The 143,880-nt window shown below is 46.6% G+C and overlaps 2 protein-coding genes across 2 annotated transcripts; one reads left to right on the top strand and one right to left on the bottom strand.

Moving 5' to 3' along the window:
• The first annotated feature begins 28,964 nt into the window (after positions 1-28,964).
• DENND3 (DENN domain containing 3) lies at positions 28,965-72,597 on the top strand. The gene is made up of 23 exons (XM_056854685.1): positions 28,965-29,059; positions 37,780-38,059; positions 39,138-39,253; positions 40,058-40,197; positions 41,192-41,303; positions 41,424-41,543; positions 43,311-43,529; positions 44,347-44,468; positions 48,665-48,820; positions 52,839-52,935; positions 53,881-53,984; positions 54,508-54,689; positions 57,278-57,799; positions 58,499-58,761; positions 59,997-60,167; positions 62,001-62,130; positions 63,610-63,717; positions 65,000-65,136; positions 67,141-67,301; positions 68,527-68,660; positions 69,036-69,154; positions 69,264-69,401; positions 72,389-72,597. The coding sequence occupies exons 1-23, from the start codon at positions 28,976-28,978 to the stop codon at positions 72,587-72,589; spliced, it is 3,816 nt and encodes a 1,271-aa protein (XP_056710663.1). The 5' UTR covers positions 28,965-28,975; the 3' UTR covers positions 72,590-72,597.
• Positions 72,598-88,134: 15,537 nt separating this feature from the next.
• On the bottom strand, positions 88,135-135,084 carry SLC45A4 (solute carrier family 45 member 4). Its single transcript, XM_056854785.1, has 7 exons — positions 134,844-135,084; positions 108,243-108,431; positions 103,077-103,256; positions 92,667-93,742; positions 91,011-91,110; positions 89,903-90,114; positions 88,135-88,796 (listed from the first exon to the last, which is right to left on the bottom strand). Exons 1-7 carry the CDS (start codon positions 135,082-135,084, stop codon positions 88,434-88,436), a joined length of 2,361 nt encoding a protein of 786 aa, XP_056710763.1. The 3' UTR covers positions 88,135-88,433.
• Between the last annotated feature and the right edge of the window lie 8,796 nt (positions 135,085-143,880).

Here is a 143,880-nt window from a genome sequence, read left to right as displayed (position 1 = left end):
AGAAGTGCCCTGGGCATGCCATATTAGGCGTTTTTCTTCTCTTTGGTTGCTACTTCCTGTCTCTCCACACTATCTTTGCCACTATCATGTATTAGATCTGGTCACTTTAAAAAAATGGTCCATTAAATACCTGTAGATTCCCATTCCACTTTATTCGGTATATAACCAGCAAAGTTACAAAAAGTCCCTAATCCTAATACACTGGTATACCTGTAGATTTAAAACAGCCTTTACCTTTGTGCATTTTTACATATTCTATTTTGTATTCTTGTTCTTTTTGAGACTGTATGTTTTTAATTATCTCACTACTCTTTTTTTAAACAAAATTTTACTAATTTTATTACATGTTATCCCTCTCTTCCTCCAGAGGACTCAGGGAGTGTACATGGTTTCCCTCTTCCCATCTAGCCTCTCTCAACAACCCTGTAAGGTAGATCAGGCTGACGGAGCGACTGGCCCAAGGTCACTCCGGGAGCTTCATACCAAATTGGAGATCTGAATCCAGGCCTTGTTTTCTAACCACTGCTCTTCAGTGCAGTGTAAGGTATTCGTTGCTTCCTTAACATTTGCCTTTCACTCTATTAGAGTGTTAGATGGAGTGATCTGAGGCTAGAGATGAATAGTTCATTGTGGATTTTTTGATTCTGGGGTCTGCCCTGATTCTATCTCAAGACTAGCATGGCTAAGAAATGCTACTGCAGCCCTGTCGCCCCTTTCCAGCTTGCACAAACCCTGTTCAGAAAAGGAGAATAAAATCATACAAAATATGAAATGTCTAAAAAATGTCACCAGGGTGGGGGGTGGGTGGAAAATTGGGTTGGTTAAGAAGCCGTGCTAAAAGGAACGGATGTTTGACGACTTCCAGCGGGCCCCTTGCCCCCAGAGTGACTCCTCTTTTCTTTGTCTTCCTGACCCCTTTCTGTGAGCAAGGACTGTTGTGACGACTAACCTTTCAGCCCCATTTCCTGGGGCACAGGCATTGTGTGCCAGCGGACAAAAAGCCTGGCGAAGTGAGTCACACTGGCTATGTCAAACCGTCTCCGCTGTCAGCTTCCACACAGCCTTTGCTCTCTGCACAAAAACAATGAGCGCTTCACGGTCCTGGAAAGGGCCGCTCTCTTGTTGACAACAACCACAGACAGCTTGCTCAGACACAATCGTTGCAGGTAGCATCAATGAGGACCCTGTTGAAGAACAAACGGGGACAAATGAGGAGCCGAGTAAATGTTGAAATGTGATGTCACCCCATGGGTCAGTAATGACCCTGTACTTGCACAGGGGACCTACCTTTACCTTAACCTTAACCTTTATAATGGAACACTGCTAGGGTTGCCAAGTCCCTCTTCACCACCAGTGGAAGGTTTTTGGGTCATAGAATCAGCATTGCTGACAGATGGCCATCTAGCCTTTTCTTAAAAACTTCCAGGGAAGGAGAGCTTACCCCCTCCAGAGGAAGCCTATTCCACTGAGGAACCGCTGTAACTGTTAGAAAATTCTTTCTAATGTCTAATCAAACTCTTTTGATTTAATTTCAACCCACTGATTCTGGTCCGACCTTCTGGGGCAACAGAAAACAACTCGGCACCCTCCTCTATATGACAGCCCTTCAAGTACTTGAAGATGGTTATCGTATCCCCTCTCAGTCTTCTCCTCTCCAGGCTAAACATACCCAGCTCCTTCAACCTTTCCTCATAGGACTTGGACTCCAGACCCTCACCGTCTTTGTTGCCCTCCTCTGGACATGTTACAGCTTGTCTACATCTTTCTTAAATTGTGGTGCCCAAAACTGAACACAGTACTCTAGGTGAGGTCTAACCAGAGCAGAGTAAAGCGATACCATCACTTAGTGTCGTCCGGACACTGTACTTAAATTGTTGACCTGAGATACTGAACAACCAAGTGAGCTAGCATCTTTTGGCTGCTGGTGGCACCTCCCTAGGAAGGCCACGACCTCTTGCTTCTCTTCCCACACACTCCTCATCTTTGAGAATCTCCTCCGTTAGTCAACAGCCAGCAATTCACAGTCACTTACATTGTGAAGGCACTGTACTTCTCTGACATTCACTTATTCCCCCGCTGGACTGCATGGTACGTTAAACAGAAGATTTTCATTTGAAGATGTCTTAATAGGGGGAGGGCAGGGTGAAGATAATATCTGTTGACTCAATAATGAAAAAAGGCAAGTGAGATATTCCCAAAGCCATTTTTTTCTGTTTTAATGGAATATGTACATGGTGGGAGGGCAGAACTTATTAACACAACAAACATAACACTGAAAGAATGAATCTAAAACCCATTAAGGGCTGGGAGCTTCATAAATTCCTCATTCCCATTCTGAAAAGGACAGGCGAGTTTTCAAAGGCTTGCTGGATCTCATAAAATTGTAGGTTAATATCTCCACTGCAGTAAGAATTGAAGGCCATTTATGCTTGGTAATTAGCAGCGTGTTCCAGGCTGAATTGCCCCGGATTTTTTTTTTTTTAGTTTTTCATGCTGAATCGTCATTCAGGAAGTGACTGCGAATCCCCTCAAGGTAGCATGCAAAATCACAGCAGCGCGTCAGCTATGCACACGGCGGTTGCTAATGGCGATGCAAACAGGAACGAAGGAGCAGGCGAGTGTGGTAGGGTGGGATTTCTCCTTTTGCACCGGGGCATTTAAAAAAAGAGCTTTGAGCGAGCATCAAAATTCTTACAGCCCCTTCCCAGTGTACCCTGGAATGCTCCTGAAGAGCTCTTCTTGTGGGGAGGGTCCTCAGGTCCCTCCTTCCATAGAAAAGTCAGGCTGGATCCAAGAGTCTTCATTAGGGGTCCTTTTTGAGCCTGCGGGCACCTTTCGAATTTTGACACAGGATGGGGGGGGGTGGAACCACAAAATGGCTGCCACAAAATGGCTGCCATGGGAGGCGGAGCCAGCTACTCAATGGCCTTCAGTCACACAAAAAATATCCTTGTGCTGTGATGGTAGCTGTCGCCAAAAATATTTTTAAAAAACGGCACAGCCAATCAGAAGCCTTGCTGGGCAAAAGCCCCACCTGGTCCCACCCAGTTTCTAAAAACTCTAGCTGGGTGCCAGAAAAGGTGTCCGTGGATACCACGTTGGGGACCTCTGGTCTACATGGTGCTGCTGTTGTGACGTGTTCTTTAAAGTGCTACTGGATTCGAATCTAATTGTTCTACTGGAGACCGACACAGCTACGCTCCCGAAACTATCTTCAGAAACTGTTGCATGAAACCATCTGCCAGTGGCTGGCGTCCACGCCTGCTGTTTCCCATTTTCTCCTTCCAAGAAGCATTCAGGGGCTGAACGTGCTGTCCTGTTTTAAGTTGCAGGCACAAGGAGTGCCGGAGAGAGACTGTTGACACGTGGGCAGAGCTTTGGCCACCTGCTCCACCCTCCCAAATATCCAGGAATTTCCCAACTTGGAGTTGACAACCCTAGTAAATGCACAGTGGCTGACTCTGGGTGGCAACTTGGCCATCTGTGACAAAGGCACCTTTGCACGCAGACAGTGACAGAGAAACCAGCCAAATTGTTGGGAGCCAGCTAGCAATAGGCTGCAAAGGTGCGGTTTTTCTGTTGGGGAACTGATACGGTTTCAAGACTGTCTGGATGCCTTCTTGCCTCCCTCCTGCTCAACATGTATATATGTAAATAAATGGATATTGCACCTATGTCAGAATTATCCCCTCAAATGACAGTAAGTTTGTGTCACCCTGAAACTACCTAGCGAGTTCCCTGCTGGACTGCTTCGAGGCTTCCTTTGCATTATTCATGATTTTACCAACCTTTAGAAGTCACTTCGCTCCCACCTCATTATTTCCCCACAGTTCTAGGGTGCTGTTTTCTAATGAATTTAAATTCTGCTTCGAGGCAAGAGTGAGACAAATCCCTGCCATTTCCATGCATAGTCCTAACTTCGGTTTTCTCTCCCCTCGCCCATTTTGGCTTCTCTCTCCCACATGTCTGTCCCTCCCATCCAACCCCTTCCCTCAAAGCAAAGCACAAAAGAGTGAGTGAAACCTTCATGAAATGTGCAGGAAGATGCCAACCGAAGAGTGGCTGGAAGGCAGCTCCTGGCAGGGAGTTGTTGAAGAAAGGAGGGGAGGAATACCCAGCTCTGCAAAAGCCCATGCAAAGACAGGGAGCAGTCCCTTTAAAAGCTGACCCACCCCCTCCAAGTAAACCGCAACAAGGCTGCGTTTTCAGGGGGAGGGACTCAGAAGCTCGTTGATTCACTGGGGATGCACAATTAATCACAAGGTACTCCTGGAATTTCTTGGGGGTGGAAGCCCTCATGAATATTATGTTTGAGAATTCGGATCAGAAAACTGTGCAGCAAACCAAACACAAACTTCCCCTGCATTTATGACCCCTACTTCTGGGGGAAACAATATTGTCAGAGCAGAACTGGATGGGAAATAGGGAATGTTACTTAAAGGAAGAAGAAGAAGCTAGTTCAGTAATCCGGTGTCATCAACCGAGGGCATGAACAGGAACATGCCAAGAAGGGGATTTTTAAGCAGCCGCAATCAGCAGTTTCAGAAAATTAGACACTAGACATTATATTTGCGCCTTCTACTTTCAGAGAGAGGATTCCTCCCTCTGTCACCAAAACAATTTCATTTGTATAACATGGTAGTGTGGATATTAGCCATTGGAGACATTGGTAGTGTGGACATTAGCCATTGGTAGCCCTGCAGATCTGGAGATCTCCTGTTATTACAACTGATCTCCAGGCTACATAAATTTCTTATTTATTGAAAACATTTAAGGTTGAGTATCCCTTACATGGACCCCAAACCCAGACTATTTTAGCCAGCATGCAGGCATTACCCACAGGTCCTCAGCAGCATGACAATTTGCTTTCTGGTGGTTCAGTGTATGTAAAACATATATCAAACATAAGTGAATTTCAGGTTTAGACTTGGGTCCCATCCCTAAGGAATCCCATTATGTATATGCAAATATTCCAAAATACAGAAAGGTATGAAATACGGACCACTTCTGGTCCCAAGCAGTCTGGATAAGGGATACTCAACCTGTATGCCACTTCTGGAGAAAATGGCTAATTCGGAAGGTGAACTGCATGACATTATGCCCTACCGAGGTCCCTTGTCTCCCTAAACTCCACTTTTCCAGGCACCACCCTCAATCTCCAGGTATTTCTGAACCCGGGGTTGGCAACCCTACCTCCTATGAAACCCCAAGGTGATAATAACTGAGTAGGCTGCGTCAGGCCCAGCCCAAATTTCATTCCAAGACTAGGGCCTTGTGGCATATTGAAAGCTACCCAGCATTTTAACTGTGCATTTCTCAGGCCATTTACGCAGGGCTGTTTCCTCGCGGTCACCCCCTCCGACTGCTCCAGTGCTTGTTTGGATTATGCATGCCTTTCCCAGCCATCAGAGGTCGTCTTGCTCTCCCCACGTGTTTCCATGCGTTTTGCCTGTATTTTCCGGATTCTCACTGAAACAGCATCCAGAAAACGTGGGCAAAACATGCGGAAACGCATGGGGAGAGCGAGGTGACCTCTGACGGTCTGGAAAGGCATGCATAATCAAAACGAAGCACCAGAGCATTCGGCAGGGTGACCATGAGGGAAACAGCCCTGCACAAATGGCCCCAATCTTATAACCACGACATAAGTTTTGATTTCGCTTACTTACATAAACAGCTACAAGGGAGAAGAGAGGGGCCATTTTCAGCCCAGGCTTCATTTTAATATGAGAAACCACCCGCTTATGTTCACACTTCCTTTTCCTGACCGAACCGCAGAAGTAATGAAACCAAGATTTAAAAACGGCTCATTTGTATACATTTCACTGATATTTCTGCTTCAGTCACTTTGTAGAGACAATTAGCATGAATCATCGGTGTGGAAGATCTGTGCTGGTGTGCGTGAACCTGTCGGTGACTGTGCTGAACGCCAAAGAAGGCATAAATGCATCTGACTAGTAGTCCAGGAAATGTTTATGTGTCACTGGCTGAGCACTGTTACATGTCTGCGTTCACCTTTAATACTTTAACAGCAGTCAAAGCCAATGCTTCACTTGCTGGGTGATCTCCGCTATGTTAGATCCTTTATGCATGTGTGCCAACGTCAAACGCTGGTTCAGCCGTCATTCCGATCTTGCCTTTAGACTTGTGAGCTATTGAAGTTTAAAAATATGTCTAAAGAGGCATATATGCATTTATGATATGCGTACATGTTCATCCATCCGCTTATCAAAAATGTAATATGCAGGCAGTTTACAAACAGTTGCAAAATTGCCTTGGGGATTGGGGAGGGAAGTGGGTTAGTAACGGGACGAGCGATAGCCAGTAGGCACCTTCCACACCCAACTTTTCCCTGGCTCAGACAGAACCATGCAGAAAATCTGCATGCAGCTTCCCACCCCCACCGCAGAGATCATCCTTGGACTGACAAAGTGTACTTGCATTGAAAATATTAAGGCTGCTTTCAAAGAGACCCCTGCCACTGTTTAAATGGAATGGCTGCCTTCATCCAAAAGCTATAGAACCACACGAGAGGGTGCAAGTTATTGGCCCCTCACAGGCTGGGGGCCATTCCAGAATTTCCAGGGAGGCCACGCTTAATCTCCTCCTTGCACAAATTTTTACCCTTGGCAAGATGCATGTTCTCCAGACAGGATTGCCAACCTCAAGGTGGTGCCTGGAGACCTGCAAGAATCACAATTGAGCTCCAGTCAACAGAGATCAGAAGAAAATAAGCTGCTTTGGAAGGTGAACTCTGTGGCATTATATCCCACTGAGGTCCATACCCTCCCCAAACCATGCCCTCTCCAAGCTCCTCCACTCCAAATCTCCAGGAATTTTCCAACCCAAGCTGGCAACCCTTGGCCAACGTGCCACAAGCATAAAGCAGTTTGTGCCTTCAGGTGAATGGTACATCCACAGGTATGCCAGCTAGCTTCCACTACATAGGGGGGATTCGAACCTGGGTATCATAGAGCCTAGCCTGGCACTGTAGCCACTACAGCACTCTTATCTTAGTAACGTGTCAGCCATGCCCTTCTGCTCTCTGCCCAGGAGAAATACCCCCAAATCTCCAGGAATTTCCTAACCTGGAGTTGGCAACCCTGTCTCCAGATGTAGAGGCAGGGGCAGTCTGAGCACTCGTGTCTGGAAGCTGGCCCTAGTTCCAGACACTGGCTGGCTTTGGAGAATGTCTGTGTTGGGAGCGGGAAAGATATCTCGGCCAGTCCCAGTGGCCACTTGGATCCTCCTGCCCAAGTAGGGTTGCCAGCTCCGGGTTGGGAAATACCTGGAGATTTTGGGGGTGGTGCCTGAGGAGGGCAGGGTTTGGGGAGGGACTTCAATGCCATAGAGTCCAGTTGCCAAAGCAGTGGTTTTCTCCAGGTGAACTGATCTCCATCGGCTGGAGATCAGTTGTAATAGCAGGAGATCTCCTGCTAGTACCTGGAGGCTATGGCAAAAAAGTAATCAGCCTGCTGTAATGTTAGTTACAAACTTATAAACAAGGCAATCAACAGGATACAACTCCGTGATGCACTTCAACAACAAGGCACCCAAATGTGGCAACCTTGAAAGGATTACTGATGGACAATGCCTCCAAAGACATTGGTTCTAAAAAAGAACGTTTAACTTTTGTATATAGTTCTATTTGTAGCTAACATCACTGTATATATTTACTATATCTGACTACTGCACATAGAATATAGCACTCTTTGCATAGTACCTGGAGGTTGGCAACCCAATGTCCAAGTCCTCTCCCTCTTGCTCTGTACAGGAGGAAGGCTTCTACCTGGCACTGGGGAGGGACCGTGGCTCAGTGGCAGAGCATCTGCTTGGCATGCAGAAGGTCCCAAGTTCAATCCCCGGCATCTCCAGTTAAAGGGACTAGGCAAGTTAGGTGATGTGAGAGACCTCTGCCTGAGACCCTGGAGAGCCACTGCCGGTCTGAGTAGACAATACTGACTTCGATGGACCAAGAGTCTGATTCAGTATAAGGCAGCTTCATGTGTGTTCATGTGTACCAGAAAGCTTATCCACCATCATTCCCAGTTCCCTCTGAAAGACATTGCCAGGGAACATATAAATAGGCATGCTTTGTACAGGCAACCAAAGAAAAAGGTCATTTCAGCTTCTGAAGCCCCCCTCCCCCCGGCCGCAGTTCCTCTGGTCTGACCTACTTCTGCTTCTGGGTGTGTTACAAAGACTGGGTTGCTAAGCAATCCTGGAGGAACACAGGCCACTGCAAATTTACTCTGTCCTCCTAAGAGAGCCAGCATGGTTTAGTGGTTAAGAGCAGTGGTTTGGAGCGGTGGACTCTGATCTGGAGAACTGGGTTCGATTCCCCACCCCTCCACATGAGCGGCAGAGGCTAACCTGGTGAACTGGATATGTTTCCCCACTCCTACACACGAAGCCAGCTGGGTGACCTTGGGCTAGTCACAGTACTATTAAGACTAGCCGTTTGTGGCCGTTTGTGGACAGGAGAAGGGAAGGGGATTGTAAGCCGGTTTGATTCTTCCTTAAGTGGTGGAGAAAGTCAGCATATAAAAACCAACTCTTCTTCTTTTTCTAAGTCCCTCTCTACCAGAGATAGGCTTTGGGGTTTCCCCATCGTATGGATGTTTATTTATCCTCAGTTATCAGATGTAATAGGCATGGGTGGAAACACGTTACCAGCTGAAGTCTTCCTACCCTCTAGGGTTGCCAGCTCTGGGTTGGAAAATACTGGAGAATTTAATGGGTGGAGCCTGGGGAAGGTGGAGTTTGGGGAGGGTGTAATGGTGGGGTATAATGCCATACAGCTCACCCTCCAAGGCAGCCATTTTCTCCAGGGGAGCCAGCATGGTGTAGCAGTTAGGAGTGGTGGACTCTAATCTGGAGAATCGGGTTGGTTTCCCCACTCCTCCACATGAAGCCTGCTGGGTGACTCTGGGCCAGTCACAGTTCTCTCCGAACTCTCTCAGCCCCACCTACCTCACAAGGAGTCTGTTGTGGGGAGGAGAAGGGAAGGCCATCGTAAACTCGTTTGATTCTCCTTAAATGGTAGAGAAAATCGGCATATAAAAACCAGCTCTTCTTCGTCTTGGTCATCCGGAGATCAACTGTAACAGCGGGAGATCTCCAGGTGCTACCTGGAGATTGGCAACCCTTCCATTCTCCCTCTGCTTTCAGCACCTTTGATGCTTATCCATGAAGGCTAGGTGTTTTTAAAAATGCAAGCCAGGATTCTTCAGACTCTGGAGTTTATTTCCTCATTCACCAAGAGAGTTACCCTACTATCGCCAACAGGAGGGCCCAAGACATCATACAGTAAACCAAGTAACACAAAATTCCTATATAAGCAATAATAAGCATATAAATCAATCCATAAACCCATCGTGAAAAGCAGCACCTATCTCCAAGTATGACAATCAAATTGGAGAAAGCTGGCTAAAAATATAATATAGTATCACATCTACAGCGAGAACAGTGGGAATAAAACAAGGAATAAAACAAATAATATAGACAGTAGGATAAAAACAGCATAGAAAATGAGTGTTATATACAGGTGTGATATGGAAGCTGGAGCCCAAAATTAGGATAATTTGTGCCACCAGAGGACATGGGAGAATCAAGATTAGGATGGTCCATTTCTTTTAAAATAAAATTAGCTTCCCCTTTAGGGTTGCTAGAACCAGGTTGAGAAATATCTGGAGATTTTGGGGTGGCGCCTGAAGAGGGTGGGGTTTGGGGAGGGACTTCAATGAGGTATAATGCCATAGAATCCACCTTCCAAAGCAGACATTTTCTCCAGGCAAACAGATCTCTGACACCTGGAGATCAGTTGTAATCCCAGAAGATCTCCAGGCACCACCTGGAGGTTACGGATGCCAGCCTCCAGGTGGGACCTGGGGATCTCCGGAATTACACCTCATCTCCAGACTACAGAGATCGGTTCCCCTGGAGAAAATGGATGCTTTGGAGGGTGGACTCTATGGCATTGTACCCAACTGAGATCCCTGTCCTCCACAGGTCCCATCCCCAAATCTCCAGGAGTTTATCAACCTGGATCTGGCAACCCTACGCCCCATCCCCTTCCGGTGGCCAGGGGGGACCTGGCAACCCTACTGGAGGTTGGCAACCCTAACCCCCATGTTGTTGCTTTAAAGATCAGTGAAGTTGTTGTTGTTCTTACTGCCATTTATAGCCAGCATTTCTCACAGACTCAGGGAGGATTACAAAATATGAAAAGCAATTCAATTAGTCATGAAGGGCCTCCAACAAACAACACAGTAGGACTTAGATTACCAAACTGGAAAACAATGCAAACGAAAACCAGCGGAATACATGATATAAATTAATGAAGAAATGGGGTTACAAGGGCATTACGGTAAAGAAGGGAGGTGATACATACAATGAACATTGCAATAGATTCTATTGTTAACAGAAGCAACCTCCTCTGCTGTTCCATTATACTACCATTCAGTCCCTGGCATCTCCAGTTAAAGGGACTAGGCAAGGAGGTGATGTGAAAGACTCTTTTCTGCCTGAGACCCTGGAGAGCCACTGCCAGTCTGAGTAGACAATACTGACTCTGATGGACTGAGGGTCTGATTCAGTATTAGGCAGCTTCATGTGTTCATGTGTACCATTCTTACTCCTCTGTAAAAATGCCTTCCTGAACAGTATTTCCCAACCCAGAGCTGGCAGCCCTATCTAGTACTGCGTCGGTGTCTCTGTGCTCCTTCCCACACTCTGCATTCAAACCACACCTCGAAACTTTCTCACATAGACTAATAAGTGAGATTTTCCAAACAGGTTAGGCTTCAGAGGGTGGCAAGTAAGTGTTGCAAGCTCTGAGTTGGGAAATTCCTGATTTGGGGGTTTACCCTGGGGAAGGTGGGGTTGGGGGAAAGGAGGGACCTCAGCAGGATATAATGCCATAGAGTCTACCCTTCAAAGCAACCATTTCCTCCAGGAGAACTGATCTCTCTTGTCTGGAGATCAGTTGCAATTCCAGGAGATGGCAACCCTGTCAAGGGTGAGTATTTGGCAGACCCCACCCCCCAGTGTGGCAAACAGGCCATTCGCCCAACAGCACTGCTTTTTCATGGGGCTGATGGCCAGAGGCAGTGTGAGAAAATCCACAGCATGCCTTGCTTCTTACAAGTTAACCCCCCCCCCCTCCATGAGGAAAGCTGTTAGGAAGAAAGTAGATTCCTTTGAAATATGGTATCGGAGGAGAGTGTTATGGATACTGTGGACTGCCAAAACACACCGTGGACTGCCAAAACACTCGTACTTTGGTCACATTATGAGAAGACAAGAATCACTGGAAAAGACAGTCATGCTAGGAAAAGTTGAAGGCAGCAGGAAAAGAGGAAGACCCAACAAGAGATGGATTGACAGTATAAAGGAAGCCATGGCCCTCAGTTTGCAAGACCTGAGCAAGGTTGTTAAGGATAGGATGTTTTTGGAGGACCTTGATTCATAGGGTCGCCATGAGTCGGAAGCGACTTGACGACACTTAACACACACACACACGTGAGGATTTTACTCAAGCCCCCCACCCCAGCTCTAGAGCTGAAACCCTAAGAGGCCCTGTATGTCCTTATTGTTAAAAAAATCCACAAGAGATCCGAGTTGCACAATGCAAAGGAGAGGCCGGCTCTGTTTTCGGAGCCTTAGTGCTTAAAAGCGTGAAACACAATCACTGCTTTGCTCTGAGGCACTGCTTGGCTTTGCGGCTCTCCAACACTGCTCCGGACCAGGTTTATCCGGTTTGGTTTTTGTCGAAGCCCTCGTGTTCCGCTTGAGCAGAAACGTGACATCTGTGTTGTGCTTGTTACTGCCTATTTGCATGAGTGCAGCGAAGCAGCCCCCAGCCAGGCAAGCGACAAGGAGACCTTTGTGTTGGGACGAGCTGCCAATGACATCATTGTCTCATCTGCTACTTTGGCTGGGGGGGAAAATCACATTGGTTGCTGCTCCTTTCAAAGAGATAACATGAACACATGAAGCTGCCTTATACTGAATCAGACCCCTCTTGGTCCATCAAAGTCAGTATTGTCTCCTCAGACCGGCAGCGGCTCTCCAGGGTCTCAGGCAGGGATCTTTCACATCACCTACTTGCCTAGTCCCTTTAACTGGAGATGTCGGGGATTGAACCTGGGACCTTCTGCATGCCAAGCAGATGCTCTACCACCGAGCCACAGCCCCTCCCCTAAAGTCACATGAACACATGAAGCTGCCTTCTAATGGATCAGAGCCTTGGTCCATCAAAGTCAGGATTGTCTACTCAGACCGGCAGCGGCTCTCCAGGGTCTCAGGAAGAGTTCTTTCCCATCATCTACCTGCCTAGTCCCTTTAACTGGAGATGCCGGGGATTTAACCTGGGACCTTCTGCATGCCAAGCAGATGCTCTACCACTGAGCCATGGCCCCTCCCCAAATGGTTACTGGAAATTTTTACTGGATTGCTTGTGCTTAGCCATGGGAGACTTAGCCATATTAACTTCCAGTTTCCTGGTGTGAACCTTTCTTCATCTTTTCAGGGTGGGTGGGTATCAGTCACATCAGCGTCGGACTAGTAGAGCCAAGTTTGAATCCCCATTTTGCCATGGGAGCTTGCTGGGTGACCTTGGGTTAGGGTTGCCAACCTCCAGGTGGGGCCTGGAGATCTCCCGCTATTACAGTTGATCTCCAGGCAACAGAAGTCAGTTCCCCTGGAGAAGATGGCTGCTTTGGAAGGTGGACTCCATAGCATTGTACCATGCTGAAGTCCACCAGCGGGAGGTTTTGGGGGTGGAGCCTGAGGAGGGCAGGGTTTGGGGAGGGGAGGGACTTCAATGCCATAGAGTCCAATTGCCAAAGTGGCCATTTTCTCCAGGTGAACTGATCTCTATCGGCTAGAGATGAGCTGTCATACCGGGAGATCTCCAGCTACTACCTGGGAATGGCAACCCTACCCATTGGGAAGAAAAGTGGGGTATAAATGAAGCAAAGAAGCAAACCTATACAAGACTGCAGAAAACCCACTGCACAAGCACTGCAGAATGTGTGTGTGTGGCATTTAGAGGATATTTTCTCATATCTAATAAGCCAAAACAGGTGGTGGAGGTTTACCTGGGCTACACAGGGTTGCCAGGTCCTCTGTGGCCATCAGCAGCTGATGGAGGGTAGAGTTACCAGCTACAGGTTGGGAAACTCCTGGAGATTTGGGATGGAGCCTGGGAAGGAGAGGGACCTCAGTGCAGTACAATGCTACAGATTCCGCCCTCCAAAGCATCCATTGTCTCCAGGGGACTTGATCTCTGTAGGCTGGAGATGAGATGTAATTTCGGGAGATCCCCAGGCCCCACCTGGTGGCTGGCATCCTTAGAACTATACCACTTCATCTGTGTAGGTGGGAAGTGAATGTTTGAATGCATCACAATGAAATAAATGTGGAGTAGAAGTGTGGAGTAGTAGAAGAAGTGTGGAGTAGAAGAAGAAGAGTTGGGTTTTATACCCACATTTTCTCTACCTTTAAGGAGTCTCAAAGCAGTTTACAATCCCTTTCCCTTCCCCTCCCCACAACAGACACCTTGTGAGGTAGGTGGGGCTGAGAGAGCTCAGTGAGAACTGTGACTAGCCCAAGGTCACCGAGCAGGCATCGTGTGTAGGAGTGGGGAATCAAACCTGGTTCTTCAGAGTAGAGTCCACCACAACCACTATACCATGTTGGCTCCATAGTGGTTGCATTGCTGAACTAGGATCTTGGAGACCCAGGTTCGAATCCCCATTCGTGCCATAGAAGTTTGCTGGGGGACCATGAGCCAGTCACAGACTCTCAGCCTAACCTACCTTACAGGATTGTTTTGAGAATAAAATGGACAAGAGGAGAATGACGTAAGCCACCTTGGGACCCCATAAGGGAGAAAAGTAGGGTATAAATGAAGAAGGGAAAGAAGGTAGGCAGATGTATGAGGCTCTTTATTCAGATTTCATGTCATAAAACTAGCCTGACATCTTTCCTTAATTGGACTGAGGCTTCTGTCCAAGGCAAAAGGCAGAAGAACTCAGAACTGCAAGTAAGTAAGTAAATAAATAAACCAACCTATCTCTGACAATGACCTAAGTCAAGGTAGGTGAAAGTATGCACATAATTCTCAGATGTGAGTATTCTTTGATGAAAAGTACATTTTTTAAAAAATGCGATATTCTTTTATGGTGCAGGAAGCATAGTGATACCGCTGTTAATGAGGAGCCTTTGAGGTTAAAAACCACATGCGCCAGCAAAATTTGTGGTTCTGCTTTCAAGGCCGAGGCGAGTTAATTTCAGAAAAATTTCCCAAACAGCATAGTAAAAAACAACATAGTAAAAATCAAGAAGACTTCACTTAACTCAGTAGGTGGGGGGGAAAGAAGGCGAGAAAAGGAAGACTGGTTGATTCTAAAAGTGTTATCTTTGATGAATAATTCACCTTTTAGGGATAAAAAATTCACTTTGCTCTGCAATGAACTGGTGAAAATAATGGTTGAAATCCCTAAAGTTCCAGTTGCTAAGGAAAACACAAGGTCCTTTGGAAGAGGGCAGATTTTCAAAGAGTTCTTTTGTATCATTGAAGCTTTTTTGGAAAAGAAATTATTCAGAGAGACATAGAAGCAAACCAGGAATCAGAGGGGTACCTCTCTGTGAGAGAATACAGGATGGTCAGGGTATTGCTTCTTGGCATTATTGTGTATTAAAGGCAAACAGAAATAATAGGGTCAACTTTTATTTATTGCTTTAAATGCTTCTATTTCAGACTTTCAATCTATTGATTCCTGAGACAGCGAACATCTTACAACATGCATGAAATGACAACAAATATCTAAACTCTAAAACAAGCAGCAGCGTAAAGTGAATGTCTGTAAAAGACAATTAGAAATATTTCCCTTTAAAATGCTAACGTATTTACTCAGAAGGATGATGACCAGGAATGTAAGATGACCTCCCTAAATATATGTCATACATTAAAAATTGCTTATTACTTGTAATAAACTTGTAAATTTTATGTGAACATAAGATGACCATCTCTTTTTATTGATGGCACTCCTGGGAAAAACAAACAAACATGTCTTGGGTAAATACTAGGGTTGCCAACTCCAGATTGGGAAATTCCTTGAGGTTTTGGGGTGGAGCCTGGGGAGGGTGGGGTTTGGGGGAAGAGGAGGAACCTCAGTGGAGTATAATGCCATAGAGCCCACTCTCCAAGAGATCAGTAGTAATTTGGGGAGATCTCCAGGCCCTACCTGGAAGTTGGCAACCCCAATAAACACAGTGTTAAAAGTCCATCTGCTGCAGAAGTCAAGACAAAAAAAATTATAGCATGAAGCGATAAAAACAATTAGAGGTGGCCTAAATTCATTTTAAAAGGGGAGTAAATATACCAAGCTGGAGGAGATTACAAAATAGTATTTTTTAAAAAGCATAAGCGTTAAAGAAAATACTTTTGTCTCTGTATAGTACTGAGGTGAAATAGTTAATATTAATGGAGCAAGATCAGGAAGAGAGGGAAACACGGGGTGCTATCAGTGCAATCTTAAATGGAATTACACCTTTCTAGATCCACTAAAGTCAATAGGCTTAGAAGGGTTAGAAGGGTGTGATACTCCCTTGTTAAGTGCCGTCAAGTCGCTTCCGACTCATGGCGACCCTATGAATCAATGTCCTCCAAAATGTCCTATCTTTGACAGCCTTGCTCAGATCCTGCAAATTGAAGGCTGTGGCTTCCTTTATTCAGTCAATCCGTCTCTTGTTGGGTCTTCCTCTTTTCCTGCTGCCCTCAACTTTTCCTAGCATGACTGTCTTTTCCAGTGACTCTTGTCGTCTCATGATGTGACCAAAATACGATAGCCTCAGTTTAGTAATTTTAGCTTCTAGGGTCAGCTCAGGCTTGATTTGATCTATAACCCACTGATTTGTTTTTTTGGCAGTCCACGGAATCTGTAACACTCTCCTCCAACACCACATTTCAAAGGAATATTTTCTTCCTATCAGCTTTCTTCACTGTCCAGCTTTCTCACCCATACATAGTAATAGGGAATACGATGGCATGAATTAATCTAGTCTTGGTGGCCAGTGACACATCCTTACACTTCAAAATCTTTTCTAGCTCCTTCATGGCTGCCCTTCCCAGTCTCAATCTCCTTCTGATTTCTTGGCTACAGTCTCCCTTTGGTTGATGGTGGAGCCAAGTAAAAGAAAGTCTTGAACAATTTCAATTTCCACATTGTCAGCCTTAAAGTTGTGTAATTCTCCTGTAGTCATTACTTTTGTTTTCTTGATGTTCAGCTGTAGTCCTGCTTTGGCACTTTATCTTTTGACTTTCAGCAGTAGTCGTTTCAAATCTTCACTATTTTCTGCCAATAATGTAGTGTCATCAGCATATCTCAAATTATTAATGTTCCTCCCTCCAATTTTCACTCCACCATCTAAATTTAACCCAGCTTTCCTAATTTTATGTTCTGCATATAGATTGAAGAGATAGGGAGATAAAATACATCCTTGTCTGACACCTTTGCCAATTGGAAACCATTCCGTTTCTCCATATTCTGTTCTAACTGTAGCCTCTTGTCCGGAGTACAGGTTGCGCATCAAAACAATCAGATGTAGTGGCACACCCATTTCCTTTAAAACCAGCCATAGCTTTTCGTGATCCACACAGTCAAAAGCTTTGCTGTAATCTATGAAACACAAGCTGATTTCCTTCTGAAATTCTCTCGTATGCTCCAGTAACCAGCGTATATTTGCAATATGATCTCTAGTGCCTCTTCCTTTTCTGAAACCAGCTTGAACATCAGGCATTTCTCGTTCCATATATGGCAAAGGTACAGCCTTTGCTGTAAGATTTTGAACATCACTTTACTTGCATGAGAAATTAATGCGACGGTCCGATAGTTGCTGCAATCTTTGATGTCTCCTTTCTTGTGAATTGGAATGTAAATGGATCGTTTCCAGTCTGTGGGCCATTGTTTTGTTTTCCATATCTGTTGGCATATTCTTGTCAAGATTTTGATGGACTCCATTTCTGTGGCTTGGAATAGCTCTATTGATATCCCATCTGCCCCTGGTGATTTGTTTCTCCCGATTGTTCTCAGTGCAGCTTTTACTTCACTTTCTAAAACTGTAGGTTCTTCTTCAAAAGATTCTTCTTGGAAAGATTCTTTTATCCTTTCATCTCTTCTGTATAGTTCTTCAGTGTATTGTTCCCACCTTTTCTTTATTTTGTCGTGTTCAGTTAATGTATTTCCATGCTGATCTTTCAGCATGCCTAACCGTGCTTTAAATTTCACTTTGATTTCTTGGATCTTGTGGAACAGATCTCTTGTTCTTCCTTTTTTGCTGTTCTCTTCTATTCCTTTACACTGGTTATTATAATAGGTCTCTTTGTCTCTACGTGCGAGTCGCTGGAACATTGCACTTAGACTTTTGATTCTATTTCTGTCACCTTCTACTTTTGCTTCTCTTCTATCTCTGGCAATTTTAAGAGTTTCCTCAGACATCCATCAAGGTTTTTCTTTTCTTTTGGCTACAGGAATACAGTTTAGGACAACTATTTTGTCAGATTTCACAGAGAAGACATTGACATTCATAAACATCAGCACAACTTTAACAGAAAAGAAGAGAGTTTAAGAATGAATAAGGCTTGGCTTCCTGTCCTGAAAACCTCCAGACTAACAAAGACTATAGTCCACAATAGCCATGTGGATTAGCTTTGGATTCCACATATTAACAGATGACTTCAGGATACAATGGTTCCACATTAACATACCACACCCTCATTAGCACATTATCTTGATACTTACAGGACTATGATTAAGCACATTACCTTTAATACTTTGCAGGGCAATGACTCAACTCAAACCCAACCCCCTTCTGACTATATATCACTCTTCCTACACACTTGACACTGAGAGACACTGTCCCTCAGTGTTACTCCTCTGAAGATCCCTGCCACAGCTGCTGGCGAAACGTCAGGAAAGAAAATACCAAGACCACGGTCACACAGCCCGGATAGCCTACAAGAACCGATGTACTCTGACCGTGAAAGCCTTCGACAATATTATAAATAGTACTTTCACTGTTTTCCTTTTCTTTTTTTCTTTTTGCTCTTACAAAAATTAGATTTGCATTTACCCTGATTCCATTTTACACAAACCGTGTTTAAATTGTAGTTTTTTGCATCCATAATCCAGAAATAGTAATTTTGCCTAAAATGTAGTGTTGGTTGGAAACAACTTCCTTTTTCTGATGTTCAGAGTATTCTCACATGGCAAAAATAGTACAAGGGCAACTTGAAGTCACAAACATTAAACACCCAAAGGTAATATTTGAAGGCAAGCCTGAGCAGGTCTACTCAGAAGTAAGTACCATTTTATACAATGGGGTTCATGCCCAGGAACATATTCCTAGGACTGCAACCTAAACGTACTGATTGAGCGGACATTTTCAACTCAGGATGACCTTCCTGTATAACCTTGTCTTCCTATCACAATTTAACTTATCATAATTTAAACAAGTATTGGTGTTGACTGAAGATTAGTTTACATTATTACATAAAGAATTCTGCTCTGTCCAACTGACATTAAACACAACTAGAAAGGATTGGTTCCAATGGTATGTTGAACTTGGGCAAATAAACTAGCAGTGTCACATTTTGAGGAAGCCAGCCCAGAACATGTGTTGAGAGAGTAATTTTAAACCCCCAGAAAGATTTTGGATAGTTCTTTTATTTAAGAAATAAAAAGAGATTAAGCTTGGCCATAACTGGGTCTGTGAACCTACGCAAGACAGTTTAGTTGGATTGATTACATTTAAATACATCTGCATCTCATTAAAACCTCAGCAGAAAAAGACAACAAAAGACATTTGACAGTTTAACAAAGACCAGACTACCCTTTCTGTGCAGAGCTCACATTAGCTGTGACTGGGTGATATCCGTAAGAAGAATACCGAAAAAGCGTTGTTATCCTGCACTGATGGGAATTTCTGGTTAATCAAATGTGCCGCTTAATAGAGCTTTACTCTGATAGTTGCTGATTTTTTTCTCCATAAGCTAGAAAGAAGTAGATGATTAAAACACGATTAAAGCACTCTACCTGCTTCTCAGTAAAAGCAAACAAGATTCTTTGATGCACTAGCTTTATCTTACTTTACTCGCTGACATTATGGCAAGGGAAGCAGCTCTTGTGAGGCATCAGGGAAGGATAGAGATAATTCCTCATGAGCCATGCTCACAGCTCCTCTCGGGCTGTCACGGCAGTCACCCAATCAGTCCCACCCCACTCTGCAGCATCCTAAGGGTGCCGGTTTCTCAGCTGCCCTTGCCACAAGCCATGGGTCTAGCAAAAGGTCTGGCCCATTGCTTCCCCTCTGAGTAGGAGCTTCAGCACCAAGGCACAGTGGATTGGCAGTAGTGAGCCAGACGGGTGGCAATCTTTCCTCCTTCCTCCCCCCCAAGTGACTAGTATGTATGGTGATGGGCCTTCCACCCCCAGACATGTTGCTAGCTGATAGTCTACAAACTTGACCTCCATAAGTTCCAGAAATGGAGAGCTATGAGAATTTTTTTCTGATTAATTGAAGGAGGGTTTACATTGCTATCTACAACAGATGCCGGTTAACCGAGTTGTCTGAACAGCAAAGTGCTGGATAGTACAGCTTTTAATGCACTTTACTGTTCATTGGTGAACTGGGTTGGTTCCCGCACTCCTCCACATGAAGCCAGCTGGATGACCTTGGGCTAGTCACAGCTCTCTTAGAGCTCTTTCAGCCCCACCTACCTCACAGGGTGTCTGTTGTGGGGAGGGGAAGGGAAGGTGATTGTAAGCTGTTTTGATTCTGCCTTAAGTGGTAGAGAAAGTCAGCATATAAAAACCAACTCTTCTACATAGCTGGTTGTTCCCTCCCCTTCAAAAAGCTAACGTTTGTGGTTTGGGATAGAACTGATGGGGGTGTGAATGGGGGCTACTACCTGCCCCTATGTGTGTGCCTGCATGCATTTTCCCACCACCCCACTGAATAGTCCAAAATGCTTGTCTAATGTTTGTATGTGAGAAGCATTGGTGAGCATTCAAGCGGGATGCTCACAGAATGCATGCAGGCTTGGACATAACCCTAAGCATGCGCCCCCATGCTCCCCAGAGATGATGACAAAACTACTCAAATGCTCTCTGGCTGAGCATAGAGGTGCATACTTAAGCTTGGTGCACTTCTCCAGAGATGTAACATGCATCAGACTGGAACTGAGAGAATGTGCTTGTTTTTAGATCCCGCGCTCTGGAGCATTTCAGCATGGTACTTTGCCGATGGAAGGAAAATTCCTACCCCAGCAGTTCTCTCTGGGATCAATGTGAAGGAAGGAAATGGTATCGATTCTCGGCTTAGGCACTGTTGAGCAAAAGTCTGCGTCACAGCAGGGAGACGGCTCTGCATATTGAATCAGCCCTAGCAGAATAAGAAGGCATTGATTCCAAACTAAAAGGGCAGTGTCCACTTTACTGTATTTCAGATGGACTTGCAGAGCTTGCTTTTGTGATCCATGGTTTGAAGAGCGAAGAGGTGTGCCAGGAAAATCCATTCTGCATCCAGGAAGCACCGCTGCCACCAGCAAGTGTCTGAGCCAACGGTTGTTGAACCTTCCTGGAACATTCTGATCTTACTCATGTGTTTCATGGACCACCACATCATCTTATTTTATGAGCCTCAAAAGCGGAAACTTGAAACTCAACCTCTACCTGTCTCCTATATAGCTGACTGTGACCCATCACAACAATGTTCACATGAACACACGTGAAGCTGCCTTGAATCAGACCATCAGTTCATGCAGGTCAGTTTGTTTACGCAGACTAGCAGTGGCTTTCAAAGTCTTTCATATCCCCTGGTCCTTTCTACTGGAGATGCTGGGGATTGAACCTGGGACCTTCTGAATACAAAGCAGAGGCTCTTCCACTGAGCCACAGCTCCTCACACTTGAGACAACATCACCAACAGCTGGGTTTTAGTTTTCCAAAACAGCAGCCTACACTGCTGGAGAGGCAAGCCACTTTTCTGTGTACATTTCTAAACGTAAACTGAGATGGGGATTGCCTCTTCGGCACGTGGTGGAAAGTTCCAAGAAACCATGGCCACAAACACATGCAGCAGCCTTATCCCAAGTGAGGCGCTTGGTCCCTCCGGGTCTGTATTATCTATTCAAACTGCCAGCAGCTCTCTAGGGCCTCAGGTAGAGGTCCTTGACATCACTTACTATCTGATCCTTTTAACTGGAGATGCTGGGGGTTGAACCTGGAACCTTCTGCATGCAAAACTGATGCTCTACCACAGAGCCACGGCCCTTCTCCCAAACCTTTGTCTCTTCAGTATTTTCATATGTTATTTCCGTGGTGGCCTCAGAAACTGCCTGGAACTACGCCAGGGTCTACTTGCGATCCTCGGGGCCACAGTTAAGGACTGCTTCTCTTTTAGACAATGTGGACCACAACCATTGGGACATGAGGCCAGAGGAAAGAAACTGATGCATATGGGAAGTGGGCAGTTGTCTACGCAGACACTTCCCACCTGTCAGACTTACAGTTTATGGCTAGTTTTAAATAAACTGCTGAAGTACTATGTGTAAATAAATTGAGTAATCACAGACGTTGGTCATGCTGTTCATTTGTGACATGACTGTCAGACCCTGGCTCCTCGCCTTGGCCTGACTGTGCTCCTTAGCCTGAGTTGGGCTCTTGACATGAGCAGGCCAGAGTTTGGCTCACCATCAAGATCCTGGGTCACATGTCACTGGTTCTCACGTCGGTGTATAGTAATGCCTATCCTGTTGTCCACAGCTGCAGCCGTGTTATGTCTTCATTTGTTGGGAAGACTTATCTTGGATTCTACTTGCTTTGTTTTCCTTTAGGTTTACAGTGCCTTTTTTACCATGTATTTACACCCCGATTCCCCATTATTAGCCTTCCATGCCAATAAGGCAGTCAGCTTCTGTATTGGTCTACTTTGCTCCTAATGAAGTCTAAACTGCTTCAGAGCACTTTCCCTGGATGAGTTTTGCTTGACGGATGATGGAGGCGAACTCCTGAGTCTGACAATGACATTGCCATGTTTCCCCTTTTCACTGCCCGTAGATTTTCTACATCTTGATGGGTGAAAAGTGGTGTCTCTCTGGGAGTATATCGTTGCAGCAAGGGAAGCAAGCAAGTGGCATGATCGTGTTTCTTTCATGCGCCATGGGGGGCTTGCTTGAACATGTATCTGTCGGTCGATCTACATTCTGCCCTGACCCAGACATTCTAGGCTAGCCCGACCTCACAGAATCTCAGAAATTAAGCTAGGTAGGCCCTGATTTGCAGTTGGATGGGAGACCACCAAGGAAGTCCAGGGCTGCTATGCAAAGGAAGATGGCAAACCACCTCTGTTGTCTCTAGCCTTGAAAATCCTGCCGGGTTGCTAGAAGCGGGCTGCAACTTGATAGCACTTTCCACCACCACTGCAAGTGTGAGATATTTTGTTTGAATGTGTCACTACTCTAGAATTTGGGTTTCATCGAAGAAGAAGAGTTGGTTTTTATATACCGACTTTCTCTACCACTTATGGGAGAATCATACCGGTTTACAATCACTTTCCCCTCCCCACAACAGACACCCTGTGAGGTAGGTGGGGCTGAGAGAGCTGTGACTAGCCCAAGGTCACCCAGCTGGCCTTATGTGTAGGAGTGGGGAAACCAACACGGTTCACCAGATTAGCATCCACCACTCATGTGGAGAAGTGAGGAATCAACCCCGGTTCTCCAGATTAGAGTCCACCGCTCCAAACCACCGCTCTTAACCACTACTCCATGCTGGTTAGGTTGCTTTCTCAAACAATGATCTATTGCCTTGAAAATCCTATGGGGGGTGTCATATGTTGGCTGCATCTTGACGGCACTTTCCATCCCCCTTAATCTATATCCTACCACTCTGAAGAACCCTTAAGCTATTTATTTACTTAGCTTGTTTTATATGCCTCTCCAACGTGCTGAATTACTCAAGGCGGCTTGCAATCGACCATACCCACAATCATAATAAAACAACGCAACTCACATGTTAAAACTTTTTTTACACAAAGGCAGAAATCGATGTATGTTATCTGCCATCAAGTTGCTTCTGACTTACGGTAATGATCTCCAAAATGTTTTATCAACAGCCTTGCTCTGGTCTTGCAGATTGAGGGCCGTGGCCTCCTTTAGGGACTCAATCCATCTCATGCTGGGTATTCCTCTTTTCCTGCTGCCTTCAATGTTTCCTAGCATTATTGTGAGTCTAGTCTTCTCATGATGCAACCAAACGGTGACAGCCTCAGTTCGGTCATTTTAGCTTCTAAGGAGAATTCAGGCTGGGTTTAATCTAGAACCCACTTATTTGTCTTTTTGGCAGTCCATGGTATCTGTAGAACTCTCCTCCAACACCACATTTCAAATAAATCACTTTTGGTCCTGTCAGCTTTCTTTACTTTCCAACTTTTGCATCTATACATAGCAATGGGGAATTCCACACTATGAATCATCTTGGTCGCCAGCGACACATCCTTATACTTAAGGATCTTTTCTAGCTCCTTCATCGCTGCCCTTCCCAGTCTCAGTCTCCTTCTGATTTCTTCGTTGCATTTTCCCTTTTGGTTGATGATGGTGCCAAGGAATAGAAAGTCCTTAACACTTTCAGTTTCTTCACCATCAAAGGGTAGGAGTTTAAATTAAAAAGACTCTCTGTAATAGAAACGTTTTCAGCTGCTATCAGAAGTCCTGCCTTTAATGGACCTCACATTAATTCATTGGGAAGGGAGTTCCACAGATTAAGGGTGGCAGTTGAGCATTAGGGATGACATGTGGGTCCCTGTCAAATGTAGCTTCACCACTGGGAGCTCCTGCACCAAAGTCTCTTCAGATGAACAAAGTCTCTTCAACAACGGGTTGAAATTAACTCAAAATAGTTTCCATCTAGACATTAGGAAGAACTGTCTAGCAGTTAGAGCGATTACTCAGTGGAACAGGCTTCCTCGGGAGGTGGTGGGCTCTCCTTCCCTGGAGGTTTTGAAGCAGAGGCTAGATGGCCATCTGTCAGCAATGCTGATTCTATAACCTTAAGCAGATGATGAGAGGGAGGGCATCTTGGCCATCTTCTGGGCATGTAGAGGGGGTCACTGGGGGTGTGGGGGGGAGGTAGTAGTAAATTTTCTACATTGTGCAGGGGGTTGGACTAGATAACCCTGGCGGTCCCTTCCAACTCTATGATTCTATGACCTCAAGGTGTGGACAAGTGCATATGAGTAAAGGGAAGTCCTTTTACAGGGCAAGTTACAATATATTTTCAGGGTGCCACACATTTTATTTATTTATCCACAAGGGCCACCAAGGAAGCTAACAATTTAAAACCTGCATGATAAAAAATCACCCTCTTAAAACCATTAAAATCAACCCCCTAAAAAACAAATCATTAATACATAACAAATAAAAAAACTGAGTTACAATACATACAAAGTCATAAAAACAGCAATTAAAACATTGGCCAGGAAGATCACTGAGGGATTGCCATACGAAACAAAAGAGTCGTCACCCACTGGCAGAAGACGGCAACAAAAGGGGATAGACGAGTCTCCCCGGGGAGAGAGTTCCAGAGCTTTGGTGCCATGACCAAGAAGGTCCTCTCTTGGGTTGCCCCCTGCCTAATCTCAGAAGGCGGAGGCACCTGAAGCAGGGCCTCCGAAGATGACTGGATTGAACAGATAGGCTCATAAGGGAGTAGGTGGCTTCCTAGATATTCTTCACGCTGTAAATGTCAGGATTGCATTAGGCAATAAATACTACAGAGTTCCCGATCAAAACTAGGGCATTCTGCTCTTAACCATCGGTATTGGTACTGAGGTATAATGGATGAGAGTGAGCAAACAGGTACCTGGCAAATTCATTAGATGTACAGAATGTACTCTGCAGATATAGCACTGTAAATAATGCCTTTCTGTTTTTAAAGGGAACATTTACTCGCTTTTTTACAGTTCTGATTTCTTATTTCCAGAGTGACTGAAGATATGACTCTTTCCCGTCACTTAAGACTTCTTAAGGAAGCCTGCCAATGCAATTAGTTCAGAACAGAACAATGCAGAAATAGAGATTATTTCTGTAGCCAGTTAATGGAAGAGCAGTCTTCTCCTGCTCTTGAGAAGACCACTGCAGGTTTCCAGTCACACATGAAGCTGCCGAATACTGAATCAGACCCTTGGTCCATCCAGGTCAGTATTGCCTACTCAGACTGGCAGCAGCCACCAGGCAGAGGTCTTTTGAATCACCTACAACAGGATCCTTTTGACTGGAGATGCTGGGGATTGAACCTGGGACCTTCTGCATGCCAAGCAGGTGCTCTAACACTGATCCACAGCCCCTCCCTCAACCTCAGTTTTATTTCCTGGTATATGTCAGTGCAGTTTTCAATAACCGTTTTAAATATTAATTTTAACAGCACTCATTTGAATCTGACATCATCATTTTATCATTATTGTGTGTGTGTTTTTTTAAAATAATGTTGTTCTAAGCCATTTAAAAAAATGAGCTCTGGTCCACAAAACAGGCTGTAGGCTGCAGGAATAACATTTTGTCAGTCTTTAAAGTGCAGCCAGACAACTGCTGGTTTATTTGTACATCTATTTATGTTCTTTACAGTCTGCCTTTCTCACTGAGGCTGAAGGTGTCTTACAGAGAATAAATCACTACAAATCAACAGGGTGGAACATCCAGTAGACCGTGCAATCGGATTTCACTTGTAGAAATCTGGATGCAAACAGAGGTGAAGCAAAGCATAAGTATTCACACGTCACATTTAAACAAATGCACAAATTACATAATAGGAACCTAATTTACAGCCACAGATGGTACAAATCAAACACAGTGGTACAGTCTACAGTCCCTAACCCTTTACCCCGTTTCTTTCTGAATCATCTTGATCCACTGCAGCTCTATTTCCTGTTTAAGCCACCTTTTGTGTTAGACTGTTTTATTTAGGACTGCGCTTATCTAACCCAGTCCTAAATTGTGATTTTGAATTTTGGTTTTATGTTTTTAAAAATGTTTTAATGTATTTGATTAAACCTTTAAGCCTCCTCAAGCTCCACAGGAAGGAAGGCGGCTAACAAATATAATAAATTATTTCAATCATGGAAAGGCAGAGCTAGAGAACAGCCCCAAGGTTATACATGCTATGATAATTATGAAAAGGATATCGTTGCAACCATTATTAGCTAAAAATAAAAAACCCTTTTCTTTATAAGTATGTATTTTAAATATGAGAGCCAGCATGGTGTAGTGGTTAAGAGTGACAGATTCTAATCTGGAGAACCGGGTTCGATTCCCCACATGAATACTGCAGGGTGACCTCGGGCCAGTCACAGTTCTCTCAGAACTCTCTCAACCCACACAGAGGCAGGCAATGGCAAACCACCTCCAAACATCTCCTGCCTTGAAAACCCTTCGGGGTTGCCATAAGTAATCTGTGACTTCACAGCACTTTCCGCCACCACCTGCAGGCTTTTCATTTCACATGAGTCTTTTTAAATGGTGATATATTAACCATCCTCAAGTACTTGAAGGGCTGTCATATAGAGGTCATGAGATGACAAGAGTCACTGGAGAAGACAGTCATGCTAGGAAAAGTTGAGAGCAGCAGGAAAAGAGGAAGACCCAGCAAGAGATGGATTGACTGAATAAAGGAAGCCACAGCCTTCAGTTTGCAAGATCTGAGCAAGGCTGTCAAAGATAGGACATTTTGGAGGACTTTCATTCATAGGGTCGCCATGAGTCGGAAGCGACTTGACGGCACTTAACACCCCCCCACACACACACATATAGAGGAGGGTGCCGAGTTGTTTTCTGTTGTCCCAGAAGGTCGGACCAGAACCAACGGGTTGGAATTAAATCAAAAGAGTTTCCATCTAGACATGCTGCCTTTTCGCTCTCCCCATGCATTTCTAACTGTTTTGTAACTGTTAGAGCGGTTCCTTGGTGGAACGGGCTTCCTCGGGAGGTGGTGAGCTCTCCTTCCCTGGAGGTTTTGAAGCAGAGGCTGGATGGCCATCTGTCAGCAATGCTGACTCTATGACCTTGGGCAGATGATGAGAGGGAGGGCATCTTGGCCATCTTCTGGGCATTGAGTAGGGGTCACTGGGGGTGTGCGGGGGGAGGCAGTTGTAAATTTCCTGCATCATGCAGGGGGTTGGACTAGATGACCCTGGCGGTCCCTTCCAACTCTATGAGTCTATTATTCTATTCTATGAGGGCCATTGGTCAGCAGTGCTGATTCTATGACCTTAAGTGGATGATGAGAGGGAGGGCATCTTGGCCATCTTCTGGGCATGGAGTAGGGGCCACTGGGGGTGTGGTGGGGAGGTAGTTGTGAATTCCCTGCATTGTGCAGGGGCTTGGACTAGATGACCCTGGTGGTCCCTTCCACCTCTGTGATTCTGTGAAATAACCAGGATGCACCCAGGAAACCAACTTAAACCCCTATAATTGACCACGCTGCTCAGGCTCTAACCACTGCGCCTCCCGCCCTCCCCTCCTTCCCTGCCTCCGCGCCGAGGACAGCTCCGCCTCCGCTCCACCGCCCGCCCGCCCGCGCGGCTCCCATTGGCCGCCGCCCCCCGCGAAGGCGGGGCGAGGAAAGGGCAGCGCCCAATCCCAGGCGCCGCGCCTCCTGACTGACGCGCGTCCTTCTCCCGGGCCTCGCAACCGCCACTCTCCTCAGTGGGCGGGAAGGGCCCGGCGGGGGTCGCTCGGCCCTGGCGAGGGGTGTGTTGTCCTCCCCCCCCTCTCAACTAACTTGGGGGGGGGGCGGCTTATCTTCCCTCCCCTTCGTCTTTTGGGGGGAAACCCCCCCTTGCATGGGGAGGGACATTTGCTCCTCCCCCTCATTTTCTTTTTTTGGGGGGGGGGTGAATCTGTGAATGAGGGGAGGTCGAGGCAAATCTGGAGACCCCCCCCTTGCCCCTCATTTGGAAGGGCCTGAAGAGAGGCTTTGTTTTCTGAAGGGGAGGGGCTCCCCCTTGCACGGGGAGGGACATTTGTTCTGCCCCCCATTTGGGGGGGGGCGTTAATCTAGGAATGCAAGGAGGTCAAGGCAAATCTGGAGACCCCCCCCTTGCCCCTCATTTGGAAGGGCCTGAAGAGAGGCTTTGTTTTCTGAAGGGGAGGGGCTCCCCCTTGCACGGGGAGGGACATTTGATCTGCCCCCCATTTGGGGGGGGGCGTTAATCTAGGAATGCAAGGAGGTCAAGGCAAATCTGGAGACCCCCCTCCCTTGCCCCTCATTTGGAAGGGCCTGAAGAGAGGCTTTGTTTTCTGAAGGGGAGGGGATCTGTTTACCTCCCACCAATTTTTTTTTTGGGGGGGGGATCCTAAGGGGAGAGAGAGAGAGTAAAATAAGTGAGTAGGGGGCAGCCTGTCCCCCACTTGGGGGTGAGGAAAGGCTAAAAGCACCCCCCCCATCAGTTCCTAATTATTCCTTAATTTGGGAGAGAGGAGAATTGAGGGCTTAAGTTCCCCTTTTGGGGTGTGAGGGGTGCTGAAGGTGTTTGGAAGGGGGGTTGTTTTCTATTATTATTATTATTTTATTATTATTATTTTATTTCAAAATGTCTATTTTTCATTCCTTTTATTTACTCTGCCTCCCCCAGAGTGGGAAAAGGAAAGTCTGTCTTCCCCTTTGTGGGGTGCCAAACCTTCACCCTTTGGCTGCTCCTCCCTTTTGGGGTGAGACCGAAAGACGGGCATTCTCCTAACTTTCCTCCCTTCTCCGCGAGGCCTGAAGGCAGCCGGCATAATCTCCCTTCTCTTCCTTTTAGGTGTGACGGCTGGATCTGAACTCTGCTCCCCCTGGGTAGGTTTTGGGGGAGGGCTGACCCGTGGGGGCCTCTCCTGTGCCCCCCTGCTTCCTGCTGGTTCAGCATCCTTATCATGGAAAATGTGCTGCCTTCTGCCGTATTGGAGATCTGTGTGCTGGTCGGAGCGCCCAGGGACAAAGTGAAAGAAGTCTGCCAGGTAAAAAACCGAAAAAAATTAGATAGTGATGCTTTGTTTTTGCCAGGTGGTTCGATTTAATCAGATCTCGGAAGGTAAGCAGGGTCAGCCCTGGATGGGAGACCACCACGGACATCTAGAGTTGCTATGCAGAGGCGGGTAATGGCAAACCACCTCTGTTTGCCTCTTGTCTTGAAAACCCCATGAGGGGTTGCCATAAAATAGGCTGTGACTTAACAGTACTTTCCACCACCAGAGCAGGAGTTTCTTTACCACCATGTTAGCTGTATTGCAGCCAAAGTCACTGCAGACTCTTGCGGGATCTTAAAAACTGATGCATTTTTCGTGGGTAAAGTTTTGGGAGCCTGAGCCTAGATGCATTTAATGTCAGGTTTTGCCTTGCTGAAGCTTTTGTTACAATAGATTGCTTCATCTTTAAGGAGATAGATCATGATGGGTAGCTATGTTAGTCTGTCACTGGCAGTAGAAAAGAGCAAGATTCCAGTAGCACCTTAACTAGCAAAATTTCTAGCAGGGTATGAGCTTTCATAAGTTACTTTTTTTATAAAATTTAAATTATTTAACTTAAAATAACATCAAAACATAAAATACATAGAAAAAAACTAAGTGAATAATAAGAACTCCCCTAAACTCCCATCTAGGCTGCAAAACCAGCTCTCAAAAAGGGCAAGACAGGCAACAAAAGGTCCAGGCGTCCCCCATTAATACTGACAAAACCAACGTAAAACATTGTGAGATAGTACAGTGTCTTTGACAAAAGCCCTGCCGTTCCATCTTTAAGGTGCCACAGCGATAGTGGTTGCGTATTTTTGTTGCAGTAGTTGGTGTGTGTGTGTGTGGGGAAGCAGAGAACAACAGATTTTGCCAGTTTCCTTCTCTCGTCTAGATTCTGTTTAAAGAGGTACGACCACATTTTTCTGCTCTCTTGACTGGCCAAGCTGCTAAAATGTTGACATATATATTGACAAACCGGTATGTCTAGCCTGAGGCGGAAAAGAAAAATTTGCTTCCTACTGACTTGTAAATGCATAATGAATTACAGGTGCTCAGAATTAGCATGCCCAGCTCATTAATTTGCCAACTTCCTCTTCTGGCTCTGTGTAGAGAGTTCAGGCCTGAATGCTGGGAAATGTACACTACTTTAAAGTGTTGTTAAAAGTTTTTGCATTTTGCAAAGTGAGGGAATCATTCTTGCACAAAATACTTTGCGGGGGGAAAATCTGCCAAGTGAAAAGTTGTGAAATGGGCCGCCAGCTTGTGACACCTCGTTGGTGTGGCTATAATCTTTCTTAGTCGTGGAGTCTCTGGAAACTTTGATTTTAGCATTTTCCTTTTGCCCAGTAAGTTGTTCCCATATGCCTGCCCCACAACACTTTTTTAAAAAAATCAGGGATAGTTTGGCATAATAGGATAACAGGGTTAAACTCAACCTACTGAACTGGTTTTTTTTTTGTAGCTGTTCAATTGTTACTTATAGCTGCGAATACTTTGTGTTGGGGAAAGATGACTATTATTGTTCTGTCATATTAAACAAAATTACAGCGAGACAGTAGTTGCTCTGTTGATCTTTAAGGAGCCATGGGTCCTGGTAGAACTTCTGTTTTGCATACAGAAGGTCCCCGATTCTAGTCCCAGGTATTTCCAGTTAAAAGAACCAGGCAGTAGAAGAAAGACCTAGACCTGAAAACCCTGAAGAGCCACTATCAGAGTCACATGAAAACACATGAAGCTGCCTTATACTGAATCAGACCCTTGGTCCATCAAAGTCAGTATTGTCTACTCAGACCGGTAGCGGATCTCCAGGGTCTCAGGCAGGGGTCTTTCACATCACCTACTTGCCCGTGGCGCAGAGTGTTAAGCTGCAGTACTGCAGTCAAAAGCTCTGCTCACGACCTGAGTTCGATCTCGACGGAAATCGGTTTCAGGTAGCCAGCTCAAGATTGACTCAGCCTTCCATCCTTCCGAGGTTGGTAAAATGAGTACCCAGCTTGCTGGGGGAAAGGGAAGATGACTGGGGAAGGCACTGGCAAACCACCCCACAAACAAAGTCTGCCTAGGAAACGTCGGGATGTGACGTCACCCCATGGGTCAGCAATGACCTGGTGCTTGCATAGGGGACCTTTACCTTTTACTTGCCTAGTCCCTTTTAACTGGAGATGCTGGGGACTGAACCTGGGACCTTCTGCATGCCAAGCAGATGCTCTGCCACTGAGCCACAGCCCCTCTGGCTCCTCTCCTGAAGACTCTTTGCGAGAGTCACCGAGCCGGTCGAAAGGGGTCATGACAGTGTAAGACAGTGGGGCTCTTTATGTTTTAAATAAATGCAAAAAGCCTATGTCTCGTACACTCATAGACCTTAACCCAATAAAAGATGGTGTTATGTGGGTCTCTTGGATTACTGCTTACGTGTGGTGATAGAGATGGACAAGAAGGCATCTTCAAAGTGAGTCCTTGTAGACACAACACATAGTTAAATTGTGGAACTCCCTGCCCCAGGTTGTGGTGATGGCTGCCAACGTGGAAGGCTTGAAGAGGGAAGTGGACGTGTTCATGGAGGATAGGGCTATCCATGGCTACTAGTCAAAATGGAGACAAGTCATGATGCATACCGATTCTCTCTAGTATCAGAAGAGCATGCCTATTATTTTGGGTGCAGTGGAACACAGGCAGGACAATGCTTCTGCTGTTGTCTTGTTTGTGGGCTTCCTAGAGGCACCTGGTTGGCCACTGTGTGAACAGATTGCTGGATTTGATGGGTCTTGGTCTGATCCAGCATGGCCTTTCTTATGTTCTTAAGGAACTGGGTGTACCTTGAAAAGAATGGAAAAGTATTCTCTTGGAATTAAAATAATGCCATAAAATGCTTATGTTACCTCAGACTGTTCAGGTATCCAGTTTCCTTCAATGCCTGTAATTGGCATTGCTTGCTCTGTACGTAGAAGTATGTGTTTGTGTTCTAATGCTTTTCAGGAATGGAAGCCCCATTGTTTGTATATTCACGGAAATTAATTGTGTTTGAGTGTGAGTCTCTGAGAAATTCTTGGACATAAAATCTCTAGACCTTATCAATAAATGCTAGTTAGTGTCAGTGGGATAATTTCTCTTAACTTGTTCTTTTGATTAAATTGATTTTATTAGTATTTAATTCCATCAAGCCTCTTTTCACTTGCTTTCGTTTCAGTACTGTTCATAAAGTAAAAGCCAGTGTGGTGTAGTGGTTAAGAGCGGTGGTTTGGAGCGATGGACTCTAATCTGAAGAACCCACTCCTCCACATGAGCGGTGGAGGCCAATCTGGTGAACCGGGTTGGTTTCCCCACTCCTCCACATGAAGCCAGCTGGGTGACCTTGGGCTAGTCGCACTCTCTCAGTCCCACCTACCTCCCAGGATGTCTGTTGTGGGGAGGGGAAGGGAAGGTTTGATTCTTCAGTTTGATTCTAAGCTGGTTTGATTCTTCCTTAACTGGTAGAGTAAGTCGGCATATAAAAACCAACTCTTGTTCTTCTTGGTCTAGTCACAGTTCTCTTCGAGCTCTCTCAGCCCCACCTACCTCACAAGGTGTCTGTTGTGGGGAGAGAAAGGGAAGCCGATTGTAAGCTGGTTTGATTTTCCTTAAAAGGTAGAGAAAGTCGGCATATAAAAATCAACTGTTGTTCTAAAAACCAACTCTTCTTCTTCACACAAGATAAGATGTTTCTCTGATGTATGTAACATATGGTTGATTTGTTGGCATAAAAACCTGAGTGCAGAAGTATGTGGGACCATAGCTGGGTGGTTGTCATCATGCATTGCATGCACAAAGTCCCAGGTTCAATACCTGTCACCTCCTGTTAGAAGTCTGAGATTTTGGAGAGTCACAGGTGGTTGAACTAGGAAGCTCAGGGTTAAGCAGACTGATAATCTTACTCGGCCTAAAGCGGTGATATATATTTTGTCGACTCTGGAGACCTATCTTTCAAGTTTCCCTTCAGTCTGTATCATTTTTGATAGTTGATCTTTAAAGATTATTCACAGTTTACTGTAATTTTTAGATGCAATCGAGGACTGAATCATAATTGCTGTAACTGTTTCCAAAGAAGTCTGTGGCCGCAAAGCCAGGAAAACTGACGTGGAGATAACAGTCAAAGCTAATCTTGCTTTTTATTATGCTCTCTGTATTTTCGTATGCTTACCCCTTCTCCCCTTGAAATTTCTTGGGTTATTTTAATACAAATAGTACTAGGGCCTAATTATTTACAATGTATGGAGTGTCATGTCATGGGATAGTGCAGGTAAACGCCCCTTTTCTTGGACACATGCTTAACTCTAGCCATGCTTTACATAAATAGAAAACCTACAAACTGAGGGAAGCAAGATTTAACAGCGGTATCATATGCAGAGTTACTCCAGAATAAGCCCATTAAAAGCAATGCATAAGATTAGACTTTAGGGTATCACAAGTTTTAAGGGAAGCCGCGATAAAATCTGTACTGTTTTGCAAGGCTGATTTTACCTACCCCCACAATTTGTCTTGTTTCATATTAAAAACAGCTACAGGTTAACTGAAACAGTTTTTTTTTAAAACACAGAATTGTAGGAACTGTTTTGTGAGATATTATGCCATAAGAATTATTCTGTGTCTCAGAACTCTGAACTAGAGAGAGAATTTTATTTTACGAGACCATTTCACTCAAGGAAGATGATTCTTCCTGGTACCAGGAATAAATCAACTATTGTCTGGGAAACTCCAAGGAGCCCTGGTATGTAAGGACAGGTGGTATGTGCTGTCGAAGAGGCAGGTGCTCCTATGTAAATGTAGATGAACTTTGGACTGGCCATTTAACAAGGCCTTTTGGTGTGTACTTATGATTGTACCAGTGTGCGCTTTCGTGGACTAGAGTACCAGAACAGACCAGATGCTGGATATCTATGATATTTTGTTAGCAGAGAAGAAGAGTTGGTTTTTATATAGAATCATAGAGTTGGAAGGGACCACCAGGGTCATCTAGTCCAACCCCCTGCACAATGCAGGAATTTCACAACTATCTCCCCTAGACACCCCCAGTGACCCCTACTCCATGCCCAGAGATGGCCAAGATGCCCTCCCTCTCATGAACTGCCTAAGGTCACAGAATCAGCCTTGCTGACATATGGCCATCTAGCCTCTGCTTAAAAACCTCCAGGGAAGGAGCGCTTACCATCTCCCGAGGAAGCCTGTTCCACTGAGGAACAGTGGCCATAGGTTTGCTGCCATACGTTTGGGTGGCCATAAGTTTGCTGCGGCTTGACTGCAAACAAACAAACAAACAAACAAATAAACACTTGAGCTGTTCCGTCTTTGCTCTTCGATGATGCGGTTGTGTTTTCATATGCTTGTGTCCATCATTCACATGTCATGTTATGTAGATGTACATCTAAATGTGTCAGTTGTCCCTTAAATGACAGATTTAGGATTAGGAACAGTTTTGAAAAGGGGAGTCACTTTTGTGGCAGAGCAAATAATATGTCTGAGATGAAAAGATGCCTTTTGTAAACTTTGCAAAACGTACATAAACCTCACCCCTGGCGTGTTATTGGTCAGTAAGATGGTTCCAAGCTGTCTGCTACAATTATCCTTCGCTGTTCTGCTTGTGAATGAATGGCGCGGCTGTGTCGGCAGGCCTTTATTCAGAGCTGCCAGTTGGAATCTTTTGTCTGTCTGGCAGCCTTATAAAGAGCAGGATTGGAACGACAGAATAATGAGGCAGTGTGAGTTCACGTATGGCCAGGCAAGCTGAGAAGGCCAAGAGAGTTTGTGCGTCTGTGCATGCAGAGTACCTGCTTGCCACTCAGGCTGCATGCGGAAGAATCTCTTCCTTTTTAAACTTGTCTGCTTGGAAGAGGTCAGATGAACTCGACCTCTTCCCTTGGCTGTCTGAACAAAAGAGGTTCCATCTAGATATTAGGAAGAATTTTCTGTTAGAGCGGTTCCTCAGTGGAACAGGCTTCCTCGGGAGGTGGTGAGCTCTTCTTCCCTGGAGGTTTTTAAGAAGAGGCTAGATGGCCATCTGTCAGCAATGCTGATTCTATGACCTGAGGCAGATCATGAGAAGGAGGGCATCTTGGCCATCTTCTGGGCATGGAGTAGGGGTCACTGGGTGTGTGTGGGGGGGAGGTAGTTGTGATTTTTCTGCATTGTGCAGGGGGTTGGACTAGATGACCCTGGTGGTCCCTTCCACCTCTGTGATTCTATGAAAACCCAAGTCTTGGACCTTTTTTTTTTTTTGCCATCAAGTCACAGCTGACTTATGGTGACCCTGTAGGGTTTTCAAGGCAAGAGACGTTTAGAGGTGGTTTGCCAGTACCTGCCTCCGCGTCACGACCCTGGTTTTCCTTGGAGGTCTCCCTTCCAAATACAAGCCAGGGCCGACCCTGCTTAGCTTCTGAGATCTGATGAGATCGGGCTAGCCTGTGGCATAGAGGTCAGGGCATAGAGACCAACAAAACATTTCAGGATATAGACTTGTGAGTCAAAGCTCACTTCGTGAGATGGTATCTGGAAAGTTTTGTTGGTCTCTAAGGCGCTACTGCAGTCAAAAGGATTAACATTAACAGAGTGGTTATAAGAATATATATATACAATCTTCAAGCAAATATGTGTCACTGAATCAAAGCTGTGCCTCGATACTCTTGCTGCTGCCACACAATCTGGCCATACTATCCAAGATTTCAGATTCAAGGAGTTATACCATTCCTCTGATCATTCCGGGATTTTTTTTGGAAAGATGGGTGTAATAAAGGTGAAAAACGTTTTATTCTGATCTTGCACACTTTCATTTTAAATGTTTTATACAGTTATTCCTTTATTCTCTACACTTTCTGAACTGTTAGCTCTCCCTTTTTGTTGAATGTGAGCTCTGGAATGTTTTGCAGTTGCAATCATGTCTTTATTTCTCCTTGTTTAAGTTATATAAATGAAGTAAATAAGTTCCCTCAGTAGATATTTGGATTGTCGTCTGTTGGTTTTCAGCTGTCAGTGCTATTTCCCCCCTTGTTTTTATTATTCTTCCTGATTTTTTGAGTTCTCATTCTTTCCTAATTACTGCTGTATGTCTTGGTTCCTGTAGTTCTGTTTTCTCCCTTTGGTCTCTGGTGGTGTCTGTAACAGTCCTGTCTCTCGCTATGCAGTCGTTCAAACTTGCATCCCTGTCAAATCGAGTCACCGTCTCACCCTTCTAATTTCTGCCCTAGTCTTTGGCCAAACTACCCTGCTGTCATTTTTCGTTCATTTTCTCACCATGCTTTGTTGTTTTTTTCTTCCTTTCTGTATGTGTTCAGAAAGGCAAACATGTATATTCCAAGCATTTATATACTGCCCTCAATTTTCTCTTTTATTTAAATGTCTAAAATTTTATTTAAATTGTCTAAAACACTGCTGAGAACAGCATTCGAGTCCAGTAGCACCCTAAAGACCAACAGAATCTCCCCAGGGAATAAGCTTTTGTGAGTCAAAACTCACTTCATTAGATACAGATAGAATGACGGTCCATCAGCCCTTATATCTAGGTCAGAAGGTGGGAGCATGTTACAGAGAAGGAATTAAGTTCCCTAAGGTCAAACAAGCATACATAAGGGCCAGAATTAAGACAAAGTGCAAATGATCTTCTGTAATTATATATAATTAATTCTGTAATTATATATAATGAATTTATTACAGACAAAAATCAACAACTTTGTATACGGCCCTACTATATGTTACAAAGAAGGGCCAGTTGGAGTTAGGTAGCAGAGGTATAGTGAAAAAGATAATCGGCTTGATTAGAGCTAGGAGACACGCATGGAAGAAGAAGAATTGGTTTTTATATGCCCACTTTCTCTACCACTTAAGGGAGACTCAAACTGGCTTACAATCACCTTACCTTTCTCTCCCCACAACAGACACCTTGTGAGGTAGGTGGGGCTGAGAGAGCTCTAACAGAGCTGTGACTTGCCCAAGGTCACCCAGCTGGCTTCATGTGGAGGAGTGGGGGAATCAAGCCTGGTTCCCAAGATTAGAGTCCACTGCTCCAAACCGCCACTCTTAACCACTGTACTATGCTGGCATAGAGGCAGAAAATGCAAAGACAGTGAGAAGACTAACAATTACCTAGTGACGGTGGTGGTGTAAAGGGCCGTCAAGTCACAGCTGACTTGACGGCACTTTTCAAGGCAAGGGACGTTCGGAGGGGGTTTGCCATTACCTGCCTCTGCATAGGCCGAGAGATTTCTTAAAGGAGGAGTGGGGAATCAAGCCCGGACCCCAGGTCTCAACTAACTACACCATGCTGGCTCTAGTGAATGTGCACCAGGTTAAATACTCTTGAGTCCTAATCTTGTGCCAACGAATAGTCTGGGGTTTAGGACTGGACTATTAGAATAGTTGCCCCAGTCTATGTTGACTTGGAACTGAATTCAGTGGTACCTACTGCAAGGCAAATTTGCGGAGAATTCCAGCCCAGATTTCTCTGCCTGGGTCTTCCCGTGTACAGAATGAAGATGGCACACCAGATCATGAACTTCAGAGGAGGAACTGTGAGTGATAAAATCATGTTTCCTTGATGTGCTATAGGAAGTGAAAACGTTTTTAGCATTCTTGGGTGACTGACAGCAAGCGACTAGGCTGCTAAATAAAAAAAAGAGCAAGATTATGATATGTGAACTATCACTTGAGAAAAAAGAATTTAAGGGAAAAATGTAATTTTGATTTCCCGGGTTTTTTTGTAGGCTTCTCAGAAAAACAATGTGAAGAACTTTCCTTCCTTTGAACCAGAAGTGCTTTCTGTTTTCGTACCTCCCTTTATCAACAAGCAGGAGTTCCAAGCGACGACTATAAACAGCAATGCATTCAATAACACGAAACGCCGTTCCTTTCGGAAGAAAAAAGAGAAATCGAAGATCGAAAGTGCAAGAGCTCTAAACGGAACCCAGAAGGTGCCGGAGACCGAGGATATTAGCGTCCCCAAAGATGTTGACCTTAATGGGTTGCCCCAGCTTTGCTTTCCAGGTATTCTGTGGCCCATTCATTTAACTATCATTTTGGAGTTGGGTAAATGAAGGGGAGGGGCCGTGGCTCAGTGTCCAAAGCCTTTGTAGAGCCAGCGTGGTCTGGTGGATAAGAGCGGTGGTTTGGAGGGGTGGACTCTAATCTGGAGAACCGGGTTTGCTTCCCCACTCCTTCACATGAGTGGCGGAGGCTAATCTGGTGAACAGGACTTGTTTCCCCACTCCTACACGTGAAGCCAGCTGGGTGACTTTGGGCCAGTCCCAGTTCTCTTAGAGTTCTCTCAGCCCCACCTACCTCACAGGGTGTCTGTTGTAAGGAGAGGAAGGGAAGGTGATTGTAAGCTGGTTTGATTCTTCTTTAAGTGGTAGAGGAAGTCGGCATATAAAAAGCAACCCTTCTTCTCCTTCTCCTCCTCCTCTTTACAGATGAGCATGGTGGAAGTGGTTGGATAATATAGTTTGAAATATTTCCTTTCTTTTATCATGCCGTGTTTTATTTACTTATTAAAACATGTATTTATTACAACATTTTCCTCTTGGTTCAGGGCGGTTTCCAATAATAGTTAAACATTCCCAACTAAAACAAAAGATAAAATAGCAAGCCCCAAATCCCTCCCCCTGTACAAAGACATAAAAACAGCAATTAAAACATTGGTCAGGAAGGAGGGATCACTAAGGGAATGCCAAATTAAACAGAAATGTCTTCGCCCGCTGGCAGAAGAAGGCACAGAAGGAGACAGAGGAATCTCCCTGGGGAGAGAGTTCTAGAGCTTTGGTACCACGTCTGAGAAGGCCCTTTCCTGGGTTACCACCTGCCTAATCTTAGAAGTTGGGGGCATCCAAAGCAGGGCCTCTGAATATTACTGTAATTCATGGAGTATGAGGTTGCAGAAGATTCAGTAAAGTTTTATCACGCCCGCCCCCCCAATGCACACACAAACACACACACTTCCCTGGATCAGTTTGATTGCTTTTTTAAGGTTAGGGCTTGTAACTTGTTTGATTGGTTAATGGGAGGAGGGAATATTTCTGCTATAAGTAGTGCTCCTAATTTTTTTTTAAATGGTCTTGTTCTGCAGGAGGATTTTTTATAACAAGAGAATCAAAGGCTGACCATATCCATTTCCTGGTTTTCACGGATGTTTTTGGTAACAGGACATACGGTGTAGTCGCACAGTATTACCACCCTGTTCAAGTACGTTGTTTAGTTTTGTGTTATATTCCACATGCAACCATTCCAAATGTGAAATCAGTTATTAGCAATTGATGATTGTTTCCAAAAAGTATTCAAGTGTGTCTGTATTTTGGTAAGTTCTTCTAGTTTAGAGCATCCCCTCCAATGTGTTGTTACCAGCATGGTGTAGTGGTTAAGAACGGTGGTTTGGAGTGGTGGACTCTGATCTGCAGAACTGGGTTTGATTCCCCACTTCTCCACATGAGCAGCAGATGCTAAACTGGTGAACTGGGTTGGTTTCCCCACTCCTCCACATAAAACCAGCTGGGTGGCCTTGGGCTAGTCACCGCTCTTAGAGCTCTCTCAGCCCCACCTACCTCACAAGGGTGTCTGTTGTGGGGAAAGGAAGGGAAGGGGATTGTAAGCCGGTATGATTCTTCCTTAAGTGTTAGAGAAAGTTGGCATATAACAGCCAACTCCTCCTCCTCCTAGGGCAACACATAATGTAGAGCTAAATGAAGTGGTATTTGTTATTTTGTCTGCCCAGACAGTTTTGTTTTTATTATGTGAATGTTGTCATGTTGAGTTGGATTTTAAAAGTAGAATATGGAATTTGGCAAATATTTGGTTTGCCAAATATTTTTAAAAGTGAACAAATGTTGGTGCTTGAGGTGTATGCTGTATCATGTCTGAAACTGGCCTAGGACAGACTTTCATGTTCTGTGTATTCCCTAAACACCCTTGCTTTCAGGGGTTTCCAAAACTGAAAATTCCAGTTTGTAGTTCAGGACTTCACGGCCAGAGTAACTCGCCACTTTCTTGCAGGATGGACACATCTCTTCCAATGGCCAGGTTCACTGGGAGCCTCAACAGACTTCTAAAGCTGCTGCATATTTCGCACCATATGCTATTTGTGTCATATCCAGGTATCCATACTTCAATGCCCTCAGAGACTGCCTGTCTTGGTAAGAAGTGTCAATTTATGCTGTTCATCTGGTTGCTCTGTTTCCATAGCTGCTGTTTCATCTTGATTTGCAATTTGAAGGGTGAGCATAAACCGTAGTTTGATGGTTCAGATACAGTAGCAAACAACGGTTTGCTCCCAAGCAGGAAGGGCAAGAGGGAATCGCAGCGAGCACATGCATAGAATCATAGAGTTGGAAGGGACCACGAGAGTCATCTAGTCCAACCCTGTGTGCAATGCAGTAAATCCACAACTACCTCCCCCCCACACCCCTGGTGACCCCTACTCCATGCCCAGAAGATGGCCAAGATGCCCTCCCTCTCATCATCTGCTTATGGTCATAGAATCAGCATTGCTGACAGATGGCCATCTAGCCTCTGCTTCAAAGCCTCAAGGGAAGGAGAGCTCACCACCTCCCGAGGAAGCCTGTTCCACTGAGGAACCGCTTCTTCCTAATATCTAGACAGAAACTTATTGGCTCTAATTTCAACCCGTTGGTGCTTGTATGACCTTTTGGGGCAACGGAAAACAACTCAGCACCATCCTTTATATGACAGCCCTTAAAGTACTTGAAGATGGTTATGATATCACCTCTCAGTCGTCTCCTCTTCAGGCTAAACATACCCAGCTCTTTCAACCTTTCCTCATAGGACTTGGTCTCCAGACCCCTCACCATCTTTGTTGCCCTCCTCTGGACACGTTCCAGCTTGTCTACATGCTTCTTAAATTGCGGTGCCCAAAACTGAACACAATACTCCAGGTGAGGTCTTACCAGAGCACGGTTGTTCCAAGTGGCTCATGAAGCAACAAGAGGCATGGAAGGCTGAAAGCTGTTGAGAGTCAATTGAGGGGCAATGTTTGGAGTACGATAGAATAAGGCGGAAGTTAAATAGCATAAGAAAAAATGTTTAAAAGGAACGGTGACTCCCACAGAAAGGGGGGTGGATTCGTCTCCCGTTTTGCATCTCACTTTTTGCTGTCCCTTTCCATTTCAGTTTGCTGGTGCAATTGAAGCCCTACAAGGATTTAGATGTGGATGGTTGTATAAAAGAATTTGCTGCAAAGCTGTCTTTAATACCCAGTCCTCCCCCAGGACCGCTCCACTTGGTAATTTCTCAACCTGCTATAGTCGATGACGCTGAAGTTGCTTTTGTGCAGGAGCATGTGGGGGAAGACCTCCATGATACAGGGCTAGCTAGCTGAACTCCTTATCTGTTGTTCCTGTAGATATTTAATATGAAGCCACTCCAAGTGATTTTTCCATCTCAAGAGGACCCTGACAGTCCAATTATTGATCTGGATCTTCATCTTCCCTTCCTGTGCTTCAAACCAGAACAGGTGTTACAGGTACAATACGGCTGTTTAGTTTGAAGCTAGTGGAAACGTGTTTCATGTTCTTGCGTTTGTTAATCCCACAATATTATTAGGTTGTTTTCTGTTGCCCCAGAAGGTCAGACCAGAACCACTGGGTTGAAATTAAATTAAAGAGTTTCCTGGAGAGGAGAAGACTGAGAGGGGATAGGATAACCATCTTCAAGTACTTGAAGGGCTGTCATATAGAGGAGAATGCCGTGTTGTTTTCTGTTACCCCAGAAGGTCGGACCAGAACCACTGGGTTGAAATTAAAGCAAAAGAGTTTCCGTCTAGATATTAGGAAGAACTTTCTAACAGAGCGGTTCCTCAGATGAACAGGCTTCCTCGGGAGGTGGTAAGCGCTCCTTCCCTGGAGGTTTTTAAGAAGAGGCTAGATCTGGGCTGGTGAGGCATGGCCTGTCCTGACCAAGTGACATTTATGTCTTATCTGGTCCTCGTAACAATTTAGTTCGACACCCCTGCTTCTGCTTTAGCTTTTCCGGAACCATTCCTTATTGTCTCTTCTGCGGACCCTTAACAATTATGCGGTAATCTGTCCCCACTGGTTCATAAATTGGAAGCACGTACCGTCAGTTCTTCTCAAATAGGGGTTTTGTTTCTTTCTTTCATGGAATGCCACTGTGATGACTTGAAAGAAGTCCTTCCTCTATGCTAATCATGCAGATATGTGGCAGTGAACTGTATGAGGTCAAATCCTTGACACAGTTTGGTGTTCACTTCTGCTCCCAAGGTACCCAAAATGTGGGAACATGCTGTCAGAATGCTCCTCTCGTAGATTAGAATCACTGCTCCCACTGTTTTAGATCATTTTTTGTTTTCTGGGGGAGCTTTTAAAAAAAATACTCAGTGCATGTACTTGAAAAGACGTGCAATGTACTGTCTTTTTCCTTTGAGGGAGGGCTGTATATACTGTTTGTGTATCCCTGTCTCAAGAATTAGGTTAGATGGACTCTCAGACAATTCACGTTTACTTGGGTGAGTTTTGTGCGGGAAAAGTTGTAGGCGGGGCGTGTCCTTAGTCTGAACAAGGGTTTGTGTTCTTGAAGAAAGATGCCTTATAAGATATTTGTATTTGAGGTACAGTGGGTGGAAAGTAGGTATTATGGAGAAAGAATTCTTATTAGAGTTAAAGGAGAAGTGATAAGTATGTCTAAGAGTAGCAGTATTAGATATTGATTGTAATGTTAGAATTTGGAGCTTTGATCAATTAGTGACAAAGTTAAAGAGTAAGAGTTTTATATGATATATATGTAATTTAGAGCAGTTCATTAAGTGGAATTTATTGTATAAATGAGCTATATTAGATCATTTATTGGCTTATTAACAACTATTCACTGATCTCCCTGGAAGAAGTTTTAATCTGCGTGTGTATGTGTTTGTTGACGTGTTTGTAATGTTTAAATTTTTAATAAAATATATTTTTAAAAAAGAAAAAAAGATGCATTTGAGCAGAAGTCAACAATACCAAAGGGGTGATAGGATTTGTAAGAGGCATAAGAGCTGGTAGCATGATCTGTTGGCTACAATGCTCCAGTTCAAGTCTCACCTTATGCTCCCATTTCCGTTCAGCGATAACACTGGTCTGCTCTACAAGGCTGTTGTGTAGGTTACTGAGATAACTGTATATGAAGGGCTTGAGCACTTTAAATGTGCAAGATAAATGAGATAGTATATGCTGCAATATTCAGCACATCTGCATGTGAAAGTTTTGCTGATGGTTTTTTCCCTCCTCTTCCCCAGATTATAACTTGTATTTTAACTGAGCACAAAATAGTTTTCTTTTCTTCTGACTGGGCACTGCTGACGCTCGTATCCGAATGCTTCATGCTGTATCTTCATCCTATTCAGTGGCAGCATACTTTCGTGCCTATTTTGTCTCGACAAATGTTGGATTTTGTCATGGCCCCGACATCCTTCCTCATGGGTTGTCACCTTGATTACTTCGAAGAAGTTAGCAAGGTCTGTTGTGAATAATTTGTACTTTTCCCCTGGGAACTTAAATGTACTTGCCCTTTAAAACTTGTGTATGCTTCTGCAAAAAATAAACCTAAAGTAATACATGAATAGTTCCTTGCCCCCCCTTCTTTAGATGTTTAAAGGGTGATTAGGGGGCGTGGGGAATAATCCAAGCAGCTTTAAGCCCTGGTATTGTAGCCAACACATGAACATGTGAAACTGCCTTATACTGAATCAAAACCTTGGTCCATCAGTTAATATTGCTTACTCAGACTGGCTGCAGATCTCCAGGGTCTCAGGCAGAGGTCTTTCCCACCGTCTCCTGCCAGATCCTTTAACTGGAGATGCTGGCGATTGAACCTGGGACCTTCTGCTTGCCAAGCAGATGTTCTGTCACGGCCCTTCCCCAGGGGCAGTTAACCGTCTCACTTGGATGACCAGGAGAAGTAAGCAGATGCTTAACCTTAATGAGAGTTCATCATGGCGTCCAAATGAGACTGATTGCATTTGCGGTTTGATCGAACTCTAATCTGCCTTGGTGTCCAATTTCACAAGATGTCAGCGTTTGGACCCTTGGGCAAGTTGGAGCTTCATCCAGTATATGGAAAAGAGAGATACATGAGCGCAATAAACAAGCCACACCTTTGCATTATTCGGAGAAATCTGTTTAATTAGAGTTTGTTGTGATGCTGTGATTCTTATTAGACTCCTAGAAATAAATATAAGCATGGGTCAATATTTCTTCCAGATACAATGCTACTAATGTTGGGTCATTATATATCTTAATTATTAACTTGTCTGTTTCTAACATTTTAAAAAGGAAGCTGATGATTTAATTCTAATTAACATTGACAATGGGGACATTGCACAATCCAAATCATTTGAAGATGAGGCTGAAATTCCAGATATTCCCCTTCAAGCAGCAGAAATATTTATAACAAGGTAAAAACAAATATGTAAATCAAAATGAAATTATTCAAAATGTGTTGTTTGATTCGAAGAAATAAGACATCAGAGCAAGAGATCTTTATGGGGCTGCATTAATATGCGTTACCCGGGAATTTAATTTAGTTCTCTTTGCATTATCTGTTCTCCGCTGTATCCTATTTTAAAACAAAATTATATGTGGGTGCGTTTTAATCAAGATTGGTAGTTCATTAGATTGTGCTACTGGTGTTCTCTGCCAGAAGTATTTTACTCTTGTTAGCGAGATCTAAAGCTGTAGTTTAGTGTAGGGCAGGGGTCTCCAACCTTTTTGAGTCTGTGGGCACATTTGGAACTCTTGACACAGCACGGTGGGCGCAGCAACAAAATGGCTACCACAAAATGGCTGCTGCAGGAGGAGGCGCCAGCCACAAAAATGATTGCCACAGCTTAACTTTAGTAACATAATGTAGATCCTTGTGCAGGGGTGGCGGTAGCTGCCAAAGCATCATTTTAAAAAATCTGCATAGCCAATCTGAAGCCTCGCTGAGCAAAAGTCCTGCCTGGCCCCACCCACTTTCTGAAAAGTGTTGGCAGGTGCTATGGTTCCCACGAGTACCACGTTGGGGACCCCTGGTGTAGGAGTTTGTGTCAAAATACTGGCTTCTCCTTGACAAACAGAGGCAAGGATTATTGATAACTGGAGCTTCATCTCATCCAGGGTTCTTGATGTTTATGTAAATAATTTAGTATTTGGCAAAGAAGTATGGCTCAGTGCTTGCATTTGCTTGATCTTCCCCTGCTCAGTTTGTGGGGGGAGGAAATGGATCGTGGGAGATTTTGAGGCAGTAAGATTAGAAGGATTCACTCCTCCCTCGCTGGAGTAAACAACCTCACTGGGACTACATGGAGACATCTTAGCGGTGACGGTTGTGGGAGCATTTAAATTGATCTCTACTCAGAGAGCTGATGGATATCCTGAAATCCGCAAGAAACCACAGCATTCAGATTTCAAACGGAACGTTCTGATTTTGAAGTGCGCATTCCAATATGATGATGAAAGTTTCCATATACTTGTAAGCCTGACAAAGGGAGCTTTGACTCTAAGGCCTGTATCCCAATACCGTATATACTCACGTATAAGCCGAGTTTTTCAGCCCAAAAAAAGGGCTGAAAAAGCCGAACTCAGCTTATACGCGGGTCAATACGGTAAGAGGGGGGAGGGGGGAACTTGCTGCCGTCGCCACCGGGCCCGCGCACCTTTCCCCGGCCAGCAGCAGCCTTCCTGGGCCGGCAGGAGGCCCCTCCAGGCCGGGCCGCCGCGCCCGTTCGGCTTCCTCCGGCCGGCAGCGGCCTTCCTGAGCCGGCAGGAGGCCCCTCCAGGTCAGGCCGCCGCGCCTTCGCGGCTTCCTCCGGCAGCAGCCTGGAGGGGCCTCCTGCAGGAGCAGGAAGGCCGCGGCGCCGCCGATTCGCCGCCTCTCCCGGTGAGTAGGGGGTTCAGGGGCTCTTCCCCCTCCCCCCTTGGATGGCACTGGGGTCGAGGTGGGTTGGGGTGGGTCGGGAGGGCCCGGGAGGCCGGCGGGAGGGCGACCTGGGGCAGGGGCAAGATCATCCCTGTGCTCTAAAATGGCGGCCACCATTTTAGAGCGCAGCATTGCCGGTAAAGGGAATTTCTTATTGACCCTCGGCTTATACGCGGGTCAATAAGAAATTCCCATTTCTGGCCTCAAATTTGGGGGGTCGGCTTATGCTCGGGTCGCCTTATACCCAAGTATATACGGTAATCTCTTTGGTCTCTAAGGTGCTACTGGACTCTGATCTCTGTGTCCTGCTGCAGCCCAACACAGCTACCCACTGAAACTGTATAGCAAATATGTCAAATTCTTTTGCAGACCGAGTTGGCCATACATGCAGCTGACTCTGTATGGCAGGGGTGGGGAACCTTTTTTCCGCCAAGGGCCATTTGGATATTTATAACCTCATTCATGGGCCATACAAAATTAGCAACTTAAAAGTTAGCCGACCAAGCCCCAAGCAGGCAGCTGCCCCAGATGACCCCCCCGCACGGGCAAGCAGGAAGGCATCCAACCGGTGGCCCACTCGCCCACCTGGTGGCATAGGATGGTCTGTTGCACCAGCCGGGCATAGCCGTCCAGCCGCATGCCGGAGTTGCTCCTGCTCCGCATGATCGGGGCCGGATTCTACAGCCGGCTCCTGCTACCTCCGCCTGCAGGGATGAAGTGAGGACACACTGGCTAAGAACTCTCTCTCCCCCGCCCGGTATTGTGGCCCTGCCCCCTTTAACCCCTCAATTGTTTCCACTTCCGCCCCAGCCCTTTTGTAGTACAGAGGGAATACGTTTCTCCACGGCCTGGGTGGGAAAGGATAAATACAGTTTCTTGGGCAGTCCTAGCAGCTCCATAGCTAATGACTCTTCTGCAAGGGGGGGGGAAGGTTCCTTTTCTCGGCAAAACAAACTCACATCTGCCTTGAATAGAGGCTATTCCTGTCCGCGGGAGGGGGCGGATGGCCAGTCTTAGATCCTTCTGAGATAGAGATCTGCCAGGACCCAGTAAGGGCCAGACCAAATGATTTTGCGGGCCTTAAACTGCCCCCGGGCCTGATGTTCCCCACCTTCTGTATGGGGTTGGGCTTTTAATCCATCCTTATTTTGGAATCTTTCATTTTAATTCTGGAAACACGTTTAGAGTGCAATCATAAGGGGGGAGCGAACCGGCTTAGGATCCGACGTAATCTTGCGCTGGCTTAAGTGCCCATTTATCCCGTGATAATGGACGCTTATGCTGGCACGGGGAGCATTTCCACTGGTGCCTGGCCACCGCGGAAATGCACCAGCCTCCCTCGCCAGTGTCCACCTGGCAGAAGTCCTCGCCCCGGCATCCCAGAAAGCATTCCCGGGGCGGTTCTGGGGGCAGAGCTGCCATTAGACAGCTTCCTAATCCCTTTCAGGCCGGTAACGCCCCCTTTGCCCTTACCACGAGTTACGCCACCTTTTTAGGTGGTATCGCCCCGTGGAACGCTATAGAGCGGTTCCACGGGGCTTGCGAGTAAAGGCAGCATTCTGGCTTCGGTAGAGGAGCTGGATCCTGCTGTGGGTCTGGCTGCCGCCTAACCACCCCCACCCTCGGGGATGGGCTGTAAGTAACCAAATCTTGCAGTACAATCATAAGCAGAAGTTACTCTCTTCTAGACCCATTGACTTCAATGGATTTAGACGGGTGTGACTCTGCTTACTGCTAATGGTACTGTTAATGACCTCTTTCTACCATTGTTATAACCAAACTCTATAGAGATTGCTCTATTGAGGGGCAATTTACATCAGATCTCCAGAATAACTTTCACCCTGTATACCTTAATTTGGTGCAACCCCCACTTCCATGTATGAAAATTGCCTGTATGGGTAGACTGGAACTGCCTTTGTATAATGAAGCAGGCCATCAGATCTTGTGAACATCCATAGTGGCTCATAGATTCATCTTCTGCTTGGTCAGGAAGAGAGTTTTTTCCAGCTGTGCTGTGTATACAATACCCAACAAAGTGTTTGCAATATCTCATCTCCAACTCAGTCCAGACTAATGTGTATTCCTTGTCCTGTGCTGCTTGGGGTATTCCTCAGTGGCAGAGGCAAGTGTACACACACCATCTGGTGCCAGAATAATGTTAGTTGTTGTTGTGGTGGTGGTGGTGTAGTGGTTAAGAGCAGTGGACTCTAATCTGGAGAACCGGGTTTGAGTCCCCACTCCTCCACGTGAACGGCAGTCTCTAATCTGGAGAATCAGGCTGGTTTCCCCACTCCTCCACATGAAGCCAGCTGGGTGACCTTGGGCCAGTCACAGTTCTCTCCCAACTCTCTCAGCCTCACCTACCTCACAAGGTATCGTGGGAAGGGGAAGGGAAGGTGATTGTAATCTGGCTTGAGTCTCCTTAAAAGGTAGAGAAAATCGGCACATAAAAACCAACTCTTCTTCTTTATTTGGGGGTTAGTGCAGAGTTTGCCAGTTTTACTTTCTGGACCCAGCCCCCTCTAGGCTTCTTCCTCCTGTTGCATGGGTGCCCTGCATGCCCATGAGTTTGGGACTTACAAACAAAAGAGAAGATTCAAGGGTGACCCTTGGCATTAGTCCAAATGGATGTTCTCCCAAAACAAAGTCACATTCAGGGATTAAGCATCTCCCATTTTGCTCCTCCGGCAGGGTCGAAGGCCTTCAGCTGCATTATGACCTCGAGCTGTGCCACCGGGGCTCCTGCACAGACCTTGGTGAACTCCAACTCCGTCGGAGGAGCTGGCAGCAGAAACTGAATTCCGAAGTTCAACAGATCACTCTGCAGTTGATCGTCAATATTTTTAGGTATCCTGTTAAATGTGCAGCTGTTATCTCCTGTTGCATATTTGAGCGGTTGGTTGCTATCCTTTGCACTAAGTTATGGTCCCCAGATTTGACAAGTGAATCAGTAGGGTTGTGACATGGAATCATAAAGTTGGAAGGGACCACCAGGGTAATCTAGTTCAACCCCCTGCACAATGCAGGACATTCACAACTACCTCCCCCCCACACCCCCAGTGACCCCGACTCCATGCCCAGAAGATAGCCAAGGTGCCCTCCCTCTCATGATTTGCCTAAGGTCATAGAATCAGCATTGTTGACAGATGGCCATCTAGCCTCTGCTTAAAAACCTCCAGGGAAGGAGAGCTCACCACCTCTCAAGGAAGCCTGTTCCACTGAGGAACCGCTCTGTTTGAAAAATCTTCCTAATGTCTAGATGGAAACTTTTTTTTTAAAATATTTTATTAAATTTTCAAGACGGAAACTCTTTTGATTTAATTTCAACCCGTTGGTTCTGGTCCGACCTTCTGGAGCAACAGAAAACAACTCGGTACCATTCTCTGTACGAGTTGTAAGCCCTTCAAGTACTTGAAGGGGGTTATCATACCCCCTCTCAGTCTTCTCCTCTTCAGGCTATACATACCCAGCTCCTTCAACCTTTCCTCATAACGTTAAATCGACCCTGGTCCACACTGCCCACAGTTCATGTTTATTTATTTGTTAACATTATTTATAGCATGCCCCTAGGGCAGGGGACCACCACCAAGTCGTGTCCGTAGAATGAAATGTCCTTCGGGGGGTTATCGGGGTGGGGGTTCTACCATATTTGTTATACGCTATAGTTAACAGTTTGGGAGCATCCTGTGGGCTTGCCTTTTCCTTTCCCTTTCTTTCCTCTGCTGTTCTATTTGCCTTTTTCAACTTTACCCGTAGTTTAACCTTGTATCTTGGACCAAGGTTGCTAACCAGTTAGCTTCAAGTAAGAGTTTCAAACCAGCTTCAGATCCTGGTTTATGGGTTAAACGTTTTTTAAAATTAACCGCTGTGTTGACACAGTGCTAAGCCCATGGTTAATGTTGAAAGAAGGTGGGGGGGAGCATTTGAGTGTGGGGGGCGGCTGTTGGTTTAAGATCTTAGGCATAGTTAAAACTGTGCTGTTAGAAACGTCAGTCATGCTTCACCGCAACAGCTCTCCCAAACCTTTGTGATCAGAAATAGAATTCTAGCTGTATCTGAAGAAGTGAGCTGTGGCTCACGAAAGCTCATGCCCTACCAGAAAATATTTTTGTTAGTCTTTAAGGTGCTACTGAACTCTTGCCCTTTTTGACTTCTACGGTTGTAGATGGAAAACGTGACAACGCTGCTCTTGAAACGTGGATAATAATGTATGAAGGCTTGCATAACCAGTAATCCTGAGGACAGAATTGGGTACTCTTGGAGTAATTATCAGGCAGGCTCTTTGTCAGATTCTCAGAATGTGGTTTATTAAGGTTTTATCACTGACTAATGAACCCTGTGTAGAGTGGTAAGCTGCAGTATTGCAGCTCTGCTCACGACCTGAGTTCGATCTCGACGGAAGTCGGTTTCAGGTAGCTGACTCAAGGTTGACTCAGCCTTCCATCCTTCCGAGGATGGTAAAATAAGTACCCAGCTTGCTGGGGGTAAAGCGTAGATGACTGGGGAAGGCAATGGCAAACCGCTCCGTAAACATAGTCTGCCTAGTAAACGTTGTGATGAGATGTCACCCCATGGGTCAGTAATGACCCAGTGCTTTGGAGGAGGGGCCGTGGCTCAGTAGTAGAGCATCTGCTTGGCATGCAGAAGGTCCCAGGTTCAATCCCCGGCATCTCCAGTTAAAGGGACTAGGCAGGTAGGTGATGTGAAAGACCCTGCCTGAGACCCTGGAGAGCCGCTGCTGGTCTGACAATACTGACTGTGATGGACCAAGGGTCTGATTCAGTATAAGGCAGATTCATGTGTTCATGTGACCCGGTGCTTGCACAAAGGACCACCTCTACCTTTAATGAACATTTAGTGAAGAATGTGTGCTATATGTGAAAAGTATTCGATGAATGCTTTCTTGTAAAGGGGTAAAATGATGTAGAACCGCATCCAGTCAGCATTCTGCCTGGTGGCTTGATTGTATTTCTGTGCAACTTCTCTTCTCTTTCTTCTCTTCTTTTCCCACAGTAGTATCTTTCTTTCCTTCTACTGTTCTAAGCACCAGAACCCGGGAACCAAGGAAAGTAAATATTTAAAGTATTTCTTACTGGCAAATCAGGATATGTGTTTCTAATAGTTGGCAATAAGGTCACCTGTTGCATGCAGAGTTACTTTTGTTTGTTTTTTTGCTATCAAGTCACAGATGACTTATGGCAACCCCGTACTGTTTTCAAGGCGAGAGACCTTCGGTGCTGGTTTGCCATTGCCTGCTTCTGCATCGTGAACCCTGGTATTCCTTGGCGGTGTCCCATCCAAATACTAGCCAGGGTCAGGGCTGAGAGTGTGTGACTGGCCCAAGGTCACCCAGCAAGCTTCCATGGTGCGAGTGGGGATTTAAACCTTTCCCAGATCCTAGTCCGACACCTTAACCACTACACCACACAGGCTCTCATCAGAGATACTAGGCTTGAATAAACCATCTTTTACACTCCTAGTATAGATGGCCCTGACCTGGATGGCCCAGGTTAGCCTGATTTTGTCGGATCTCGGAAGCTAAGCAGTGTCGGCCCTGGTTGGATTGGGAGACCATGGAAGGATGTCCAGGGTTGCTACGCAGAGGTAGGCAATGGCAAACCCCCTCTGAACGTCTCTTGCCTTAAAAATGCTGTGAGGGGTCGCCACGAGTTAGCAACGACTTGATGGCAAAAATAGATAAATAAATAAAAGCATAGATTGCTTTAAAAAAGGATCTTACTCATTTCTAGTAGGTCTGTCAGTGGCTACTAGCCAGTTCAGGTAAGAATCGACCGTATGAGTATAGAGACATCTTTTGGGAGGTCTAATTATCAAATGCTAGGGACAAATTGGAATGTAATGTCTGAGGCTGCAGAAAAACCATTCCCTCTGACTTGCAGTTGCTGTCTTTTTAAAATGTGACAATCCTTTGCCTTAACTCTTTTGTTATGAGTGCCGGATATGGCATAAATGTCACTTGGTCCAGCTGCATCAACAATAAAGGGGAAAAAACGTAACCCTAAAAACAACAGAATTCAGTACCCAAAGGTCAAGAAAAAATCAGCATCCAAGGCCAAACGTTATACAATATAAAGGTATATATTTATTACAGGCTAAAGTCAGCCCTGGTTAGTATTTGGTGGGAGACCACCAAAGAATACCAGGGTTGCTGTGCAGAGGAAGGCTCTGGCAAACCACCTCTGTTAGTCTCTTGCCATGAAAACCCCCCAAAAGGGGTCACCATACGTTGGCTGCGACTTGAAGGCACTTCACACACACACAAAGTCAATAACATATATAATGCCCTGCAATAGCCTGCCAAACCAACATGCTCATGTACACATACAACACAAATAGACATAAAACCACAAAATTAGACTTTGACCAAACGCATTTTGGCCAAACGGTCTTTTTCAGTGATCAAAACAATCACAGTTCCAGACTACCAAGGTACATAACTTTATAAAAATCTTTATGACTGTAGCTACGTTGTGTTAGCAGGATAACAATTAATATATATAACTGCAAGACTTTCTCATCTGTTTTAGGCTTCCATACAAATGGTAAACTAATCCCCGTGTGTGTTTCCCTCTTAAATGAGATGTTATATTTCAGCCATAAACAAAATTGTCAAAATCTCATAGTCATAAAGATGTCTCAAAGTCTGGAGTAGTTATAAGGTATAACACACATAACCTTTTAGAAAGTTATGTACATTGTTAGTCTGGAATTGTGATTGTTTTGACCACTGAAGAAGGCCATTTGGCCAAAACGCCAAATATGGATTAAATCTTCCTACCCTAACCAATTAACCCTATGCAAATGTGCCTTCATGACCTCCTGTGTAATCCTGTTTTGTCAATAGGGAGGTGAAAGACCATCTGAATTACGAGCACAGAGTATTTAATAGTGAAGAATTTATGAAAACGAGGGCTCTAGGCGATCAGCCGTTTTATAGAAAGGTAAATCTTATACAGAATTTGTTTGAACTGTTTTTCCCTGTTTTGTTTTTTAACTGGAGCGTTAAAGAAACATTTACACATGTTTTGGCTGCAGTTTGCTTTGATTTGTTTGATTATTTATGTATTAATCACAAAATCATCTTCCCTGGGCGAAAACGTTGGGAAAAGTAATGGGTAAGAGCAAGAGTCACTGCAGAGGTATTGCATGCAAAGTGATCCCCAGCATTTCAGCATGTTAAAGCTAACTAACCAGTCTCCTTTTTGGCTATTTCTTGGCTCCACCATCAACCAATTACTATGTATGGGTGTGGAATCTGGACAGTGAAGAAAGCTGATAGGAAAAAAGTAGATTCCTTTGAATTGTGGTGTTGGAGGAGAGTGTTACAGATACCGTGGACGGCCAAAAAAACAAATCAGTGGGTTATAGATCAAATCAAGCCTGAACTGACCCTAGAAGCCAAGGATCAACATAAAACTCTCTTCTATCCCCAGAGCCTTGTTTGATTGTCTGCAGCAAAGATAAACAGGAGGCAGGCAGCACCTTAAAGAACAACAAGCCTTTATTCTAGCATAACATTTATTGGACCTGTGCCAGTTGGCTCTAGTCCAGAAATCTTGTGTGTGTGTTAAGTGCTGTCAAATCACTTCCAACTCAAGGCAACCTTATGCATCAATGTCCTTCAAAACGTCCTCTCGTTCACAGCCTTGCTTAGGTCTTGCAAGCTGAGAGCCATGGCTTCCTTTAGTGCAGCGGTCCCCAAACTACTTTCTTCCTATCAGCTTTCTTTTGCCCCCCAAAATAAAATGTGTGAACATTTGGTGCAGTCACATATACTTAACAGTAGCAGTTTGAAAGTTCATTTGTTGGAGGTTTGGCTGAGCAAATGTCTTAACGCTTTCAGTGCGGCCAGCTGTTTAATCTTGTCTTTCTCTTGTATGCTGCAGGTATTGGAAACCTACATGTTTCATTCGTTCCTTAAAGCTCGCCTTAACAGAAGGATGGATGCTTTTGCTCGCCTGGAGCTGAGCACTCAAAGTGAAGAAGACAGGTAAGATTTTTCTCCATGTAATGTTAATGCTCTTGTTCTTTCTGGCAAAAAAAGCACATGGTAGATCACTGGTAGAGCCAGCCTGGTGTAGTGGTTAAGAGCAGTGGTTTGGAGCAGCGGAGTCTGATCTGGAGGACTGGGTTTGATTCCCCACTCCTCCACATGAGCGGCAGACACTAATCTGGTGAACTGGATTTGTTTCCCCACTCCTCCACATGAAGCCAGCTGGGTAACCTTGGGCTAGTCACAGCTCTCTCAGCCCCACCTACCTCACAGGGTGTCTGTTGTAGGGAGTGGAAGGGAAAGTGATTGTAAGCAGATTTCATTCTTTCTTAAGTGGTAGAGAAAGTTGGCATATAAAAATCAACTCTTCTCCTCCTCCTCCTCCTCACCCAAAATACACATTTGTGAAGCTTTAGTGGGAGAAGATCCCTTTTTTGTCATAGCCTGGGGTTCTAGGCATAGATGTCCTGTTGCATATGTGTATCTCACAGACCCCCTCACCCCCCGTATCTTCTTTTAGATTAAGTTCTATGCTTGATAGCCCAAGGAGACCGACCATGGAGAAAATGGTTTCAAAAAGGTTTAATCCTGAATACATGATCAGCAAACGTATGGGAATGAGTTTGCCCAATCTGCAGGAAATCACGCCGAAGGATTACCCTGCTAGAAATGCATCTCTTCGGAGGATAAACACTAATTTTGGTAAGGATAAAAGGTAGCCAGCCATCTTAAGTTTCTTGCTTACTGATTTCTATCCTGGGTTCTCAAACTTTCATTGTGAGGCTTCTTATCAATCAACAGGCAAAAGCCATCCACCTTCCTGTCCTGTCAGTTTCTGATATAAAGGTTAACTGTTGTACAAAATAGCTTCAAAGGAAGACTCCAATGTGAAAGTGCTGAATTAGAATTCATCAGGTGATTCAGTACTGTCTTTTCCCCATGCCTGAACAGAAGCTTTGATTTCCTCACTCCCTGTAGGTGTTAATAAACCACCCTTTATAGATGGTTAGTTCTGATTAGTTCTCAGTATGAACCACCCTTTATAGATGGTTAGTTCTGATTATCTTGTCTCATGCTGCACCTTCCTTGATCAGATCTGATTTTATGTTTATCTGGCTCTGCCTGTCTTCTACAGTTAGGAGTGGTCCTCACCTGCTTAGTATAGATCGGTTTCCTTTTTGATTGGTTTTTGTTTCAAACTAGCCTTTCTTTGTAATATCTCCCTATACCTTCTTGCTTGCAACTTTTGAGTACAAATAACTGCCAAGGACGCACAGTCCTGCCATATGTTGAAATGAGCCCTGGCTCACAAAGGCCTATGCTGGGATAAATATTGAATTTTTTGTCTTCAAGGTGCCAGCGGACCTCTGTTTTTATTTTTTGCAACAGTTTAACACGGTTGCTCCTCTGGATTACGGTCCCATCTATAGTTTTTATTCAGCCAGCCATCTCTGAGTTGGGGAGAGGGGACAGAATAGACGTGATGCCAGGGCTCCACTTGTGTAGATGGAGGGAGGAATCATTGGATCATAGAGTTGGAAGGGGCCGTACAGGCCATCTAGTCCAACCCCCTGCTCGATGCAGGATCAGCCTAGAGCATCCCTGACAAGTGTTCGTCCAGCCTTTCCTTGAAAACTGCCAGTGAAGGGGAGCTCACCACCTCCCTAGGCAGCTGATTCCTCTGTTGAACAACTCCTACTGTAAAAATTGTTTCCCTAATATTCAGCTGGTATCCTTCCGCCCATAATTTATACCCATTATTACGAGTCCTATCCTCTGCTGCCAACAGGAACAGCTCCCTGTCCTCTTTATTATTTTCAGTAAATTACTGTTCTTGGAGAGAGGCCTATACTTCCTTTTTCTTTACGTGGTCTTGCACCTCACTGGAACTTGCTGCCCACCCCCAGAATATTTTCCTAAAATCAATTCCAGTGGCATTTCTCCTCTCCTTTTGCCACATGGGCCTGTATTTTGTAGTCCAGGCCCTGCTGAATTACAGCTCATAATGAAGCTCAAGACTATGCATTCACCTGTATTGAATAGAGATCTGGGATTCTTGTCTCATTACCAATGCTCATTTCTCCATGCCTGCTACCCTTCTGCACATCACACCTAATGCTGTGCATATCACACCTAATCCAATCGTGCCTGCTAATGTCATTTACTTGCTTTTGACAGTTACATTGCCATTGTGTGCCTAATTCACTCTTCCCTACTTAAGGATAGAGGGAATCACATTCTAGCTGTGTCTGAAGAAGTGAACTGTGACCTCTCTCATAATACTAGAATGTGGGGTCATCTGCTGAAGCTGGAGGGTGGGAGATTCGAAACAGATTAAAGGAGGTATTTCTTCACACAATGCATAGTTAAATTGTGGAACTCCCTGCCCCAGGATGTGGTGATGGCTTCCAACTTGGAAGGCTTTAAGGGGGGAGTGGACATGTTCATGGAGAAGAGAGGTATCCATGGCTACTAGTAAAAATGGATATTAGTCATGATACATACCTATTATCTCCAGGATGAGAGGAGCATGTGTATTATATTAGGTGCTGTGGAACACAAGCAGGACAATGCTGCTGCAGTCGTCTTGTTTGTGAGCCTCCGAGGCTCCTGATTGGCCACTGTGTGAACAAATTGCTGGACTTGATGGACCTTGGTCTGATCCAGCATGGCTTTTCTTAGGTTCTTATGTTCTGTGGCTCACGAAAGCTCGTGTGTGTGCTAAGTGCCATCAAGTCACTTCCGACTCATGGCCACCCTATCTTTTACAGCCTTTCTCAGGTCTTGCAAATTGAGAGTTAAATAATTTCTTGTTGGGTCTTTCTCTTTTCCTGCTGCCTTCAACTTTTCCTAGCACAATTGTCTTTTCCAGTGACTCTTGTCTTCTCATAATATGACCAAGGTACTTCAGTTTAGTCATTTTAGCTTCTAGGGTCAGTTCAGGCTTCTAGGGTCAGTTTACAAAAGCTCATACCATGCCAGAAATTTTGTTAGTCTTTAAGGTGCTACTGGACTCTTGTTCTCTTCTGCTGCTGTTGACAGACTAACACAGCTGCCCATCACGATCTCAGGCCCTGGCCTGATAAGGACGCTGTGGACAACATAACCTTCTGTGAAGCCCTATATCATTCATTCAGCCCCTTTCCCCATGGCCCTTTCTAGAAGGCTGATTCCGGAAACGGCAGGGAGCCTCGCTAAAGTTGTTGAGGCCAGAATGTGTTCAGGGTACAGCGTAGTGGCTTTTGGCACATATGAATAAATAGCTTTTGTTGTTGTTCCCCTTTTTCCAGCCGCAAGATTGGTTTCTAAATCTGTGAGCACGTTCAAGATCCCAGAAATCCACTTCCCTCTGGTGGGCCAGTGCGTTCACTCTTACTACATCGATTTCGTCAACCATCTCAGTAGAGCTATAAACATTTTGTCCCCTGAGAACTCTGCATTGCTGGCGAGGTATTTCTACCTTCGGGGGCTTATCGGTTTGATGCAAGGAAAGCTTCTGAACGCTCTTTCGGATTTCCAAAACCTGTACAAGACGGATGTAAGGATATTCCCTGCTGATCTTGTGAGGAAGGTGGTGGAAACCCTTCCTCTTTCGGACCGGTCCCAGGCGGATCAGAAGCCTGAGCTGAAGAGGCTGATAAGCCAGGTGCTGGATAAACAACGGGAAATCACCAAAGTGGACGATCATGTGAAAAACTTTGAGTTGCCGAAAACCCACATGCAGCTGGATGACTTTGTGAAACGGATTCAGGAATCTGGGATCGTCAGAGATATTGACACTATACACCGGCTGTTTGACGCATTAACTGTAGGTGGGTGGAAACAGTGGGGAGACCTGCACACCTTTTATACGTAGGGTTGCCAGCCTCCAGGTGGTGGCTGGAGATTTCCCACTGTTGCAACTGATCTCCTGCTGATAGAGATCAGTTCTCCAGAAGAAAATGGCCACTTTGGCCATTGAATTCTATGGCATTGGAGTCCCTCCCCTCTCCAAACCCCGCCCTCCTCAGGTTCCATTCCCAGAATCTCCTAAAGCCATCACGGTAGCTGTTCAGGTCCATCTGGCTCCAGGGGGTGGATCATTTTTGCAGATCCCTGTACCCCTGCAGAGGCTTAGGATCCCTGTAAGTCTAAACCCCAAAATAGTTATCTGACCATAGGGTTGCCAGCCTCCAGGTGGTGGCTGGAGACCTCTCGCTATTACAGCTGATCTCCAGGCAACAGAGATCAGTTCCCCTGGAGAAAATGGCCGCTTTGGCAATTGGCCTCTATGGCATTGAAGTCCCTCCCCTCCCCAAATTCCACCCTCCTCAGGCTCCACCCCCAAAACCTCCAGTTATTTCCCAACCCGGAGCTGGCAACCCCGTTTATACGTCTTGTTGGTCACTGTTGGACCCAGGGGATGTAGGTGGGTGGTTTGGTCTGGCCATCAGGGATGTTCTCATCTTCTAGCCTTTTAATACAGAGGTTCTTAACATTTCTCACAATTAATGTGCTTCCTCAATTTAAAGGCCACCAGAAACAAATAGACCCAGAAACCTTTAAAGACTTCTACAACTACTGGAAGGAGACGGAATCGGAGGCACAAGATGTAAACCTGCCCCCCGCTGTGATCGCACGCTTAGACAAAAACGAATGCGTCTACAAGTTGTCAGCCTCAGTTAAAACGAACAAAGGGGTTGGGAAAATAGCCATGACTCAGAAGCGCTTGTTTCTCTTGATTGAAGGAGGTCGGTCTGGCTATGAAGAGATCGCCACTTTCAGGGACATAGAGGTGAATGTGAGATAGACACAAGAACTGAATTACCCAATTTTTAAAAAATCTATATTGCACAGTGATGGATTTTAGACTTCCTGAGTCCTTTGGAAGATCTGAAAACAGGTACCGTGAGGTTGATGCAGATATGAGAGAGCAAAATATTTAGGCAACACATGTAGGAGGATGGTGTCATAGAGAGGATGGTGCCGAGTTGTTTTCTGTTGCCCCAGGAGATCAGACCAGAATCAACGGGTTGAAATTAAATCAAAAGAGCTAGACATTAGGAAGAATTTTCCTAACAGAGCGGTTCCTCGGTGGAACAGACTTCCTCGGGAGGTGGTGGGCTTGCCTTCCCTGGAGGTTTTTAAGAAGAGGTTAGATGGCCATTTGTCAGCAATGCTGATTCTGTGACCTTAGGCAGATGATGAGAGGGAGGGCACCTTGGCCATCTTCTGGTCACTGGGGGTGTGGGGTGGGGAGGTAGTTGTGAATGTCCTGCATTGTGCAGGGGGTTGGACTAGATGTCCCTGGTGGTCCCTTCCAACTCTATAATTCTATGATTCTAGGAAGCTGTAGGGGTCACGGTGTGTGCGTGTGGGGGAGGTAGTTTGGAATTTCCTGCATTGTGCAGGGGGCTGGACTAGATGACCCTGGTGGTCCCTTCCAACTGTGATTCTTGGTGTGAAATACTTCACCCTGGCTTCAGCTGTACAGTAGCTGATTTCTTTATTGATTTCTTTAAAACATTTTACGCCCAAAATACTTTCCCACCCAATCTGGGTCCCTAAGGCGGCGAACATTAAAAAAACAAATAGACTTTTTACACAATTAAAAAAAAATTAAAATCATAAAATAATTCAATAAAAAATTATAAACAACACCAGAACCAGGAAGGAGAGCCAGTAACCGTTTTGGGATGGGGGGCACGCCAAGCGAAACAAATATCTTTACCTGCTGGTGAAAGACGCCAGGAAATGGAGACAGACGAATCTCACCTGGGGAGGGCATTCCAAAGATTTGGTGCCTCGACAGAGAAGACCCTTTCTCTGGTTGCCACCCTCCCAGCCTCAGGTGGGGTGTGTGTGTGTGTGGGAGGGGAGGAGAACAGAAGCAGGGCCCTTGAAGATGACGAGTGTACAGGTGTTGGGAGTGGGTCAGCGGTTAAGGGATGGACCGAGAGAAGAGATTGTGGTAGAAGTTCACTCTTGCCGATTTAAATTCTTGGTTTTCTGGGTATCCCCCCCTTCCAGGAAGTGAAGAGCACCACAGTCGCCTTTCTCCTCCTCAGAATCCCTACCCTGAAGATAAAAGCCGTGTCCAAAAAGGAAGTCTTCGAAGCAAATCTGAAGTCAGAGTGTGACCTTTGGCACTTGATGGTGAAAGAGATGTGGGCCGGGAAGAAAATGGCAGACGATCACAAGGTTTGACACTTAATGCTGGCAGCTGAAACGTGTCTTCTTGATTATTATTTTTAAAAGAACCGGTAGGGTGCATTCTGGCATACTTTTCAAAGAGATGTAGGTTATTCAAATGCAGGGTGAGGTCTTCCCCCACCCCCACTGACATACACGCAGTGTCCCTTCCCCATCAGTGCTTTAAGTAGGCTCTCAGCCCTTTATCGTTATTTTCCTTAATAGTGTATTTTCATTAAGAGTGTCTGGAGGTGGCAGGTAGTGCAGAATGCTAAGGCGAGGATGCTGGTCGCAGCCAATCCAACAGCAGTTACACTGGCTACCAATCCGCTCCTACACCCAATTCAAGGCGTTGTATTTGACCTTTAAAGCACTACATTGCTTGGGGCTACCCTGGGCATTCAAGAAAGGGCCACGACAACCAAACACCAATGCAAACCTTCCTGCCCTCCTGCAAGAGGAGATTGATCAACGCCTTGCCTGCTGAGGCATCGATGACTATTTCGGCACATGATATGCCACAGTCATCCAACTAAACTTAAGATAAAATTGGCACTCTGCTCAGACAGTGAGGAATGAAAACAACCCAGGCACCAGCGTTATTTCTATATCTCACAAGGAAAAGCAAAAAGTCAGAGGTCACCAGGCTGGCATATATCCAGCCCACCAGTTCCACTTTGGTATAAGGGCTGTTTAGCTTGGAAAGAAGGCGGCTAAGGGGAGACATGATAGAGGTCTATAAAAGGATGCGTGGTATTATGGAGAGAGTGGACAGGGAGAAGCTTTTCTCCCTCTCATAATACTAGAACGCAGGGTCATCTGCCGAAGCTGGAGGGTAAGAAATTCAAAACAGATAAAAGGTAGTATTTTTTCAAACATCGCATAGTTAAATGGTGGAACACCCTGGCCCAGGATGTGGCTGCTTTAAGAGGGGAGTGGACATGTTCACGGAGGAGAGGGGTATTCATGGCTACAAGTTAAAATGGATTCTAGTCATGATGCATCCCTATTTTCTCCATGATCAGAGGAGAATGCCAAATATATTAGGTGCTGTGGAACACAGGCAGGATGGTGCTGCTGCAGTCGTCTTGCTTGTGGCCTTCCTAGAGGCACCTGGTTGGCCACTGTGTGAACAGACTGCTGGACTTGATGGACCTTGGTCTGATCCAACATGGCCTTTCTTATGTTCTTAAGGCAGCTTTCTGTGTCCAGGATCTGTTAAAATGCAGTGTTAGAAGTGTGCATTCAGACAGAAACATTGGAGGTGACCGGGGGTCGCAGCTTTCTGTTTTATGGATCTTTTGGCTGCTGCTGCTCCAGTACTCAGTCACTCCTCTCCAAGTGGATGAGGAACCCGGGTCCTCCTTTTTCCCCTTCTTGAAACATTTGCCCACCTCCAATCTTCTGGCACCTCACCTGTTCTCCAAGAATTCTCAAAAATACAACCTGCATAAACCTGTGGCGTGCTTCTTTTTTCTGACCACGGACTTGCCAGTTCAGCAAAGATTTCATGTTCTCTTTGTATTTACTTGGTTTTTTTGAGTGTTACTAGACTAACCGGTGGCTCAGTTTCCACCAAATCGAGCTCCCTTACCTGCATAGAGTAGGGGGAGATGATAAAACATTCCGATCTAGCATTGCCTTTCCAAGTTTGTGTTGCAGAAATCAAACTGTGGAAATTCCATGCGGTGTAGAACCTTAGGGGTTTAACTTTTAGTCGGACGCAGTTAGCATGTTGGTAGGAAGCGTGTAAGACGGAACTTCTTGTGAGTACAGGAAGTAAAATGCAAATTAAAATCATGGCTTTTGTTTGCTCCTCTTCTCTCTCCCCTCCTCCCCCAGGATCCTCAATACATTCAGCAGGCTCTTACCAATGTTCTTCTGATGGACGCTGTCGTGGGTGCCCTGCAGTCTTCTAAGATCATATATGCCGCTTCCAAACTGTCTTATTTTGACAAGATGAAGAACGAAGGTGAGCTGGGTTATCGTTCTAGGCTGCTGCCGGAGTAATTTGCTCTGTATGTAATGATGTGACTCCCAGTTCTGGTGGGAAGATTCAGCTGTCATCTGGCACCTATGTAGGCAGGGAAGGCCAGGAATAACGAAGAAGATGGCGTGGCTGAGTTGGCGGGGGGGGGGGGGTGCTCGTAGCAACTCCCGTAAACAGCACCAAAAGAAGAAGGGTTGGTTTTTATACCCCGATTTTCTCTACCTTTAAGGAGTCTCAAATCGGCTTACAATCACCTTCCCTTCCTCTCCCAACAGACACATGAACACATGAAGCTGCCTTCTACTGAATCAGACCCTTGGTCAATCAAAGTCAGTATTGTCTACTCAGACTGGCAGCGGCTCCCCAAGGTCTCAGGCAGAGGTCTGACACATCACCTACTTGCCTAGTCCCTTTAATTAGAAATGCCGGGGATTGAACTGGGCCCTTCTGCATGCCAAGCAGATGCTCTGCCACTGAGCCAAAGCCCCTTCCTGTGGGTGGGGCTGAGAGAGTTCAGGGAGAACTGTGACTAGCCCAAGGTCACCCAGCAGGCTGCATGTGGAGGAGTGGGGAATCAAACCTTGTTCTCCAGATTAGATTCCGCTACTCCTGACCACTTCACCACACTGAACACCGTGTGTAGAAACAAAGAAAAATAATTACTAAAGAACTATATGAACTGTAATGAACAGGGTACAACAGCCAATGAAAAAACCTAGACATAATGTTACAAAATGAGAAAAATAATTACTGGGATAGAATTAAACTCACACGTACTAAATTAGCCAGTGTGGTGTAGTTAAGATCGAAGGTTTGGAGCAGTGGACTCTGATCTGGAGAACTGGATTTGATTCCCCACTCCTCCTCATGAGCGGCAGATACTAATCTGGTAAACCGGGTTGGTTTCCCCACTCCTCCACATAAGGCCAGCTGGGTGACCTAGGGCTAGTCTCACTTTCTCAGCCTCACCTACCTCACGGGGTGTCTGTTGTGGGGAAGGGAAGGTGATTGTAACCTGGTTTGATTCTTCCTTAAGTAGTACAGAAAGTAGGCATATAAAAACCAACTCTTTTTCTGCAAACTTTGTGGCTGGATCCAGCCTATCTTACCACTTAAAAAGGTATAGGTAGTCCCCTCTGCAAACACCAGGTCATTCCTGACCCATGGGGTGACGTCACTAGGTTTACTAGGCAGACTTTGTTTACGGGGTGGTTTGCCACTGCCTTCCCCAGTCATCTTCCCTTTACCCCCAGCAAGCTGGGTACTCATTTACCGACCTCGGAAGGATGGAAGGCTGAGTCAACCTTGAGCTGGCTACCTGAAACCGACTTCCGTCGGGATCGAACTCAGGTCGTGAACAGAGCTTTGGACTGCAGTACTGCAGCTTACCACTTTGCGCCACGGGGCTCCTATCTTGCCACTTACAGTAAGTTAAATATATATATATTTGCTTTTATCCAGTGCCCATGATGGTCCCCAAAACGACAGCAGAAACACTGAAACACAAGATCAACCCATCCGCTGGTGAAACTTTCCCACAGTCGGTGGAATTCTTGCTTTATACACCAGGTACGAAATCTGGGTCGCCGTGGGGTTGAGAGAAGAGAGGCATTGGTTCAGAGGTGGGAGCCGCTGCTCCTGGGTGCCTGGCATGGGGCAGGATGGAATCTTCTAGCTTGATCTGTTTTATCTTCTCATCAGCCATGTAAGGCAAGTGGCGATTAAGAGGACCTTGTGAAAAGCCCCCCCCCCCTGCAAACATGAAGGCTAAGACTTGGTTTTGGGGTCTCCCGACTCCCAGGCTCTAACTCAATCCACTCTGTTGTACGGCAGGGGTCCCCAACCATTTAGAGCCTGTGGGCACCTTTGGAATTCTGATACAGCGTGGTGGGCGCAGCCACAAAACGTCTTCCGCAGCTTAACTTCTGCAGTCATTCCGTGAAGATCCTTGTGTTGCGGCAGCAAATGCTGCCAAAGCATTGTTTTTTTAAAAATGCACAGCCAGTCAAATCTCCTTTGGGCAATAGAATAATAGAGTTCGAAGGGAACACCAGGGTCATCTAGTCCAACCCCCTGCACAGTGCAGGAAATTCACAACTACCTCCCCCAGTGACCCCGACTCCATGCCCAGAAGATGGCCAAGGTGCCCTCCCTCTCATGATCTGCCTCAGGACATAGAATCAGCATTGCTGACAGATGGCCATCTAGCCTCTGCTTAAAACCCCCCAGGGAAGGAGAGCTCACCCCCTCCCGAGGAAGCGTGTTCCGCTGAGGAACCGCCCTGACTGTCAGAAAGTTCTAATGTTTAGACGGAAACTCTTTTGATTTAATTTCAACCAGTTGGTTCTGGTCTGACCTTCTGGGGCAACAGAAAACAACTCGGCACCCTCCTCTCTATGACAGCCCTTCAAGTACATGAAAATGGTTATCACAGATTCATAGAATCCATAGCCCCACCTGGCCCAGCTTGCGTTCTAAGAACACTTGGCAGGTGCCAGGAAAGGTGTCAGCAGGGCACCACGGTGCCCACAGGTGCCATGCTGGGGGACCCCTTGTCGTAACAGTTTAATGATATCTGCCAGTATAGTTAGGAGGCATTTCCCTTAGTGTCACGATGCTGTGTTCAGCATGGAGGTTTGTCCTAAATGAAAAAAGGTCCTCAGCAGAACATTGTCTGTTCAAGAAGGAACATTCGAGTGAGGCATGAGCAGTGAGTACAATGAATCTCCAGAGATGCAGGTGTCCTTCATGGTTCTCCCCAGCATTGGTTTTGTTTAACGTGCCGGCTGGAGCAACGTGCTTGATGCTCTTCTGGTCCCAGCCTTCCTTTCTGTCTCCCTCTGACACACAGGGCAGCTCGACGCAGCAGAAAAGCACGGAGAGGCCCATCCCAAGCTGTGGTGCGCTTTGGATGAGGGGAAGGTGGCTGTCTTCGACGCGTCGACGTGGTCTAAACAGCACTGTTTTAAAGTGGGAAGCTCTAAACTGGTGAGTGAACGCTTACTGCAGAGACTTTGCAGAAGCTTTCTTTTACTAGGGTAGGAATATTGGTGGTGGTGGAGGTTACGGAATGCATTTGTAAGACTCTTCTCAACAAATTCTGCTAGGGGGCATATAGTAAAAAATATCTATAAAATGATTAGTATTCGGATCTTGAGCACATGAAGCTTCCTTCTACTGAATCAGACCCTTGGTCCATCAAAGTCAGTATTGTCTACTCAGACCGGCAGCTGCTCTCCAGGGTCTCAGGCAGAGGTCTTTCACTTCACCTACTTGCCGAGTCCCTTGAACCGGAGATTCTGGGGATTGAACCTGGGACCTTCTGCACGCCAAGCAGATGCTCTACCACTGAGCCACAGCCCCTCCCCTCTGATCCTGGAGAAAATAGGTATGCATCATGACTAGTATCCATTTTTACTAGTAACCATGAATAGCCCTCTCCTCTATGAACATGTCCACTCCCCTCTTAAAGCCTTCCAAGTTGGCAACCATCACCACATCCTGGGGCAGGGAATTCCTCAATTTAACTATACGTCGTGTGAAAAAGTACTTTTTTTCTTCACCCCTTCCAAAAATATTAATCAGCGTACGTAGGCCATGCTTCATGTTCTATTGAACACACAGGGGCAAGTGGCTCTCGTTCATTTCTGGGGCAAAACGTCTGTGGGGGTGGGGTCTTATCTTTCTGCCTTCCATCCTGCTCATCCTTATGCAGCGTGCACACACGGCCAGAATTAGCACACCTGCGCATAAGCACGATCTGTAACTGGCTGTTCAGCTGAGATCAAGCTTATCACCAACCAGGGAGCAGGAGGACACAAAAACATACACGTCCAACATTAAGAGGGAGGAAGGTTCTGGAAAGTACGGCAACAACACTCTGAAGTATGCATCCAATTAACCTTCCGGGTGCCAGGTAAAGAGTGTTTTTTTTTGCGGGGGGGGGGGGGAGGCATTTTGGTAAGAAATTTAAGTGTTAATTTGCACCACTTCGACTGTGCAGCAGAACAAAAGGGTTATAGTTCATAAAACTATAAACATAGTTTTACGACAGTATATTGATTTCAGTTCTTCATACTGCTTTATGTGGTGGTGGAAAGTGCCATCAAATTATCTCCAGTTAAAGCAGTGGTTCCCAAAGTGGGCAGTACCACCCCTTGGGGGGCCGCTGGGATTACCTGGGGGGCACTAAGAGGCAAGGGGGCAGCAGGGGCACGCTAGAGGTGGGCTCCTTCAACTGGCGTTGTTCACTAATTTACATTAGATCAAGCTATGGCACCATGCTGGCAAATTTGGTGGAAACGATCTGAATTTCCCCCCAAACTTTGAAGAGCTAGTACCACTGGATCAAGTTCATCCGCTTTGTTGAATAAATTTCAAATAAAAAGTTTTAATTTGATTTTTAATAGATGTGCAGTTAATTGTTACTGTTTTGAAATTGTATTGTTATCTTCTTCAGTGAGTCATACAACCCCCCCCCTATTTTGAATAAGGCTTTTTTATAGGACAGGGTAGGGGGGCGTTGGGGTTGAGACTGTGGAACCAAGGGGGTGGTGCCCCGAAAAGTTTGGGAATCACTGAGTTAAAGGGACTAGGCAGGTAGGTGATGTGAGAGACCTCTGCCTGAGACCCTGGAGAGCCACTGCTGGTCTGAGTAGACATTACTGACTTTGATGGACCGAGGGTCTGATTCAGTATAAGGCAGCTTCATGTGTTCATGTGTGTGTAACATGCCTATGATATTAGGTGCTGTGGAACACAGGCTGGAGAATGCTGCTGCAGTCGTCTTGTTTGTGGGCTTCCTGGAGGCACCTGGTTGGCACCTGGTTGGCCACTGTGTGAACAGACTGTTGGACTTGATGGGCCTTGTTCTGATCCAGCGGGGCCTTTCTATTGTTCTTATGTCTTTAAAACTGTAGTGTGACTTCTCAGTTCTTTGACCCGCTAGGTGTCTTTGTTCAGTCGCCTTTACGTTTTGTCTTGCAAATACAGAAATGCATGGTGATGGCAGAACAGAGCCAAGTCTGGATTGGTTCCCAAGACTCCGTTATCTATATAATCAACACCTACAGCATGTCTTGCAACAAGCAGCTGAATGACCACCGCTCTGAGGTCACAGACATCATTGTGCAGACCAGAGACAGCGTGTCCAGGTCAGCCGGGTACCGAGGCTATCTAGGAAATGCCTCCTGAGCTTACAGGGCTGCAGCTGATTAAGAAGATCTTTTCTAACTAAGCACTTCTCTGGATGTTTAGCAATAGCATTTGCCACGAATTATCCTTTGTGCCAGCGTGGTGTAGTGGTTAAGAGTGGCGGACTCTTATCTGGTGAACCGGGTTTGATTCCCCACTCCTCCAGGTGAAGCCTGCTAGGTGACCTTGGGCTAGTCACAGTTCTCTCCCAACTTTCTCAGCACCACTTACCTCACAAGGTGTCTGTTGTGGGGAGAGGAAGGGAAAATGATCAGAAGAAGAGTTGGTTTTTATATGCCGACTTGCTTTACCACTTAAGGGAGAATCAAACCAGCTTACAATCACCTTCCCCTCCCCACAACAGACACCCTGTGAGGTAGGTGGGGCTGAGAGAGCATGACTTGCCCAAGGGCTTCATGTGTAGGAGTGGGGAAACAAATCCAGTTCACCAGATTAGCCTCCGCTGCTCATGTGGAGGAGCGGGGAATCAAACCCGGTTCTCCAGATCAGACTCCACTGCTCCAAACCACCGCTCTTAACCACTACACCATGCTGGCGGTTTGAGACTCCTTAAAGGTACAGAAAATCAGGGCATCAAAACCAACTCTTCTTCTGCCCCTACAAGCAATGGGGGCAGACGGTATTGCTTTCAAGCTATTGCGTTAGCCACACATATTTTATATGCTTTTCATTTCCCATGAAATGATTCTTGGGGAAACGTGACCTCCACGCTCAGAGGCCGTCAGCCTCTGAATCCCAGTTCCAGGACACAACATCAGGGAAAGGCCTCAACCTCTGTGCCCTGATGGTGGCCCTCCAGAGGAACCGGTTGGCCACTGTGTGAGACAGGATGTTGGACTAGGGTGACCCCAGGTCTGATCCAGCAGGGCCCAAAGAGCCTTACAGCGTTCTCCTCTCCTGTTTCATCCTCACAACAATCATGTGAGGAAGGTTAGAGTGAGACTAGGTACCTGGCTTAAGCCTCTTTGACAGAGGGAGGATTTGAACCTGTGTCTTGCGGCTCCTAGCCCGACACACTAACCCGCTATACTACGCTGGCTCTCGTGACCAGGGCTGAAGGCTCAAAAACGGGCCCCTTGGTTTTGCTTTCATCCACGACACTGATTTCACCCCCCTTGGGTCACAGTGTTATCACATGCTTGTGCTTCCCTTCCACAACGACAGCGAGGCGTATTCGTGCAGCGTCGATGGGACGGTGATCGCCTGGAATGTCAGCACCCTGAAGGTCAACCACCGGTTTCAGCTCCCCTGCGAGACCCTGACGTCCATCAGATTCCACAACAACCGACTTTGGTGCTGTATGTTTCCTGTGTCTGATATACTTTAATGAATGCCATGTAAAAGACTTACCTTTCCATTCATGACATCGTCCTGAGTAAACCTCCAGCGTGGTGTAGTGGCTAAGAGCGGCGGACTCTAATCTGGTGAACTGGGTTGGTTTCCCCACTCTTCTACATGAAGCCTGTTGGGTGACCTTGGGCTAGTCACAGCTCTCTTCGAGCTCTCTCAGCCCCACCTACCTCACAGGGAAGAGGAAGGGAAGGTGATTGTAAGCCAGTTTGATTCTCCTTAAAAGGTAGAGAAAATTGGCATATAAAAACCAACTCTTCTCCTTCTCCTCATTAAAACAAAACGTGCCAGATTTTTAACCTCTTTTTGTTTGTGCATTGAAGGTATAGGAAGCTGTATTCTCGCCGTCACAACAAATGGCATTGTTCGGCAGAAGGTAAAAATGGAAGAGTCGCCGAGAGATCCCCCGCTGTCCTTACTGTGTTTCCAGTTGTTTCCTGAGGTAAACGGAAAAGTTCATCTTGACTGTTGTCAACTTAAAAGGCCAAGCTAGGGGGTGTCCTCTGTTGAAATGGTAGTTCTTTTCTATCCTTGACTGTCTTCTGCTTTAGAGGGACCAGGTGTGGGCGTCGTGCTCAGGGAGCCCCGACCTGTATATCTGGAACATGATAGATCCCTCTACACCCGCTCAAAAGATAAGCCTGCAAGACTGTGCCGAGATCATCTGCATGATGAAAGTAAAAAATCAGGTAAACCAAATGCAGAGGGACACCGTTTTTGTTTGGTATGTGTGACGGACTGAGGGTGAATTTCTGTCAGTGACTGTATTTGGGCTTAAGGGAGGAGACTCAGAGCTGCCGGAAGAGACAAGGGTCTTTTACTCTGAGTTTCAGCGTGAGACTGGCTCAAAAACCTGAAGAGTGACGAAAGAAAGAGTTTTGGGAGAAAGATCCCTGCTCTAGTCACTGAGGGGAGGAATAGTCTCTGGGGTAGGAGGTATTCCTGGCCCAAGCGTGGTATGAAAATTACTTTAAGTGCTGGGAAGTAATTTCACAGAGAGATAAAGGAAAGGAGAAGGGAGAATCTCCACATTTTCCAGTTTCAGGCACCAGAGTATACACATGAACCTCTGTGTGCAGGCTATGGACTAAGCTACCTTAAAGTGTTGGAAACCTAAATTAGATAAAATATCATCTGTGCTGTATGTGTTGAGCAACTCATTGTATGTATAGAAACTCTGTGCCTTTCCTTAATACTAGTTTTCCCTCCCATACCATTCCTTGTGAAATAGACAATTGGCACACCAGAGGCTTTACTCAGTTCAACAATAAAGCAACAGAAATTTATTCTGAGGTAAAGCGAAGTAGGTGACGTGGGAGAGATTCCCCCCCTTGTCAGAGTGTGCTTTACTGATGTTGCATCAAGAGCCTGTGTGGTGTAGCACATAGAGTGGTGGACGGGGGGTGGACGGGCTGAGTTTGAATCCCCTCTTCTCGCCGTGGAAGCCTGGCTGGGTGACCTTGGGCCTGTCGCAAACTCTCAGTCTGATCTACCTCACAGGGCTGTTGCTAGAAAACGGAGGAAGGGGAGAACGATGTTCTGCTTCGAGTTTCAGCTTGGGAGAGAAGCCGGTTATAAATACATAAATGCTTTTCATGCACTTGCCCAGTGGAATTTCTTTTAATTGGACAGAGTTGGTCTTTCTCCACCCCCACCAGATCACATCACAAAATGCTCCAGAAACGCCCCTTCAAACCAGCTTTCCTTGCCCAACCCCCAAACGCCCTTGGGATCACTTGAAGTACATTCATGGTTCTTGCCGCTGCTGCGTTTTCAATAATGTATGAGCCAGCCTCTCAAAGCAAGTGATTGTCGGGGTGGGCCATAGAACGGTATTTCTGAACGAGGAGTGCCTTTAGAGATGCGCCACTCATCTAAGATTAGCCAGGTTGAAGTGGAACCTTGTATTCTACCCTTTATAGCTATATTCAGTCCGATTGCCATAATCAACTGAAGGGGGTCATCTCGTCTCTGCCGTCAGGTCGCCCTGAGGGTTCTGCACGGCCTCTTGTTTTCAATAGAGCACAAAAGAAATGTGCCAAGAGGGAGTGCTTTTGAGGCAGCACTTGGGTGAAATGGAAAAACAGATAGAGCTACGTTATGTGCTGATGTCTATACATTTGTTTAGCATATTTGAATTGCCACATGCCCTGGCTTTTTGGTTGCACGTTCCTCATGGCAGCTTACGGCTTACCTTTTGGAACAGCAGCTGCATGGGACCACCAAAAGAATCAAAGATGTAAAAACCAGGCCGTGCCTAAGAACGCCACAAATCCTAGATTTACATCAGATGCCACCAAAGAAATGTGGGTGGTGCTCCATAGTTCGAGTGTTGCCATGGAGATGCTCTGTGGTTCCTCGTTGTGGAATTTGATAAGAGGTTATGCATGCACACGGCTGTTTTCATGCAGTTCTTCCACTGGTTTTTGAAGAAGAGTTGGTTTTTACTTACCGATTTTCTCTACCTTTTAAGGAGAATCAAAGTGGCTTACAATCTCCTTCCCTTCCTCTCCCCACAACAGACACTCTGTGAGGTAAGTGGGGCTGAGAGAGTTCGGAGAGAACTGTGACTAGCCCAAGGTCACCCAGCAGGCTTCATGTGGAGGAGAAGAGTTTATTTTTATATGCTGACTTTCTCTACCACTTAAGGAAGAATCAAACTGGCTTACAATCACCTTCCTTTCCCCTCCCCACAACAGACACCCAGTGAGGTAGGTGGGGCTGAGAGAGTGTGACTAGCCCAAGGTCTCCCAGCCGGTTTCATGTGGAGGAGTGGGGGAATCAACTCGGTTCCCCAGATTAGAGTCTGCCGCTCCTGTGGAGGAGTGGGGAATCAAACCCAGTTCTCCAGATTAGAGTCAACTGCTTTTAACCACTACACCACACTGGCTTTGCTCCTGAATGAGGCACATTTATGAAAATTTTAGGCATTTGTATTACTAAATCCTCCGTACAAGACCAATCTGAGGGTACCTTGTTTTCTGGTATAAGTGCAGTGACTCTCTGTGTGTGTGTGTGTGTGTGTCTGTGTATTTCATCTAGGATGTCCACTAAAATAGTTTTAGCAGAGTAGCCATGTCAGTCTGCATTGGAAGAACTAGATTCGAGTCCAGCATCACCTTAGAGACCAACAAGATTTTCAGGGTATAAGCTTTCAAGAGTCAAAGCTCCCTTAATCAGATCTGATTCAGGGATCTTTGGCCCTCAAAATCTTATGGCAAGTGTGGTGTAGTGGTTAAGAGGGGTGGTTAGGAGTGGTGGACTCAGATCTGGAGAACTGTGTTTGAGTCCCCACTTCTCCACATGAGTGGTGGAGGCTAATTTGGCGAACTGGATTTGTTTCCCCACTCCTACACAGGAAGCCAGCTGGGTGACCTTGGGCTAGTCACACACTCTCAGCCCCACCTACCTCACAGGGTGTCTGTTGTGGGGAAGGTGATTGTAAGCCAGTTTGAGTCTCCCTTAAGTGGTAGAGAAAGTTGGCATATAAAAACCACCTCCTCTTCTTCCTCAAAAATATTGTTGGTCTCTTAAGGTGTTACCAAACTCGAATCTAGTTCTTCATCTAGGACTGTAAACAAAGTAAGATAGTAAATAATTTAAAAAATTACCCAGTTTTGTATGTTTAAACATGGAGTGGGAATGCAACACTTTAAAGGATAGCTCTGTTTTTCAGATGTGGGTTGGCGGCAGAGGACTTTCTCAAGGCAAAATCAAAGGGAAGATCTTTGTGGTTGACGCTGAAAAGAAGACGGTGGAAAAAGAACTGGTGGGGCACATTGACACCGTGAAGGCCCTCTGCTCTGCCGAGGACAGATACGTTCTCAGCGGCTCTGGCAAGGAAGAAGGGAAGATTGCTATCTGGAAGGTCGAATAGGGTCGAAGGGTTTCACCGTTTTAAAACCTGGATACAGGCAGGTCGGGGGATTCTGTTGGCTTCAGTCCCATGTGCATTTTATTCTTCAGTGTTTTTTAATTTATTAGAACAATATTCAGTGTAATTAAGTTACTGGAATATGAAGCAGCAGAAGGAAATCACTACTTATACATAGTTTTGATGACCCAGGGCCGGGACATTGAGCAAGAACCTTGAAAACATCTGCTGAAGCTGGAGGGTAAAAGATTCAAAACTGATACAAGGGAGTATTTCTTCACACAATGCACAGTTAAATTGTGGAACTCCCTGTCCCAGGATGTGGTGATGGCTGCCAACTTGGAAGGCTTGAAGAGGGGAGTGGGCATGTTCATGGAGGAGAGGGCTATTCATGGCTACTAGTCAAAATGGCTACTGGTCATGATGCATACCTGTTCTCTCTGGGATCCGAGGGGGCATGCCTATTCTTTTAGGTGCTTTGGAACACAGGCAGGACAATGCTGCTGCAGTCGTCTTGCTTGGGGGCTTCCTAGAGGCACCTGGTTGGTCACTGTGTGAACAGACTGCTGGATTTGATGGGCCTTGGTCGGATCCAGCAGGGCTTTTCTTATGTTCTGATGGAAGTCACTGGGTAATTCATAATATCAGATTATGATTTTCGCTTGAAGTTATTTGCAGAGATGCTGGTAAACATTTGCGCTTCCTGAATCACAAACCCCTCTGGATGATGTAACAATGCAGTTTGTCTGGGAAAAGTTTTGACAAGACGCGTTTGTCCCATTCTCATTTGAATGACTGGCGCTACTGTCTAAAGTGCTACTGGATTTGAATCTGGTTTTTCGACCTCCACAGCTCCCCTCGAAGTGGCCTTGAAACAGTACAGCTGGAGGGGTGAAGTAACTCCTGCTGGCCGTCTAAAGGTGGCAGCTCTTGGGAATGCCGAACTGGCTGCCGTTCTCAAGGTCAGACGACTGTCTCATTTGATCAGAAAGTTTCACTTAGACGGAAGGAGTTATTTTTAATGGAACTGTGGTTTGTGTGGAGACAGAAAGCTGTTTTGCCCTTTTACATGCACTTATTTAGCATATCACGTGCCTTAAAAAAAAAGTTATGCTGGGAAGCCTGCCACCCAAAAGGTCGGCAGGCGTCACATTAAACTCTAGCCCGCTTTCCTTTAGCAGATGTCATCTTCCAGAGCCGGTGCTCACAAACCGAGTTCACCCTACAGAAACCGGTGGATATCAATGAAATGTGAATATTCCTCACTTCCCCTAAATACTTTTAAAATATATGATGGGCCTAAAGGAAAGTTTTGATGCCTCTTGACTGTGTCACATTGAGGTATAGGACTATAAAATATTACAAAGATAGAATAATTGTTCTTTCTGTTAGCAGTTTTAATAAATGGCCAGTGGGCAGTGTCATAAACTACTGATTTCATATACTGTTAATGTGTAACTAGTGGAAAACAGTCAGTGTCATAATAAAAAATATGCTGGATTGAGCCTTTGTGTGTTAACTAATGGGAAAAATATGTGTTGGGAACGGCCAGACAAGGATGAGATTCGAGTCTGTCTTCCGAGTTTTTTGGCTTGCTTTCAAGAAAATCTCCTGCACGTGTCAGGCCAAGCGGGACTTCAGGTGAATTTTAATTAGTACTAACCTGGTCATCTGTATCTTTATTCTTTATATATATAAATTTTGCAATCTTTACCATCTTCGATTTATTTGGTATTAAAAAAAAATTCAGTAAGGGCAAGTGCCTTCTTTCCATTATCAAACAACTCAACCAGTCTCCTAACAACCTCAAATAATAGTAAAAAAAACAAGTAGACAAGCTGGAACGTGTCCAGAGGAGGGCAACCAAGATGTTGAGGGGTCTGGAGACCAAGTCCTCTGAGGACTGGAGAGAAGACTGAGGGGATATGATAACCAAGTCCTAGAAGGGCTGTCATATAGAGGATGGTGCCGAGTTGTTTTCTGTTGCCCCAGAAGGTCGGACCAGGACCAACGGGTTGAAATTAAATCAGAAGAGTTTCCTAACAGAGTGGTTCCTCAGTGGAACAGGCTTCCTCAGGAGGTGGTGAGCTCTCCTTTCCCTGGAGGTTTTCAAGCAGAGGCTAGATGGCCCTCGGTCAGCAATGCTGATCCTGTGACTTTAGGCAGATTATGAGAGGGAGGGCATCTTGAGCTATCTTCTGGGCATGGAATAGGGGTCACTGGGGGTGTGGGGTGGAGGTAGTTGTGAGTTTCCTGCATTGTGCAGGGGGTTGGGCTAGATGACCCTGGTGGTCCTTTCCAACTCCGATTCTATGATTCTAAATGACTTGCTGGAAAATGGGACTTTACTAAATCTGCCCTTCGGCTCCAGTGATGGCAGGACATTCAAAGTGGCCATCATACAGGCTCTTCTATATTTCAGACAGGTTAACAGATTTAAGTACTCCGGCATACTTTATAGGAAAACACCCCAAAAAGAGGGAGGAGCAAACTCTGTGCTCTATTGTGCACACTATCATGATCGAATAAAATTGCACTTTTAAAAATCTGAGTCACTGCCCTCCTTTCCCCAAGTTGTTTTGTAGTATCTCGAGAATACTAGCTAATTAGCCCTTTTATCTACCACGCGTTTCCATGGTGACTTGTAATTATTCCCAAGAAGCCGGGCTTGTATTTAGCACCAACCTGGAGCTCAGTTGTAATTCTGGGAGAACTCCAGGCCCCACCTAGAAGCTGGCAACCCTACCTCCAGGGTCCCATCAAAGACGCTCTTTTGCAGCAGGACTTTCAAATAGATATGGCAAGGCTGTGGTTATGCCCTGTTGTTGACCTAATCCTAAACTGCCATAAACTGCAGCAAAAAGCTGCTTGACTGGAATCCTGAAATTTGCTTGGCGTCGCTGAGCCTGGAATTGTTACAAAGTTACCCCCAGAAAGCAAGAGGCATTACATGCTGCAGGCTGCTCATGCGTTACTGAGCTCGAGTCAAGGCATTAGCTATCACACGCAAAGCCCTGCAAGGCCTTGGACTTTCATACCTGTACGATCTCCCGTATACAGCCTGCCGTGACAATGTCACTCATCTGAGCAGGGCCTTCTTCAGGCGCCACCCTGCAAATGGGCGGGAGCAACAACTTCACATGCTGGTGCCTTCTTTGTAATAGCCCCCCACCATTACAATGCAATGGCCTGCCTGAGGTCAGGAAAGCACCCATGCACTTGGTGTTTTGCAAACTATGTAAACTCTGGCTGGGGAGGGGGGGGTAGAAATGGAATAAAATAAAAAATAAAACAACTATTCAGGAGAGCATTTTTGTAAAGGAAACAGGGATACATCATAACACACCGGTCGAGGAAAATGCACTACATTTCTGTTGATGTTCTGAATCATTTAACATGCCATGTTTAATACTTACGCTTTGTTCACGTAACAGCTCCATTTCAAATGTCTGCAAACCCTAGTCCTATTACATTAATTAGATGTATCATCCTATTGATTTACACTGTAATCTGCTTTGAGTCTTAGTAAAGTGGACTACAAATAGGGTTGCCAACCTCCAGGTACTAGCTGGAGATCTGCTATTACAACTGATCTCCAGCCGAAAGAGATCAGTTCACCTCGAGAAAACGGCCGCTTTGGAAATTGGACTCTGGCATTGAAATCCCTCCCCTCCCTAAACCCCACCCTCCTCAGGCTCCGCCCCCCAAATCTCCATGTGTTTCCCAACCCGTAGCTGGCAACCCTACTTCTGGAGGTGCTCTGGGCTGCACCAAGGAGGGTTGCCAACCTCCAGGGACTAGCTGGAGATCTACTATTACTACTGATATCCAGCCAATATAGATCAGATCACCTGGAGAAAATGGCCGCTTTCGCAATTGGATTCTATGGCATTGAAATCCCTCCCCAAACCCCACCCTCCTCAGGCTCCATCCCAAAAACCTCCTGCCGGTGGCTAAGAGGGACCTGGCAACCCTAACTACAAATAAAGTAAATGAATAATATTTGAAAAGACAATGATATTTTCAAATTCCTTTTGTCCCTCTCTGAACTAGAACTTTGTTTAGGCCCAGAATCTCAGTGGGGCAGTCTATTTTTAGAGGCAGCTGAGTGTTGTATGATTCGAAGAAGTTATTAGACTTAAACCTGCCATAAAATAGAAGATGTCATCAGTAGGATTTGAAGGGACAATGTTTTCTTTGTCCCTTCAAACAGCAGAGGGCCCAGTTGCTTTACCACTAACTCTCTGCATTTCCTTGCGTGGGGAGTAGAGCCAGGACAGGCCTTTAGAAAGACACACACACCCCGCCCTGCAAAAAAAACCCCATACCGGAGGATCTTTTTGTTTCTTCTGCTGAGTGGATGAGGATGCGCTAGGGTGATGCACCTGCCCTTAAGAGGTCATAAAGCAGAGCTGGATTTAAGCACAAGCTAAAGTTTGGTGGATAGGAAGCAGATAGGAAGAAAGTAGATTCCTTTGAAATGTGGTGTTCAAGGACAGTGTTACGGATACCACGGACTGCCCCCCAAAAACAAATCAGTGGGTTCCAGATCAAATCAAGCCTGAACTGACCCTAGAAGCTAAAATGACTGAGGGTGTTGTACTTTGGTCACATCGTGAGAAGACAAGAGTCACTGGAAAAGACAATCATGCTAGGAAGCAGATGCTCTACCACCAAGACATGCCCCTCATCTGAAGAAAAGCAGAGCAAAAAAGAGGACAGCAGAGTTTCAGCTCTGTCAGTCCTGTTGCAAAAAGCAGGAGCCGTCTGGCTATCAAAACCCCCCACCCCCCAGCTCTCTTGCAACGAAGAAGAAAGCACATGCCTGTGGTGGCAGCCAGATCCGGTTGTGGGATCCTGATACAGCCTCTGCCTTGCTGTGATAAAAAAAACTTTGCATTTGCCTGCTAAGAGCCCAGCAGTCCTGCAGGCGGCCAGAGTGGCCTCACTCTGTGGAGAAGGGAAACCCGAGGAGCTGAAATTAAAGCCTTCCTTTTTCCACCCTGAGCTTCAGCAGCTGGCCTAAAGAAATCCTCACAAAAGCATGGCAAAGGTCGAGCCTGGCGCTTCTCTCAGCAGGCAAATCTGTCTCTTGCCAGGGCTTCATTCCCCAGTTTACCTTGAACAGCCCTTTCCTCCCCTGAAAAACAAAACAGACTCTTCTGCCTTGGAGGAATGGCCCTTGGACTGTGAGCGAGAATGCCTCTCATTCTCGGAAGCTGCTTCGCTCTTTGCCAGGCAGCAGAAAGACGGGTGCTTCCCCCAACTTTGTGTGGTCATAGGGGGAAGAGCTCTTGGACAACAGTGCCGAGTAATGGAGAAGGCAGACAATCCTGTGATTAGTCAGCAGCAGAAGGGGAAAGCAGGTGGCTGCATATCCTCTGGACCTGGCTCCCATGTGCCCGAGGGAGAGATTCTTCCCCCGTAGTGCCAAAACAGCAACACTCTACACCGGTGTGGTGTAGTGGTGGTTAACAGCGGTGGTTTGGAGTGGCGGACTCTGATCTGGAGAACCGGGTTTGATTCCCCACTCCTCCACGGGAGCGGCGGAGGCTAATCTGGTGAACTGGATTTGTTTCCCCACTCCTACACATGAAACCAGCTGGGTGGCCTTGGGCTAGTCACACTCTCTCAGCCCCACCTACCTCACAGGGTGTCTGTTGTGGAGAGGGGAAGGTGATTGTAAGCCGGTTTGATTCTTCCTTAAGTGGTAGAGAAAGTCGGCATACAAGAACCAAATCCTCTTCCTCCTCCTACTTCATCCTTGGCTGTGTCCCACCAGAGGAATGAAATCGACATGCAAAGATGCCTTACAGCAAGTCTAGACCTAGTGGTCTATCAAGGTTAGTATTGTCTGCTCTAACTGTCAGAGGCTTTCCAGGGTCTCTGACAGGTCTTTCAGGCAGCAGTACCGTGGATCCTTTTAACTGGAGATGCACTTCATTTGGATCAGTATGCTAGGGCAGGGCAGTTACCGTGACAGGGGGCTTCTGGGTGGGCCCTGCTGCTCCTGACCCTCACAACATCCCTGTCTGTTCCCTTGAATGTGTCCAGTGGCACACACTGCCCGGTGCCATCAGGGAAAGGCCTGTGGGCAGTGCAGATGGTTGTGGGCAGGGAAGGATACACAGGCAGGTTGTGAGGCACATGGGAGAGAAGCGTGAAGCCCCCCCCCCATCTAGAGCCAGCCCTGTGCTATGGTATAGTTGTGTTTCTATATATAATTCTACCAAGATATACAAGTTGCTAATGGACAGAATTCCAGTTCTAAGCCCTCCTATGTCCATGTTACCATTGGCTGACGCGGTTTATCCCTTCTGTGACATCAGAGCAAGTAACCCAATGGCAGCCAGAGGGACTAGTAAGTCTCCACTTGCTGAAGAGTTGATCAGCCACGTGCTCCTGACGGAAACTCGCAGCCTGTGGATGCTTGAGCTGCCCTCGATCATCTTGTCATGCGTTATGCAGAATGAATGGGTAAGCAATGCACCACAAGAAGCTTCTAGGTGTTTTTTCCCCCTCCCATGATCCCAAGCTTGCCCTCCATTCAGCTTTTTATCCGACACCTTTTTTTAAAATGCAATGTGCAAAGTCTATTATGTAGCACAGGAACAGCAAGAAGAATGTATTTCTTCACACAATGCATAGTTAAATTGTGGAACTCCCTGCCCCAGGATGTGGTGATGGCTGCCAACTTGGAAGGCTTGAGGAGGGGAGTGGGCATGTTCATGGAGGAGAGGGCTAGCCATGGCTGCTAGTAAAAATGGATGCTAGTAACGATGCATACCTATCCTCTTCAGTATTGGAGGAGCATGCCTGTTATATTAGGTGCTGAGAAACACAGGCAGGATGGTGCTGCTGCAGTTGTCTTGCTTGTGGGCTTCCTAGAGGCACCTGATTGGCCACTGTGTGAATAGACTGCTGGACTTGATGGGCCTTGGTCTGATCCAGCATGGCTTTTCTTATGTTCTTAATGCAGGCTTTGGAAGTGAGGCAGCAAGTTCCTTTCCCAGCTTTGGCCCTGCAGGTTTTCATTTGAGGCTGGCACAAAGAGCCCCCCACCGGATGCCCTCTGGGACTCACTGGCACTTCTGCATCAGAGAGTGGGCTCCCTCGCGCCGGAGCCTGCAGCATTGCAGGTGGAACATGATCAGTATGCTTTCCCAGAAGCCACATTTACAGGTAATGCCCTTTCAAAGGCACTGGTTTTGCCAGCTTCTGGCATCTCTACAACCTGCTGGAGTAAATAAATGCCTGCCATTTTCTCTACAGGAACAGTCTAGCTCAGGGGTGTCAAAAATACAGCCCGTGGGCTGGATGTGGCCCGCTGAGGGTTTTTCTCCAGCCCACGGAGCCAAGGCAGCCAGCCCCGCTCCCCTTCCCTTTCTGGGTGTCCCGGGACTACAGCGGCCAAAAGAGCCCAGCCAGAAACTTTCCCCCGCCCCTTTCTCTCTCTCCTCTTACTTTCTTTTTCTCCCTTTCTTTTTCTATTTCTCTCTCTCTTTCTTTCTCCCCCTTTTTCTCTTGCTCCCTGTCTTTATGGACTGGGGGAGGGTTGCAGGCTCACCAGCCAAGGCGCCCACCCCCTCCCCAGTTAAGAAATTTACAAAAATTTAATGCCAGGGACCAGAGATACAAACTTTATAGAAAGCACAGGCAAAGCCAATTAATATTATTTATTTTTACTTAAAACACAAATGTGCTTAAAACAACAACAGTCTTACAGTATTTTCTTTTATTTAACAGTGTTATTGTTTTAAGCATGTTTGTATTTTAAGCAAGCAATAATATCATTAATTGGCTTTTCCTGTGTCTTCTATAAAGTTTGTATCTCTGGTACCTGGCATTAAATTTTATGGTACACAGGGCCCGCCCCGACCAAGTGACATTTATGTCATATCCAGCCCTCATAACAAATGAGTTTGACACCCCTAGTCTAGCTGCTGTGAGCGCCAGGAAAGAATTTTTAAAAGAGCGTGTCACAGACAACATTCACCATGACGGCTAAAAGAAGCCCGTGCCTAGGAGTTTGAGGTTCATCTCTCCACTACCTAGTGTGTTCTCTACTGATTCATAGTTTTGTATTATTTCCTCATGCTTCAGCACTGCCTGTGTTATTTTCTGTAGCCATCTGCATCTTTCTCAAGTTTTTTCGTATGTATTCCTGTATCATGTATCTGATTCAGTTTGCTCTTGTAGCACACTGCACAGTAATAAACCACTTAATTCTTATTGGTTAACACTTTGGAGTCTGCGTCTTCCTACTGACAGTTGGGTACTCACCAGGGTGATAGGAACCCTTAAGAATAGAAGTTTCCTGCTTCAGAGGACCAATTATGGTGGGACTTTCTACTTGCCAAGTACTGTGTGCAGTTCTGGAGGCCTCACTTCAAAAAGGATGTGGGCAGAATGGAGCGGGTGCAGAGGAGAGCGACTAGGATGATCAAGGGCCTGGAGACCAAGCCCTACGAGGAAAGGCTGAGGGGGTTGGGAATGTTCAGTCTGGAGAAGAAGAGGTTGAGGAGGAACAGGATTGCTCTCTTTAAGTATATGAAGGGCTGTCACTTAGAGGAGGGAAGGGGGCTCTTCTTGTTGGCAGCAGAGGATGGGACTCACAATAACAGTTAAACTGCAGGAGGAAAGGTACCGGCTGGATATTAGGAAAATATTTTTTACAGTAAGAGTTGTTTGACAGTGGAATCAGCTACCTTGGGAGGTGGTGAGCTCCCCCTCCCTGGCAGTCTTTAAGTGGAGGCTGGACAAGCATTCGTCAGGGATGCTCTAGCTGATCCTGCATTGAGCAGGGGGTTGAACTAGATGGCCTGTATGCCCCTTCCAACTCTATGATTCTATGCTCTACCTCTGCGGCACAACGTCTTCTGCAAAAACATCAGACTCCAACCCGCTGGTTCGTATTGAAATGTTTATTAAGATTCAACTGGAGAACGATTGAACACAATGTAAATGTGAAATAGTGGTTTTGCTTTTTTAAATCTACATTCAGCCTTTTTCTATCCATAAATGGAAAAAAATTAACTATACAAACAGACCCAAAAGTGCAGGACAGTTAAACTGTTTCCCATGCAACAAAGTCTTTTACTTGAAAACCAGAAAAAGAAAAAAAAAGCTTTGTGTTGAAATCAAACCCCGGCCCACGGCACCATCGGAGTCACGCAGACACATTCATCGGTCAGATCACTCGCCTGTTATCCCTTTTTCCTTGTGAAAACTTAAAACATTATGTGTTTAACACACGCTTATAAACATTGCTAAACTCAGCAAGAGCTAGTAGAGTGCCCCAACTTAATAAGTTGATAAAAAAAGGAGTTGTCGTATGGCCAGTTCACAATGGAACTAAATATATATATATATATATAGTTATATTTTTTTCTCTTATATTTTTTTTTTCATTACGAGATGGCTAGGTGCAGCTTTTCACCACATGAGGCATTTTAAAAAAGCAATTCAGCCAGCCGTTTGGCTACCAAAATTTTTTTCATGTCCATGTTGCAGCTGAAATAAAAAGACCCCAGCTTAATTGGATCCATTTGGGCTGCTCAAACCAATTTACACTTAGAAGAATATTATGCTTCTATTAAAAAATACCCCTATTTTTTTGGAACTGAATACTAACTTGGGTCCTCGAGGGTAAAGGCAAACGGGTCTAAACTCTTGACTCTTGTAGGAGAGGTTTTTTTAAAAAATTCTTGGAAAAGAGAGGTGGGTTGGGACATCTAAAGTCGAACAGTCTGATGAAAGCTCTTGAAGGTTCAAGAGACGTATCCTGACATCTGGATTTACTTGGAGAAATTTCTCACTGGCAGTGAGCAGGAAATATGCGCACCTCAGACTAAGGCCTCTGCTTTCGGAGAAAAGCTGTCTCGATCTCCAGCCAAGAAAAGCTGTCTTGATCTCTCATCAGGCAAGAAAATCTAATGCTGGGTGAGACAGATAAATTGAGGCGCAGGGTCAGTTTTGGGCAACATGATGTAGCCACAGCAGGAAACCTTGAGGGATTCTGTTAGGGTTACCAGGTACAAACCTCAAGAGGTTTCGGAGACCACGCCAGAGACGTTCAGAAGGAATTTCCTTCACCAGCTACAGTTTCTTCCATAGCTACACATTACGAGAGGGCAAAAGCTGCACCTGTTGGAAGCCCCCCCTTCCTTGACAAGCACCTCCTAAGAAGTGAATCTAGCTCCCGGCCCAGTTAAACAGGTCTCCAGAGACGAGTTATTCATGCAGCTCGCTCCAAGGTCAGACTGTGGAAGTCTCATCCTTGGCAAAGACCACTTTCTGCATGCATTTAGATTTGGAGGAAACATTTCTGTTTTTCTGTTATCGCAAAAGCACAAGAACCAACCACGCCCCTGCAAAACGGTGCATCGGAAATAGCCGTTCCCTGCAAACTGTTCAGGGCACAAGTCCATCCATTTGGGGGACTCTTCCTGTTCTCAAAAGTTATCTGACGGTGTGAATTTAACTACCTATGGAGGATCCCCCCCCTCAAGGGGGTCATCGATGTTCTCAGGATTCCCCTAGGACTCTCTCACCTGCAGAAAATGGTGGCATAACAAGTGATCTTGCATAAAGACCACCTGAAATTAAAATTTTTATTTTGGGTGCAACATGGAAACGCTAAACTCGGCATTGTATGCCTGTGTGTCTTTTTCAATGCCATTAAAAAAAATTAAACAAGCGTACGGTGTTTTCTTGCTGCACTCACCATTTCGGAACCATCCCAGCTAGACTAACAATCCATTGATAGGAAATGACCAAAAACATTGGTCTCCTTCTCCCCCCTCCACAACACAGTCACCCATTTCCACGACTGTGCAACATTTGGTGTCCTTTACGTTTTATCTGCTCTATTAACAGAAAATCAAAGAAAGCTGTAAATTAATGCACACCAACCATTTCCCCCCCTCCACACACACAAAAGACGCTTTTGGGTATTGAAGCTGCTACATGTACTGGGGGGCGGGGGAAGGAGCTGGGAAGAAGAGAGCCATGCAAGATTTTTAGGGAATGTGGGAAACAACAGACAAATCTAGGTAATCTTGCTAGCAGACTGTTGGGGGGGGGGCAGGTGGTGGAAAACTGTAGTGAAAACGACTCTGTAATGTACAGTAGACAGCGGCGTTCAGCAGGGCCGGGGCCCGAGCATATTCTTCTCGAATAAAGAAAAAAGCTTTCAGTGATTTAACCACAAAAACAGCATTCCCCCCCCCCCCCAAACTGCAGAAAAGAAATGCCTGGAAATATTCCAGCGAGAAAGTGCTTCTCGGCAGAAGGACCCTTGGAGGGTTGGCCTCCTGAAAACAGAAATTGAAAAGGTAAGGCGGCGTAAAAAGCTTCAGTCCCCCTCCATGGCACTCAAGGGAACCTTAAAACGCCTTCTTGAATAAAGGCCACGGAGACGACCACGTCGGGGCCACTGCAGCAGGCACCCGGGCGAGGAGCGCCGCTCTCGTGGGGCAGTTTTGCCACAAGCTGATGACCTGAACTCCTGTGCCACAGCGTCTTTAGACAGGCCTCAGCAGAAAACCCAGAGGGGGGAGATGGAAAGATGGCATCGCCTCCACCCCAGGCCAAACCTCTCCAATCTTCCTTCGAGTCCAGACTGCTCTCTACTTAGGGGCCGGCAACAACGGAAGTAAAAAGAAAGTAGCGGCGATTCTCGGCAACAGGACTTCAAGCCCCCTTTGCAGATCCTTTCTAGGGATTATCCGTCCTTTTCAAGGGAAGGGCTAAATTAAAAAGCACTGGCTCGGACCTGGAAGCATCAAATGCTCCAGTCTTGATGTTGGTTGCCTGAGCTCCTTTCCAGCCGAAAAACCCTGTCAAACCCATCTCATCTTGAGACTCAAGGAGGACCAAGATTCTGCACGCTCTGATTGGCAATCCTGAATTACAGGATGTGTGGGTGACAGATCAGAAGTAGCATTTCAAAAAGACTACTTGGGTAAAATCCCCTGCGCGGGCCAAGAGGCTATTTCTAGAAAAAGGTTATTGCTTTTCTCTTCTCCCCAAGATTCCCTAAAATGTACAAACCTGTCTTAAATATGATATGACATCGTTAGAGAACAGGTTTCTGAAAAGAATTACATCCAACCCTTTTGTAAGTCACAAAAACACAAGGGACGTCAGCTTAATGACCAGACGGCTGAAGGCTCACGGAAGAATTCAAGACTCCTCATGTGAGAAGTCAATCCTAATGGGGTGGGGTTTTGCACTTGCCAAACGTTTTAAACTGGGAAGCGACCTGTGCCAATCAGCTGACCAGTGGGCACAACTGTGTCGCATGGGCAGCCTCAAATGAGATGATGGGTAAGTGCCAATCCCCAGAGGGGAGGGGGCTCTTAAACAGCCCTTCAGCCAGGCCCAAATCCCAACTGTAGATGTGCCCTTCTACTGGCTAAGTCCTGAGTTGTATTCCTCACCTGTGTGAGAACAGTACGGTTCCCCTTGGACTGGTGGTGCCTTTCCAAAGTGAGCACCCTTGGAAAACTGTCCTTTGGTAAGGCCACAGCTCACGCTTGAACGTCTCCATTTGAAAATGCCCCGCAGGAGAGAGCTCAAGTAATATTTTCAGGACACGGCTCGCGTCTCCGCAACAAGCAGAGGATGCGCAAATCTTATCGACCTCGCACAACTCTTTTGAGCGTTGCTGATCTCAGATGTTGGTGTTGCTGAGGCAAAGTAATGCGTGTCTCTGTGCAGGTACAGGTGGGATGGGAGAGACGTTTGGTAATCCTAAACCATACGGACGTCAACATGAAACAAAACATAATGTCAGATTCAGGAAGAGAAATTAGACTAAGAGTTTGATGATGGAACAGCTGAGAGGGCAACACGAATAGGTCTTTCAATTAGGTTTTTATGCCCCTCTAGAATATGTCGTCTTCTCCAGAATCTGAGATACAGGTAAAATTTTGGCAATATTCTTTTAGTAAGGAAGAAAAACGGGGGGGGGGGGGCTTCCAAAAGATGACATGTTCCACAGACCATCGGACAAACCAAAATGGTGCTTGGGCAACTACTGAACTGGTTAGAAGGTTATCGGACCCCATGGAAGGCTAGGAGCCCCCCTTCTTATAAGCCTACTAAAGTCAAGTCCTCTAGGCAATAACAACATTGCCCTCCTAACCACGGACATTTGAACCAGGTGGGGAAAACCATAAAAGATGTGGGAATGAAAGGCAGACTTGCTGGGATTTAAACTGGTTTAAGGGATCAGCCAACAAGGGAGCAGGAGAAGCCAGGTTGCTATTTCCGAAAGAAAGACTCATCCCCCACCCCCAGAATCTGGCCAGATAGGTAAGCTTCCTGCAGGCTATAAAGAGTAACTATTGTCTTTTCTAGACAAGGTACGGTATTATGCTCCAAGTATCATCCATTTAAAATAGGCTGTTAAGTGAGCTTTTGAAAGAATGGCAGTCTCTGTGGTGAACCAAGGGGATGCTTTGGAATTCGACGTGGCAAACCCCATTAAATCCTAACAGAGGAGGCAACAGTCAAGCCTTGCCCACTTCACAACCAGGTTGCTTCAGTAGTATCTTACTTTAATCAAGGAACAGATTTCAAATCAAATGCTCCAAAATAACAAATCAAATGCTCTGAAATCAGGGGCTGGTTCCCATGGGGCCATTCCGCTGCTGCTGGTGCCTTCTGCCAGCGTACGTCACGTTTCCCTGCTGCAAGAGACTTTGTTGGCTCTGGGGGAAGGAGCCCCATTGTCATAGCATATTCCTGGGATCCAGCTATTCGTTCGAGGGAAAAATAAAACTCAAGTCTTCCCTCCAAAGTTGAAAAAACAGTTCTGTGAAACCCCACATAAAAAGAGCTTGTACAAAATCCCACTGGCCTATAAAGAGCCTATTCATCCATGAGGATTAAAAAAAAAGAAAATCAAGGAACTGGATCCCACAGCCAAGGAACGAACGGAAGATGCAATCAAACGATGCGAAGATGCCAGCCGGACGATTATCGCTTGAGCTGTGTCATTCGTACAGACATACTTTTTTTAAAAAAATACATTGGTAATTCAAGTAATTTATTAAAAACTGCTTTTCATTCTGAAATATATATATGTGTGTATATATATATAGATAGATAGATAGATATTTGCTTTTGAGTGACGATACTGGCAGCATGGTTCACAGCATGCATTTTAAATGTTTGAGACAGCAGAAAATATCACTCGGGCGGCCTCGATTCGCCGCGTTCAGCCTACAAACTGGCTGCTGCCACTCTGGCTTACCTGCTCGGCAGTTGTCAAGGAATGTCCAAGGATGAGCTGCTGCTCAGATGGGGAAAAAGCCTTTGAGGTAGCGACCCCTAAGGACATTTGCCAACAGGCTGCTATGCCCCACCGTGTACCAAGCAAGCTACCCGAGTCTGGCCTATTTATGCTCCCAGCCTTGCTAAAAAGTCCAAATAAGGATTCAAGCAGTACCCTCATATATGTTACTGCTCTTGTCCTGAAACGAGTATTAAATTAAAGCAGCTAATGGGGGGGGAGGGGGGAGGCAAGGAAAGGGGGCAAAAGGAAGTGGGGGGAATGGTTCAGTAAGACATACTACTCAAAAGGAAAAGTACACAGCTTTAAGATGTTGGATTCTTTAAGGCCCAAAACTGTTTCAAGACATATTAAAAACAAACTCATAACTACAAATACTTGAGGCTGCAGCGCCAGAGGTAGGCCTTTGGTTTTCACTTAAAGTAGCGAAGCTACCTTTTAAAACTCCGTCCTCGCCATTTCCAGCCCGGAAGTTCAGAAAAAAGTGCAATCAACAATCCCTTCTAAGCCAAAGGGAACCCTCACAACCCATTTGAAGACATTGCCGAAAGGGAATCCCCGTTCCCAAAGCAGCTTCATCACGAAGGAGATGATTGGCTTTAAACGCCACAAGAAGAAAATATATATATATTTAAATTTGACCAGCTCACTGGTCAAAAGAGACACAGCATGTTCCGGGAGACCACCCACTACCCAAGGCTGGCTGAAATCCCGTGCAACCACCAAACCTCCCTCATCTCTGTGGCAAACAGATCATACACCCCATTGTACACCCCACAAACTACAGCAAGTGACAGCTGCTAGAGGCAGATGTTGTCAAGAAAGCTTAGATCAAAATAATATTAATGACAATTAGTCGGCAGTTTGCTCAGTAGCTGCAGCAATCTGTTGAAAAGGTGTCTGGGAAGTAAACAACTGCACCAAACGTTATGAAATCCAGATTATGGTTTAACAGGAAGAAAATAATAAAAAGAACTGCAGCTTTCAAGCCAGGACTACATCTCTAAAGTACACTGTTCGATCAACAAAACTGAATTGCCTACTAAAACTTGCAAGTTTCGAAGGGGCGTGAAAAAGCTGAATGGAAACGGAGGAATCTCTGCATACGAGCTGCAGCAATTGCTTTCATTTTCAATTTTCACCTTAAAAAAAACAAACAGATCATGGAAACACATATTGTAATTTGTCCAAATGGATAACTGAGCATTTTGAGAAACCACCATGACGTTTAAAAAAAAAACATGCAAGAAGAAAGTTTAACCTGCCAACTGATGAAAAGTTATCTTTGAAACCCAGGTGCACAATTCCTCATGAGCAAGACCATGAGGAGAGGAGATCCTCTGGATTGTAGAGAAAGCGATCTGCATTCAAGGCTATACTAGGACTATGGGATTTCATCTACACTTTGCATGAGGAACCCTCCACCCACTGCAGCGCAAAAGGCAGCAAGGGACGTCTCTCGAACGTTCAGATTTCACTTGTGACCTTGTTCGGATTCATGCACCTGAATGGCTTGGAATGTGTGCGAATGAAGGTGATTTTCACTCAAATGGCCGATTCACTTTCCACTTCCGACGAGGCTGCTTCTTTCCGAGACAGCTTGATCACAGTTGGTTTCTCCTCGTTCACGCCGTTGCTGTCAGTCACCTCTGGAGGGGCCAGGCCTTTCTGCTCTTCCTTTGGACTCTCACCGACATCAGGATAGATCACCAGGAAAGTGGCTGTCAGGAAGCCCAACAACGATCCCACTGAGGCCACCACGGGTATGACCCGGACTGAGCCTACAGCATCAACCACTCCTCCAAGAGCAGAGGCCACCAGGATCTGGGAGATGTAGACCTGGCAGGACAAGATGGCACAGTCTATGCCAAAGCCTCGCTTTGAATTGCCAGGGCTGTGGTTAATATACTGAAAGAGAGACAGGAAATACATTAGCCAACAACGTCAGACAAGGGGAAATCCAGTGCACGCCAAGCAGATGCTCCACCACTGAGCCACAGCCCCTCCCCTAGATGGACCAATGGTCACACCTGCTAGGAGGCAGGGTCACGGGGTCACAAGCCACCTATTATATATTGTCGAAGGCTTTCACGGTCAGAGTTCATTGGTTCTTGTAGGTTATCCGGGTTGTGTGACCGTGGTCTTGGTATTTTCTTTCCTGACGTTTCGCCCACAGCTGTGGCAGGCATCTTCAGAGGAGTAACACTGAAGGACAGTGTCTCTCAGTGTTACTCCTCTGAAGATGCCTGCCACAGCTGTGGGCGAAACGTCAGGAAAGAAAATACCAAGACCACGGTCACACAACCCGGATAACCTACAAGAACCACCTATATTTGTATTTCACCAACATGTCCTGAACTAGATAGCCCAGGCTAGCCCAATCTTGCCAGATCTCAGAAGCTAAGCAGAGTTGACCCTGTTTAGTGCTTGGATGGGAGACCCCTGACGAAGTCCTGGGTTGCCCTGCAGAGTCAGTCAATGGCAAACCTCCTCTGTTTGTCTCTCGTCTTAAGTCATCTGTAACTTGACAGCACTTTCCGCCACGGCGCTGAGAACACACTGTTTTAAGGAGCTACTGACTGTGGGTGCCCAGAGCGCCAGAAAATTTGCCTTACGACCCCCATATAATGGAGAACATGGATCAGGAGCTGTTTTGAATTTTGGAATGTCTAAACTGGAGATTTTATTAGAGATTTTAATGAAAAATTATTATGTATTGTAACGTATTATTTTAAAAGTAGACTGTATCATGATTGTGCCATGATGGCTGTGAGCTGCCCTGAGCCCGGCCTTCGTTGGGAAGGGGCGGGATAGAGCCCCCCCAATCCCCTTAATTCACACCCTCCAACACAACAGGGAGGAAGATATGCTTGGCTTCATCTGCCCAATTGAGGATGACAATATTCTTCTGCCCCAAGGTGCACGCTGCTGAGGCAAGGGCCCCTGGCAGCAACAGAGCTGAGCTTGGCCTTGGTGTGAAGTGGCAGGATATGACCTGGAGCACCGTCACATACCTGCTTGATGTCATGATATTGTCCCAAAAGTGCGTAGGGGCAGTAGGAGATGCTCATGGAGACAATGCCCATCGTGCTGATCATTATCATGGCGACGTACACGTTGGGGAAGATGGCCATCACGGCGGTGCCTATGGAGAACCCCAGCGTGCCCAAGATGTAGATCACCCTGATGCTAAGGTCATAGTTGTCCAGGTACTTCTGTAGTATGGCTGCAAGGTTTTGAGGGATGTTATCAGTGTAGTCCAGGAAGCCCACAGCCAAGTGAACCAAGACTGCTGGGCCGACAGGCCACAAACCTGGCTTTTAACGAGATGCCCACCATTTTCCCGAGCCTCGTCCCTTCTCCGTGCTGTTGCCCATGCACCATTCTCTGCTGCCACTGCTGCAACTGGGGCCACCACGCACCCCCAAAGAAGCACGCGGCAGGGCGAGACACCACAGCAGCCATGGAAGCTGCCGCAAGGAACAAGCAACAACCTGGGACCACTGCATTAGGGAGTGGGCAGGTCTGAGTTTAGGAATGTGCAGTCGACCCAAGTGAGTCATCACCCCTCCTAGCAAAGCTATTTCAGAATACTTCCTCATAGAACACAGAGCTGGCCTGGCTGTTACCTTGACCACAGTGATGGGCATTCCCAACAGGCATTTCCCTCCCCCTGCTGGGTTGCCTGATAGAGTACATGAACACATGAAGTTGCCTTATACTGAGTCAGTCCCTTGGTCCATCAAGGTCAGTATTGTCTACTCAGACTAGTATTGTCTCTCCAGGGTCTCAGGCAGAGGTCTTTCACATCACCTGCTTGCCTAGTTCCCTTAACAGGAGATGCCGGGGATTGAACATGGGACCTTCTGCATGCCAAGCAGATGCTTGACCACTGAGCCACAGCTCACCACACAAGCAATACATTTCCTCAGCCCTGATGGCTTTTGCTGGAGGAAGCAGGGGGGGACGATGACTTGCTGATCCGGGGGTTTCATCCAGCTTTGGTTTAGAAAACCCTACCACCTGCCGCCCCCCCCCCCCCATTTTACACTGTGCCAGCCACACACTACCTTTTCTGATCTCGAGATGTGGATTTTCATCTGACGACCCAGAATCTCTTACCTGAACACACAGCAGCAGTAGCAGCATAGATGACCAACCCCCAGCAGCCCATCTGGACCCCGGCATTGTAGGCGTGCAGCTCGGTAGAATTGGAAGGAGCCTGCAGGGAAACAAGGCACGCTTTCTAGAAGGTGTTGCCAACCCCAGCACAGATGTGTGCCAACTGGATAGTTCCTCCCTCCCCCACCAACCGAGGCCTAAGGAATCGTTCTGCCTCGTTACCCTTAAGAGGATGTTTTCCCTTGTCATGTTACATCCAGGAAAACGACTATTAACAAGCCTGAACTTAATAACAACTGCAGTAATTAATCTATTTACAGTAATGATACTTGAGTTGTGTCATGTTGCCAAGGACACATAAAAGGACATAAAGACTCTCAAAGCAACTTACAATTGCCTTCCCTCCCCAACCCAACAGGTAGGTGAGGCTGAGACAGTTCAGAGAGAACTGTGACTGGCCCAAGGTCACCCAGCAGGCTCTGTGTGAAGGAGTGGGGAATAAGAACATCAGAAAAACCCTGATGGATCAGACCAAGGTCCATCAAGTCCCGCAGTCTGCTCACACAGTGGCCAACCAGGTGCCTCTAGGAAGCCCACAAACAAGATGACTGCAGCAGCATTGTCCTGCCTGAGTTCCACAGCACCTAATAGAACAGGCATGGTCAAATCGAGGAGGAGTTGGTTTTTATATGTCGACTTTCTCTACCACTTAAGGAAGAATCAATCCGGCTTATAGTCACATTCCCTTCCTCTCCCCACAACAGGCACCCTGTGAGGTAGGTGAGGCTGAGAGAGTGTGACTAGTCCAAGGTCACCCAGCTGGCTTCACGTGGGGGAGTGGGGAAACAAATCCAGTTCACCAGATTAGCCTCTGCCGCTCATGTGGAGGAGTGGGGAATCAAACCTGGTTCTCCAGATCAGAGTCCACAGCTCCAAACCACCGCTCTTAACCACTACACCACGCTGGCTGTCAACCCAGTTCTCCAGATTAGAGTCCGCCGCTCTTAACAACTACACTACTGGCATCTGGGAGGTTTGTAGGGCAGCAGGTGGCCCTTAAAGTCCGCTGGCCCCAAGCTTTACCGGTCAAGACCAGCACCTTGAATTGGCCCCAGAAAAAAATTGGGAGCCAAAGCGATTGGGTCATGACGACAGCGGTACGGTCCCTATGGTCGATCTGTGCCACTGGCAGCCCATCATAGAATCATAAAGTTGGAAGGGACCACCATGGTCATCTAGTCCAACCCCCTGCACCATGCAGGAAATTCACAACTACCTCCCACACACACACACCCAGTGACCCCTATGCCATACCCAGAAGATGGCCAAGATGCCCTCCCTCTCATCATCTGCCTGAGGTCACAGAATCAGCATTGCTGACAGATGGCCATCTAGCCTCTGCTTCAAAACCTCCTGGGAAGGAGCACTTACCACCTCCCGAGGAAGCTTGTTCCACTGAGGAACCGCTCTAACTGTTGGAAACTCTTTTGATTTAATTTCAACCCGCTGGTTCTGGTCAGTCCTTCTGGGGCAACAGAAAACAACTCGGCACTATCTTCTATGTCAGAGGCCTTCAGGTACTTGAAGATGGTTATCATATCAATTCTCAGTCTTCTCCTCTTCAGGCTAAACATACCCAGCATCCTTTATGCTCACCTTGGGGTCACCGCTGAAGATGACCTGCCCCATGAAGTCAGTGTAGAACACGGCTTCTGCAATGATGGAAAACCAGGTGAGGAGGTGGCAGACGCAGAGACGCAGCAGCTCCTTGGGCATCTTCAGCATGGACAGCCACAGGAGCCGGACAGTGGTCTCCGTTTCCCCTTCTTCACTCTCCGTGTCCCCGCTGGAGTTGGTGGCACCACTCGGGTTCCGGTGCCGGTACCTCTGCCGCTGCCGCTTCTGCATGTCGTAGATGTCATTCATGCTCCGGGAGGACTTGATCAGGACGATGGCGTTCGCCCGCCGGAAACGGTAGCGGTGGGAGCCGATTTTGCCGTAATAGGAGAAGGTATACGAGGGCTGGCGGTAGAACATGTGCCTCCGCCGGCGCATGGAATTGGAAGTGCTCGACTGCTTCATGCCGATCTGAGCGTGTCCATTCAGAAGGTCTTTCGGTAGGGAGCCGTTGCTGTTGGGGACTTTGGCTTCGTTCAAGTGATTATCAAGTAACATCTCCTCTTCCTTCTCGTTTTCCCTGAGGAAAGCAGACAGGCGGTTGAATTTGGACTTCATCAGTTCCTGGCTGGTGCTGTGGGGGGTGTTCGGGTAAGAGGCGTCCTGGAAGATGGAGGGCTCGATATCATGGAGGAAAAGCAGCTCAGATTCTATTTCCAGAGTGGCATCCGGCATGTGCAGGACAGAATCGCTCTTGCTCCGCACAATGTCGACATCGAGGAACTCCATGTTGAGATCTTGTTCTGACTGGACCTCGTCTGGGAACATGGAATTCCCATAAGGGTCTTCCTCGCTGATGACATTCAGTCGATTCAGGGGCGGGAGGCTGCCGCTCAGTTTGACGCTCGAAAGGGTTTCTGCTTCGTCATCGATTCTGTCCTGCTGAGGGTTATACTGCTCCTCTTCGATGCTGAAAAGGTGGAGGACAACCGAGACAGAGAAAATAATGGCGGCAAAAAAGAAGAGCACTTGCTCTTGAGATTTGAAGATCTTTCCTAAGAAGGTCTGTGTCCAATCCAGGCCCCCCAACATGTAGCCAATGGCTCCTCCGAGACCTGAGGGGAAAGAACAAAACCATGACACATTTTTGCTTTGTGGAAAGGCTCGCAATAATTTAAACGAATGAGACTGGTAGACCTTCTCTTTGAGAACCCTTATATGGCACCCATACAAAATAAAAGCAGACCTTTTCTCCAATCCTGTACAGTGCACAAGTCCTAAACCGCTGCTGCTTGCCCTCTACAAACAAAATGAGGATTCTGTGTTCAGGGCATCCACATGTGCCAAACCCCCCCGCTGGATTCAATTCCAACAGCGCTTCAGAGACCAACAAGATTTTCAGGATATGAGCTTTTGAGAGTCAAGGCTCCAGCACCCCCCCAAAAAAAAAATCTTGTTGGGTCTCTATGGTCTATACTGTGATACATGTTTTGCGATTTATTTGAACTTTTGTTGTTACTACTATTTTGTAAAACTTTGGAATAGCTACAAGCTATTAGATAAACACCTTGTAACCACTGGTGCTTTGCCCATTTTTTCCCTATCTTCTATCAGAGGTTTGTCCCCCTTCTTTTTTTTCTGTGTTCTTTGGAGACTTATGGCTCAATGGCAGCGACTTTTTGCTTATAATGATAATGACAAAGCTAAATTACTAGCAGGGACTTCTCTGTTTTCTGCCAATGGTGTTTTCTGCCTCTGTTGCTTGGGAAGAATATGAACAGAGGAAGAAAAAACGTGTATGAAATATGGTTTGCGTGCTTCTTCCCTCATAGAGTATTGTCGCAATGACTATATCCCTAGAGGATTACGTATTAAAAAACCATGTGGCATGTTCAATGATGATGAAGACCTAAGTTGAAATGGATTTCTATCCTTAACCAATGCTCTATGGACTTGATGTTACTTTTGATAGAAAGAATAAATAAACTGGGCAGTTAAGATTCCCATATCAAAGATACCTTTGAGAAGATAAGTACTTCTATTGATAGCAACTCATTGGAGTCTAAAATCAAATCACTGGAGAATATTGACAGACTCTTTAAGGAAAGGATAATTACTTCACTTCTGATTATAGTTACAGTCTGAAGAAGGATATTGAAACGGGAGACCAGCCGGGAGACCTGTCACTGTTGTGGTTTTATGTTATATTATCAACACTTTTGCTCATTATTTGTATACTGTAACACGTTTTGCAATTTATTCCGAACCTTTGTTTTTACTACTATTTTGTAAAACTTTGGAGTAGCTACAAGTTATTAGATAAACGCCTTGTAACCTCTGGTGCTTTGCACATTTTTTTCTGGTCTCTAAGGTGCTACCGTGAACTACCCAAAAAACAAATCAGTGGGTTATAGATCAAATCAAGCCTGAACTGACCCTAGAAGCTAAAAGGTCTAAACTGAGGCTGTCGTACTTTGGTCACATTGTGAGAAGACATCATTGGAAAAGACCATCATGCTAGGAAAATTGAGGCCAGAAGGAAAAGAGGAAGACCCAACAAGACCCTATAAAAGAAGCCACAGCCCTCAATTTGAATGATCTGAGCAAGGCTGTCAAAGATAGGACATTTTGGAGGACTTTGATTCATAAGGTCGCCATGAGTCAGAAGCGACTTGATGGCACTTAACACACACACAAGGTGCTACTGGACTTGAATCCAGCTGTTCTGCTGCAGACCAACATGGCTACTCTCTGAAGCCAAGAAAAATTATATTGAGACATCTGAACACATGTCTGCAACTTCTTCTCTTATTAGGTAATTTATTGCGGTCTTTGTAGTTACAGGGATGAATTAGCAATTGCTTGAGATGCCCACTCCCTTTCATGGAAATCCTGTTTAAGCCCCCCCTGCTTCCACTGGCCGCCAGCTTTTGAACAAGACTTTGCAGCTAAATTCTGGAACCTGAATGCTGTGAGCAAAGTTATGCTCTGCACCTTGCCTGTGTTCCTTCAGCATCGTGGCATTTGCGTATACACAAACAAAAAATAATCACACTGGCTTATACATTCTACTTATTGGTTTAACTATTTTTATATGATATATTTGATTATTAGCTAAGCTATTCTTGAATTTCGTAACTTCTCTGAAGCAATGACTTGTTTTCTATTGTATATTATATTAAGGATGTTTATCTTATTTTGTTTAAATGTGTCCTTGTTTTGAATTTGCTAGATATTTTATGTGTAGCAGTAATCTCAGTTTTATCTGTTCTCCCTATTTTGTTTTTCACCATCTGTATTTGCTATTGTGTAAAATAAATAAATATTATTGGTTCTTGTAGGTTATCCGGGCTGTGTAACCGTGGTCTTGGAATTTTCTTTCCTGACGTTTCGCCAGCAACTGTGTTACTACTCTGAAGATGCCTGCCACAGTTGCTGGCGAAACGTCAGGAAAGAAAATTCCAAGACCACGGTTACACAGCCCGGATAACCTACAAGAACCAATGAACTCTGACCGTGAAAGCCTTCGACAAAATAAATATTAAATTAAAAACAAAACCAGTGATTAGAAATCAGTAGCTCTCCCCTTGGGTGAGGAAGCTTGCTTACATTAGGTGTTTCATCCCCAAGCACTTTAACCTCCTCCCCTCAAATCCACCGCATTTCTTTTTGCGCAGTCAAGACTGCGAGCTGGGGCATCATTCCTGGCACGCTGTCATTCTTCATGTGGTAACTCAGTTATGCGATGTGGGGCACAGCCCCTCATTAGCTTCGCTTTGCTACTCAAACCACACATTTCTCCCCCAAAATGTGGCTCCAGTCAGCCATCTGTGGACTCTGGTTTTATTTTATAGCTTTTGTGATCTGTGTGCGTGGGCGTATTCTGGTTAGTAACGGCACCTTCCTACGCCAAAGGCAAATTCTGTGGTCTTTAAAACAGAGTTACCTGTAACTGGTGTTCATTGAAGTCTTCGTGCAGACACACATATGGGACTGCGCAGGCGCAGGCCAGCCTGTCGGTGGAAGATTTTTCTAGCCTCCTAGTAACAGAGGGGGTGCCCCTCCCCTCTTGGGTGAGCGTGGCGGTTCCTTCCCGCCCAAACCACCACGTGACCCAATGGGAGGGGCGCCCCCTCCTCCCTCAGTTCTTGTGCGCCGCCGTGTACTCCTAAAGTGAAAGAAAAAACAATAGTGAGCCACAGCGGGGATGGAGGGAGGGATGTGTGTCTGCACGAAGACTTCAATGAACACCAGTTACAGGTAACTCTGTTTTCATTGTCAGTCTTCAGTGCAGCCCCACATATGGGATTTTAGCGAGCTACTCACGATACTGGAGGTGGGAGGCGCACTATTGGAATAGTGACTGCAGCACTGCCTTTCCAACATCAGCCTCTCTTCTCGCTTGCAGGTCCAGTGCATAGTGGCGGACGAAGGTATCAGCATCCGACCATGTTGCTGCTTTGCAGATGTCTAGGAGGGGGACTCTCCTGTGGAAAGCAGCTGATGCACCTGTGGCCCTTGTGGAGTGTGCTCTAACGACCAGTGGACATTCAGCACCCGAAGCTTCATACGCCGAACGGATAGCAGCCACGACCCACCTAGATAATGTCTGGGAAGAAGCAGCCTTTCCCTTTTTAGGACCCGCATAACAGATAAACAATGACTTATCTATTCTGAAATGCTTAGTTCTCTCCAAATAATAAAGAAGAGCCCTCTTAACATCTAACGTATGCAAGGTTTTTTCCGCAACTGATGAGGGATTAGGAAAAAACACAGGTAAGGTAACTGGTTGTGCCAAATGAAACTTGGAAACCACCTTAGGCAAAAACTCCAAACTGGGGTGAAGGACGACCCTCTCCTGGAAAACCTTCAGGAAGGGTGGGTCTGACCTCAAAGCAGCCAATTCACTTACACGTCTGGTTGATGTAACTGCCACTAGGAAGGCCACTTTCCTAGATAAGAGGGAAATAGGACACCTACTCATAGGTTCAAAGGGGGGTCTTGTCATTCTAACAAGAACCAACTGGAGGGACCACTGGGGAACTAAAACCGGAACCGGGGGGAAAACATGTAACAAACCCTTCATAAACCTTTTTGATAAGGGGTGAGAAAAAACAGTAGAACCTTCGATAGGGTCATGGTAAGCGGATATCGCGGCCAGAAACACCTTCACCGAAGATACCGCTAAACCTTTATGTGCTAACATAAGCAAAAATTCAAGAATTAATGTCAAAGGGCAGTGAAAGGGTAGAGCGCCTCTTTCTAACACCCAGTTCTGAAACTGCGCCCACTTCTTAGCGTAAGAATCCCTAGTGGAGGGTTTCCTTGCTTGTAACAGGATCTCCTGAACTCCACTACTTAAGGTATGATTTGTGCCCCGATCAGCCATGCTGTTAGGTGAAGTCTGGGTATGTCTGGATGCTGTATACCCTCCCACACCAGAAGATCCGGGACCTGCGGGAGGGAAATGACATTGGGACCGGCCAGTCTGACTAGTTCCGGGTACCAGATTTGTCTGGGCCAACTGGGGGCAATAAGAACACAACGGGTGTTGTCTGTCACAAACTTGTTCAACACCCTGGGTAATAGCGGGAAGGGGGGGAAGGCATAAAAGAACCGGTGGGACCAGCTGATCTGGAATGCATCTCCTAGGGAGATATCGTCGTTCCCTGCTAGAGAACAGAAAAGAGTTGCCTTTGTAGATTCCCGGGTCGCGAACAGGTCCACCTCTGGGAATCCCCACCTTGCGAATATTGGCACAAGGTATTTGTCCTGGATAGACCATTCGTGATTGGTCACATAGTCCCTGCTGAGACTGTCCGCCCACGTATTTGCTACCCCTGCGATATGGATCGCCCTGATGGTGACTCCCATAGAAATGGCCACATCCCACACTCTGATGGCTTCTTCGCAAAGGGATCTGGAACCAGTGCCCCCTTGCTTGTTGATGTAAAAGACGGTACTCATATTGTCCGACTGGAGGAGCACTCTGCGACCGTAGATCACATCTGAAAAAGAGGTAAGGGCCAGACGCACAGTGACCAATTCTAACATGTTAATATGGAGGGAGGATTGTGGCCCCGTCCACAACCCCTGAACAGCATGACCTTCGCAATGGGCCCCCCACCCCTGTAGGGAAGCATCAGTGGTTAGGGTCATTTCATGAGACCAGTATCCAAAGGGAATACCACTGAACAGGTGATCATCAACTAACCACCAATCCAGAGACTTAAGTATAACCCGGGGAACCGAAAAATGGTGGAAAGGGGTATGCAGCATGGGTCGGAACACACTGAGAAACCACAACTGCAGTGGTCTCATATGGAGTCTAGCATTCAGGACCACAGCGGTAGTAGAGGCCATTAGCCCTAGTAACCTCTGGATAGACCTGACGGTCCGCCAACGCACCCTTTGGAAGGAACGAACCAGTTTCTTGATAGAGGTAGCTCTCTCTACTGGGAGGATGCCCAGGGCTCGGCGGGAGTCCAAGAGCCCCCCAATGAAAGAGACTCTCTGGGTAGGGATGAGGCGGGACTTTTTCCAATTTATGGCAAGGCCCAACCTGAAACAGGTGGATAAGACCAATGCGACCTGACGTTCTAGGACGTCGGGAGACGCAGCTACGATCAGCCAATCGTCTAGATAGGGAAAAATTGTAAAACCCAGCGTCCTAAGATGAGCCATCACCACTGCTATAGTCTTAGTGAAGACTCGGGGAGCAGTGGCCAACCCGAAAGGGAGGGCAGTGTATTCGTAAATATTGGGCCCTTTTCTGAATCTCAGGTACTTTCTGTGGCTAGGATGGATGGAAATATGGAAATAAGCGTCTCTTAAGTCCATCACCACAAACCACGCCTCTCGGGCTAACAATTCCATAACATTTGGAAGCGACACCATTCGGAAACGTGAAACAAAGAGGAATTTATTCAAATCTCTGAGATCCAAAATAGGCCTGCGGCCTCCATCCTTTTTATCTATAAGAAAAAACCTAGAGTAAAAACCCCACTCTTGGGAAGAGGGGGAAACACATTGAACCGCTCCTTTGGCGAGCAACTCATCTAACTGAGAGGCAACTTCTGCCATTGGGTTATCACTGGCCTCGGAAGGAGGTCGCAGTGGGGGCAAACTTCTAAACTCCAACATGTAACCCAACATAACAATTTGGAGGACCCACTCATCTTGGCAAATAGCCTGCCACTGTGGTAGGTACTTATGTAATCTGTCCAGGAAAAATAGGTCTTCTTCCTGGACATGTGAGAGTCAGAACTTGCGTCCTTGGTGGTGCATATCCTTCTGAGGGGGAGGTGCAGAGGCAGCTCGGCTTTTATTGCCTCCGAAAGAGTTGGGTCTCCTCCCAGTCCCTCGGGGTTGGTACTGCTGCCGAGGATACAGTTGCTGCTGCTGCTGTTGCTGCTGTGGAGGCCTGTAGTACGATGGGTAGTAATTCTGCCTCCTCTGAGGTTGGAAGCGATCCCTGGTAGTAGTTGAAGCAGGGAGGACTCCATATGATCTGGCCGTCTGCCGGTCTGTCTTCTTTTCTTTCAGGAAATCGTTGGTAGATGAAGAAAAAAGAGTCTCACCCTCGAAGGGCAAATCCTCAACTCTAGCCCTGGTGTCAATCGGGAGAGCAGTGTTCCTGAGCCATGAATGTCTTCGAATCGTGATGGCTGACGCTAACGTACGTGTCGAAGTGTCAGCAGCATGCTTTCCCGCTGCAATTTCCTGTAGCGAGACCCGCATGGCTTCGGCCTGTACTTGCTGAATGGCTTTCCTGGGCTCTTCTGGAATATCATCCAGATGCAAAGATATCTTTTCCCACATGAACAACTGGTAGCCACCCAGGATGGTCTGGAAATTGGCTATCCGAAAATTAAGTGCTGCTGAGGAGTACACTTTCCTCCCCAGAGTATCAAGCCGTTTACTTTCTTTATCAGAGGGCGAGGCTTGGTGGCCGATTTTATGCTTCGCCTGCATCTCCTCGGTAACAATGGAAGATGGAGGAGGATGGTTAGATAAAAATGAGCATGAATCAGGCTTCACTCTGTAGGAGTTATCCACCCTTCTAGTAGTAGGAGGGGCAGAGGCAGGTTTAGAAAAGATGGGGGCTTGGATATCTTGAAGGCCCTCTAATACAGGAAAAAGTACCATATCCACAGATCCAGCATGGAGTCTACTTAGGATTTTATCCTTTGGCTTGTTATCCACAGCAGTTACATCAAGGTCCAGGGCTGCAGCAATCCTTAACATTTGGTCTGCCCTAATTCTAGAATCTTCAGTAAGAGGGACATTATCCTGGTCACCAGACATATCATCTGGGGATAAATCAAGAGTGGCATCCGATGCTGTATTCATAGCCGAGGTTCCCTCCATAGGATCGTATGGATCTAAAGGAGCAACATACTGCTGGAACTCAGGTGTAAGGATTGGAGGGTCCAGGTGGGCTGGCAGTGCCCGTTGGACAGGCTGACCACAAATATCCAGGTTTCTGGTCCTGCAGAACTCGATCCAACTGGGGATGTCAGCAGGAGAGATAAGCATTTGTTGTGGCTGCTGGTAACACTGCCAATGCAGGTTAGGCGCAGGAGAGACTGAACGGGATTCAAAACCCTCAGGGGAGGGATAAATTAAATCCTGACCAAAAATAGAATGAGCAGGTGACCCCACTGACGGGGTTTTAGGAGGAGGGGGGGTAATAGCCCGTGTCACCTTAGCAGCAGAGCTTTTCTTTTTCTTATCAGATTTATCCTTATGTTTCAGCCTCTTAGGGGAGGAAGGCTCTAGCGGAGCAGAAGAGCTCTTTCTCTTTCCCACAGACGACGAGCCCGCGGTAGGGGGTCTCTGGTCTGCAGCCGTCAGGCGTGAGCTCGAGCCCGAGGGCGGAGGGACTGCAAAAGCTGGAACCGAGCCAGGGGGCGGAGCGCCGGTCGGGACCGAGGCAACTGCAGGCGTCGAGCTAGCTGAGCAGGGGAGTGTGCTTTGAACCGAGGAGCCCTCCGGTTCGACAGTTGGGGCCTGAACGACTGCCCCTGTAGCGGGCGCAGCGCTTTTTGCTGGGGCCGAGGCTGTGCTCTTCGCAGAATGGACAGACGCTGCCCCCGATAAATCAGCTGATGGTCGGGTCGGGGTGGAGCGCACAGAAGCGGTTTGCTTTGCCGTTGCCTCCAAAGACTTTTCCCATAGGGCAGCCTTAAGCCGAAACGCCCTGTCCTTCCTGGCTGCGCTGGTAAACTTCTTGCAGACGGCGCAAGTCTGCACAGAATGCCCCTCCCCCAGACAAAGAAGGCACAGCTCGTGCTCATCAGAGCAGGGCATTTTTAAGCCACAAGAGGAACACTTTTTAAACGGCGGCTTAGCTGCCATGGTGGCACTAAGAAGCGATTCAGTCTAGGCCAGATGGACTGCCTCAGACTGGGTAAGTATCTGATGAAAACTCACGAAAAGCAGGAGGTTTATTGAACACTTCTACACCACACGGCGGCGAAAAAGGAACTGAGGGAGGAGGGGGCGCCCCTCCCATTGGGTCACGTGGTGGTTTGGGCGGGAAGGAACCGCCACGCTCACCCAAGAGGGGAGGGGCACCCCCTCTGTTACTAGGAGGCTAGAAAAATCTTCCACCGACAGGCTGGCCTGCGCCTGCGCAGTCCCATATGTGGGGCTGCACTGAAGACTGACAATGAACTTCCTATTGAAAGCCAGTTTCAGAAGGCAGCCATGTTGGCCCGCAATAGGCTAGATTCGAGTCCAGCAGCACCTTGAAGGCCAACAAGATTTTCCGGATATGAGAGCCAGCATGGTGTAGTGGTTAAAAGCAGTGGTTTGGAGCGGCGGACTCTTATCTGGTGAACCGGGTTGGCTTCCCCACTCCTACACATGAAGCCAGCTGGGTGACCTTGGGCTAGTCACAGCTCTCTTAGAGCTCTCTCAGCCCCACCTACTTCATAGTGCATTTGTTGTGGGAAGGGGAAGGAAAGGTGATTGTAAGCCGGTTTGATTCTTCCTTAAGTGGCAGAGAAGGTCGGCATATAAAAACCCTTTTCTCTTCTTCTTCTTTCAACTCTTCTTCTTCTGACAGTTACAAGGGGAACTCTCTGACGAAAAGAACTCTGACTCTCAAAAGCTCGTACCTTGAAAATCTGGTTGGTCGGTAAGGTGCTACTGGACTCAAATCCAGATGTTCTACTCACAGCCTATTTCTCGTGTTGCAAGCCTGCTTGTGAGACCTCCCATTGCCCATGCACACAGCTGCCTGCTCCTCCAGCTGGTGGCACTGGGAATTGTGTGCAGCTGGCACCTGGGTAGTAGAGTGGTAGCAAGTTAGGCGCATGGGGTGGCTGGCTGGCCAGAGGCCCTCTTAGAAGCCCTGGGCCCCGGGAGCTGCCCCACCTCAGAGTATGCCGATGCCAGAGCAGGGGTGTGTGTGTGCTTCCGAGGATGGAGAGAAGGACATACCGGCCGAGAAGGCGTGGATGTTGAGTGCCATGTCCTGCTCGTCGCTGTCCACCACATCGAGCAAATAGGCTCGGATCGGTCCCTCCGTTGCATCGGCGCAGAAATCCAAGACCACCACCCCGAGCACGGTGAGGACTATGCCTATCGGCTGCTTGTCTGGAACATCTCCAACGGCTAGACCTGACAAAGAGAAAGGGGGCCTCCGTTATTTCACAAAAAGGGGTGTGTGAAGTTGATCTTTTTAATGGATCGGTGGCCAGCATCAGTGGCCAGAAATGGCCCTCTGCCTGTTAAAACAGCCATGTCCGGTCAATACATTCCAGCTGCCATTACTGCATTCAACGGTAAAGTAGGATCACAGTTTCTATACGGTGCACCTATCTGGGTCAAAGCTTGTGGAGAATCTATTGATTCCCTTCTGAATTATTTTCTTGTTAAATTACTGGTGCTCCTAACACTGTGTTGCTGGGGTATCGCTGTGTGCTGAACTGGGCCTTAGCGCCCTCGAAGCTCGGATTTGGGCTGCAACCTTTAGATCCTGGGTTAAGATTTATTTCTCCATGGAGTTGAATAGATATTTACATCTTCTTCAAGCTGATTCCTATCAAACCCCATGGAATAAACTGGTTGAATGTTGTATCCAGTCTTTAGGAATCTCTCTTTCTGACCTAAAAGAGCGCAGGTCATCGGCAGCTCTTTCCTCCATCTTGAGCTGCTTGCAAAAACTGGATTCTGAAAGTACTACAATAAGAGCACATAGAGTATGCTCACTTCTATACCTAAGTCTAAACTTGCCACAAGCCCTCCCAATGTATTTTGATTTTCTGATAACCCCACGATACAGACAACTATTTATGTTGGTTAGACTGAATGCCATCCCATCAGGGGAGTTAATGGGTCGTTAAAATAGGGTACTGTACTGTGAGAGAATATGTCAATGTGGTTCTGGCCAAATAGACACTCTTCAGCATTCCTTGTTTAGCTGCGACTTGCTCAACGAGGCTAGAGACAGATGGACAAAGCCTTTTATTTGGGACTCTGTCTCTACATTGAATAATCTGAGGATTCTTTTAGCAGGGGTGGACTAATATTACATTGGCAGTCGCCAAATTTCTTTCCCAGTCAATTAAGATTAAAAAAATACCAATTTCCTTACGGGTTATTCAGATAGTTCTTTTTTCCTTCCTTTTTCCTTCCTTTTTATTTTGATCCCAGTGTGACCTTGTCCAGGGCTGAACTGGCCATATGAACAGTATCATTAAAGTAAGTAAAACAGCCATGTCACCGGCAAGGCCCAGCGATGGGGTGGTCTCAGCACAGAGGACATCTTGCATCCGGGAGACCTGCAGTGATGGACAGGCGGCTGAATATGCTTCTACGCCTCTACAAAATGCTAGTTAACACTTCCTGTGTTCTTTCCAACACTGGAGAAAGGAAGGTGGAGTTCGAAGAACAGTTACACATCCTATGAAAACACCAGTTTTGATTAAAAAAAAAGAAAACCTGCATTGCTGAAATCATACCGAGGTGTGCGCAAAAAACAGCTGCAGAAACTAAAAGATTTTATTGTAGCTTTTTAGAAAGCAGCTTCTTTCCCTGACCCTGTACTCAACAACAACAATCTCCTTTATTGGCATAAAATCAAAACATGGGGTGTCTGCATAGTAACATAGAATTATTGCAGTTGAACATTTCTGACAAGGATAAAATATAATAGATAAAAGAATGGTGGAATTAATAAAAGCCCTCTACTTAACTTGCTGACGAACATTCATAGCAAGTCTCAGAAATTGTGCTACTATCTCCAGTATAGCAGGAGAGTGATTATTCAGCAAGAAAAGAGCTTTAAAACCATCAGAAAAGTTTGACTTTTGTTTGTCAAAATAGGGCCTAAAAATTTGCTGCGAATTTCTGCATAAAATCTGCAGTGGAATAAGACATGAACACTTGATTCAGTGCAATTATTACCACAGACCCTGTACTCGAAGTGGCCACTTTTGCTCTGAGTTGGCCTACTGCATATCATTACAACAAGATGTGTAACAGGCTCTCTAAATGCTCACCATTCGTTTTCATAAAAAGTCTCCAGCCCCTTTCATTGCTATCAAGGGAAAAGGCATATTCCCACAATGGAAGGGGTGGGGATCTGCTGAAACAAAAAGATGAGAATTCAGAGAACCTGTTATGAACACTATATGTTGATGTAAAAATATTCGGCTGACAATTAAAAAAAAATTAAAATCCCAGCGGTCTGGTGGTGGAGGAGGGATTGGCCACAACGGGGAATCAGTGGCAGGAAAACTTGCTGAGTGGAAGCTCCATTGCACTGTATTGGCAGCTGCACCAGCAACAGGGAAACCACACAATTCTGTCCAAGGGGAAGCCACCTCAGCCACCGGTGGTACATCAGCTCCTGGTTTTCATCTGAACAACGAGTGCGACTGATTAATCAAGGAGATTATGGCTTGCTAGGCTAGGAAGTACACAGAGGGAAAGAAAACGTTCCCCCTTCAGTGGTCTCTGGGAACTTTTTACAGGTGTTTTATTCGATGTAGCATTATGACAAATGGAACAGCCCGCACCACGACCATGGCCCAAAGGGGGTGCAGATTGCTTTCCCCAGATTACAGCAGGACTAAAGCTGAATTTTCCCAAAGAAGGTGAATTTCCGGCTTCAATTGTTCCTTACAGGACGGTTATTAGTAACAGCTTTGAGAGGGAGGGAGATAAAGTCAGCTTTCCTCGGGGAGTTGTCTGATAAACAATTATTCAATCCTGCTGTGATCTTTTCTTTTCAATGCACGCAATTAAGAACAGAACAAGGGGGGAAAAAGAGATTATTTTCCCCTTCTCCGAATAATGCTGGAAACAGGATATGGTTGGCGAGATACGCATTAAAGGGAAATCAGAGCACAACAGGAAATATTTCCCTGTGAACAGGTTCCTACAGTTTTCCCATGCTGAGAGACGGCTGCATTCGCTCCGGCGAATACTGTGCCGGCCGATACAGCACTAACGGTAAGGGGGGTTTGCTGAAGCAACAGACCACCACGATAAATATGGCGGCACCTCGAGTTGGTGGCAGCTGCCGTAGTCTCTAATTGTGTGCGATTCTGAGTTCTCCCAGGAGAGCCACATCCCATTAATCACCCAGGATTGGACATCTCGCCTTTATTATCATTATTAAAGCAGCTGACATGTCCACATCACGCGAAGTGATGGTATCGTTTTACTCTGCTCTGATAGGCCTCACCTAGAGTACTGTGTTCACTTTTGGGCACCACCAAGTTAAGAAGGATGTAGACAAGCTGGAACGTCTCCAGAGGAGGGCAACGGAAATGGTGAGGGGTCTGCAGACCAAGTCCTATGAGGAACGGTTGAAGGAGCTGGGTATGTTTAGCCTGGAGAGGAGATGACTGAGAGGTGATATGATAACCATCTTCAATTACTTGAAGGGAGGTCATATACAGCAAAGCTTCTTAAACTGTGGGTTGCAACCCCATATGGGGTCGCGTAACTGAATGTGGGGGTCTCAATTTTTTTAAATTTTAAAACAAATTTCTTTATGATTTATTATCAGTAAATGTTTGATTTGTATACCTATTTTATATACCTATATACCTGGGGTCGCGTAAAATTTCTCAGGCGAAAAGGGGTCATGAATGTTGGTGCAAGATCAGTTGCTAACTAGGAGCTCTGGAAAATTCACCTGTGTAACATCAGCAATATTGTAAGCTAAGAGCAGTTCTTTCTTCTACTGTGGGTTTAAAAACAACAAAAAACTCTGATAGGCATAGTTGTAAAGTATAAACAAAATCACATCAAAAAGGTAGTGCAAGCATCTCTCGTAAGGAAAAGGTCCATTTATTTTGAGCAAGATTTCAGAACTACTTGGGTTAAACCATACTGAAATACTGTCTCTGCAGGTTCTCCCAAAATGTGTGTGATTGTTTAAATAAAAGAGTTTGAGAAGTACTGTGCTGGACATGCATTTGTAATGGGGTTGCCAGCCTGCCCCCCCAGCCACCAGTATGGGATTATGTGGTGGCCCCCAGATGCAGGCTTGGAAACTCCTGGAGATTTGGGGATGGAGCCTGGGGAGGTCAGGGACCTCAACGGGGTTCAACACCACCAAGTTCACTTCCAAAGCATCCATTTTCTCCAGGGGAACTGATCTCTCTAGTTTGGAGATGAGCTGTGATTCCAGGGGATCCCCAGGTCCTACCAGGAGACTGGCATCCCTAGTGGTTGCAGCCTGCTATGCATGGAGAGTCAAATGCAGCCACCTTTCCCGCCCTGCTGCCCTCAATGGCTCTTATTTGCCATTGGGCTGTGTGTGTATTGTTGCTTCTGAGTTATGGTTAGGATTGCCAGCTCTGGGTTGGGAAGTACCAGGAGATTTGGTGTGTGTGTGGAGCCTGGGGTGGGGTGGGGTTAGGGAAGGAGAGGGACCTCAGTGCAGTATAATGCCACAGAGTCCACCCTCCAAACATCCATTTTCTTCAGGGGAACTGATCTTTGCAGTCTGGAGATGTGGTGTAGTTCCGGGGGATCTCCAGGCCCCACCCAACAACACCCAACAGACCAAGTCCTATGAGGAAAGGTTGAAGGAGCTGGGTATGTTTAGCCTGAAGAGGAGAAGACTGAGAGGTGATATGATCACCATCTTCAAGTACTTGAAGGGCTGTCACATAGAGGATGGTGCCAAGTTGTTTTCTGTTGCCCCAGAAGGTCAGACCAGAACCAACGGGTTGAAATTAAATCAAAAGAGTTTCCTTCTAAACATTAGGAAGAACTTTCTAAGAGTTAGAGCGGTTCCTCAGTGGAACAGGCTTCCTCGGGACGTGGTGAGCTTCCCTGGAGGTTTTGAAGCAGAGGCTAGATGGCCATCTGTCAGCAATGCTGATTCTATGATCTTAGGCAGATCATGAGAGGGAGGGCATCTTGGCCATCTTCTGGGCATAGAGTAGGGGTCACTGGGGGTGTGGGGGGGAGATAGTTGTGAAATTCCTGCATTGTGCAGTGGGTTGGACTAGATGACCCTGGTGGTCCCTTCCAACTCTATGATTCCATGCTCAGTGCAATCCCACAGTGCTCATTGAGAGGGAGAATGGAGTTCCGAGATCTAGGCACGCCACCCCCCTGCCGCCCTGTACTGCCATTTACCTATAACGGAGCCGTTTAAGAAAAGGGCAACGCCGAGGAGGACGCCAATGCAGAGGGCGAGAATAAAAGGCCGCCGGCGGCCCCAGCTGAGGGTGCAGCGGTCACTAGCGGAACCTATCAGAGGCGTGAAGATCAGGCCCAGGATCGGACTGAGGAACCATGTGAGGCTGTAGTACTGTTCAGGAAGACCTAAAAAAAAAAAGGGGTGGGGGGAGACAAGGAAGGAAGGAGTTACTGGTTGCACTTTCAAAGGGGTACTCTCATTCTTCATTCTCAACAGCACAGTCCATAAGGCTTATGAAACGTCTCCGTCGCATTCACCCTACAACCAAGACTGAGCAAGCCACATTACAAACGCCGATAAAATGGGGGAATGCCCCGGTGCGCAGCAATTCTGTATCCAAAATGAATGTGTAGACATGCGCGTGCAACATTTGCCGAGGCAGCAGAAGTAATCGCAGCATGGAGTACAGAAGAGATGTAGCTTCCAGGGTTACCAGCTGGCAGTCCTCAACAGCAGGGAAAGGTTTTTCCAACAGACAGGGGTTATCACCAGACGGCTTAAACTGGGGCCAGAGTTCTTCCTGAGGAGAGTTCACTTATCGAACCAAGAGCAGCGTGATAATCTCACATGGATGAACCAGCCTCAATAACAGATTCCAAAAGCGCAACCGTGCCAAAAACACAAAAGGGAATCTTGCGGTACCTTAGAGATTAACTGATTTATTCAGGCAGACGCTCTTGTAGATGAGATACCAAGGTATCCGATGAAGGGAGCTTTGACTTTCAAAAGTGCGCACCCCTGAAAATCTTGTTGGTTTTCGAAGGCGCTACTGGACTTGAATAGAGTCGCTCCACTGCAGACTGGCAATGGCTGGCCCTCTGAAACGCCACGATACCAGATTCGGAGGAGTCTGCGGACGCTGATGGAACAATAAATCACTTTGCCCTTAAGATGCTGCAAGACTCCTTTCAGTCGTATGGGTAACAGACAAAAGACTTAACAACACCCTTCAAGTAACCGTATTGTAAGAAAAACAGGATATAAATATTTTAAAGTCAATAAAGGACTAGGTCAAAGAGAACCCCACCCCCAGTGCATTTTATTTTGAGGGGGGCTCTTTGTAGAGCTTGCACACGGTCTCTTCTCTATCAGTGTCTTTTGAGTGATGATGGGTTGGCTCTCTTTTTGATGGGGGACTAGTTCAAGGAAAGAAGTAGAGTTGGTTTTTATACGCTGACTTTCTCTACCACTTAAGGGAGACTCAAACCGGCTTAGAATCACCTTCCCTTCCCCTCCCCATAACAGACACCCTGGGAGGTAGGTGGGGCTGAGAGAGCTCAATAGAACTGCAACTTGGCCAACGTCACCCAGCTGGCTTCGTGTGTAGGAGTGGGGAATCGAACCCGGTTCTCCAGCAGACTCCACCACTCCAAATTGCCACTCTTAACCACTACACCACGCTGGAGGAGCACCTGTCCTAGAAGAACAACCGACAGGGGTATCTTGGGCTGCTGATTCACAAGTTACCCTTGCATACACCTTCAGGCTGTTTCCCCAAATCAGGTCTTAGGGATATTTTCCACATTTTAAATCTCAGTCCACACTTCCACCAACAGGGCTAGATGTGAAGAGTTTGGAGCAGAGAATTACTATGTTAAGGAAGGGGGAGGGGCGGAGGGATGTCCCTTTGTGAGTTAAGAGCGTAATCCTTTGGGAACAACAAGTAATGTCTTTTCTTGTTTGGCTTCAGAGGGTAGCCATGTTGATCCTCAGTGGAGAGGCTACATTTGAGTCCAGTAGCACTTTTAGAGACCAACACAACGTTTGGTGCAAAGGCTTTTGACAGTCACAGCTCCCTTCGTCAGATGAAGGCATTTAAAGGTCTGGGATAAGCAAGGGTTTGATCTTTGTTAATATGTATTTTAACCCCTTTAAGATGCTCACATTAGCAATGTATTTATGCAACAATTGTTCATTTTTTGTGTCGTTATACTGGTTGAGCCTTTAGAGATAAAAAGATTATTCAGCAAATAAATGTCTAAGGAAGGAGGGGACCCGCAAGGAGTTGCAGAGTCCCCCCCTGCATTCTTTCCCTTCCTTGAAAGCCCCACAGCATCTTCACTTTTTCTGCTTCCCGCTCACCTGGCAACTTACCTTTATCCCCCTTCACCTTCTTCCTTCCCTCCTGCTGGCATTCTCTACCCAGGAAAACTATGGTCCAGTAGCGCAGCAGAGAACCCGCAAGGACTTGGGGAAGGCACCTCCCTTACCCCCCCTTCTCACATTATTTCCTCTTTTCCACCTCCTAGCAACTCCCATATCCTCACCTTTCCCTGTTTCCTTCTCCCCTTCCTACCCACCAACAACCCTTATCATTTATCTGCCTCTCATCTTCAGCTACATTTATTATAACACTTATACCCCACCTTTCTCTCCATCAGACACTCATACCACTACACCATACTGGCTTTAGTATGGTGGCGGCTGCTGAGCAGTAGCGAGCAGTCTGGCATGGGGGAGTCATGGAAGTCATGTGGTGCAAGTAGCCCATGGCTGGCACAAATGAGACTTTCCTCAAAAGTCAAAACAGCCCTGGAAAGTGCCCCGGTCCCCTCACCTATATTTTACTGACAGAAACCAAGGCTTGAAGGCTGGCAATACTGTTGTGGTTGCCTAGCAACAGCCAATTGAGGGCATTTGAATTGAGGACATTTATTTCTTAAAGCTACAGGTGCTGGGTTTTTTTGGGGGGGTTAGCTCCAAAAAATTTTAAAAAAGATTTCAGACTGCTCTGCAAACCTGGGTGTCTAACAAGTTTATGGAAAAATTGGTTTTGCCTGTTCACAGGGCAGTGAACTCCAGATTTAAGTATCCACAGATGGGGCCATGCTGAGAACTAGATGAATGTACAAGTGGGGACCCACAGGAATTATGGAGGGCATTTCATTTCCCCCTCCCTTACTATTTCCTCTTCCCTTTCCCAGAAAGCCCCAATTACCTCTTCCCTTTTCCAGCTTCCTTCTCACCCACCAGCCAACCAACCTTTAAGCGTCCAAATATTTGGCCAGGTTAAGAATTAGACATGTTGACTAATATACTGGGTTCGTTATTTTATGAAACGTAACCTTTGAATTTGTGCAGACTTTTACAAAGAAAAAAACAAATACATAAACGGTGAATACTATGCAATCCTAAGCAGAATCACAGCCTCGAAAATTCACTGTATTCAATGGGCTTAGGGGGCACAACTCTGTTTAGGATTGCACTTGGCGCAATAACACCCTTTAGCCTGTAGATGGTGCCAGTCTCAATGTAACTGCCAGCGAACAGGGTTTCCCCCCCTACTAAACGCCCTCTGCCGCAGAACAACAACGCTTAATTTACGACTTTAAAAAACAATCCGATAGGTCCCAATTAGCAATCAGGCCACCAAGCCCAGTGTCCAAAAATCCCGCGCAGAGTAAACACATCTGTTTTTGCAGAGACACGCATGGCCAGGCCGCGACTAGGATCTGACCTTGCAAAAGGGATCAACAAGGCCTCTATGGTTTCTGCCCCAACTTCAGACCAAGGTCACGGGCAATCCTCCTCCACCGAGCTTACGCAGCAGCTCTGGAAAGACCAGCCCGCTGCTATTTGAAGAATGGACAAACTGCAATCCCCTTTGCACATTTATTCCATGAGATAATTAAGTGGACGTCCCAACCCCCCCCCCGCCCCACACCAGTAGCATTTGGGTAGATGACAGACAGAGCTGTGTGTGCATTTAACAGCAACCCAGGAGATCAATCTCAATTACGAGCAAAGAATTTATACTAAGAACACCCAACTTTATCATCCAAAAATGTTTCTAGAACTCTCTGGAATTTATGCCCTGAACGGCAAGCGAGGACAGATGAGAGCGGAGAGTTATAAAAGGGGGAAGGGGGGATGGCAGCAGCTTTAAGAACGTAAGAGCATAAGAAAGGCCCTGCTGGATCAGACCAAGGCCCATCAAGTCCAGCAGTCTGTTCACACAGTGGCCAACCAGGTGCCTCTAGGACACTGGTTCCCAACCAGGGGTCCGTGGACCCCCAGGGGTCCGTGAGAACTAAATTAAGGTCCGCGAAACAAAGTTATAAACCCATAATAAATTAATATTTTCAATTAAAAGTTCTCTATTATAAAATATATATATTCAAATATTATTCTACGTTTAATGTTTAACTAACAGTTATGATTAAAGTTTATTTTCAAATTCTCTGAATTTTTATTTTGAACCTTGGGGTCCCTGCACCGAACAAAAAAGTCCTAGTGGTCCCTGGTCAAAAAAAGGTTGGGAACCACTGAGTCTAGGAAGCCACTAACAAGACGACTGCAGCAGCACCATCCTTTCTCTAGCATCAGGAGGAAAAAGCGACTGGCAGCGGAATGGATCCATAGGATCGAACACAAATGCCGCTTTTGGGAAAAGCCCCTTGGATTACAACTGGAAAGGGCAGGGAGATGCAGGGAGCTAAGAAGAGGGTCCTATTACATGCCCATTATATTAGGTGCTGTGGAACACAGGCAGGAGAACGCTGCTGCAGTTGTGTAGTGGTTAAGAGCGGTGGTTTGGAGTGGTGGACTCTAATCTGGAGAACCAGGTTTGATTCCCCACTGCTCCACATGAGTGGCAGATGTTAATCCTACACATGAAGAAGAGCTGGTTTTTATATGCCGAACTTTCTCTACCACTTTAGGGAGAATCAAACCGTCTTACAATCATCTTCCCCTCTCCACAACAGACTCCTTGTGAGGTAGGTGAGGCTGAGAGAGTTTGGAGAGAACTGTGACTAGCCCAAGGTCACCCAGCTAGCTTCGTGTGTAGGAGTGGAGAATCAAATCCGGTTCTCCAGATCAGCCTCTGCCCTCCAACCACCGCTCTTAACCACTACACCACAATGGCTGGGTGACCTTGGGCTAGTCACAGCTCTCTTAGAGCTCTCTCAGCCCCACCTACCTCACAAGGTGTCTGTTGTGGGGAGGGGAAGGTAAGGTGATCGTAAGTCGGTTTGATTCTCCCTTAAGTGGTAGAGAAAGTCGGCATATTAAAAAACCAACTCTTCTTCTTGTTTGTGGGCTTCCTAGAGGCACCTGGTTGGCCGCTGTGCGAACAGACTGCTGACCTCGATGGGCCTTGGTCTGATCCAGCAGGGCTGTTCTTATGCTCCTCATTAGTTTCTTTGGCACATTAAGGTAAAGGCAATTTTACCAGCTGCAACAGCAGGGGTCCCCTAACATGGCGACCGTGTTTTCAGAAAGTGGAGCCAGGAGGGGCTTTTGCCCAGCAAGTGTGCAGGTTTTTTTTTTTAAGTGTTGCTTTGGCAGTGGCTGGCACCACACCACAAGGATCTTCAGTGTGCGACCGAAGCTAAGCTGTGGCAGCCATTGTGCGTCTGGTTCTGCCATTTTGGGGCTGCGCCCACCACCCTGTGTCAGAATTCCTAAGGGGCCTGCGGTCTCAAAAAGGTTGGGGTCCCCATGTCCTAGAGCAGGGGTCCCCAACCTTTTTGAGACTGCAGGCACCTTTTGAATTCTGACACGTGGTGGTGGGCGCAGCCACAAAATGGCTGCCGCAGGAGGCGGAGCCAGTTATAACATGGCTGCTGCAAAAGGCGGAGCCACACACACAGGGGTAACTAAAGCACGGGGTAAAGAGAAGGTTTTTTTAAAACACACTAGGGGAAAAAAAAGAGGGCAAAGAGCTGTTCCTGTTGGCAGCAGAGGACAGGACTCGCAATAATGGGTTTAGATTGCGGGCGGAAAGGTACCCGCTGGATATTAGGAAACAATTTTTTACAGTAAGAGTTGTTTGACAGTGGAACCAGCTACCTAGGGAGGTGGTGAGCTCACCCCCACTGGCAGTCTTTAAGCAGAGGCTGGACAAGCACTTGTCGGGGATGCTCTAGGCCAGGGGTCCTCAAACTAAGGCCCGAGGGCCGGATCCGGCCCCCGGAGGGCTTTTGTCCGGCCCGGGGACCAAGGAAGCCAGTCCCCCCTTGCCCCCCTCCCCAGAGCTTTTCTGGGCTTCCTGGCTGTGTACGCACAACTGGAAGCCTCCCTCCCGCCCCAGTCGCCCCCTTCCCTGCTCCCTCTCCAGCCCAAAACCCCTTTCCTGGGCACACAAGGCATCTTGCTGCTTCGCATACCGCCCGGTCGCCCCCTTCCCCCTCTCCCTCCCAGGCCCAAAACCTCCTTTCCTGGGTGCGCAAGGCGTCTTACTGCCTCGCACGCCGCCCAGTCGCCCCCTTCCTGTCCTGGCGTTCCTGTTTTGGCCACAGTTGGCAGTGTTCTCACGGCTCGGGGCTCTCTCTCCTCCTGGGGGTATCCTTGTGGCCTGGAGGTAATTGTAGGGGCCACTTGGGGGGGGGCTGGGCATATCTCCAGGGAGAAGAAAAAGACTTGTGGCCATTTATGCACAGGAGGTTTTGCCTTGGATTTGCCGCTCTCCAGATGCACATTTTCCCCATCCGAATTCTCAGAACTCAAAAGTAAATCCCCCCCCCACCCCAGGGGAGAGTTTGGAGAATTCGGATGGGGAAAATGTGCATCTGGAGAGCGGCAAATCCAAGGCAAACCCTTCCATGAATAAATGGCCTTGGTTTTTACATGCCAACTTTCTCTACCACTAAAGGGAGACTCAAATTGCCTTACAATCCCCTTCCCATACCCTCCCACAACAGACTCCCTGTGAGGCAGGTGGGGCTGAGAGAGCGCTAACAGAGCTGTAACTTGCCCAAGGTCAGCCAGCTGGTTTCGTGAGTAGGGGTGGGGAAACCAACCAGGTTCACCAGATTAGCCTCCGCTTCTCATGTGGAAGAGTGGGGAATCAAACCCGGTTCTCTAGAGTCCCCGCTCCCAACCACCACTCTTAACCACTACAGGGGGAATGACTGGGCTTGTAAGGAGGATGCTTTTCCGGAAAGCCCCCTCGCGCCGCCGCCTCCTCCCCCGAAACAGTCCGGCCCCCAACAGTGTTTGAGGGACAGTGAACTGGCCCCCTGTTTAAAAAGTTTGAGGACCCCTGCTCTAGGCTGATCCTGCATTAAGCAGGCGGTTGGACTAGATGGCCTGTATAGCCCCTTCCAACTCTATGATTCTATGAGAGTGAGAGACTAAAACCAACATTGTGGTAGCAGCTGCTGCCGAAGGCAGTTAAAGATAGGATGTTTTGGAGGACATTGATTCCTAGGGTCGCCCTGAGTCAGAAGCGACTTGACGGCACTTAACACACACCACAGCATCTCTTCCAGGGGAACTGTTTGGGAACAAAGAGCTTACCGTAATTCAACATGTTCTGGATCGTTATCATAAGAGATCGCACTGCAGCAAGAACGGATTCCGGGCCCCTCGGCCCTTGTAAGTACAACTGCATTATCAGGCCAGCCGCTTTGGAGCAACAGCGAAAAGCTTTTAGGAGTTCGGTATCACCAAACAGCCTGCGACGCTGCCGGTCCCTCGTGCTATCGCCCCATCGGACATGGAATAAAACACAGCAGGGCATGCGGATCCAGGTGGAGGCAGAATGAAGGAGAGCTCTTGTTTCTGAGCGACGGCGCAGAGAAAGGGACTCCTTATTCAATGAAGGCCTGGCGCAATGGAGCTTAACCTAATCTGAGTCGACCAAGCGCAATATTAAACCCTGCTCCAAAATGTTCTTTCAGCAATCGACAGAGACAGGTCCTTATTTGAAGGCTGGGAACTTTTTTGGAGCACCGTAAGCCACACCAGGCCTGAGCGCACCACATCAAAACATTAAAACCTGCTCCAAATGTTCTTTCAGCAATTGATAGAGACAGGTCCTGATTTGGAGGCTGGGAACTTCGTTTTTTGGAGCACCGTAAGCCACAGCAGGGCTGAGCGCACCATGTTTCCCAACGACACGGGCAACTTGCTACTGCAGCATTTTAAACCAGGCACTGTGGCGAAAAGCTTGCGGTGTCTTGTGACCATTAAAGCCCCGTGAAGTTTTGAGGGGCCAAACAATGAGTTTTTATATTATCTAGAGCAGGGGTTCCCCACAGGATGCCCATGGGCACCATGGCGCTTGTTGGCACCTTCCCTGGTGCATGCCAATTGTTTTCAGAAAATGAGCGGGGCCAGGTGAGGCTTTTGCCCAGTAGGGATTCTGATTGGCTGTGCAGATTAGAAATCCATCCTGCTAAGTAGAGCCTCTGCCTGAGTTTCTATTAGAGTTATGCATAACCTTGCTCCCTGACTTTTTGTTATTAGCCCCACCTCTTGTTGTGGCCATTTTGCGGTTGGCTCCATCTCCTGTGGCAGCCATTTTGTTGTGGGGTCCACCACCCGGAGTCAGAATTCCAAAGGTACCCACAGGCTGAAAAAGGTTGGGGACCCCATTTAGAGTAGAGACAGGGTGAGGGCTGGGTGACAGCAAGCACACACACACACAAAGGCCTCCTAGAAACCCTGAGAACCCCAAAATTCTGCCCACTGACCTTTCATTCTCCATGCCTGAAATGGAGTGTCCAAATACTGAAGGGACAGAAAATCAGCTGGGACACCAAACCTCTCAAACAAAATGTTGTGCTGTAAACATTTGTGTTCTGGCCACATTTGAGGTCGACCAGAACCTTGGTGCTTGCTAGGGTTGCCAGGCCCCTCTTTGCCACTGGTGGAGGTTTTTCTGGTGGCCGCTTCTTACAGGAAAAATCAATATACCCCAGGCGAACGCAAGAGTGCTTTCGCATCCAGAAATGGACTTCCAGAGGAGGGCAACAAAGATGGTGAGGGGTCTGGAGACCAAGTCCTATGAGGAAAGGTCGAAGGAACTGGGTATGTTTCGCCTGAAGAGGAGAAGACTGAGAGGGGATACGATAACCATCTTCAAGTACCTGAAGGGCTGTCATATAGAGGAGGGTGCCGAGTTGTTTTCTGTTGCCCCAGAAGGTCGGACCAGAACCAATGAGTTGAAATTAAATCAAAAGAGCTTCCGTCTAGACATTAGAAAGAACTTTCTAACAGAGCGGTTCCTCAGTGGAACAGGCTTCCTTGGGAGGTGGTAAATACTCCATCCCTGGACGTTTTTAAGCAGATGCTAGATGGCCATCTGTCAGCAATGTTGATTCTATGACTGTAGGCAGTTCATGAGTGGGAGGGCATCTTGGCCACCTTCTGGGCATGGAGTAGTGGTCACTGGGTGTGTGTGGGGGAAGTAGTTGTTAAATTCCTGCATTGTGCAGGGGGTTGGACTAGATGACCCTGGTGGTCCCTTCCAACTCTGATTCTATGAGCCCTTGTTTTTTCTCTCTTTGATTAATTCTTTGATACTGAATTCTGTTTCAGGTCATAGAAAGCTATCCTGGGGGCTCATTGTTGTGGCCAAAAGAGCAGGCTAAAAACAACCCCCCCCCCAAAAAAAAATTACCGGGATAAAACCTGCAAGAACGGCATTCCCCTCACCAGCTCTCCCTGATTGCAAGAAAGCTAACCATTATTCTTCCAGTTGGGTAATCAGAAAAAAGACAGTACAGAGCAATTTGTGCATAATCACACTCATGAATCAGTCCGAGCTTAACCTCCCTTCCCAGCTGACTGCTTGAATGGGGGGGGGGGAAGAGTTACACCTCCCTTTGGAAGTTATTTAGGAAGCGGCTGCAAAACAATCTGAGAAAACAGGTCACCCAAAAGCATCCCTGATAAGTAAAGCTGATTGTACCTTTTTAAAAAAAATAAAAAAGAAACACCCTGCCTTGGCACAAAGTTCTTGACGTCCCACGCAAATCAACAGAAAACAATTTCATTTGTCTGCAGCGGCTGAGACCGCTGAGACTCAGGAAAATGGCATTTCCCAGCTAGCTACAAACAAACAGGACATGGGCCTACAGTAAATAATGTTTGGTTTTTTCTCCCCCCCCCCCCAGACATGAAAAAAAAAAATCCCGACATCAGGCCAACAATAGTGGGACCAGAAGAGCTTGCGGTTCACAGGAAGTTGTTAGCCTGAGTCTTGGGAACCGGTGAGGTCAGGAATTACCAGGGAGAGTCATGTGCCCCCATTCAATACACCTTCTCGGATAAGCTTGGCCAGGATGGGGGAGAAAGGGACCTCTGGTCCTCAGATGATAACATTCTGGAGTGGGAAAGGACCTTAAAAAGGAAGAGCTTTTGGCCTTGAAGGAAACTGACTTTCCAAGTTCACATCAACTAGCCTGCTGAAGAACCTCCCCCCCCCCCCCGCCACTATCCAAAGCTTGGATTTTTTTGCACAGAAACGTCTGCCTCAGGCAAGAAGGGGCAATTAGGGTTGCCAGCTCCAGGTTGGGAAATTTCTGGAAATTGTATGTCTCTACTGGCAACAGTGATAAGGCACGGTGGAGGTGGCAGGGAGAGCATGGAATGGCACCTTCGGCTACCTTTCCCCTTCTCGGCCGGGAGAGCATGGAATGGCACCTTCGGCTACCTTTCCCCTTCTCGGCCTCAATATAACTTTCCTCTCCCTCAGCCTCCACATTAGATGCCAAACGGAGGAGGAGGAGGAAGAAGCAGTGTTGGTATTTATACCCCACTTTCCCCACTACCTTTAAGGAGTCTTAAAGCAACTTACAATTGCCTTCCCTTCCCCACAACAGGCACCTTTGTGAGGTAGGTGGGGCTGAGAGAGCTTGGAGAGAACTGTGACTAGGCCAAGGTCACCCAGCAGGCTTCATATGGAGGAGTGGGGAATCAAACCTGGTTCTCCAGATCAGACTCTACCACTCCAAACCACCGCTCTTAACTGCTACACCACGCTGGCTCTGCCGGAGGAGGGACAGGCAAAGGAAAGGGGCTGAAACCGTTCAGGAAAAAGTTTCTTAACGAAGTGCCTGAAAGGGTTCTGAAGGAGGAACTTGATGAAATAAAGGGAGGGAGACACATCTGGATTTTACAGAGTTTTGTTTCAACATTATCTGACAAAACCAGCAGCTCAGCATCTGTGCCCAGTAGGCAGTTGCGTGCACCTACATTTAAAAACAACTGCAAACAGGTGTTTGAAAACAGGTGACCCACACCGGCTCACTATAAGAGATCCTGAAGTGGCTGCCGATTGCAGAGGCCAAATCCAGTGCCCCCCCCCCCGCTTCCTGTGCAAAATGACACTCCGGAGCATGGCAGCAGAACTAACTTTGCTGTTGTGACCTAACCTGGATGGCCAAGGCTAGCCCTATCTCTTGGAAGCCAATCAGGGTCAGCCCGTTAGTACATGGATGGGAGAACCCCCGAGGAAAACAGGGGTTGCTATGCGGTTGCAGGCAAGGGCAAACCACATCTGTTCTAGACATTAGGAAGAATTTTCTAACATTTAAAGCAGTTCCTCAGTGGAATAGGCTTCTTCGGGAGGTGGTGAGCTCTTCTTCCCTGGAGGTTTTTAAGCAGAGGCTAAATGGCCATCTGTCAGCAATGCTGATTCTATGGCTTTAGGCATATCATGAGAGGGAGGGCATCTTGGCCATCTTCTGGGTGTGGACTAGGGGGTCACTGGGTGTGTGTGGGGGAGGTAGTTGTGAATTTCCTGCATTGTGCAGGGGGTTGGACTAGATGATCCTGGTGGTCCCTTCCAGCTCTACAATTCTAGTCTATGATTCCAAGTGGTGGTGACAAGATTTCCCCCCTACCTTTCTGCCCTCCCCATAGGGCCACCAAGGCAGCTAATGAATAAAAATATACAAGTGAAAACCTCATCTTAAAAGCCCTTAAAACCAACACACAAATACGTCATTAAAACAAGTCAAAACCAGACCTTGAAACAAGAAGAAACGAAACAACAGCCAAAACACTGGGGGAGGAAAGAGGGATCACTGAGGGAATGCCAAGTGAAACAAAAAAAAAGTTTTCGCCTGCGGGCAGAAAATGGCAACAGAAGGGGAAAAGCGAAGCTCCCTGGGGAAGACAGTCCCAGGGTTTCAGTGCCACTACTGAGAAGGCCCTGCTGGTCCTCAGGAGACAGCTGTTGTCTCCCGTGCTGCTGTGGCCAAGCCTGAGCTCAAATAGTCCCAGGACATGGCCAGCGGTGAGACAACATCTGTGGCCATTTGATGGATTTGCTACTGCCAGCCAGCGTCCCACCAGGAACTCCCCAAGTTCAGATGCAGGGCCGGTCAGTCCCTTTCCTGGCTGTATCTAACCTTACAGTCTCAGACGGCTTCCCTAATTTTCTCTGCCTCCTCATAAGCATCAAGGAGAGCGGCCGTATCAGAGCATCCTTATTTCCAGGTGCAGGGAGTGACAGGCAAACTAAGACGTCTCGTACTGTCAAGAAACTTGCCCGGAGTGGGTGGAAAGGCAATTTGGGGTCCCTTCTGCTTTGGCCTCAAATCAGAGGCAAGGATTTGCTTATCGCAGGCAGCATGCCCTTGCTGCAGAAAGCGACTCAGCACCGGCACAGGCGTGTTTGCACGGCGTAATTGCAGCATTTTGCTCAGGGGCGCGTCCCTTTTATTGCCCAGGTGACCTTGCAAAGAGACACACGCCCTGCGGGGCTCTTTGGGTCAAGTGCTGCGGCTGAGAGGAGGAGGCATAGCAGTGGAACTGGCCGCCTGCCGGGAAAGCAAGAGGAACTTGCTGGCAAGTTTGTGCGATTTTTCTCTCGTGAATTTGAGAATCTTGGGGTCTAGGTGTTCCACATCACATTACTTACAGTTCATAAGAACATGAGAGGGGCCATGCTGGATCAGACCAAGGTCCATCAAGTTCAGCAGTCTGTTCACACAGTGGCCAACCAGGTGCCTCAAGGAAGCCCACAAACAAGACGACTGCAGCAGCACCGTTCTGCCTGTGTTTCACAGCACCTAATAAATTTGGCTTGCTCCTCTGATCTTGCAGAGAATAGGTATGCATCATGACTAGTATTAAGAACATAAGAATATAAGAAAAGCCCTGCTGGATCAGACCAAGGTCCATCAAGTCCAGCAGTCTGTTCACACAGTGGCCAACCAGGTACCTCTAGGAGGCCCACAAACAAGACGACTGCAGCAGCATTGTCCTGCCTGCGTTCCACAGCACGTAATATAATCGGCATGCTCCTCTGATTCTGGAGAGAACAGGTATGCATCATGACCAGTATCCATTTTTTACTAGTAGCCATGGATACCCCTCTCCTCCATGAACATGTCCACTCCCCTCTTAAAGCCTTCCAAGTTGGCAGCCATCACCACATCCTGGGGCAGGGGGTTCCCCATTTTAATTTTTATCTGTTGTGAATCTCTCACCCTCCAGCTTCAGCCGATGACCCATGTTCTAGCATTATGAGAGAGGGAGAATCAGTTTCTCCCTGTCCACTCTCTCCATACCATGCATAATTTTATAGACCTCTGTTGTGTCATAGTTCATCCTAGGCAACATTGTGCTAAGCTGCGGACCTTCAGATTTCCTACCATTTGTCTCTTTCTCATATCTCTCACTATTAGAGGATACTGCCACGGTAGGCAATATGGGCCCTGAGCTGGAAAGCCCTGGGTAGCCCAATCTCGTCTGATCTCGACAGCTAATTGGGGTCGGCCCTGGTGAGTACTTCGATGGGAGAACATCCATGGTTACCATGCAGAGGGAGGCAATGGCAAACCACCTGTTTGTCTCTTGCCTAGAGAACCCTACGGTGTTGTACTCATAAGTCGGCTGCCACCTGCCGGCCCTTTCTACCACCAAGCAATATGTGCCTCAGCTTTGCATCTCTCAGCCCCACCTATCTCACGGGGTGTCTGTTGTGGGGAGGGGAAGGGAAGGTGATTGTGGAGAGGGGAAGGGAAGGTAATTGTAAGTCGGTTTGAGTCTCCCTTAAGTGGTAGAGGACGTCGGCATATAAAAACCAACTCTTTTTCTTCTTCTTCAACCCTCTGAAGAACAGCATCAAAAATTCATTCGAAAGAAAAAAAGTGTGATGTGGTAATGTGCCCCCGAAAATCTTGGTTATAAAATCCCTCATGTCACTGGTAACAATCTATGAACACAAGCTAAGGAAATAACTTTTAAGAATTGCTGGGCAGCAAGACTTTTACGATTGAGTGTGTGTGTGGGGGAATAATCCCAGGACTGGAACAAGCTGCAAAGAAAGGCATTTTTAAAAATAGAAAATATTTCTGAGAATCCTAATGAGAACACTGTGGATTCTTCACACCATTCCTAAAAAAGGTTTCATTTAGGTAAAGCTACTGCATGAGAACAAAGGATGTTCAAAACATCTTCCTCTCAAATTCCAATATGATTGGAAGCAACATCTTCCCTTTGAAGAAAACACCTGGATAAATTGCAGCGGGTGATGAAAGGTCTAACACTTTCTACGTCAGGGGTGTCAAACATAAGGCCCGAAGGCTGGATCCAGCCCCTTGAGAGTTCTTATCCGGCCCGTGAGCCACCCCCACCCCCCAGTCTCAATCTGGACTGGCGAGGCATGGCCCAGCCCGACCCGACCAAGTGGCATTTATGTCATACACGGCCCTCGAGTAACAATTGAGTTTGATACCCATGTTCTAAGTGAATCAGGCCTTGGTTAAACTGCTTCTTTTTTCTTTCTCGGAGCAAGCGCTTTTGGAATTACGGGTGCGATAAAAAAACAACAACACACCACCAAGAACATTCTATCAATGCACAACTGTGGTTCAAGAGCAGATGAAGTGGGAAAGTGGAAGGCAATCTAAATGGCCTTCCCTGCGGGCACCAACTATCCTAACGTACTTTCACAGGATAACTGTGCTAGATCCAGCTGTTCTACTGCAGATGGTGTCCAGTCGCACCTTAGAGACCAACAAGATTTTGGGGGGCCTAAGCTTTGACTCTCAAAAGCTTAGACCCCCCAAAATCTTGTTCATCTCAAGGATGCTACTGGACTCGAACCTAGCTGTTCTACTGTAGACCAACACAGCTATCCTCTGACAATCGGTTAGGGTAACTGGCGTCCGCAGGCAAGGACTTTTACATTGCCTTCCACCTTCTTGGTGGTAGCACCAAAACTTTAGAACTCCCCTCCTGAGGAGATTCGCCTGTCTCCCCCATTGGTGTTTTTTGCTAGCGGGTGAAGACTTTTGTTTTGTTTGGCATACCCCCCCCATAACCGTTATGGGCCTTCCTCCCTGATTCTGATGTCGTTTATGTGTTTCTTATTGAATTATTTTGTAACTTTAAATGTTCTTAATTGTTCAAATGATTTAATGTTTTTATGTTCGCTGGCTTGGGAACCCTGATCAGGTGGAAAAGCGGCACAGAAGTAAATTCTGTAGCCCAGAACCTCAGTTATCATTAGGGTTGCCAGGTCCCTCTTCGTCGCCGGTGGGAGGTTTTTGGGGTGGAGCCTGATGAGGGCGGGGTTTGGAGAGGGGAGGAACCCCAATGCCATAGAGTCCAATGGCCAAAGTGGCCATTTTCCCCAGGTGAACTGATCTCTATCGGCTGGAGATCAGTTGTAATAGCAGGAGATCTCTAGCTAGTGCCTGGAGGTTGGCAACCCTAGTTATCATGGTGCAATGGGGGAGACATAGTCAGCGCCCCACAAGAAATGAAAGCAAGCCCCAGACTACTCTGCAACCGACAAGGTGACGTGGAAGGAGTTCTGTGCGGGTAAAATGCTTGAAAGCCGCAGCAAAACGTATCATTCAATGGGGGAAACTGGTTGCTGCGCGAATGCAGGTTTCGAGGTTTCCTGCAAAGCGTGTATATGGCCCTTGCCACAAAGCGGCCGCAATTGCCAACTTATTACAAAGCACAGTCTGCTTGTGATCTTTTCCAAAGGCCTTAGATTACTTTGTTGACAATGGAGATAAACCGCATGGCTGCTGCCCTCAACCCAAGTTGTTGTTCTGGGGCGGTTTGCAGACCTCGACCATGAAAAGCCACAACGCTTTTGTCATTGAGCCCCCAAAAAACAAATAAATAAAAATTTGCTGATTTACACATTCCGAACATTCCAATAGATCCATTGATTCTTTCAGGCCCACCCCATTCACTGTAAGCCTGAACCCCGGAGGAAGTTCTAAAATAATGCACGTTAAGCTTCTAAAAAAAAAAAAAAATACATACCAGCTTCCGCAGCACGTGGCCATTACTGAAGCCAATGCTTTCTACCCAGCTCTGGGAGAGAGATACAAATCCTATTTAGCTGCATCCACAGGCTTCATTCTGCGTGCCTGTTTAGACAATCGACTGTGGGAAAGCTCCCACAGTATGCCGCTTGTTAACCAAAGCTCATTTGTGAATAGACAGCTATGTGAGTGAAGGGCACGGAGAGTTCTATTGCTCCCCCAGCTCTTGATGCACGCAACAAAGATGGTTTTTGTCTTCCCCAGTTGCAAAATTAATACTAATGGCGACAGTCTACCGGCTGCTGCTTCCTCTACCCTGCCCCCCACCGGAAGATTTTAGAGGCTTAATCTGAAATAAGGAGGAACATTATTAAAGTGATTTTAACTTCCTGGTTCCCTTTAAAATGCAGCACCAGACTAAACCAAGTGTGCATTCAATCACTGAGAACCTAGCGTTGCCAACCTCCAGGTACTAGCTGGAGATCTCCTGCTATTACAACTGATGTCCAACCGATAGAGATCAGTTCACCTGGAGAAAATAGCCACTTTGGCAATTAGACTCTAGGGCATTGAAGTCCTTCCCCTCCCCAAACCCCTCCCTCCTGAGGCTCCGCCCCAAAAACCTCCCACCGGTGGCAAAGAGGGACCTGGGCAAACCTGTGAGAACCTCTGCATAAAATGCAGTTTCTTCTGTCATCCAGAAAACTAAGCGGGGCTTGTTTCACCTAGGCCACATCTTCCTTGAAAGTAGGGTTCCCAGTTCCCAGTTGGGGAATTCCTAGAGATTTGGGGGTAGAGTCTGGGGAGGGATCCTAGTGGGTATAATGCCATAGAGTTCTACCTCCAGAGCTGCCATTTTCTCCAGGGGAACTGATCAGTCGTAATTCCAGGAGATCTCCAGGCCCCACCTGGAGGTTGGCAGCCCTACCTGAAAGACACAGAATCACAACTGGTGAGCTACCCTTTTTTGACAAGTTTGCCCTGACCAGGATGGCCCAGGCTAGCCTGATCTCATCAGATCTCGGAAGCTAAGCAGAATCAACCCTGGTTAGTATTTGGGTGGGAGACCACCAAGCAGTACCGGGGTTGCTCTGCAGAGGAAGGCAATGGCAAACCACCTCCGTTAGTCTCTTGCCTTGAAAACCCTGTAAGGGGTTGCCATAAGTCGGCTATGAATTGACGGCACTTTACACATACAATAAAAGAAATGATACCACAAGCAAGGTTTAACCAGCAATTCTCGTAATGAACAAGCAAAGGAGGCCGGGTCCTTATTATAAGGGACACCAGACCTAAACTAAACTTCAACATTGCTTCAAAGTATAAAGCTGACCCCACTGTTTTGAAGTCATCATCTTTATCTAAGGATTGGGAAATTCCAAGCGGAATATTCCCAAGTCAGCCCCGTCTTCCGAGGATGAAGAAATCACGTCTGAGGCCACACATCAGATACACCTCTTCCTTGAGAAAAGAACAACCTTACCTACAGCATCCAGCGTTCCAAATTGGGAAACAAACAGAACAAACCTGGCAAGCCAAAAGCCATCATAAACTATCTGGGTGTGTCAGTAACAAAGACGTTTTTGTATCATTGTGTCTTGAAGCCCCACAAATCCTTCTCATTTGGAAAGGAGCAAACCTAATTTCTGGTTGGCCAACGGAAAATAACAATTTGCCTTTCAGAAACTGGTTCTTTAAGACTGCTGGCAGTGGGAACAGAGGCGTAAGGCCAGATCAAGGCTGCAATGTTAGATTTCTGTTGCATGCTTTCTGAAACTGAGTTCCCGCCCCCCCGAGTGTGCACTTTCACAACTGAGACAAGCAGAGAATTCATTTACATATACACGAGTCAAAAAGCCACACATCAGCAGGATGCAGAAGCTTATTGCAAAATGCAATAAAAGAACTACCAGTTGTATTCCAAGAGATGGTTGAAGACGCCTATTGCAGAAAGTTATTTCAGTTATATTATTCAGCAGCCACACAGCGTGCATCTTATAAGAAGCTAGACCAGGGGTCCCCAACCTATTTGAGCCTTACGGACATCTTCAGAATTCTGACATGACGTGTTGGGCGCATCCAAAAAATGGCTGCCAAGGGATATGGAGGGAGGCACAAAATAGCTGCCATCGCTTACCTTCGCTCACACAGAAACGATCTTAGGCAGGTCATGAGAGGGAGGGTACCTTGGCCATCTTCTAGGCATGAAGTACGTGTCACTGGGTGTGTGTGGGGGAGGTAGTTTGGAATTTCCTGCATTGAAAGGGGGTTGGACTAGATGACCCTGGTGGTCCCTTCCAACTCTATGACTCTATCCTTGTGCCGTGGTGGCAGCTGCCGCCAGGTAAAAAAGGTTACAGGATGTGGTGATGGCTGCCAACTTGGAAGGCTTGAAGAGGGGAGTGGACATGTTCATGGAGGAGAGGGGTATCCATGGCTACTAGTCAAAATGGATATTAGTCATGATGCATACCTATTCTCTCCAGGATCAGAGGAGCATGCCTATTATCTTAGGTGCTGTGGAACACAGGCAGGATGGTGCTGCTGCAGTCGTCTTGTTTTGTGGGCTTCCTAGAGGCACCTGGCTGGCCACTGTGTGAACAGACTGCTGGACTTGATGTGCCTTGGTCTGATGCAGCATGGCTTTTCTTATGTTCTTAGGTAAAGGTAGTCCCCTACCGGGTCATAATACTGACCCATGGGGTGACGTCGCATCCCGATATTTACTAGGCAGACTATGTTTACGGGGTGGTTTGCCATTGCCTTCCCCAGTCGTCTACACTTTACCCACAGCAAGCTGCCGCCGAAGCAACATTTTTAAAAAATCTGCACAGCCAATTAAACCTCCCACGGCCCACAGGAAACCTTGCTGGGCAAAACCTTCATCTGGCTCCGAACGATTTTCTAGAAACATCCGGTGGGATGCCCACGGACATCACGCTGGTGACCCCTGAGCTAGACCAGCTTCACAGTTATCTCCCTTGGCATCACATCTTTGCAGGGCAGCCACAATAAAACAGAAATCTAGAGCCCCTTCAGGAGCATTCAGGTACTTTTGAAAGAAGAAGAGCTGGGTTTTATATGCCGACTTTCTCTTCCACTTAAGAATCAAACCGGCTCACAATTCCCTCCCCCTCCCCACAACAGACACCCTGTGAGGTAGTTGGGGCTGAGAGAACTGTGACTAACCCAAGGTCACCCAGCTTTCTTTGTGGGTAGGAGTGGAGAAACAAATCCAGTTCACCAGATCAGCGTCCGCCACTCATGAGGAAGAGTGGAGAATCAAACCCAGTTCACCAGATTAGTGTCCACCGCTCCAAACCACTACACCACGCTGGCTCTCACCACGCCAGCTCTCCAAAAGAGAGCCACTCTGAAGGGATCTGTCAGCAATGCTGATTCTATGACCTTAAGCCGATGATGAGAGGGAGGGCACCTTGGCCATCTTCTGGGCATGGAGTAGGGGTCATTGGGTGTGTGTGTGCAGGGGGGGTAGTTGTGAATTTCCTGCATTGTGCAGGGGGTTGGACTAGATGACCCTGGTGGTCCCTTCAAACTCTATGAGACTATGGTTCTATTCTATGATTCTATCTCAAAGGTTTTGAAGAAACGAGATCAGTTCTGACTGAACTAAAGAGAGCGATGAGGCGGCAGGGGCAGGACTATGGGGAAGTGCGCTGGCTTCCGCAGGAAGAGCTGGCACGGGGCCAAGGGAAGGGAGAACGCTCCTCACACTGTAGAAAGTACTAGAAAGCTTTAGAAGTTCCATCGCCGTGGCTGGCCTGAGCACGTGCAGTGCCTATGGGTGCCTGCACAGAAGACCACTTGATGAAAAACAGTTACAGCTAAGGGCAACCCTGTTTTTTCCAGCATCACTAGCAAATACTAGCACATGGAAGAGCATTTTTAATTGCTGTTTTTAATGTGTGTGCATTTTATTGTATTGCGTGTCTATTTTAACTTGGTGTACATTGTTTGAACAATGTGTTTTTGGTATTGTCGAAGGCCTTCATGGTCAGAGTTCATAGGTTCTTGTAGCTTACCCGGGCTGTGTGACCGTGGTCTTGGTATTTTCTTTCCTGACATTTCGCCGGCAGCTGTGGGAGGCATCTTCAGAGGAGTAACACTGAAGGACAGTGTCTCTCAGACCACGGTCACACAGCCCGGATAACCTACAAGAACCTATGTTTTTGGTATGTTTTTAAGCTGTTAGCCACCAGCGTGGTGTAGTGGTTAGGAGTGGTGGACTCTAATCTGGAGAACCGGGTTCGATTCCCCCACTCCTCCATATGAAGCCTGCTGGGTGACCCTGGGCCAGTCACAGTTCTCTCCGAACTCTCTCAGCCCCACCTACCTCACAAGGTGTCTGTTGTTGGGAGAGGACGGGAAGGTGATTTTAAACTGGTTTGAGACTCCTTAACGGTAGAGAAAAGAGGGATATAAAAACCAACTCTTCTTCAGAGGAGGGGTTGTGTCTCAGTGGTACAGCATCTGCTTGGCATGCAGAAGGTCCCAGGTTCAATCCCTGGCATCTCCAGTTAAAGGGACTGGGCAAGCAGGTGATGGGAAAGACCCCTGCCTGAGACCTTGGAGAGCCGACCAGAGTACTAGACAATACTGACTTTGATGGACCAAGGGTCTGATTCAGTATAAGGCAGATTCATATGTTCATATGTTCTTTGGTGGCCCTGATGAGGAGGGCAGAAAGGAAACTTGGCAAACAAATATAAATAAATAATCATGTCCAGGCACTTCAATGCTTCCACATGCAAGGTAAAGGCAGAAAGGTTTAACCGATTGCACAACAAGCGATTATGCAAGGAGGCAAACTAAAATACAGAACGGCACTGGGAGAGAGCCGGATTCGAATCCCCACTTGCTGCTGAATGTTTTAACTTGCTGTTTGTAACTGCCAATTAGAAAAATACTACCGTTGTTCGGGGTGGTGGTGGTGTTATACTGACCTCACCAAATCTGGACTTCATACTACTGGTTGTAATTTTTTCCTGCAGCCGATTCCACTGGAACCACTCCCACCCTCCCTGCCTCTCTTGCACTACAACACTAATTAACACAGCTAATAATTAATGGTGCTTAATCATGGAAAATTGACTAGCGGGAGCTCCTTCACAAGAACAGAAGACAATGGCATTTTAACGGCTGTCAAGCACGTACTCAGACGGAATACCGTCCCACAGCGATTTCGCGATGTTCTCGTAAAAAACAAAAAAACTCAGCCCTAGTCTTGCAAAAGAAGGACAAAGGTTCATTTCACATAATTAACTGGTGGAAAATTCCATGGCCTGAAGTTACTTCTGAACAGTCGTCCTGGAGTTCAGGTGTGCCTGTTGCCTTCCATTCCGCTTAAGAGAAAAAAAACAAAACACACACGCACACACACACGAACAACGAAAGGAGTAGTCTTCAAGGATCGCACCCAGGTTTTGATGGTCATCTGGCAAGTTTAGTCAAAACGGAATAATCTAATTGCCCTCTGAAGCATGCATTTTGTTTGGGTTCACATCATTCTCTGACAGCATGCTGTATTCTTAGCAACAACAGACAGAATGCTTTGTTACTTGGGTTAGCTAACAATGAGCTAAATTGAACAACCTGTAACTATCTCTTGCCATGAAAACCCCAAAAGGAGTCGCCATAGGTCGGCTGCGACTTGAAGGCACTTCACACACACACAACTATCAAAAGGAGCAGAAACGGAATGGAATAATTACACACGCAACTGGCTTCAGTCACATCCATCCTGGGTAACCCTATTGCTTTGGTTTCCTTTCCCCTCTGCTGTGACTCTTCCTCACCTTGTTGAATGGAAGATCCTTGGGGCAGAGGACTGTCTTTGTTTTGCTTATATATGGGTAGAACCGCACACAGGGTTGGATTTTGCACATCTGTTCTGCTAGTAGAGGTGCTTTTCTTTGATACAAGTTTGAGAGGGTAGTTGCGTTGTTCTGCAGTAGAAGAGCAAGATTCGAGTCCAGTAGCTTAGAGACCAACAAGATTTTTGGGATATATCGAAAGCTTACATCCCGTCTGACAAAGGGAGCTTTGACTCTCGAAAGCTTACACCCCGGAAAACTTGTTGGTCTCTAAGGTGCTGCTGGACTCGAATCCAACTCTTGTGTCAGGTGAAGGCCCTTTGCAGCAGAGAAAAGTGCTACCACCAGTGGAATGGAGCTGCAGGATTATTACCTTTTCCAACTCCTCCACCCCCACAGAATGCATTCATGCAATCATTTAAAAGGGGTGAGTGGAGAAGAGGGGGAAAAGGTGAGAAGAGGGATTATTTAAATGCCTGACAAAAGGGACCTTTAACTCTCAAATCACTGATTTAACTTCAGCTGTTTCCCCATGGGCAGCTCTTGCAAGTGATGGGGTAACTTACAGATGATCCAAACACAGGTGGGAGCACATGAACACATGAAGCTGCCTTATACTGAATCAGACCCCTTGGTCCATCAAAGTTAGTATTTGATGCCAGGGATTGAACCTGGGACCTTCTGCATGCCAAGCAGAGGCTCTACAAACTAAGCCAAAGCCCCTCCCCTAAAGGAGTCCCTGGTTACAAAACCAGCCCTCTGACATGACCTCAACAGTGTGGGGAAAGGTTTATTAAAAAAAAACAGCATCTATGCAGCTAAATGCAGCTCTCTGACAAAGCGAGTGTTGAGTCTCGAAAGCTTATACCCCCAAAATCTTGTTGGTTTCTAAGGCGCTACTGGACTCGAATCAAGCTATATGGCTAAAGTAACAGACACCCCCCCCCCTGCCCCGTGACTGGTATCTGGGAGTACTTCTGAGTCAATATTGATTTTTTAAAGCTACACTTCTGCCAGTTAAAGAGTTGGATCTACTGGGATGGACTCAGAGGATCCAACCTAAGGTTTCAAACAATATTCAATGAAACATTAAACAAAAACCCATTTGGAAATCAAGTATGAGTGCTTGCCACATTAAAGGAAAGGTCACCGCGTTAGACACAAAACAGAGCATCTTTATAGTGAATCAAGATTCTGGCGATTCACGATAACAAGCTTCAAAGCGATCTTCAGGAGCAAAAAACGACTTCCTGAGAGCAGCCTGTTCTACTTCCGAACGGCTCTAGCAGCTTTCTTCCAACCATGAAAACAAAACCACAGGATTTGCTTTATCTCCGCTCAGAAGAGCGGCGAGACAAAATGTTCCAAACCAGCATACCTGAGGAGGATTTAGCAGAACTAAAGCTTGCTTATTAACACGCTGAAAACGGGCCCTTTCCATTGAACGCTGGGCTATTTCGATTCTCTTTCACGACCACTGTGCAAAAAGTGCTGAGAATCAGAGTTCTCTATTTATCTAAACAAGCAGCCACGACACACAAGCCTTAGGTAAAGGTAGTCCCCTGTGCAAGCACAGGGTCATTACTGACCCATGGGGTGACGTCACATCCTGACGTTTCCTAGGCAGGCTATGTTTACGGGGTGGTTTGCCACTGCCTTCCCCAGTCGTCTACACTTTATGCCCAGCAAGCCGGGTACTCATTTTACTGACCTCGGAAGGATGGAAGGCTGAGTCAACCTTGAGCCGGCTACCTGAAACCGACCTACACAAACCTTTGCAAGTAGCAAAAGGAGATAACGGTACTTTGATCCACAGGGCGGTGACTTAACAGGAGAATGCCGTTAATTTCAGTGTGGCGTAGCACAAGAAGAGAACCTCGCTTTCCCACCTCATAAAAACCAACCACAACCCATGCAATAAGAACACAGGAAGAGCATGGCTGGATCAGACCAGCGGTCCATCTCATAAAAACCAACCACAACCCATGCAATAAGAACACAGGAAGAGCATGGCTGGATCAGACCAGCGGTCCATCTAGTCCAGCATCCTGGATCACACAGTGGCCTTCCCCTGCGTGGTGTAGTGGTTAAGAGCAGTGGACTCTGATCTGGAGAACCGGGTTTGATTCCCCTCTCCTCCATATGAGCGGCGGACTCTAATCTGGAGAACTGGGTTGAAATTAAATCAAAAGAGTTTCTATCTAGACATTAGGAAGAATTTTATAAGTTAGAGCGGTTCCTCAGTGGAACAGGCTTCCTCAGGAGGTGGTAAGCTCTTCTTCCCTGGAGGTTTTAAAGCAGAGGCTAGATGGCCATCTGTCAGCAATGCTGATTCTGTGACCTTAAGGCAGATGATGAGAGGGAGGGCATCTTGGCCATCTTCTGGGCATAGCGTATGGGCCACTGGGGGTGTGGGGGGTTGTCATTGTGAAATTCCTGCATTGTGCAGGGGGTTGAACCTGGTGGTCCCTTCCAACTCTTATGATTCTATGTTTGATTTGCCATTCCTACACATGAGCGGCGGACTCTAATTTGGAGAACCGTGTTTGTTTCCCCACTCCTCCACATGAAGCCTGCTGGGTGACCTTGGGCTAGTCACAGTTCTCTTCAAACTCTCTCAGCCTCACCTACCTCACAAGGTGCCTCTGCCTCCACACACACACCCTGGTCACTTCCATACAACAAATCTGAGATGCAAGAAGGCATGTGTAGATCTGATCATCTATACCTATATGGATTCCACGCTAATTCCTAACAAGATTCATGGTACAGGGCAGCTTTAAAGAGCTCAATGCTACACAAGCGTACTCTCATCTGACCCGACCAGCTCCCCTACGTTCCAATTAAGGTTCGATCACAACAAACCAATCTACAGGAATTCAAAAACAAGTTCGGACTGGATTATGCTCAGCAGGGTGAAAAGAAAAGCATTAACAGAGCTCCCCGAGCGGAATTGCTACACAATGGAATATTGGCAGGCAACATTTCACAAGCTAAGCTCCTTCGGTTTTCCACCCACTCCCTTTTGCCTCTGCGCGGTTTGAATCGCTTTAAATTACATTGCCAAAAGCAGCTGGAACTTTCCCTTGGCCTGGGAATCGGTTTGCGAGATCGCCAATTAATTGGGACCCACAGGCCTTGTGTCTTCAGTTGAGGTCTTCGCACCACCGAATGCGGTACGTCACGATGACAGCCAGCTTCTATCAATCCTTTTCGTCTCTTTATTATCCCGTATGCTGCGCCATGTTCTACAAGGTGGTTTTTACAGCATCTCCTGCCAGAATCCTGGGTTCAAATTCTTTCTCCCCACCCCTGTTCTTAGACCGAGGTCTTGAACAATAAAACAATAAAAAATGAAACTTAAATAAGACCCATCTCTAAAAACACCTCCCTTCGTCTCTTCCCTGTAGCCTCCAAAATCGAGCAACAAAATAAGTATGCTGAGGGTCAAAGTCCTCTAAGAGGAACTGAACCTTCTGCTCCAAAGTTGCTCGAGAAGATGTGGACCATTTATTAAAACATGGTGTAATCCATTTTAGCCTAAATTGGAATATGTAAGGGCAATGCAAAAGGATATGTACCAAGGAGTCCACTGACTGAAGAGGGCAGGGACACAGCCGGTCTGAAAAAAGGATCTTTAGCATATAGCCCAGCAAAACAGTTGAAAAGGGGCACTCTGCCCCAACGACAGCTTCGCAGATCAATTCTTTTGCCTTAGAATGGCAATGAGTTCCCATAATGGAGCAGTCTTGCCTTACTGGGTAGAAGACATGCTATTTCACATGCCAATGCTGTGCTTCCCCTGGGGGTTGGGCGCTGGTGTGAGAAATCACCACCAACCAATGTTCCTATGACTTGGTTAGGGATGCCCCTGCAGGAGGGCGTGTGAGACCGGAAACCATGCCACAGCGGTTTGTGCTGGCCGGTCCCAAAGGCTTTTATACCGCTCGGTATGACACTTGGTATAGGAAACTCCGGAAGGCCCGCACGAGCCAATTTAACCAGAGGTTTTGTGGACTCCACATCGAAAGGTGAAGAAGAATTGTTTTTTATATGCTGATTTTCTCTAGCTTTTAAGGAGAATCAAACCAGCTTACAATCACCTTCCCTTCCTCTCCCCACAACAGACACACTTTGTGAGGTAGGTGGGGCTGAGAGTTCGGAGAGAACTGTGACTGGCCCAAGGGCACCCAGCTGGCTTCCTGTGGAACAGTGGGGAATCAAACCCGGTTCTCCAGATTACAGTCCGCCACTCTTAACCAGCAGTGAGTGTCTATCGTACCATGGTAACAGTAATGATAATTAAATTATTGCAGCCATAGACCAGAAAATATCATATTCCATTTGTATACTACATTTCCAAAAACCTAAAACCTTGCATTTCAAGAATTGCTAACAAAACAGATAAAAATGCTAATTAAGTCAAAAACCCAGTGTAAAACTTGGAGCAGTATTTTTATACAAATTACAATTCCTCATCCTTTCTTGCTCTGGGTTTTAACCACAGGAGCACAACATTTGGCCACTCGCTTCTAGATCATGGGAGTTTCGCCCATTAATAACTTTTCCAGCCATACCTGCTCCGAACTTTCAGTGAATTTAGCTATTACAGGATTAAAGAAGGCGAGCCCTCAATCCACTATAATATTGGTATCGGGGGAAAAAACACGTCATCGTCTCCACCTCACCCATAGCACATGCACCATGTAATAGCATCGTTTTTTAAACTTACCGATTTGTAGCAATACTGGAGTCACCAAGGCCGTCTCCATGGCGTAACAAAATTCCCTGCCAAACATTACGGCACCGTGCATCACCCAGAGACGGACGGGTATCCGGTCTACGGATCCTTCGCTGATGGTCTCTTCTTTACTCTCGTTTTCATTTCCTGGCTTCTGGAGCTGTACCACCGGTAGCTCTTGAACTTGCATAGATTCCGAGTCAGCATTCTGGGGAGCCATTTTCATCACCATAAAAATATATATATTTATACTTATATATTTATTTATTTATTATACCTATATAAATAACACTATCATCTCTAACGATAAGTTACGGCGTCTTCTCTTTCCGGCTGTGTCGCGTTCCTCGTGCAAGCGATATTTGTAATTCCCTCCTGTTACAAAAGGGCCGCGTCATCAATTTCTCGTGGAGGCTTTGAAACATTCAGAGAGGAACACCCCCCAAAAAGCTATTTGGTAGGAAATTCAACATATGGCTTGCTGGCTTGGGGTTTCCGTCTACTGTGAACTAGAGTTAAAAATCCATAATTGCCATTCAGTTAATACCAGTTTCATAATTATTATTGAAGAGGTGCTGAAATTGTTTTGCTTGTTGCGCTGTAGTGGGAAGGTGACACAAACAGCTGCTCCACTGGTAATCCCCATCGAGTGGCTGATTTATCTGCAAATAAGAGGAAAGAGTTCACTCACATGAACACGTGAAAGGACCTTATATAGGGTCAGAACCATCGGTCCATCTAGGCCAGAGGTGTCAAACGTAAGGACCAGGGGCCGCATCTGGCCCCTTGAGGGCTCTTACCCGGCCCGTGAGCCAGCCAAGGTAGCCACGTCCTGGCTCTCGATCTGGGCTGGTGAGCCTGCTGTGGGCTCACCAGCTGAGGCAGCCACCCCCCAGTCCCAATGTGGGACAGCGAGTCCGCTGTGGGCTTGCCAGTCGAGGCAGGGACGCCCCCACCCCCAGTCCCGATCTGGGCTGGCGAGTACGCTGCAGGCTCTCCAGCCGAGGCAGCCACCCCCCTGCTCCTGATCTGGGCTGGTGAGTGTCAATGATCAAAGTCTGTTAAATAAAAAAAAATACTGTAAGAGTGCTATTGTTTTAAGCATGTTTATATTTTTAAAAACAAAGTAAAAATAGTATCATTAATTGGATTTGCCTGTGTCTTCTATAAAGTTTATATCTCCGGTACTTGACATTAAGTTTTATGGTACACGTGGCCTGGTCAGGTAACGTTTATGGCACGTCCGTCCCTCATAACAAATGAGTGACACCCCTGATCTAGGTAATTACTGTCTACTCAGACCGGCAGTGGCTCTCCAGGGTCTCCGGTCAGACGTCTTTCACATATCACCTACTGTCTGGTCCTTTCTACTAGAGATGCCGAGGATTGAACCTGGGATCTTCTGCATGCCGAGCAGATGCTCTACCACTGTACTCACACCCTGCCAACACAGTCCCAATTGCCTGACCTCCTCAGCCCCTTACGCACTTCATTTATTCTTTTTTTTAGGGGGGGGGACATCTTTCTGTTCAAACAGTGGTTTTCAATCTTATTTCCCCCCTTCCCAACCTAAAATTGCAGTGATCTTACATCAGTTGCCACTGAACAAGTTTAAACTCTTATTTTTCATATTTTGTATCTGAAGATACCTAGCATCACTGAGCAACAGACTTGCATTTCACACACTAGATCAGGGGACCCCAACTTTTTTTCCGTGGGCACCTTTGGAATTCTGACACAGCATGGTGGGTCCCCTTAGCTTCAATCACACAGTGAAGATCCTTGTGCTGTGGTAAGCAGCCAACCCCCCTCCCAAAGTTCTTGTCAGGAATGGGGGATTCCACATGGAGGGGCCCCTGAGTTTGCATCTGATAAGCTGCCACTTCCATCATAGCTTAGTTCTCGTCAATCACTCTACAATTATAGCTGAAGTCACGGTTTTCCTAAAATTCAGACGCGAGCAGCTGAATCGTTTCTTCACAACATGAGTGTCGCTGCACTGACTTCCGTGAGCCCCTGATGCAGCTGGTCGCACCCAAAGTTTCCAGAAAATATATTTTCAGGAACTCAAAGCCACCGGTTCAGTTAATTATGTGAATTTTAAAAAACAAATCTAATTACACCTTTAACTGATTAAAGCTCGGCAACCCTAATTTTAGGGTGTTCCAACAGTGTTTACGGTGCTCCGGTGCCAATTTGAGGCATCTGCTTCTCTGCTCCATCTGATCTGCCCCCACTGCTCCAATTAAATGGCATTAATAGATACAGTTATGTAGACACCAAGAAAGCAGCAAGCTACAGTGGAAAATTTCCATGCTTCACTTTACTGCACTAAAGGTTCCTGAAAGTTCAAAGAATCCAGTATTCTGCAAGTGGTTTTCATTCTGTGCTGTTTCTGTAAGATTACAATTTGCACAAATGCATGATGAATTTCTTATCCTTCAAAGATGCCTCATAATATAATTCAAGCCTGCCTGACACCTGGACTCATTTACTGAGGCCCTTTTTCATGTGCCCCATATCTTCTGAGGCCGAGGCCTCCAACCTTTTTGACCCCCGTGGGCACCTTTGGAATTCTGACACAGGATGAAATTTAAAAGCAGCTACCTAAACAGCGGCCTTCTAGAACAGGGTTCCCCAACACGCCGCCCGTGGGCACCATAGTGCCCACCGACACCTTTCTTGGTGCCCGCTAAGTATTTATAGAAAGCAGGTGGGGCTCAGGGGGGCTTTTGCCCAGCAGGCCTTCTGACGGGCCACTGGAGATTTGATTGACTGTATAGATTCTTTAAAACGTTGCTTTATTTATTTATTTTTCATATTTATAGTCCGCCCACCCTGGCAAGCCAGCTCAGCTTTGGCACTTTGTGACAGAAGGGAAGCTGCCGCAGCCATTTTGGAGCTGGCTCCACCTCCTGCGGTAGCCATTTTATGGCCGCCGTTTTTGTGGATGCGCCCACCACGCTGGGTCAGAATTCCAAACGCGCCTGCAGGCTCAAAATGTTTTGGGGGCCCTGTTGTAGAATATACGAAAATATTTCACAGTGGCCAACACGGCAGCCACAGACGATAGCTGACCTGTCAACTGACTACTGTAACAAAGCCTTTCTTGGACGCTTTCTTAATACTTGAAGAGCAAGGAGCTGCAGAGGTTGCAAGAGATTGTGTCTGTTGCCTTGTGGTTGAAACAGTAATGCAAAATAAATAAATAAGAGAAAGCTGTGATACCAAAAGGACAGAGGAAGCTAATTTACACCTGTATAACGTAAAGATGCCGACAGATGCAGTATCTGCCTGGTGGGAGGGAATGAGGGCATTAAATTCAGCAAACTCCAAATATCCAGGAATGGATGAAGACAGCAATTTCATCCAGCATCAACTGCAAATCCCAGTGGAATGACGGAAAGTACCGAAACAGGACTGAAGCCTTTTGCCTGCCTAGCAATATGGTCTCCTCCAAACTGGTCTTGCGTCAAAGAAGGGAAGTGCTGAGAAAGCCTAACCACAAGGAAATTCATAAGAGAGGCAGAAAATGCCTTTATATTTATGCTGAGAACTTTTCATTTCCCCCCCCCCTCATACAAATGAGAGGTGTAGTGGTTAAGAGCGGTGGACTCTGATCTGGAGAACCGGGTCTGATTCCCCACTCCTCCACATGAGCAGCGGAGGCTAATCTGGTGAACCGGGTTTGATTCCCAACTCCTACACATTAAGCCAACTGGATGACCTTGGGCTAGTCACAGCTCTCTTAGAGCTCTCTCAGCCCCACCTACCTGACAGGGCGTCTGTTGTGCGGAAGGCAATCGTAAGCCATTCTAAGGGAAAATACAACACGGAAGCACCAAGAAGAAAAAGAGCTGGCCATTTTCTACACTCCGAAATCCTGCAGTCCAGACACAGTGGATGTCAAATTGTGCGAAGACTATGACAGTAGCTAGGAGGAGCATCTGGGCACATACCCGACACTCAACTGCGCCTTCAACATACAGGCAGGAATGAGGCAACTGCCTCACTGTACGCCTTCAGAGTCTGAAATAAAGTTATCTAAAAGTTGACCTCCCTCTCCCTGCACATCGCATTTCAGGCATTGTTAGTGGGCACTCTCATGTTACAGTAGTCCTATTATTTTTTTAGCACCTGTTGGCACTCCTACTTTGTAATGCAATAAGTCTTTCATCACAGTCTATTACCACACCTTGAGAGCGTGCCAAGGTGTGGGTTGCCTCCAGATAGGCACGGTGAACAACATCCAAGCAGCTTTTCAGGATGCCAGCAGTAATTGGCTCGACCCGACTGCTGGATGTACCAACAGCAGAAGGAACGGCACGGGGCCCAGAAGGAATGTGCTATCAGAAGAAGAGTTGGTTTTTATATGCCGACTTTCTCGACCACTTAAGGGAGAATCAAACCAGCTTACAATCACCTTCTCTTCCCCACAACAGACACCCTGTGAGCACCCTGTGCTTCCCTGGAGGTTTTAAAGAAGAGGCTAGATGGCCATCTGTCAGCAATGCTGACTGTATAACCTTAGGCCGATCACGAGAGGGAGGGCACCTTGGCCATCTTCTGGGATGGAGTAGGGGTCACTGGGGGTGTGTGGGGGTAGTTTAGAAATTCCTGCATTGTGAGGCGGGTTGGACTAGATGACCCTGGTGATACCAACGCTATGATTCTAGGTAGGTGGGGCTGAGAGAGCTCTAAGAGAACTGTGACCGGCCCAAGGTCACCCAGATGGCTTCATGTGTAGGAGTGAGGAAACAAATCCAGTTCACCAGATTAGAGCCCGCTGCTCATTTGGAGGAATGGGGAATCAAACCCGGTTCTCCAGATCAGAGTCCACTGCTGCAAACCACCGCTCTCAACCACTACCCCGCGCTGGCTCTACACCATCTTCTATGCGAAGGTCAAGATGGGGCCCCCCCCATCAGTATTTCTATTGATACATTCAAGTGGGTTTCCACTACAAGTGGTGTTATAGGATTGGCAGCCCAGTTGTGCAGCTCAAGGTAACAAGCAAAAGGGCATGCTGCAGAACTGCTAGGTTTCAACCACATGATCTTACTGGGGACTTCACCTTGGGCAACGTGAAGCTTGTTCCACTGGCCTTCACTAGGCCCTCCATGCCCGGTTATGACCTCACATTTCATGCACGGGGAGTGGGGTGACAAAGCTGGCAAAGTATCAGTTATTCTATACGAGCAAGACAAAGCTCAGAAAAATCCAAACCCAGTAATTTTATTTTTTTAAAAACATTGAAGACTAAGCATGCTCAGACAACGTTATTGCGAGCGACCCCCCTTTCGGGTTGCTATTGTTACCTGTTATTCAAGCAGTCTAGGCATTAACAGAGCTTGCTTCCTTTCCTCAAGCAGTGCAAAATGGAGAGGCACAGAAGAGCGTTTTTAGACAGGCGCCTTCTGTATGGAGGAGACCGACAAACCTCAGGGCATCTTAAATGCAAAAGGAGGAAACAGTCAGCACATTATTTGCTATCTTTATGACAGTTAATATAGATATCATGTAGAGTGAGATATCCCCAATCCCTCCCCTCAAGCCATTTTCAATCAAGACTCTCTCTCTTTCTTCTCTTGCAACAGTGATCCCAAAATAGGTGGTATGAGAGAACAGATAATGTGCTGAGGGATTGCGTGTTGTGCGCGGCCCTTTCGAGCACAAAAACGAAGCATTACTTTGAACAAAAAACGGGGATCGTGTCTCAGCTATCGCAAGTTTGGAAAAAAACAGTGCTGGCCTCAGATACAGAGTTTGGCAAGAGCTCGCTTGTAAGAGGTCACCAAAAAAAGGCAAATATTTTAAATAGCACATGTGCTTTGAAGATTCACAGACTGACACTGCAGTGGAGGCTAACAATACTATCTCGTCTTTAAGGGACATTAACAGGCAATGCACATTCAATGACTTGTCTTGTGGGATTAGAGCCATCAATCCAAGTCGTTAGCATTCACTGAGAAGTACCCAGAAAATCCAGTTTCAACATTGCACACAGGCCACTCAGTTGAAACTAAAAATAAGAGGTCAACGGCCAAAAATAGCCTCCCGTTCGGACGGAGGGTACCGAGCAAGCAGAACTGGATGTCAGCCATTTCAGCAATCGGACAGCGGTCACTCTACGGCCCCACTGTGCGATGTTTGGGCATTTATCAGGTGGGGAAATTTCCCCGCTCCCCACAAAAGCTGAAAGCCATTTTCAAAAGAAAAAGACCTATGGTGTAGTGGTTAAGAGCGGTGGTTTGGAGTGGTGGACTCTAATCTGGAGAACAGGGTTTGATTCCCTACTCCTCCACATGAGCGGCGGAGGCTAATCTGGTGAACTGGATTTGTTTCCCCACTCCTCCACATGAAGCCAGCTGGGTGACCTTGGGCTAGTCACACTCTCTCAGCCCCACTACCTCATAGAAACATAGAGTTGGAAGGGACAATCAGGGTCCTCTAGTCCAACCCCCTGCACAATGCAGGAAATTCACAACTACCTTCCCCCCACACACCCAGTGACCCATGCCCAGAAGGGAGGGCAGACAAGGGATCAGGGAATTAGTAAACCGGATTGGAAAAAGCAGTAGGATAATAAGACAGAAAGAAAGGGAAGGTAAGGAGAACAAGCTAAGAACTAAGGGTGATTATTTGTGCAGAGCTGCTAAGTAGCTTGCACTCACTGGTGAGGCAGGATGAGAAACTGAGGGGATGGATTCCCACTCGTGCGACAGGAAATGGAAATTCATTCCTGCCTCCCCGGGCAAGCAGCGAGAATCACCAAAGTTGAAGATGCCCTTCCCTCAGTGGAGAATCAGCATTGCTCACAGGGTGTCTGTTGTGGGGAGGGGAAGGGAAGGCAATTGTAAGCCGGTTTGATTCTTCCTTAAGTGGTAGAGAAAGCTGGCATATAAAAACCAACTCTCTTCTTTAGCGTAGGGGTGTCAAACATAAGGCCCACAGGCAGGATCTGATCCCTTGAGAGTTCTCATCTGGCCCGCGAGCCAGCCAGCCCTGCCCCCCCCCTCGTTCCGACCTGGGCTGGCAAGAAAAGGCTTGTCCCAAACAAGTGACATTTATGTTATATCTGGCCCTCGTAACAAATGAGTTCAACACCCCTGCTTTAGTGTTTCAAGCAAGCTTCAATCAGGCAGGCAGTGCTGAGGACAGCTGTCGAGTTTTCAGACATCCTATGCATATTTCTACATCTGCTGCATAAATCCTGCACTGAGCACAGGCATAAGCATATGAACAAGCCTACTCCTTTCAACGTACCAAAATTACAATGGGAATGCTACATAAGCAGCCCAACTCTGCTCAGAGTAGAGAATATGACGCATGCAGCACCTTTTATTAGAACCAACCCAATGGAACCTAACAGTGCATAAGCTTTTGGGCTCATAACGACTGCTCAATGTATCCCTAAAAAAAGTGGCTAATTCAAAATATCCCAGGTAAAAGAAATCACAGATAAAGGGAGGTAGGAATGGCCCTGAGTATTACTGCAAAGAAGTGCCAGCAATTCTTCCCTTTCTCGACCTTTTAAAAATTTGCAACAGGGCCAACTAGTCTGTTTTCCTCTCACCCTACAGTTGAATATCTTGCTTTACTTGAGTTAACCAGTCATAGGCGTTGGGGCAAGATCTGTGTGTTAAGTGTTAAGTGCAGTCGAATTGCTTCTGACTCATGGCGACCCTATGGATCAATAGTCAAAAAGGGCAAGAGTCCAGTAGCACCTTAAAGACTAACAAAAATATTTTCTGGTAGGGTATGAGCTTTCACGAGCCACAGCTCACTTCTTCAGATACAGCTAGAATGTGAATCCATCGGTCTTTAAGTAGAGGAACAGTATGTAAATGTGAATAGCAGGCTTGATTGGATTAGGGGTGATATGCAGAAGTGTCTGTGATGTCCAGGGGAGAGATGGGTAATCAGCATTGGTAATGGGCCATGAATGCAAGGTCTTTATTCAGCCCAGGTAAATGCATTGACTTTAGTTTGAATATCAACTGTAATTCAGCAGTTTCTCTTTCCAATCTTACAGTTGATATTCAAACTAAAGTCAATGCATTTACCTGGGCTGAATAAAGACCTTGCATTCATGGCCCATTACCAATGCTGATTTCTCCACACCCATCTCTCCCCTGGACATCACAGACTCTTCTGCATATCACACCTAATCCAATCAAGCCTGCTATTCCCATTTACATACTGTTCCTCTACTTAAAGACCGATGGATTCACATTCTAGCTGTATCTGAAGAAGTGAGCTGTGGCTCACGAAAGCTCATACCCTACCAGAAAATTTTTGTTAGTCTTTAAGGTGCTACTGGCCTCTTGCCCTTTTTGACTACTGCAAACAGACTAACACGGCTACCCACTGTGAATTACCTATGGATCAATGTCCTCCAAAAGGTCTTATCTTTAACAGCCTTGCAAATTGAGGGCTGTGGCTTCCTTTAGAGAGCCAACCCATCTCTTGCTGGGTCTTCCTCTTTTCCTGCTGCCTTTAACTTTTCCTAGCATGATTGTCTTTTCCAGTGACTCTTGTCGTCTCATAATGTGGCCAAAGTACGACAGCCTCAGTTTAGCCATTTTAGCTTCTAGGGTCAGTTCAGGCTTGATCTGATCTATAACCCACTGATTTGTTTTTTTTGGCAGTCCACAGTATCCGTAACACTCTCCTCTAACACCACATTTCAAAGGAATCTACTTTCTTTCTATCAGTTGTCTTCATTGTCCAGCTTTTAGACCCATACAGTGTAATAGGGCATACAATGGCATGAATTAATCTAGTCTTGGTGGCCAGTGACAAATCCTTACACTTAAGAATCTTTTCTAGCTCCTTCAAGGCTGCCCTTCCCAGTCTCAATCTCCTCCTGATTTCTTGGCTTCAGTCTCCCTTTTGGTTGATGATGGAGCCAAGGAATAGAACATCTTGACCTATTTCAGTTTCCTCATTGTCAACCTTAAAGTTGAGTAATTCTTCTGTAGTCATTACCGTATATACTCGTGTATAAGCCGAGTTTTTCAGCCCA

Source organism: Euleptes europaea, chromosome 8, assembly GCF_029931775.1.
Source record: "Euleptes europaea isolate rEulEur1 chromosome 8, rEulEur1.hap1, whole genome shotgun sequence".
Lineage (NCBI taxonomy): Eukaryota > Metazoa > Chordata > Lepidosauria > Squamata > Sphaerodactylidae > Euleptes > Euleptes europaea.
Note: the sequence above shows the minus strand (reverse complement) of the source record. Positions and strands in the feature narration are given on the sequence as shown.

Excerpts from the sequence above, each read along its gene's own strand:
- DENND3 (XM_056854685.1), top strand. The coding sequence starts at position 28,976 with ATGGAAAATGTGCTGCCTTCTGCCGTATTGGAGATCTGTGTGCTGGTC. Across the intron at positions 60,168-62,000 it reads AAATGGCAGACGATCACAAG|GATCCTCAATACATTCAGCA; the intron begins GTTTGACACTTA and ends CTCCTCCCCCAG. Across the intron at positions 65,137-67,140 it reads AAGTGGGAAGCTCTAAACTG|AAATGCATGGTGATGGCAGA; the intron begins GTGAGTGAACGC and ends TTGCAAATACAG.
- SLC45A4 (XM_056854785.1), bottom strand. The coding sequence starts at position 135,084 with ATGGTGATGAAAATGGCTCCCCAGAATGCTGACTCGGAATCTATGCAA. Across the intron at positions 108,432-134,843 it reads TCCAGTATTGCTACAAATCG|GTCTTCCTGAACAGTACTAC; the intron begins GTAAGTTTAAAA and ends TTTTTTTTTTAG. Across the intron at positions 93,743-103,076 it reads CATCCACGCCTTCTCGGCCG|GTCTCGGAGGAGCCATTGGC; the intron begins GTATGTCCTTCT and ends CTTTCCCCTCAG.